General features: G+C 54.6%; 3 protein-coding genes across 6 annotated transcripts; all 3 read left to right on the top strand.

The window, feature by feature from the left end:
- The first annotated feature begins 22083 nt into the window (after positions 1-22083).
- On the top strand, positions 22084-46158 carry GRK2 (G protein-coupled receptor kinase 2). The gene is made up of 21 exons (XM_048853885.2): positions 22084-22946; positions 30277-30353; positions 31902-31975; positions 32185-32286; positions 32769-32843; positions 33356-33417; positions 33789-33840; positions 36136-36227; positions 36783-36882; positions 37417-37495; positions 37864-37994; positions 39616-39710; positions 40088-40195; positions 40310-40376; positions 40813-40913; positions 41317-41383; positions 41495-41590; positions 43053-43215; positions 43427-43563; positions 43668-43781; positions 44067-46158. Exons 1-21 carry the CDS (start codon positions 22834-22836, stop codon positions 44229-44231), a joined length of 2070 nt encoding a protein of 689 aa, XP_048709842.1. The 5' UTR covers positions 22084-22833; the 3' UTR covers positions 44232-46158.
- A 3050-nt stretch (positions 46159-49208) lies between these two features.
- Positions 49209-63459, top strand: ANKRD13D (ankyrin repeat domain 13D). Of its 2 annotated transcripts, XM_048853110.2 has the most exons (15): positions 49210-49401; positions 51760-51895; positions 52336-52460; positions 53297-53342; positions 53722-53865; positions 54274-54463; positions 55880-55946; positions 56308-56389; positions 57432-57493; positions 57730-57860; positions 58243-58400; positions 59546-59710; positions 59928-60091; positions 60496-60575; positions 62313-63459. In XM_048853110.2, the coding sequence occupies exons 1-15, from the start codon at positions 49312-49314 to the stop codon at positions 62602-62604; spliced, it is 1932 nt and encodes a 643-aa protein (XP_048709067.1). In that variant the 5' UTR covers positions 49210-49311; the 3' UTR covers positions 62605-63459. The 2 variants fall into 2 exon arrangements, with proteins under 2 accessions (XP_048709068.1, XP_048709067.1); XM_048853111.2 differs by lacking the exon at positions 53722-53865 and having other exon boundaries at positions 49209-49401.
- Positions 63460-63550: 91 nt separating this feature from the next.
- Positions 63551-98037, top strand: SSH3 (slingshot protein phosphatase 3). Of its 3 annotated transcripts, none has more exons than XM_048853107.2 (14): positions 63551-64129; positions 68377-68414; positions 69170-69335; positions 71028-71146; positions 71537-71608; positions 72898-72963; positions 78032-78226; positions 78586-78679; positions 78927-79055; positions 79418-79464; positions 79907-80053; positions 95807-96007; positions 96221-96680; positions 96878-98037. In XM_048853107.2, exons 1-14 carry the CDS (start codon positions 64121-64123, stop codon positions 97430-97432), a joined length of 2298 nt encoding a protein of 765 aa, XP_048709064.2. In that variant the 5' UTR covers positions 63551-64120; the 3' UTR covers positions 97433-98037. The 3 variants fall into 3 exon arrangements, with proteins under 3 accessions (XP_048709064.2, XP_048709066.2, XP_048709063.2); XM_048853106.2 differs by lacking the exon at positions 63551-64129 and adding an exon at positions 65960-66116; XM_048853109.2 differs by lacking the exons at positions 63551-64129; positions 95807-96007 and adding an exon at positions 65959-66116.
- The last annotated feature ends 6456 nt before the right edge of the window (positions 98038-104493 follow it).

The following is a 104493-nucleotide window of genomic DNA, read 5'->3' on the forward strand; positions in this document are numbered from 1 at the left end:
TCAAACTCTTGCTAGTTCTCTGATTAGACAGTCTTCAGACCAATATTTTCTGTTGGAAAAAACGATGGTATAGAGATCCTGCAGCTCTTCAGGCTCTTGTAAAGTAAAAGATGAAGCACCCGCTATGCATGTTCTGTTGGATGTCCTCTTTTGACTCATGTAGGCCCCTCTAATGCCGTAAGTCCGTTGGGAGGATCAGTACACTGTGTCCTTTCCCAGGCTCCTTCGTAGCTTTGGGTTTTACTGAAGAAAAGCCTGTCTGAAACTTGCTTGATGGGGTTTTTAGCAGAGAAGCAAAAGCTTTTCAGACCAGCTGCAGTCACTATTTTAAACAGCCATTTAAGCAGGGAAGTGCTTTGAGAGGCTCAGTGGAAGGAACTAGAGAATTCAATTTCACTCTACGTTGCTTGCACCATTCATGCTCTTTGTGGGCATTGGGTTCCCAAGGTGTTTGTAATTTAGGGCTTCTATCCTGTTCTCTGCCTGTGGCGCATAATAGTGTAGTTTTCTGAAGGCTGTAATACTTTAATTCTGGTTGTTGGGCTGGATGATATTTATTTAGCCTGTGATATACAGGAGGTCAAACTATATAATACGGGTGGTACATTCTGGTCTTAATCGCTCTGCATGCAGAAGTTATTCTGGAATCAGGTATGGTGCCTCTGCGTATCCTGCAGTGATCTCTGCTACCATGAAGTATTGCAAACTCCATCTAAGTTTTTGGCTTGCACCCTGAGCATCATTCAGAGGTACTGTTGCCCTCGTTTCTCCATCTCCATTGGAGAGGTGGGCTATTGACTGATGATGTACTGCTCAACTGTCATTGCCTTTCCTAACTGGTGTATTGCACCAACTTAGCATCATCTGCCCATTGAATTTAACAGTGAGTATAATTAACCATTAACAATTTACCAAGGGCCGTGCTGGATTCTCCATGACTGGTCATTTTAAATTCAAGATTGGATGTTTTTTCTCTGCTGTAGTTCAAACCAAGTAATTTTGGGGCAGTTCTCTAGGCTCTTATACAGGAGGTCAGACTAGATGACAACAGTGGTCCCTTCTGCCCTTAGATCTGTGACTGGACTTAAACCAGACCTAACTGTGTGGCCATACAATCATGTTAATACCTAAGTATTTGGAATGACTTTCAAATGACCTTGGAACAAAAAGTTGGGGTATACTGATGAGACACAGTTGGGAGGCATTGTCAATACAACAGAAGACTGCAATGTTGTACAGGAAGAAGTGGATGACCTTGAGGACTGGAGCAATAGAAATGGGATGAAATTTAATAGTACAAAGTTCAGGATCATGCACTTAGACACTAATGAAATTGCTATAAACTCAGGGCTTCTCCGTTGGAAACGGCCGAAGGAGAAAGGCCTAGGTGTATAGCTGATCGTGGAATGACTGAGCCAACTGTATGATGTGGCTGTGAAAAAGGAAAATGTGATTGTAGGATGAATCTGGAGAGGTATTTCCAGTAGAAAGAGGGAAGTATTAATACCACTTTAGGAGGCAGGGGTAAGCCTCTGGAATACTGCACCCAGATGTGGTCATGCAGGTTCAAGACCAATGAATTCAAACTGGGCCAGGTGCAGAGCAGTGCTGCTAGCATGATTAGGGGTGTGGCTTACAAGAGGAGACTGAAGAGCTTGGCTATTTCGCCCGACAAAACAAAGGTGGGGGAGTGGGATCTGATTGCTCTCTCTCTCTGAATACATCGGGGTTGTAAACACCAGTGAGGGAGAAGAGCTGTTGAAGCTAACGGCACAAAAGCAAATAGGGATAAACTGGCCATAAACAAAGTTAGGATGGAAATTAGGAGCTTTGTAACCATCAGAGCAGTGAGATTCCAGGATGGCCTCCTCCTAGCGGGGATTGGGAAGAGGGGGGACAACTTGACTTATTTTTAAAATTGAGCTTGATCAATTTATGGATTATATAACAGGGCTGCCTGTGATTGCAGGGAACCAGAATTGATGACCTGGGGTGGCCCTTCCACTCCTGTGTCCTACACTCAACTGAAACCCAACTTTTCCCATCTGCTCCTTTCATTCAATCACTTTGGGGTTTGCATATAAAAAGCAAACAAGTGACTCTGATTCAGTGTCTGACTGCTGCTACTTGGTTCCGTGAGCTTGTCACAGATTTATTTCCATCCTCTTTAACATCTGTTTCATTCAAGCTTTCTGGCTAAGATCATGTCCAAACTTTCCTTCCAACCCTTTGTCTCCCCGTGCTCCTGACATCCTGAAAAACAAGCTTTTTTGCCTTAATCTTTCTTGCCTGGGCTTATACAGGGCTAACTTGAAAACTAGCTTGAAATCTCACGGTCCATTGCACCCATCTGTATGTTAAGGCTGACTTGTCTAACAGCACAGTGGACCAAAACATGTTAGTGATGGCTACAGGCCTAGATTCCCTATATTTCCACCGCCCCCTTCAATGAGGGATTGAAAAATGAGAATTCACCAACCCATCCCAAAAACAACAAGGAGTCCGGTGGCACCTTAAAGACTAACAGATTTATTTGGGCATAAGCTTTCGTGGGCTAGAACCCACTTCATCCCATCCCATCCCATTCACATTATGATCATTTATTGAGGTCTTACAACCCCAGTCATGGACCAGGACTCAGGGCGCTAGGTGCTGTACAAACACAACAAAAAGATGGTCCTTTCCCCAGAGTCTACAGTCTAACTCATCATTCGTACCAATGTACAGGGGATGGTTTTAGCAGTCTTCCTCCCTCCCCCTTTTTAATACCTGTTTTAACGTTAGAGTTCTAGATAGTGAATATCTAGCTGTACATGCTTTTCCAGACAGCTTCTGTCCCAAGGAGCTCTTGGCCAGTAGTATCTTCTCTTTGGAAGCTTCCAGTTCCATGTTCTGAATGCCAAGGCAAGCGCAGGCTGGCTGTATGACAGTAGTGCCTGGAGGGGCCCTGTTGCATGATGCGCTGCAGATACACACTGCGACAGTCCCTCCCCAAAGAGCTCAGTCAGAATAGGCAAAGCTGAGAGAGGGAAAGCAGGCCCAGCGATGGCAAGTGACAAAGGAATGCTTTTCGAAAGTCAATGGGGCTTTCGAGTATGAGGTACCTAAATCACCTTGGAAAAGGAGATAGGGTCCGGAGTCACTTGCCACTTCTGAAAACATTGCCTTTGGTCAGCGTCGTCCGCTAGGTCAATATGCAGTGCCAATCCATGGGGTCATCTGCACTCTCGCTCTCTCATAACTTGAACTCTGCGTCTTGTTCCTTATTCTTTTTCAGGGGAAGTTGTCTGTGCCTTGGTCACGGTGACTCTTCATATTCCCCTGCCGCGGGCTCCAGATCACCCTCCTTAGAATCAAGTGTGCTAAATGCAAAGACACTCTTGTTGACTATTCGACTGCTGATTGCAACCTGGGAATAGAAGCTGGGGAGTAAAAGGCCTATTGGGAATCCTGTGAAGCTATCTGAATGATAGAAATGGAGCTGTCCTTCCTGGCCCTGTGCAAACCAGTGGGGAAATAGGATTCTCTGCCTGTCTGGACACCTTGCTAGAAACACAGTTAGGAAGATGTGCATGAATTTGAAGAGAGGAGACAGCTGTAAACAACTCAGTGGGCACTAGCCACCTCTGAGCTAAAAATGGATCCACTTCATGAAACTGCCATTGCTCAGACCTTTCCCTGCAGAGACATTTACTCTGTCAATGGAGGTGTAACCCTTTTTCCACCCCATGGGTAAGGTATAGGTATAAGGAAATTGATCAGAGTGAAACTGATGGGCTTCCTGCATGGGAGCTGGTCTTTCCCAAAATGGACAGGTGATGGCAGTGTAACCCTGGCAATGAGAAAAGGAGCTGGTGTGTAGATCCCTTTTGAGAACTGTTGCAACCCCACTCACTGATGAATGGGGGAACTTTTTCTGCCTAGCTAACAGCAAATGAAGGAGATAAACCCAGGGGCTCAGACAGGAACAGGCCACCCCTGCTGGGCTTCCGGCTTCTGCTAGTGGCCTGATTGCACACTGTGCAGCACAATTTCAGGCCATAGGAGACTCACCTATGGGGATGCCAGTTTCCTCTTGGATGCCATTTCCCCACCCCTACTACGTGGTCCCTTTGGAGGAGTGCGGGCTCTTCCCCATCCCCTGGCACCTGTGCCACAGCCCCTCGTGCTTCTGCTTTCCGCTGCTCAGAAACCCAAGCCATGTTCCTGCTCCCTGCCATGTCTTGCTGCCTGCACCCTTTCATGTGGCCTGTGCCCTGCTGGAGCTTCTCCCCTGGTGTCCTTCACTCATGCAACCTCCTCAGCTTCACATACTGCCAGGCTCTGCCCTGGTTCCTCCTTTTGATCCCTCCACCTGCAGAGCAGGGAAGGATGGGAGGGAAAGTTTTTTCCTTTCACTTTCTCTGCCCTGCAAAGTCAACTTAGCAGCCTGCACTGCTGTCCCACCCTGGCTGCCTTTAATTTCTCCTCTACCTTCCCTAGTTTGCCCCACAACCCAGTTCCTGACGGGTGTTCCTTTCCCCCTGCCCCCGTTCCTGGGGTCTCTGCCTGCCACAGGAGTCTCCTGTCATCTACCTTCTGGCTGAGATTTCCCCAAGTGACTCTTCTGGGTGCCCTTTTAAAGAAACTTGATTTGTGGGTGTTCAGCTGGGGGAAGAGGGATCTGAAATTAATCCCAGGCCCTTGAAAGTGTCTCAAATAGGTCACCCCAAGTCACCTTCAAACCTTTGGCCATCAACCCGATTCTAGCAATGGGGTCTTGGCAGGCCCAGCAGGAGATGAATCATGACCTGCCTTTCTATCCACAGAACGCACTGCTCTTTCCTTTGCGCTTTGCTTTGCCTTTAATGGAGCTGAGCCATTTAAGCCCAGATCTTTGAAGGGTTTTAGGCTGCTAACTTCCTCTGAAATGAATACGGTAAGTGCCTAAATACCTTTTAAGAAGCTGGGCCCTGGAGACCCTCTGAAACATGCACTGGCTTCGGAACAAAGAGTGAAGGGCTACAAAGGCAGATGAAGTCATTCAACGTGCTGCCCAGCTGTCCCCTGCCACTCAGGAGCCGTGCCTCAAAAAGTGGTGCAGGTGAGTTGGCCATAACAGACAGATGATTATGAAGAGCGAAAGCCCCATCCTAGAAGTGACCTAAAGAATCAAAATGGCCAGACTCTCTGGATGGCAGAAAGCAACATGTCTGGTGCCAAGAATTCCCAGCAGGACTGGACAGCTCGAATTCCCAAGTGATGGAGCAATGTTGCAGCTTAAAGAGCAACCTGGAGACGACTGCAACAGTGATGATGATGGTAAAATTGCACTAGAGTCAAACCTGAGTTATTGGGGTCATTACAGGAGTAACCAGGTGCTGAGGGAGTTGGCTGATGTGATTGCAGATCCATTGGCCATTATCTTTGAAAATTTGTGGCAATTGGGGGAGGTCCCAGATGATTGGAAAAAGGCTAATATAGTGCCCATATTTTAAAAAGGGAAGAAAGAGAACCAGGGGAACTACAGACTCACTTCAGTTCCTGGCAAAATCATGGAGCATGTCCTCAAGGAATCCATTTTGAAGCACTTGGAGGAGAGGAAGGTGATCAGGAACAGTCAACATGGGTTCACCAAGGGCAAGTTATGCCTGATCAACCTGATTGCCTTCTATAATGAGATAACTGGCTGTGTAGATATGGGGAAAGCGGTGGATGTGATATGTCTTGACTTTATCAAAAACTTTGCTAAGTCTCCCACAGTATTCTTGCCAGCAAGTTAAAGAAGTATGAACTATAAGGTGGATAGAAAACTAGCTAGATTGTCGAGCTCAACGGGTAGTGATCAACGACTCAATGTCTAGTTGGCAGCCAGTATCAAGTGGAGTGCCCCAGAGGTTGGTCCTGGGGCCAGTTTTGTTCAACATCTTTATTAATGATCTGGATGATGGTATGAATTGCACCCTCAGCAAGTTTGAAGATGACACTAAGCTGGGGGGAAAGAGGTAGATATGCTGGAGGGTAGGGATAGGGTCCAGAGTGACCTAGACAAATTGGAGGATTGGGCCAAAAGAAATCTGATGAGGTTCAACAAGGACAAGTGCAGAGTCCTGCACTTAGGAAGGAAGAATCCCATGCACCGCTACAGGCTGGGGACTGACTGGCTAAGCAGCAGTTCTTCAGAAAAGGACCTGGGGATTACAGTGGACTAGAATCTGGATATGAGTCAGCAGTGTGCCCTTGTTGCCGAGAAGCCATATGGCATATTGGGCTGTATAAGTAGGAGCATTGCCAGCAGATCGGGGGAAGTGATTATTCCCCTCTATTTGGCACTCGTGAGGCTACACCTGGAGTATTGTGTCCAGTTTTGGTCCCCCCCACTACAGAAGGGATGTGGGAAAAATTGGAGAGTCCAGCGGAGGGCAACAAAAATGATTAGGGGGCTGGGGCATATGACTTACGTGGAGAGGCTGAGGGAACTGGGGTTACTTAGTCTACAGAAGAGAAGAGTGAGGGGGGATTTGATAGAAGCCTTCAACTACCTGAAGGGGAGTTCCAAAGAGGATGGAGCTCAGCTGTTCTCAATGATGGCAGATGACACAACAAGAAGCAATGGTCTCAAGTTGCAGTAGGGGAGGTCTAGGTTGGATATTAGGAAACACTATTTCACTAACAGGGTTGTGAAGCACTGGAATGGGTTCCCTAGGGAGGTGGTGGAATCTCCATCCTTAGAGGGTTTTTAAGGCCTGGCTTGACAAAGCCCTGGCTGGGATGATTTAGTTGGTGTTGGTCCTACTGTGAGCAGGGGATTGGACTCGATGACCTTCTGAGGTCTCTTCCAACCCTAATATTCTATGACTGTTTCTGACATGTGCTCTGCAGGATGTCACATTGGAAGATCTAATGGTCCCTTTTGGCCTTGAAATCTGAGACTAGAAGAGGAAATGTTCGAAGGGTGACAGGATTCCTTGAGGGCACTGAGTCCTCTGAGTAGAGGTAATCTGGACCTGGTGGAAGCCTTAAAACTGAACAGGCTCTTAGTGCCTTGGGAATCCCTCTCCCCTGAGAGTTAGAACTTGGCTTCAGGAGAAGATTGCAGCCTTTTAACGTACTGCATCAATTTAAACTAGGGCTAATCCCTGCAAGAAGAGGCTTTCCCTTTTGGTTTACCCAGGCTCCGATCAGCTTAGTTTAAATCAATAAGGAACCAGTTTAAACTAATCTCCAATAAGCCATTCTTAAACTGAAAAGAACTGCTTTCCCCTAAAAGCTCCTGGTGATATCTGGCATGCCCTGAGCAGGTATAACCCGTCCAGCTAGGCTCATGCCCAGTTTGTTTCTGGTTTGGATACATCGCCTGTCCTTCTCAATGAAAACATCCACACCCCGAGTTTTGTTTCCTCGGTGCTGGATAAGATGCTATTATTGGTGGCTGGGTTCATGAAAATAATCCCACATTGAGCCACATCACACGTATTTGTGTTTATCATTCTGATCTACATCATGCAACGTCCCAGGCACCTGCCAATGGGTCTTGTTTGGAAAGGAAAATTAAACATTCCCACAGACACCATTCCTCCACCCTGCCAAGAATTTAAGCATACAAACAAGTTCTCTGTGTGCGGGTTTGTGCACAAATCCGGGTCCATTGCTGGGTCTCCTAGATGCTACCACAATGCAGATAAAACGTGCTTAATTTTAAAGCAATGAGCTTCCACTGTCCTTAAAGTTAAGCAGGTGCTTAAGTGCCTTGTTGGATCAAGGCCATAAAGGTTGAGGTGGATTAGTTCAGGGGAAGATTGCTGTCATAAATATAAAGTGAAGGGTAAACACCTTTAAATCCCTCCTGGCCAGAGGAAAAACCCTTTCACCTGTAAAGGGTTAAGAAACTAAGATAACCTCGCTAGCACCTGACCAAAATGACCAATGAGGAGACAAGATACTTTCAAAGCTGGGGGTGGGGGAGAAACAAAGGGTGTGTGTCTGTGTGATGCTTTTGCCGGGACCAGAGCAGGAATGCAGGCCAGAACTCCTGTAAAGAGTTAGTAAGTGTTTAAATTCTGTTTTGTTTAAATGGCTGATAAAATAAGTTGTGCTGAATGGAATGTATATTCCTGTTTTTGTGTCTTTTTGTACCTTAAGGTTTTGCCTAGAGGGATTCTCTGTATTTTGAATCTGATTACCCTGTAAGCTATTTACCATCCTGATTTTACAGAGGTGATCCTTTACTTTTTTCTTCAATTAAAATTCTTCTTTTAAGAACCTGATTGTTCTTAAGATCCAAGGGTTTGTGTCTGCGTTCACCTATGCAAATTGGTGAGGATTTTTATCAAGCCTTCCCCAGGAAAGGGGGTGTAGTGCTTGGGGGGATATTTTGGGGGGGAGACTTTTCCAAGAGGGCACTTTCCCTGTTCTTTGTGTAACACCTTGGTGGTGGCAGCATTTAACCTAAGCTGGTAAGAATAAGCTTAGTGGGTCTTTCATGCAGGTCCCCACATCTGTACCCTAGAGTTCAGAGTGGGGAAGGAACCTTGACAATTGCCCACCCTTGCTTCTAAGGAAACCCAGAGACCGCTGGCTGTGCTGGGCATACAACAAACATAGTTGCCCTTAGATGGAGGATTGGAGTCCAGCCATCAGGCTTTGCGAGCCTGCCCCAGACCCTCAGCCTGGTCCAGGCATCGTCCTAGCAAACACTCAGCACCCATCAGATTCTTGAGGGTGCAACCTTATTGCCTTTGAGGGAATTGCACCATCTCTAAAACAGACCTTCTGCCTGGAGGTGTTATCCACCACCCCGAGGGCCATGGACGGGTGCATGTTTGCTTGCCAAGCTCTGGATCTTGCAGCAGACACATGATGTAGAGATGTGGTGTCTGGCATTATGCTACACCACTCGAAACTGCCTGCTGTACCCGCGGTATGGGCCAAGTGGCCCATCTCCCTTTGGTGAAGGTTTGCATGGGGGCAGAGCAGATGATGATCTGGAGAATGAGGGGGGATTTGATAGCTGCTTTCAACTACCTGAAAGGGGGTTCCAAAGAGGATGGCTCTAGACTGTTCTCAATGGTAGCAGATGACAGAATGAGGAGTAATGGTCTCAAGTTGCAGTGGGGGAGGTTTAGATTGGATATTAGGAAAAACTTTTTCACTAAGAGGGTGGTGAAACACTGGAATGCGTTACCTAGGGAGGTGGTAGAATCTCCTTCCTTAGAGGTTTTTAAGGTCAGGCTTGACAAAGCCCTGGCTGGGATGATTTAACTGGGATTTGGTCCTGCTTCGAACAGGGGGTTGGACTAGATGACCTTCTGGGGTCCCTTCCAACCCTTATATTCTATGATTCTATGATTCTAAGAAGGTAGAAGAGGGTAGGGCCTGGGGTCTTGGCCCCATTGAAGTCCATGGCAAAACTCCCCTTGATTTCTGTAAGAGTTACCCAGGTCCACAGCCCGTTTTCCAGCCAGAGGAGAAGGAACCCATCCTGGCAATCTTCTTGGTTCCAGAAACAAAACCCTCCTTCTGGCTCCTTTGCACCTTGAGCCAGCCCCATCCAGCCTCGTCTGCTGTACCAACTGTAGAGGAGACAGAGGGCAAAGAGAGATGCTTTGGCCTCCTGATTCTCCTGCTGGCTCATCCTTGGATCTGAGGGGTTGTCCAGGAGCCCCATCCCACTCTGCATCCCCTGTCCTTCCTCTCCCTTTTGGAGGCTCTCCAGTCTTTTTCCTTGACGTGTGGGGCCTCTGCAGCCCACTGAGTTCAGTCTGGAGACCTGATCCAGATCAGTCTCATGCCCCCTCGCCTGCCCTTTCTCAGGGAATCCTCCCCTCACCCTGCTCAGAGCAGACCTGGGTTCCTAATTCAGGATGAGTGCTGGAGAGGAGATGCCAGCAGTCTGGAGGGGAAAGCTGCTCCCAAGAGAGACTCCTTCCTCCCAGCAGGTGACATTCGCACCTCCCCAGATTTTCAAGTCAGAAGGAACTGTGGAGACCTGACTTCCTGCATAACCCAGGCCAGACACCATCTTACAGGGATCTTTCCCCCCAGAGCCATAACTTCTGGTGGAGCCAGAGCATGTCCTTGAGCAAACTCCTAAACTTGCAAGGTTCCACATTCTGATTCTGGATTCCACACCCTAAAAGACACAGATTTTTGCAATCGCTCACCCAAAGCACCCTTCTTTCCATCCAGCAGTGATCCCAGCCCACATGTGTGTTCCCCAGGTGCCTAGTAGCGGTGACAGCATCCCCCTGATGCCAAGGAATACATGGGTGCCATACACAGATGAAACTTGTCCTGCGCCATCTTCCAGAAATGGGCTCCATCTGCATCAGCTCCCTCATCTGCCATTGTAAACCTCAGGGCTTGTATGCAGGAGATGAGGCTGTGTATGCAAAGGGCCAAGGAGGAGCATGGTCTTCAGGAGGGTCCTTGTCTGGCTGGTAGCTTTGGTAGGTCAGCGGCTGGGAATGACTCTGCTGCTCCCACCTGCTGAAATGCCTTAGATTCAGCATCGAAGGGACAGTGGCCAGTGCACCCGTGTGACTTAACAGCCTGACTTTGACCAGGGTTTAGTCTTCTGGGTCACTTAAGCCAAGAGCCTCAAAGGGATTTAGGTGCCTAGCTCCCATTGATGGGAAACCAGCCAGAGAGGGGCACCTAAACACCTTTTGAGGCTCTGGGCTTTGTGCTTTGGCCAGTGCCCCCCAGAGCCCTGTTCTGCTTTCACCCCAATATCCTCTGGTTCCTGTTCTCTCGGGACCTCTAGCATTCAGCAGAAAGAACCAAGGTGCTTGGGGAACCTCAATACCCCAGCTCTGCCTGCTCAGGGGCAGGCAGGGGCCCTCAGGAAGTATCTGATGCTCACTGGGGCTGCAATCTCACGTGTGTGTGCATAAAGGCCACTGTCTGAAAGAAGCAGTGCAGCAGAGTTGGTGGCAAAGGACCCCTTTCCCCGAAATACCTGTGGGCCTGGACTCTGAAATTGGTCAGCATCCTCCCTTCTTAGTGTCCTGATCTAGGGAATCCCACTCCACCTTTAAAGGGAGACTTTTATTGAAACAGGTAATGACACAAACAGGCTTCCCCCTAGCTCACATCCCAGCTTTGTCTCTTTTGTTTATCCGACTTGATTATGTAAAGAGTTGTCACTTTGGATGGGCTAGCACCAGCAGGAGAGTGAATTTGTGTGGGGGGGTGGAGGGTGAGAAAACCTGGATTTGTGCTGGAAATGGCCCACCTGTTGATCACTTTAGATAAGCTATTACCAGCAGGACAGTGGGGTGGGAGGAGGTATTGTTTCATATTCTCTGTGTATATATAAAGTCTGCTGCAGTTTCCACGGTATGCATCCGATGAAGTGAGCTGTAGCTCACGAAAGCTCATGCTCAAATAAATTGTTTAGGCTCTAGGGTGCCACAAGTACTCCTTTTCTTTTTGCAAATACAGACTGACACGGCTGTTACTCTGAAACCTTTTGTTTACCAGACGCCCTGCCTGGGTGTCTCCACAGCACATGGAGACCTCTAGTGGCTATATCATATATTGCAAGTAACTGTACACCTAAGATTTGGGAACTGCTGCTTTATCATGCAGCCACAGATTTGTTTTTTTTCTGTTGCTTGGCACAGCACAGAAAATTGCATGTGCGCTCTGTGGGGAGCCGGACCAATGCTCTGAGACCCCTGGATCTGGTAATCTCCTGTGCAGAAGTCTGGGGATTTCCCTAGAAACTGCATGGAGGTTTGAAAAAGTAGATGCTTTAATAGAATTAAATGATTGACCCTGTGCCCTCAGCCCTCTGTCCCCCTTTCCCCACATTACCCACCCCATCTCCGCTGTTGGCCCATGTTGCATTTGATCTTGGATCTGGGTGATTTGACGCTGGCCCTGAACTTTATGTTCTGTCCATGCATCACTGCACCACAGAGGTGACTGGGATGACAGTTGGACTTGATAGTGTCCCGAGGTCCCTCTAATCCCAATGTGGCTAAGATTCTCCAGCCCATGCTGTGCAGGAGGGCAGCCTGGGAAGAACTATGGGCCTGGCAGAGGCTGCTCTAGCTACAAGCAGACTGGGGGTGGCAAGGGTCAAGGCTGGGAGGGGGCAGTCACCAGCTGGGACTCCAAGGAAGTGGCCCCCAGCCAAGCTCCTGGGAAGCACTTTCCAGCCAGACAGGGGGTGTGGGCTCGGGATGTGAGTGGGGGAAGCCAGGTGTGAGCTGAAAGTGTAAAGTGTGTGGGGGTGGGGGAAGGCAGGCTGGGATGAACTGGGAATGCAACATGTGTAGGACCGGGTGTGGGGACAGGCTGGGGATGCAGAGGGGCTGGGTGAGGGCTAGAGGTGTAGGGTGATTAGACTAAGGATAGGGAGTGGGGGGGGGCCAGGAAGGGGGCTTGGGGATTCACAGTGCAAGGGGATGGGATGGTGGTGCCGAGGGCAGAGTGGGAGTTGCGTGGGGCTGGGCTGGGAGGTGCAGTGTGTGTGTGTGTGGGGGGGGGAGGGCGAGGTCTGGGCTACGGGTACAGAGTGTGGGAGCTAGGCTCAACTGGGGGCACAGAATGTAGGGGGCTGGAGGCATGGAGTGCAGGGGCTGCGATGAAGGTGCGAGGGGAACTGGGATGAGGGCTGCAGAGTATGGAGGGCTGGGTAGGGCAGTAGGTACTGAACGCAGGGGGGCTGGGTGTGCAGTGTGCTGGGGGGTGGGGCAGTCTAGGCCAGCAGACCCCTGGGTGGGGGCTGGGCTCAGGGAGTGGGGGCTGAGATGCCCAGACCCCACCCCCATCCAGTGGGTAATAGCCCATTGTCCCCATATGAGGGGGATCGGCACCCCTAGCCCAGGTGGTTTTGTGGTGGGGGAGCCACACTGCCTGTTAGCCAGGACCCTGTGGTCTGGGAGCTACCCCTGCCAGTGCCCGGGTGTTGAACTGTTCCCATCTTGCAGGGTCCATCTCTGGGCCATGTGGCCCCTGCAGTCCTAGGCTGGGGCCTGCAACATCAGCCTCCAATCCAGTTGCATAGGGTTCCAGGGCAGGGGTGGCAGCAGCAGTGGGAGGTCCTGGGTGCCTGCCACAAATGCTAAAGGGGACAGCAGGCTGAAATTTTACTGAGAGCGGCAGATTGTTTTGAGCAGCCTGGGTGGCCTGGATCTGTAGACCATTGTGGAGCGGGGCAGCTGGAATTTGGGTGGCTGGATGGAGGCATGGGGGGGACTGCCAGATTTAGAGGTGGATTTTGGCTCCCGACCCCCAACTCTTGCAATTCCCCAAGGCCATGCTCTGGTAGGAGGCTCAAGCAGCAGCGGGGTGGCAGGCTGTGCTGCAGTGCCCCCCCTGAGACACACACCTGCCCCAGCGCATAGTGCCAGGCTGCACTCCTCACCCTGCCCTTTAGAGCAGTTGGTGGTAAAGTCACTGGGACCCAGTTGATCATTGCAATGCCACAAGGATGGGAGCAGACACGAGCAAACATTACTGAACAAGAGCGGGCAAAGCTGGGCTAGCCCTTTAACACTTCAGGAAATATGCAGCCTATGGGGAAAATGCACCGATTCTCCTCTTGGTCGCCAGTCTGACTCCAGCTCAGCCCAGGGGTGATGGGGATAGCTGCTCAACACACCCAAGCTTCCATCACCAGCAGTAACTTGCCAAAGCCAAGAAGGAGCCCTCTGTTTTTGCCAGGAGAGTGTGCGGCACCTGTGCAAATGGAGACTCGGTTTGAAAATAAAAGCCCTAAAATTCTTACTCAGAGAGTAAGAAATGTGGTCCAAAAATGTGGGTGTCACAGGCAGCTAGATTCCACTGGGTAGCTGGATCAACTACCCCTACCAGTTACCAGCTGGTCCTGATCAGCTGGGTGACTTTTACAATGCCTGAGCCATGTGACCTTCCAGGAGACACACAAAACCCCATGGAAGAGGAAACTGAGGGAGACAGCCCCACACTTGGCCAGCAGGGGGCACTATAAGGCAGGCACACACCCTGTTTTGCGATTTGATTGTCAAAATTATCGAAAGGAAAAAAAAACAAAAAACTAAAAAATAAAAATCAATTGGGAAATACTATCCCATGGCCTTGTGGGAGTTGTAGTTTGAATACTTTGTGCTCCCATTCTTCTCTATGAGCCAGACTCCCTGGTTGGACTACATCTCCCATGATGCACCACAGTCCTGACTGATTGGAGAGGGGAGGCAGTGCATCATGGGAGTTCTTAGCCCTGGTGCATCACAGAATCATAGAATATCAGGGTTCGAAGGGACCTCAGGAGGTCATCTAGTCCAACCCCCTGCTCAAAGCAGGACCAATCCCCAATTAAATCGTCCCAGCCAGGGCTTCGTCAAGCCTGATCTTAAAAACTTCTAAGGAAGGAGATTCTACCACCTCCCTAGGTAACGCATTCCAGTGTTTCACCACCCTCCTAGTGAAAAAGTTTTTCCTAATATCCAACCTAAACCTCCCCCACTGCAACTTGAGACCATTACTCCTTGTCCTGTCCTCTTCTACCACTGAGAATAGTCTAGAACCATCCTCTCTGGAACCACCTCTCAGGTAGTTGAAAGCAGCTATCAAATCCCCCCTCATTCTTCTATTCTGCAGACTAAACAATCCTAGTTCCCTCAGCCTCTCCTCATAAGTCATGTGTTCCAGTTCCCTAATGATTTTTGTTGCCCTCCGCTGGACTCTTTCCAATTTTTCTTGTAGTGTGGGGCCCAAAACTGGACACAGTACTCCAGATGAGGCCTCACCAATGTCGAATAGAGGGGAACGATCACGTCCCTCGATCTGCTCGCTATGCCCCTACTTATACATCCTAAAATGCCATTGGCCTTCTTGGCAACAAGGGCACACTGCTGACTCATATCCAGCTTCTCGTCCACTGTCACCCCTAGGTCCTTTTCCGCAGAACTGCTGCCTAGCCATTCAGTCCCTAGTCTGTAGCTGTGCATTGGGTTCTTCCGTCCTAAGTGCAGGACCCTGCACTTATCCTTATTGAACCTCATCAGATTTCTTTTGGCCCAATCCTCCAATTTGTCTAGGTCCCTCTGTATCCTATCCCTGCTCTCCAGCGTATCTACCACTCCTCCCAGTTTAGTATCATCCGCAAATTTGCTGAGAGTACAATCCACACCATCTTCCAGATCATTTATGAAGATATTGAACAAAACCGGCCCCAGGACCGACCCCTGGGGCACTCCACTTGATACCGGCTGCCAACTAGACATGGAGCCATTGATCACTACCCGTTGAGCCCAACAATCTAGCCAACTTTCTACCCACCTTATAGTGCATTCATCCAGCCCATACTTCTTTAACTTGCTGACAAGAATACTGTGGGAGACCGTGTCAAAAGCTTTGCTAAAGTCAAGAAACAATACATCCACTGCTTTCCCTTCACCCACAGAACCAGTAATCTCATCATAGAAGGCGATTAGATTAGTCAGGCATGATCTTCCCTTGGTGAATCCATGCTGGCTGTTCCTGATCACTTTCCTCTCATGCAAGTGCTTCAGAATTGATTCTTTGAGTACCTGCTCCATGATTTTTCTGGGGACTGAGGTGAGGCTGACTGGCCTGTAGTTCCCAGGATCCTCCTTCTTCCCTTTTTTAAAGATTGGCACTACATTAGCCTTTTTCCAGTCATCTGGGACTTCCCCCATTCGCCACGAGTTTTCAAAGATAATGGCCAATGGCTCTGCAATCACAGCCGCCAATTCCTTTAGCACTCTCGGATGCAACTCGTCCGGCCCCATGGACTTGTGCACGTCCAGCTTTTCTAAACAGTCCCTAACCACCTCTTTCTCCACAGAGGGCTGGCCATCTACTCCCCATGTTGTAATGCCCAGCGCAGCAGTCTGGGAGCTGACCTTGTTAGTGAAGACAGAGGCAAAAAAAGCATTGAGTACATTAGCTTTTTCCACATCCTCTGTCACTAGGTTGCCTCCCTCATTCATAGAATCATAGAATATAAGGGTTGGAAGGGACCCCAGAAGGTCATCTAGTCCAACCCCCTGCTCAAAGCAGGACCAATTCCCAGTTAAATCATCCCAGCCAGGGCTTTGTCAAGCCTGACCTTAAAAACCTCTAAGGAAGGAGATTCTACCACCTCCCTAGGTAACGCATTCCAGTGTTTCACCACCCTCATAGTGAAAAAGTTTTTCCTAATATCCAATCTAAACCTCCCCCACTGTAACTTGAGACCATTACTCCTCGTTCTGTCATCTGATACCATTGAGAACAGTCTAGAGCCATCCTCTTTGGAACCCCCTTTCAGGTAGTTGAAAACAGCTATCAAATCCCCCCTCATTCTTCTCTTCTGCAGGCTAAACAATCCCAGCTCCCTCAGCCTCTCCTCATAACTCATATGTTCCAGACCCCTAATCATTTTTGTTGCCCTTCGCTGGACTCTCTCCAATTTATCCACATCCTTCTTGAAGTGTGGGGCCCAAAACTGGACACAGTACTCCAGATGAGGCCTCACCAATGTCGAATAGAGGGGAACGATCACGTCCCTCGATCTGCTCGCTATGCCCCTACTTATACATCCCAAAATGCCATTGGCCTTCTTGGCAACAAGGGCACACTGCTGACTCATATCCAGCTTCTCGTCCACTGTCACCCCTAGGTCCTTTTCCGCAGAACTGCTGCCTAGCCATTCGGTCCCTAGTCTGTAGCTGTGCATTGGGTTCTTCCGTCCTAAGTGCAGGACCCTGCACTTATCCTTATTGAACCTCATCAGATTTCTTTTGGCCCAATCCTCCAATTTGTCTAGGTCCTTCTGTATCCTATCCCTCCCCTCCAGCGTATCTACCACTCCTCCCATTCAGTAAGGGGCCCACACTTTCCTTGGCTTTCTTCTTGTTGCCAACATACCTGAAGAAACCCTTCTTGTTACTCTTGACATCTCTTGCTAGCTGCAGCTCCAGGTGCGATTTGGCCCTCCTGATTTCATTCCTACATGCCCGAGCAATATTTTTATACTCTTCCCTGGTCATATGTCCAACCTTCCACTTCTTGTAAGCTTCTTTTTTATGTTTAAGTTCTGCAAGGATTTCACCGTTAAGCCAAGCTGGTCGCCTGCCATATTTACTATTTTTTCGACTCATCGGGATGGTTTGTCCCTGTAACCTCAACAGGGATTCCTTGAAATACAGCCAGCTCTCCTGGACTCCTTTCCCCTTCATGTTAGTCCCCCAGGGGATCCTACCCATCCATTCCCTGAGGGAGTCAAAGTCTGCTTTCCTGAAGTCCACGGTCCGTATCCTGCTGCTTACCTTTCTTCCCTGTGTCAGGAGCCTGAACTCAACCAACTCATGGTCACTGCCTCCCAGATTCCCATCCACTTTTGTTTCCCCCACTAATTCTTCCCGGTTTGTGAGCAGCAGGTCAAGAAAAGCTCCCCCCACCAGTTGGCTCCTCTAGCACTTGCACCAGGAAATTGTCCCCTACGCTTTCCAAAAACTTCCTGGATTGTCTGTGCACCGCTGTAGTGCTCTCCCAGCAGATATCAGGAAAATTAAAGTCACCCATGAGAACCAGGGCGTGCGATCTAGTAGCTTCTGCGAGTTGCCGGAAGAAAGCCTCATCCACCTCATCCCCCTGGTCCGGTGGTCTATAGCAGACTCCCACCACTACATCACTCTTGTTGCTCAGACTTCTAAACTTAATCCAGAGACACTCAGGTTTTTCTGCAGTTTCATACCAGAGCTCTGAGCAGTCATACTGCTCCCTTACATACAGTGCTACTCCCCCACCTTTTCTGCCCTGCCTGTCCTTCCTGAACAGTTTATATCCACCCACGACAGTACTCCAGTCATGTGAGTTATCCCACCAAGTCTCTGTTATTCCAATCACATCATAATTCCTTGACATCACCAGGACCTCCAGTTCTCCCTGCTTGTTTCCAAGGCTTTGTGCATTTGTATATAAGCACTTGAGATAACCTGCTGATCGCCCCTCATTCTCAGTATGAGGCAGGAGCCCTGCCCTCACAGACATTCCTGCCTGTGCTTCCTCCTGGTATCCTGCTTTCCCACTTACCTCAGGGCTTTGGTCTCCTTCCCCTGGTGAACCTAGTTTAAAGCCCTCCTCACTAGGTTAGCCGGCCTGCTCGCAAAGATGCTCTTCCCTCTCTTCGTAAGATGGAGCCCGTCTCTGCCCAGCACTCCTCCTTCTTGGAAGACCATCCCATGGTCAAAGAATCCAAAGCCTTCTCTCCGACACCACCTGCGTAGCCATTCGTTGACTTCCACGATTCGATGGTCTCTACCCCGGCCTTTTCCTTCCACGGGGAGGATGGACGAGAACACCACTTGAGCCTCAAACTCCTTTATCCTTCTTCCCAGAGCCACATAGTCCGCAGTGATCCGCTCAAGGTCATTCTTGGCAGTATCATTGGTGCCCACATGGAGAAGCAAGAAGGGGTAGCGATCCGAGGGCTTGATGAGTCTCGGCAGTCTCTCCGTCACATCGTGAATCTTAGCCCCTGGCAAGCAGCAGACTTCTCGGTTTTCCCGGTCAGGGCGGCAGATAGATGACTCAGTCCCCCGGAGGAGAGAGTCCCCGACCACCACCACCCCCCTCCTTCTCTTGGGAGTGGTGGTCGTGGAACCCCCAATCTCAGGACAGTGCATCTCATGCCTTCCAACCAGCGGAGTCTCCTTCTCCTTTCTCCCCCCAGACATATCATATGGTCCACTCTCCGCAATGGTACATGTGGAGAGAACATGAAAGCGGTTGGTTACCTGTGTCTGTGTTGCTGGAACCCAGACATTCCCCCTTCTTGAAGATGTTGTTTGCCCAGGGATCCCAGCCCATAGAGGAACATGAGGAAATGAGAAAACTGAATTAGAACTCTCAGGAGGCATCATAGCGGCCTTTCAAAGTCAAAATATTTCTGTTTTCAGGCACTGGGTTTTTGGATGAAAAATCTAAATTTTCTGTGGAAAGCAGCAGACATGCTTCACTAAAAGCTTCATTTATTTGAAAATTAATTTGGCCACTGAAAAACATTTTTGATGGAAAACTTTCAACCAGCCCCAGTGAGATCCTCCCATTTGACACAAACCTCTGTGCTCAGTGGCATGAGATTCTTGTTTAAGCTGCAAAACAGAGGATGACACAGCATTGCCAATTCTTGCATATCTGGTGTTTTCCATACAACCCCAGCTCCAGGAGTCATGGGATTTACCTGACAACTCCAGATTTGTTCAAATGAAAGTTTCTGGAGTGGGGCAGAAACGCCCTGTGAATAGGGGTACAGAGGGGTAGCGGAGAGAATGAGGAGGGCTACAGAGACTGGAGCGTGGGTCGGTGGAGGGGCAGCTCGCTCCAGGCTGGGAAGGGTCATCCAGTAGTTCCTGCTGCCATTCCCATGACAATTCTTCAGCAGCTGGTACCCGCTGGGTCAATGCCTCCTGCCCCCGACTCAGTTTCAGGAGCCATGTCCTGTCCTGCACCTTGGCAACTGGTGCATATGTTTCCTGCACCTCCCCCAGGCTGGGTACCTCCTCATGATCTTATGCACTGGGGGGGCCAGCAGCTCCCACTTTCATCTCTGCCCCCTTGTGAGTGTGTGGAACATAGATGGGCCCTACTTTGCTCTCGCCCCGGTGAGATGTTGTGGGGGTGGAAACATAGATTTTCCACCCCCCCATATTTCCATTGTAGGGGCACTAACCCTGACACAAACACCGTACACCCCTGTCCCTGGCTCTGCCACCCCTGAAAGTTTCTGACCCTCCTGGCTGTGTGGAAAAGCTGGAAAATGTGACCCAAGTGCAGCTTAGCTAGAACTCAAATTAGAACCCAGGTTTTGTTATTTTTAAGGATCATGGTTTTACAAAGGCTGACTCATGAGTTTTGAACACTTGCGGTTAGCACCATGGATGATGTTAAAAAGCTTATCTTTACAAAGCAGAGCTACTAAGGGCTTGTCTACACCTAAAATGTTGCAACTGCGTCACTGCAGTGCTTCAATGATGATGCTACCTACATTGATGGGAGGGGTTCTCTGGTCAGCATCAGCACTCCACACCCCCCAGCGGTGGGAGCTAGATCGACAGGAGAATTCTCCTGTCAACCTAACGCTGTCTACACCAGGGGCTAGGTCGGTTTAACTGCATCACACAGGCGTGTGGATTTTGCACACCCCTGAGTGACATAGTTATACCGATCTAACTTCCTAATGCAGACCGGGCCTGAGGTCAGAAAGGGACATGGTGATCATCTAGTCTGACCTCTTGCGTAACATAGGCCACAGAACTTCCTGGAAGTAATTCCTGTTTGAACTAACGCAGAGAAAAACATCCCATTTTGATTTAAAAAATGCTGGTGATGAAGAATCCACCACAGCCCTCCGTAAGTTCTTCCAATGTGAACCATTACCCTCACTGTTAAACATTACACCTTACTTCCAGTCTGGATTTGTCTAGCTTCAACTCCTAGATAGTGTAGGTGAAGGCACCAATTGTCTCCTTGAACACTGTTTAGTACACCCTCTCCAGGATATGGGAGATAGGGGTTCAATTACTGCTTCTTCCTGATGTGGAGAATGGCTCTGCATGCCCTAACCAGGGGGCTGTGCATTAGTCTGACTGATGTCTTGGGACAGAAGTGTCACCATTCTGCCAAGTGATGGGATGCTTTTCATCATTCACCCTGTTTGTTCTTTGCAGCTTGGCCTGTGAAACTAGGCTGGTCAATTTCATTATTTCCCTAGTCAATTTCACTTCCTGCTGCTCCTGCTGTTAAACCCACACCAGGGAGAGGTGAAATCAAAGCCAGGAGTTTTAATTAATTTTTCGTAAAGGACAAAACCTAGTATTAACAAACACAGTCCAAACTTTTGTCTCACCTACCTGAGAGCCTCTGTTTGAACTGTGATCAGCATATATAATCTACACATTTTAATTCAATGGCCAGACACCTTCTGTATGTAAGAAGAAAATTGATATGGTTTAAAAGCCTGATATTTCCAAATAAAAAATTGACCAGCTGTGCCTTTATCCTTAGATTGTAGCAATTTGGGAGGTAGATTCCAGCTTTCCATTTCACATGTGTACAACGCCTAGAACTATTTATTTGTTATCATAGTGGTGGCAGCTGTATATATTACAGATTCATAGATTTTTAAAGCCAGCAAAGACCACTGAGATCATCTAAAAAAGAAAAGGAGTACTTGTGGCACCTTAGAGACTAACCAATTTATTTGAGCATGAGCTTTCGTGAGCCACAGCTCACTTCATCAGATGTGTACCGTGGAAACTGCAGCAGTTTCCACGGTACACATCTGATGAAGTGAGCTGTGGCTCACGAAAGCTCATGCTCAAATAAATTGGTTAGTCTCTAAGGTGCCACAAGTACTCCTTTTCTTTTTGCGAATACAGACTAACACGGCTGTTCCTCTGAAACCTGAGATCATCTAGTTTCCCATCCTGTATAACCCAGGCCAGAGCACTTCCCCCACTGCTTTCTGCATCAATCCCAGAACTGGTGCTTGAGCTAGATCTTTTGGAAAGATACCCCATCTCGGTTTAAAGACCTCAAGCAAGGGAGGAAACTACCATTTCCCTGGGTGAGTTGCTCTGGCCTCTCAAACAGAGCAGTGATTCTGGGCACTGTAAATTCACACAACTCTCACTCCCTGCCCCAATGTGCTTACAATCTCAGGGTATGAGCTCAGATAACAAGGGCACATGCCTTGAAGAAAGGGGGCGCATGGGCTGACAGACTTGATCAGTGTAGTAAGCCGTCCAGCTGCTCCCTAGCCAATTTTTTTGCAGGCATCACAGCCAAGGGGGACTCAAAGGAGGACAAAGTATAAGGGCTTTGCAGGTTTTTATGGGGCACTCCTCCCCAAAAGGGATGGATCCCTGCTCCTTTCTTGGGGGCCTCTAGATACTACTGTACGCTTTCTCCTGCTATCCCACAGGTGTGCAAGCTGATTGGCTTGTAGGTGCATGCAGGGGGCAGATAGGCACTTCAATTGCGCATGGGTGACACCTGACACACAGGCATGCTGGAACCTTGCTTCTACCAACCTGCCCCCATTGCATGCATTGCAATCACACGAGCCTAAAATGCAGGGGGTGTGTGTGTGTGAGAGAGAGACAGCGAGAGTGTGACCTGGTCTCTGTGGGAGGCGAAGGCCTCACACAAAACCTCCAGAGGGCAGCGTTCAATCTTTTGCCTCCCTTTTTCAGGGCACTGTTGCTTTAAGCTGCAGCCGGAGAGAGACCCAAGCTAGCCCGTGCTGTAGCCAGTGTGGCGGCCAGGCTAGGCTGGAGGAGGCATTGCGGAACCACTCGATCCTGCCTCTCTCGCTATTTTCATGACCTAGTGATCTGACATTTTATCGGATTGTATTTTTTGCGGTGGCTTTGGCACAGGTTTCTTTCTTCCCCTCTCCTGGTACCCCCTCGGCTAGCCCTGCCCGCCGCTTGCCCAGACTCACACACAGACACACAACTCAGGAAACAGAAGCAGTTGTCAAGGGGGTGGGAGATCAGCAAACCCGTAGCCGCATCCACGGCGAGGCAGGCCCGCCTCTCCTGCAAACACGCGCGGCGCCTCAGAGAGGAAGGGGAGCCGCTCGCAGAGGAGGCGAAGCTGATCAGAAATAAGGAAGAAGTGGAAGGGGCTGTCGCTGCAAGGCATCATGTGGATCTGTTGGTGAAAGGGGTGGGGGAACAACACCCCCCCTCTTCTTTCCCACCCCACCCCTCCGGCATCTAGAGGGGCAGAGAGGGGGCTCGGTCGGCAGCTGAGGCCGGAGACGCAAAAATTAATAATCTCTTAAGGTATTTAAAAAAAAGAGAAGAAAAAAAAAGGAAAGAAGAAGAGACAAGATTGACTGGCAAGATGGCCGACCTGGAAGCGGTGCTAGCGGATGTGAGCTACTTGATGGCTATGGAGAAAAGCAAATCCACCCCTGCAGCCCGGGCCAGCAAAAAGATCCTGTTACCTGAGCCCAGGTGAGCTGGGGGCAGGTGTGGGGCAGCCGGCTGTGCCTTGCTGGCCCTTTGGTTGGAGATGGACCTCTCCCCCAGCTCCCTGCAAGGTGTCTTGACCTAAGCAGAGTGGGCGCCCCAGGTTGGGCATGGGGAGGGTAGCAAAGTGGCATGGTTCTGTGAGTGTGTGTTGGGGGCAGCTGTGTGTTACTGGGGGAGGCTGGCACACTCTGCCCTGTTCAGGTTGTTTCTTCCTGATTGTTTCCCCCCTGTAGCCTGGATAGTTTCCCATTATTCTGTTTTCTTCCTGGCTCCTGTGTCTTGCTCTCCAGTACCAGGGAGATGGGAGAGGAGGGGCTGAGTTGACCTCCCCCCCCCCTTTAAAACCCAGAGACCCTTCCCCACACCACCCCCTCCTCCTTTGTATCTGTCAGTTCCCAGTACCAGGGTTGGGATCTCCCTGTGCTTGGGAGGCTCTGAAAAACAGCCCCTTTGTGCCCAACATGATCCTGGCAAATCAGATGCACTGTACCTGCTATAGGCTGATCTACACAGCTGGCGACATGCAGGCATGCATCAGACACAACCGTGCGGTAGGGCTGCACTGGCGCCTGTCTAATGGTTGGGAGACACATGCAACGGGGTTTGAGATGCAATCTGTGCTAAGGATCATCTGTGCCCAGCACCATACTTCCAACCCCGTGCTCAATATCCATGCCCTTTAATGAGCGAGTGGCACTTAACCCGTGCCTGGGGGCCAGGGCAACTTGTGGCACAACAGACATGTACAGTAGCATGCGCGGCACCTTTTTGGCCTTTGCTAATGCTGGGCATCAAGGGGGAATGGGGCAGAGAAAGTCATTGAAATGCAGCTGGCTCTGGGGTGGGAGGGAAAAGCTGCAGAGCGAAGGGCTGACCCCTCTCCTATTGCATCCATGCCCCTATGGGGTCTGCAGTGCCTATGGTGGACAGACAGGGACACTTGGGTGTCGGAGGGGGTCATGTCAGAACTGGGCTAGGGCTTAGTGTATATAGCTGGGAAGGGAGGGAGCAGGGTTGGGTAGAGGGGAATGGATGAGTAAGGAGGAGGGTGGATGGATGAATGGGGGCAGAATCTGCCTCGCTGGGGCTGCTTTCCTGCTCTCAAGGGCTGTTGATAGCACAGCACAAAGCTGGACCCATGGAGGCCCCCATCCCCACCAGTCCCTGCTCTTGAACCCCATCCCTTCCAGAAAAGAGCCCGGCCTTACGGGGGAACAGGGCTGCAGGGTGAGGGAGAGGGGAGCTCAGAGTCAGGGCTCCTCACTGAGATATTCCCCCCTTCCCCCCCGGCCACCCAGAGTAGAGGCTGTTGGCTCCAGCCCCCGAGCTCATCTCAGGCCCACAGCGCAATGGCAGACAAGCCCCAGGCTGGGCGGGGTGTGACTTGGCTTGAAGTGACACCTGTGAGTGGAGGGGAAGCCAGGGCAGCACGAGGCCTGGTACTACCTGGCAGTCACACAGGCCCAGGCCACTGGCATGGGGCTGTGAGTTTCCACCCTCGTGAGCGCATGTGTGAGAGCATCCATCCCCTGCCTGCTGAGCCCCCTCTGCTCCCATGGCCTGAGGGGAGCAGGCCCTAGGGCCAGCCAAGCTCCAGTCCCCTGTTTCCAGCTTCTCCACAGGGGCAGGTGCCCACCGGGATGGTAGGGAGACCCTTTTTAGCTAGGAGTCCCTAGAAGCACCGGGGGCTTCCTGGACTCCAGATTTCTCTGTGCTGGGCCCATGGAGGGCAATGGCTGGATGGTGCCCCCTGCCCTGCTCCCCGGAGCCAGGCCTGTCTGACCCCAGACTCCTGCTTAACTGAAGATTCCCCCACCCCAACTACGCTGCTCCCCGTCACTGTGTGAGAGCAGGGTAGGCCTTGTGGGGACTGGGCCTGTGTGCTGGGGTGCAGCGGGGGCAGGGAGGGGCCAGGCCTGTGTCCTGGGGTGCAGTGGGGGTGGGGAGGGACTAGGCCTGTGTGCTGGGGGGCATGGGGAGCAGAGGCATTTTCCGTAGCTGTGATAAGATGTCTGGGATGGTAGCCTAGGGCCCCCCCCCGTCCTGGAGAGCGGTTACAGCTGGGCCTTACCCAGTTGCCCCCTCTGGGGAGGGCTATGGGCAGAGACTGCTGCTGAGTCTCGGTGCCGCAGGGAGCTGCTCCCTGCACTGCCCTACTCCTACGTGGCCCGTGAGATGGCCATCCCAGCGCTGCGTAGTGCCCTTGCTGTGGGGGATGGACCTGGGGGGGGGGGGTGTTGGGGGCTGACCATCTTTGTGCATGGGGGAGCTTTAAGGGGTGGGGTGGGGAGGGGAATGGATCTCTGGGGGAGATGTAGTGGGGGAGGCATATCTCCTGTGTGGAGGTGACCTTGGGTTTGTAAAGTGGATGGGGGGCTGGGGTCCCTCTCCCTTTGATCCCCACAATAACCTCGTCTGTGTTTTCCCTGGGAGCCTCTGGTGGCTCACACCTGGGCCAGCCCAGCCCTCATTCCCCCACATCCCACCAGCCAGGCCTGTGGGAAAGGCACTGCCAGCTGCTGCCTCGGGCCGGGACCCTGAGGGGATGGCACAGGGGGCCAGGGACTAGTAGGGGCATGAGGGGCAGGGCCTGGGGTTGGGGTCTGAAGGAAGGGGCATGCCGAGCCAGCTGTGACCCCATGGGGTCAGGAACTTGGTTGAGAGGGACATGCTGCCTTATGTCCGATCTGACTGTGGTGTGGAGAAGGGGGTGCAGGGGCTTCTGTGTCACACACACACACACACACACCCACCCCTAACCTGCTCCCCCACCCCTGTTGGGTTCGGGTTTACACTGGCCACAGAGGTGGGGACGGGAAGGGTCAAGCCTCCTGGCCCCTAGGCACTCCTCCCCCGCCGTAGGGCCCAACCAGAGGAGTTCCTCTTTTTCGCCTGCCTCTACAGATTGATTTGGGGAGGCTAGAGAATAAAATCCTGGAGCCAGACCCAATCAGGGAAACAGAACCCTGCGCCATGCCGGCATTGCCCACAGCAGCCATGGGCATGCAGCAAGGCACTGCCAGGTGTGTCTGGGTGGAGGTAGCAGGGGGTCATAGGCTGGGGTTGAGGGACATGGACAGAGCTCAGAGAGGAGCCCAGAGCTGGGATAGCAGAGGGGCTGCAGGGTGGGATGGAGGGGCAGCGGCAGAGCTGTGGGGGGAGCCCAGGGCTGGGCTAGCCCAGGTCTCTGGGTCGGGATTGAGGGAAGATCTGCCAGGGGATTGGCAATGACTGTGAATGACAGATCAAGCCCAGAGCTCCTGCTGCAGGGAGGTATTGAAATATCTTGACAGAGCCAGTCTTTAAGGTTCGGACTGGGGCCAGAACTGAAATGTGGCTCCCAGGGACCCACCACCCCATCGTGCCAAGGCTGAGGCCCTCCTCCATCATCAAGGGAGCCTCTGCCTGCTGGCCCAGCCTTGAGGGAGGTCCCTCCCTTTTTCCCATTGGCCTGTGGGACTAAGGAGAGTTTTTGGTTCCAAGTTTTGCTGAATTCGCCCAAGATCCTGAGACCTGGGAGGCTGGAAAGATGAGAGGTCGAGTCCCTCTGGATGCCCAGTAAGAGGGCGAGGCCAGAGGGCAGAAGTGGAGTTGATTAGGGCTAATCAGTCCTGGGGCCAGGTTTCCATTCTCTTTGGTGACATCGAGAGCAGCCTCAGGGCTTCTCCAGTACCCCGTAGGGCCTTGACACCAGCTCTGGCCACACCCTCAAAAACCCCACAGGAGCAGATGGGGCAGAGCTGCCTCAGTCCCAGCAGAGACCTCCCCCTCCCAGGCCAAAGGAGCCCTTGGCTGCCCCAGCACGAAAGACCTGGCCCGGGCAAGCACCTGGCCCTAGTTCTTTGGCCCATGGTCTGTTAAAGAATCAGAGCACTGCTGCCCTTGGCAGGGCCAGGAGAGGATGGCACCTTCATGGGCAGGGCTTCACTGGCCAGCAGAAAGGCCTGTAGCCATACGGGCATGTCCAGACCAGGGGCCCATCTAGCCTGGTATCCCGTCTCCGATAATGCTCACATCTGGCTGCTTCATGGGGAGGTGCAAGGAACCTCCCAGTGGGCAGTTCTGGACCAGAGCTTTCACTTTTATCCCCTTTCCAGTAGCCACTAGGGAGCCCCAACTGCAGCCAGGGCCCTGCTGTGCCAAAAGCTGCACGGACATGTGTTGAGAGAGCCCCTGCTCCGAAGAGCTCAGTCTGCATAGACCTGGCAGACCATGCCAGGGTTGTCATCCCCGTTGTACCAATGGGGAATTCAGGCACCGAGAGACGATGGTCACATGGAGTGTCTGCCATAGAGCCAGGAATAGAATCCCAGCCCACCCTACTGTAACCTCTAGACCCCAGTCCCCTCCCAGAGCTGGGAGAGAACCCAGGAGTCCTGGCTCCGAGCCCCCCCTGCTCTAATGATGAGACCTCCACACCCTTCCCAGAGAACCCAGGAGTCCTGAACAGCTCAAGTTCTTCTCTTTGCCCTGAAAACTGTCAGGCCCTATTTGTACAGATCCCAGAGGAGGATGTTGCAAACTCCCACCCCTCCCTGTGGGTGGGAATGGAGGCAGCAGCCTCTCTCCATCTCCCCATTATCCACCTGACTTGACTTTCCTGCTGGTCTGAGATGTTCCTTGTGCCACAAGGCCTGGTGTCTTCCTGCTCAGGTCTGCTGGGTGCCAGCTGCTGTCTTGCAATGGCATTCATGCCCCTTGGGGAGCTGCCCATGGATACACTGGGCAGGTGGGATGTTCCCTAGGTTGAGATTTTGGCAGCCTGGTCAAGCATCGTAGAAGCACCAGCTGGATCCCGGTGGGGCTAAAGGACTTGGGTGGGGCTTTTAAGACTTCAGGGCAGAGCTGCTGAGCCCCACAGGACTCCAGCCACTCTGACTGCCCCATGACAGAGGTCTCTGGCCCAAGCCCTGCAGGGACCGGCTGGACTGAAGGACATTACACAGCCTGCAGGCCTGGCTTGGCTGGGCTGGGCCTCGTGTTGAACTCAAGGAGCCCGTCTGGACTCAGTGGCCATGCCACTGAAAGAGGAGTGGCTTAGGTGTTAAGCTGGGGGGCAGGAGACCTGCTTTCAATTCCTTCCTCCTCCCTGTGTGACCTTGGGCACATCACTCAGCCACTCTGTGCTTCAGTGTCTTCATCTGGAACATGAGGCTACGAGCACTTCCCTCCCTCCCAGGGACATTGGGAGGCTAAATCCATTAAAGATCACGAGGTTCTCACCTGGAGCAGCGTAGGGGCCAGATGAGCCTGAGACAGATGGAAAACAATGGAGTTACGCTGGACACCTGGACCCAGTTCTGGCACTGCTCAAAAACAAACCATGATTGTTTCACGAACATAAATTGTTGTGCAAAAGTCAACATGGCTTCTGTAAAGGGAGATCATGTCTTACTAATCTATTAGAGTTCTTTGAGGGGGGTCAACAAACATGTGGACAAGGAGGATCTAGTGGACATAGTGTACTTAGATTTCCAGAAAGGCTTTGACAAGGTCCCTCACCAAAGGCTCTTACATAAATTAAGTTGTCAAGGGATAAGAGGGAAGATAGTTTCATGGATTGAGAACTGGTTAAGAGACAGGGAACAAAGGGTAGGAATAAATGGTAAAATTTCAGAATGGGGAGGGGTAACTAGTGGTGTTCCCCAAGGCTCAGTCCTAGGACCAATCCTATTCAACTTATTCATAAATGATCTGGAGACAGGGGTAAGCAGTGAGGTGGCAAAGTTTGCAGATGATTCTAAACTGCTCAAGATAGTTAAGACCAAAGCAGACTGTAAAGAATGTCAAAAAGATCTCACAAAACTAAGTGATTGGCAACAAAATGGTAAATGAAATTTAATGTGGATAAATGTAAAGTAATGCACATTGGAAAAAATAACCCCAACTATACATACAATATGATGGGGGCTAATTTAGCTACAACTAATCAGGAAAGAGATCTTGGAGTCATCGTGGATAGTTCTCTGAAGACGTCCATGCAGTGTGCAGCAGCAGTCAAAAAAGCAAACGGGATGTTAATCATTAAAAAAGGGATAGAGAATAAGATGGAGAATATCTTATTGCCCTTATATAAATCCATGGTACGCCCACATCTTGAATACTGTGTACAGATGTGTTCCCCCCATCTCAAAAAAGATACTCTGGCATTAGAAAAGGTTCAAGAAAGGGCAACTAAAATGATTAGGGGTTTGGATTGGGTCCCATATGAGGAGAGATTAAAGAGGCAGGACTTTTCAGCTTGGAAAAGAGGAGACTAAGGGGGGATATGATAGAGGTCTATAAAATCATGAGTGATGTGGAGAAAGTGAAGAAGGAAAAGTTATTTACTTGTTCCCAGAATATAAGAACTAGGGGCCACCAAATGAAATTAATGGGCAGCAGGTTTAAAACAAATAAAAGGAAGTTCTTCACTGTGGAGGTTGTGAAGGCTAGGACTATAACAGGGTTTAAAAGAGAACTGGATAAATTCATGGAGGTTAAGTCCATTAGTGGCTATTAGCCAGGATGGGTAAGGAATGGTGTCCCTAGCCTCTGTTTGTCAGAGAGTGGAGATGGATGGCAGGAGAGCGATCACTTGATCATTACATGTTAGGTTCACTCCTTCTGGGGCACCTGGCATTGGTCACTGTCGGTAGACAGGATACCGGGCTGGATGGACCTTTGGTCTGACCCAGTATGGCCATTCTTATGTTCTTATGATGTGGCCAGTTCGTGTGTCAGCGTCAAGAGGCAGCAGGGGCTAGTGAGTGGGGCTGGGTGACCTTGGGCCAGTCCCTTCCTGTCTCTGTGATTCAGTTTCTGTTCCTGGCCTTTGTCCTGTGTAGCTGGATTGGGAGATTCTAAGGGTAGAGGCTATTTCTTACAAGCGTGTACTGTGCCCGGTAAAATGGGGTGCTGATCTCAACTGGGGCCTTTGGATGGCTACCTAATGGATGTGCTAGTGAGTGACTAATGCTCCCCCATGGCTGTTGTTTAAACAAACAAACAAGGAAATTCCCACCCAAAAAACTTGGTGAAGCTGCAGCTGGAGGCAGCTACTGAAGGGAGGGAAGGGTCTTAAAGGGAGATGGAATTTAACAAACTAATAAATATTGGAAAGTCAAGGAAGGTTCGGTTCAGGGGAAAAAGCATATATTAAAATCCACAATATGGGAATGCCTGAGGCTCCGGTGGGGAGATGCCTGTTCAGACACCCCCAGGCGTATAGATGCAGAATCCAAATGGGCCCAGGTGATTTCTACTGGGGGAGAGAACAGGAGTGAGGGGTGGGTATCTCAATTAACCCCTTGTGTGCTGTGTGTCTCACCAGCATCCGCAGCGTCATGCAGAAATACCTGGAGGACCGGGGCGAAGTGACCTTTGACAAGATCTTTTCTCAGAAGATCGGTAAGTGGAGGGAGTGGGGGTGAAGTGCAGCAGGGGATGCACAGACGCACATGCAGATATACCTATGCACATCCCCCTCCCCCCCCCCCCCCGCCCTTGGTATGACTGTGTGTCTGGGAGGGTTGGGATTGAGGGACAACAGCAGAGCTGTGGGAGGGAGCCCAGCGCTGGGCTAACAGGGGGCTGCGGGTTGGGATTGAGGGGCACCAATAAAGCTGGGGGGGCTCTGTGCTCACACCTATCTCCAGGGCTGGCCGTGCTCCTCACTGAACAGCTCCAGCCCTGGGGGAGGCAAGAGGCCGGCTGTGAACACGGGTGGAGGGTGTTGAAGCACAAGAGGAAATTCTCCTTCCTCTTTGTGTGGCTTGGGCAGCTCCCATCCCCGCGCCTCCTCCCCACCACCCAGGCCCAGATCCCTTTCCCGGGTCTCTGGCTGGGGCAGGGGGCATGGACTGGAATGGGGAGGCGCTTGGTGAGATTTTCCAGTTGGGGGAGAATCCCAGGGTGGGGGTTGGAGGGAAGGGTCAGGTGGTGACTCCAATCAGGTGGTGAGTTGGGAGAAGGGTGGGTTTGGGATCGGGGGGGTGGGGGTGGGTTTGCTGGGTGGGTAGAGGTGTGTGGCAGGAGTGGGGGTGGGGGGAGTGTCATGTTTTGGTGCGGGATGGGAGGAGGCTGGGGTTCCCCAGTGGGTTTGGAGTTTGGGTTGGGGGTTGGGTGGGCGTTAGGAATCCAGAGTCTTCCCAGTCACTTGGGGCTTCCTGGGAGTGGAGGGTACCTGGTGGATTGGGGTCTCTTGGGCAGTGGTGTCAGGATTGGGAGAGGGGAGGAGTCCCTGGTGGGCTGGGTTTGGGATGGGGATTGGAGTCAGGGGCTGGGGTCTCTGGTGGGTGGGGATCCCTGGGGGAAGGTCAGAGATGGGGATTACCAGGGGGCTTGGAGGTAGGGGCTTCTAAGGGGCTGGGGGCCCCCGTGGTCTCTGTCTGGGCCCTCTGGCTGGCGTGGTGGGACACTTCCCCTTTCTGTCATTGGTAGCTAACGGCCTCCAGCAGGAAGCCCCTGTCACTTCCTCCCCCGCCCACGCTTGTGTTTGTGGTTTCCGTGCCAATACGCCCCATGCTCCCCTGCGCTCCCCTGCCTGCTCCACACCACCTGGCCTTTTGCCCAACTAACCCTGTCAACTGCAGCCTATCCAGCAGGGTGGGAGCTGGCAGCACCTGGAGCCATTTAACCGCAGGGCCCCCGGGGGTAGGATGGAGCCATCCGGAGAGCCTTGTGGCCCAGCCTGGCTCTGGGGAGAGGCCTGCTGCTACTGTCACCCTCTCTGGTGGTGACTACAGTAGGGGTGCTGGGCAGAAATAGCCCACTGTTGCTACCACTGGTATAGACAGGAGCTGGGTTTGAGGGAGTCAGGAGGGATTGCATGACTTGGGTGCAGGGAATGGAACATGAGGCCTTTGCCCTCTAGAAGGCACTGGCTGCTATCCAGCCCCAGGAGGTTAGGGGCCAGGTTCAGGGCTCTGGGGCCCTGACTCTCTCCCTGTTTCCCAGGGTACCTGCTGTTCCGGGATTTCTGCCTGAATCAGGTGGAGGAGGCGAAGCCGCTGGTGGAGTTCTATGAAGAGGTGAGGCCCTGGGGGGCTGACCCCCATGCCATCGTAGACACACCGGAGTTTCCCTATCCCCACCCAGCAGGAAGGGGGAGGGGTAAATTCCCACCCTGTGGGTTGTTAGGGTGGCTGCTGGAAGGCTCCCCTGCCCTCTGGGGTGTTGGGAGATCACAGCCATGGCTTTGCAGCCTGCCCCAGGGTGACACTGTGCCCCCTGTCCCCAGATTAAGAAATATGAGAAACTGGACTCGGAGGAGGATCGAGCCACCAAGAGCCGCCAGATTTTCGACCAGTACATCATGAAGGAGCTGCTGTCCTGCTCCCATGTGAGTGTGCCACCCCAGAGGGGACCCAGAAACCACCACAGACCTTGCACTGGGGGGGACCTGAAAAACTACCACAGACATTTCCTGGGGGGACTCCAGAAACCAGCACAGAACCTGCCCAGGGGGACCCCAGAAATCTCCAGAAACCTCACTCAGATGGGACCCTGAAACCATCACACCCCTTGCCTCAGAAGGGACCCCCAAGACCTCCAGGAGCTCTGCCTCATGCGTGACCCTGAAGCAGTCACAGACCCTGCCCCAGATAAGAACCCTGCACTGCTCCCCCGGCCCTCCCATCCTGGCCTGAGAGTTGGATTTCTCCTTGTTCACATAGTCCAGAGTCTCCCCTGGTGCCCCAGCCCTGCCCTGTAGGCTACCGTGGGATGGGGGTGGGGATAACCTAGACCCAGATCCACCCTGACCACCTGAGAAGGGGTGTGAGGACCACACAGGCTTTCATTGCTCCACTGCTTTTCCCACAGCCCTTCTCCAAGAGCGCCACAGAGCACGTGCAGAGCCGGCTCAGCAAGAAGCAGGTGCCACCAGACCTATTCCAGGTGTGTCTCCACCCCCCACCTTCTCACTACTAACCCCACGGGGTCAGCCCCACGGGCCCAGCCCCACGGGCCCCTCTAGGCCCGGATCCCCCCTGTGGTGCTGGTCCAACCCCACGGGCCCCTCTAGGCTAGTGCTGCACTAAATCAGTCCCATGAGTCCACCTAGCTCAATATTTCCTCCCCAGCTGCACCAGATCAGAGCAATGAGCCCCTCTAGCCCGGTCTCCTGCCCCTTCCTGATGCTGTGTGGGAGGGGGTTGCTGTCGGGGAGGGTAAGGGGGGTGGGGCTGCCCTGGTGGCTGGGGAAGGGAGAGATACTAAGAAGCTCTGTCCCTCCCTCAATGCAGGGTGGGTGGGGTTGACAGTCCCCAAGAGAAGGGTTTCCCATCCCACTTGCCACTGTGGGAGGATGGGGGGAAGGAATTTCCTGGCATGGCCCATCCCACTGGGGGTGGGTGGGGTTCCCTGCTGACCCCCTCTCTTTCCCACCCTGATTCCCATGTCTCCCCCAGCCGTACATTGAGGAGATCTGCCAGAACCTGCATGGAGCCATCTTCCAGAAATTCATCGAGAGGTGAGAGGAGCCATCTGCTGTGGGGACTGGCTGGGGGCCTGGACCTGGGGGGATGTCTGTCGAGGGCTGGAGGTTCTCTTCCTGCAAGGACCTTGGCAGGCGGGGGATGGGGAGGTCTCTGCACAGGGCTGAGGGGGTCTCTCTGGTTGCGGGGATGGGCAACCTCTCTTTGCAGGGGTCTCTCTGGGATGCGGTATGGGGTGTCTCTCTGCAGGGCTATGGGGGTCTCTCTGGGTGGTCTTGCTGCAGGGCTATAGGGGCAGGGATCTCTGCATGACTGGGGTGATGTAGTCTCTGCAGGCCCGTGGGGCGGGGGGGTCCTCTCTGTGGGGGCCTCTGTAGTTTTTTCACCTCTTTCTGCTTTGTTGTAGTGACAAATTCACCCGCTTCTGCCAGTGGAAGAACGTGGAGCTGAACATCCATGTGAGTGTCTCCCAGGGCATAAGAACATAAGCACTGCTACAGACTAGGGACCAAGTGGCTAGGCAGCAGTTCTGCAGAAAAGGACCTAGGTGTTACAGTGGACGAGAAGCTGGATATGAGTCATCAGTGTGCCCTTGTTGCCAAGAAGGCTATTAGCATTTGGGCTGTATAGGTAGGAGCATTGCCATCAGATCGAGGGACGTGATCATTCCCCTCTATTAGGCATTGATGAGGCCTCATCTGGAGTACTGTGTCCAGTTTTGGGCCCCACACTACAAGAAGGATGTGGAAAAATTGGAAAGAGTCCAGCGGAGGGCAACAAAAATGATTAGGGGACTGGAACACATGACTTATGAGGATAGGCTGAGGGAACTGGGATTGTTTAGTCTGCGGAAGGGAAGAATGAGGGGGGATTTGATAGCTGCTTTCAACTACCTGAAAGGGGGTTCCAAAGAGGATGGAGCTTGGCTGTTCTCAGTGGTGGCAGATGACAGAACAAGGAGTAATGGTCTCAAGTTGCAGTGGGGAAGGTTTAAGTTGGATATTAGGAAAAGCTTTTCCACTAGGAGGGTGGTGAAGCACTGAAATGGGTTACTAGGGAGGTGGTGGAATCTCCTTCTTTAGAGGTTTTTAAGGTCAGGCTTGACAAAGTCCTGGCGGGGATGATTTAGTTGGGGATTGGTCCTGCTTTGAGCAGGGGGTTGTACTAGATGACCTCCTGAGGTCTCTTCCAACCCTGATATTCTATGATAAAAACGGCCACACTGGGTCAGACCAATGGTCCATCTAGCCCAGTATCATGTCTGCAGACAGTGGCCGGTGCCAGGTGCTTCAGAGGAAATGAACAGAACAGGGCAATTATCCAGTGAGCTACCCTCTGTCATCCAGTCCCATCTTCTGGCAAACAGAGGTTTAGGGACACCCAGAGCAGAGGTTGTGTCTCTGACCGTCTTAGCTAATAACCACTGATGAACCTCTACTGTTGGCTGTCACAACATCCCCTAGCAAAGAGTTCCATGTGCTGACTGTGTGTTGTGTAAAGCACTTCCTTATCTTTGTTTTAAACCTGCTGCCTAGTAATTTCACTGGGTGACCACTGGTTCTTGTGTTATATAAAGGGGTAAATTACGCTTCCTTATTCGCTTTCTCCACACCAGTCATTATTTAATAGGCCACCAGCATATCCCCCCTTAGTTGTCTCTTTTCTAAACTGAACAGTCCCAGTCATTTTAATCTCTTCTCATACGGAAGCTGTTTCAGACCCCTCATCATTTTTGTTGCCCTTCTCTGAACTTTTTCTAGTTCTAACATACAATTTTTGGATTGGGGCAACCAGAACTGCATGCATTATTCAAAGTGTGGGCACACCATGCATTTATAGAGTTGCAGGTTCTATCTGCGGGGAGCCTGGCCTGGGCAAGGGATGGGGCTGTAGTCCATCTTGGGGGGCTTGGCCTGGAAGGGTTGACAGTTTGTATTTGGGGGGTAGACTTGCACGGAACTGTATCCCATTTCCATGTGCCCCTTGCACAGCACAGCGACCCCCTACTGCCCCTACTCCACCTCGCAGCTCCCTATGGAGCCCCTGGGTCCCAACCTAACCCCACTGCGACCGAATCGTCCCACCTCCTGGGGCTATGCTCATTGTGGGTGAGACTGTGCGGGGCAGTAGCTGTGGGAAAGGGGTCTCCTCAGCCCTGACTCACTGCGAGCTGGGGCTCCCTGGCTCGTATTGCGCGAGCCCCAACATTCAGATGCAGGTTGAGATCCAAGCCCCTCCCCCCCCCGCCCCTCCAGGGCTTAGAGGGAGCATGGCACAGAGAGGAGTTTTCCCCTCAGTTCTACAATGAACATGCTTGTAGCGGTGGGAATGGCCAGGGAACAGGTGCTGTTGTTCCGATGAATGGTTGTCATTGTGCTGTGTACTGTGCATACATGCACACGCAGAGAAAAGTTGGGCCTGCCCTCCCCCGAACATACAGTCCAGACGTAGGACGGATTATTCTCTCTGCTTTGTATCTGTGGAAACCGAGGCACAAACAGGGCTGGGGGGCAGGGGGAGTGACTTCCTCCACATCACCCAGGGAGTCAGTGGCAGAGCTGGGAACTGAATCCAGGAGTTCTAAATCTGAGGCCTTAACGCCAAGCCCAGCCTCTTGCTCCCTGCCTAGGCGTGGTGTGCCCTGAGAGCCCACACTGCACTGTGCGATGTGCCATGAGTTTGCAGCAGTACAATACAATTAATGTGTGGATTTCTCCCCACCCTCACCTGCTCTCCCGTTGCCATGGGCCCAGCTGACCATGAACGACTTCAGCGTGCATCGGATCATCGGCCGCGGCGGCTTCGGAGAGGTGTACGGTTGCCGGAAAGCGGACACGGGCAAAATGTAATTAGCCAACACCAGGGGTGGGGCCCCCGGGGAGAAGAACTGTGAGGGATATTATAGCCAGGAGATGGAGGGGTATCTGCTGGGATTCTGGGGTATTATAGCTGGAAGGTGGAGGGATATCTGCTGGGAATCCGGGGGTGAGGGAGTGTGTGTGTATTATAGCCGGGAGGTGGAGGGATATCTGCTGGGGGCTGGGGGGGTATTATAGTCGAGAGGTGGAGGGGTATCTGCTGGAGGTTGGGGGCGGATATTATAGTTGGGAGGTGGACGAATATCTGTTGGGTTTTGGAGTGGGATATATCTGCTGGGATGGGGGGTGCTGGAGCTGAGAGACACCTGTGAGAGCGAGGGAGCGTTGTTGTGGTGCAAGGGAGGATACCAGTAGTGCTGGTGTTGCCCTGGCTGGCAGAGGGATCCCTTCAATGAGGAGGAGGGTACTGTGGAAGTAGGAGAGATGAACGGATACTTGTCATTACAGAGGATACCGGGGTGAGGGAATTTGCTGTGGGAGTGGAGGGATATCAGCAGGGATTATTTTCTCTCTCGGGGCAGGTATGCCATGAAATGTCTGGACAAGAAGCGCATTAAGATGAAGCAGGGGGAGACGCTGGCCCTAAATGAGCGCATCATGCTGTCTCTCGTCAGCACCGGGGTGAGGACAGCTCTCCACACACCATGCACTGCAGCCATGGGGCCTGCCTGGCTGGGCCAGCCTCGCCACAGGGCATACAAGGGGTGGGGGGGGGTGTCAGAACAGGGCAAGCCTGATCTAAGGTAAAGGGGGGGGCCTGTGTCTGAGGACAGCAGTGGAGGCGGTTAGCACAGGGGAGGGCAGGAGTGAGTGTGTTCAGAGAATGGGGGATGCAGGCAAAGGGTGGGGAGCACATGGGGACAGGGAGCTTGAGGGGGCAACATGTAAGGGGTGGGAGCACACGTAGAGAGGATTGAAGAGGGGTGGGGGCAGCACGTGGGGTAATGTGGAGGTTGGTGGGGGGCAGCATGCAGGGGAGCATGCAGTGGGGTGGGGGCAGCACGTGGGGCAGTGTGGAGGGAGGGGGAATCTGTGGGAGGGCAGTGCAAGGGGGAATGTAGAGGGCAGCGTGTGGGGGAGAAAGAGAGCCTGCGGTGGCACAGTTTGTGGGGTTCCCTTGATCAGTGGGTGACCCATCTCGACCTCTCGCCCCAGGACTGCCCCTTCATCGTGTGTATGTCCTACGCCTTCCATACCCCTGACAAACTCAGCTTCATCCTGGACCTGATGAATGGTGAGAACCCCCTGCTATCCTTGGGGGATACCCCAGCCCCCACACTGCCCACCCCTTACAATCAATAATACACCCTATCTCAAGCTAGGCGCCACTGTCCGGCGCTGCACATGCTTAGTGAGAGAGTGCCTGCCCTGAAGAGCTTGCTGACCACACGGGCAAAGAGTGGGAGGGGAACCGGGGCACGGAGTGGGGATGTGATTTGCCCAAGGAACCAGTGGCAGGCCTGGGGATTGAACCCAGGAGTTCTAGCGCCCAGCCTGGTGTTCTAGCCACTAGCCACACTGCCACCTTGTGCATGGCCCACACTGTGTTTCCTGTGGGGCAGGGCCTTGTGTTGACCAGGAAGTCGGCTGTCTCTCGTGCAGGGGGCGACTTGCATTACCACCTCTCTCAGCACGGGGTCTTTTCCGAGGCCGAGATGCGCTTCTACGCTGCCGAGATCATCCTGGGCCTGGAGCACATGCACAACCGCTTCGTGGTGTACCGGGACCTCAAGGTAGCCCCACCCCCTCCCACCACGGAGGGGTGTCTCCCACCCTCCCACACCAGGACCTCAAGGTAATCCCATCCCCTCCTGGAGCCCTGCCCTATCCCACCATGGGTGTCCCCTCTTCCCACACTGGGATCTCAAGGTAACCCCTCCTCCTCCCACCACGGGTGTCCATCCTCCCACACCGGAACCTCAGTGACACGCTGGCTGGCGTTGTTCACGACCTCAGGGCAGAGACCCATGGGGGCGGGGGTGTTCTATAATTATGTTTCACCAACCCCATAAACAACTGTGAACTCCTAAAGCACTATACCTGTCTTACCATGGAGTCACAGCCAGTCACCTTGGGCATGCCAGTCTATATTGCCGCCAGGCCAGCTGGACTTAGTGATGATTCGTTGCTATACACCAAAGCTCACAAAATATTCAGGTTGCTTCTAGTCCCGAGAGATCAGACACTTCCCCCAAGTCAATCTGTACCTCAGATCTCACACCAAAGACAACGCCTGTAGCCAGTCCTATAGTAAACAAACTAAGGATATATTAACTAGGAAAAAGAAATGAACAAGTTACTTACAGATTAAAGCAGGCAAACATGTATACACCAATGAGTTGCAGTCTATGGTTCCAAAAGCTGACAGAGATGTAGTAATCTGTCAGCTCTGAATGTCTTTTAGGGCTAACCCAGGTTGACCCTGGGGATCTCTGCTTCTGTTTCCTGGCTCCAGTCCTGTGAGAGGCCAAACAGCAAAGAGATCAAAAATTTTCATGTCTTCTATCTTTATTTTCTTCTTCCAGAATTCAAGCTGATGGGACAAGCCTTTTGCACATAGCCTGTGCAGGGGCAAGTAGCAGTCTTTGTATTGTGATGTCCCACAGTGGGCCATTTAGTTTTGATAGCCCTTCCCGATGGGCAAGAGGTAATGCCTTTCATAGAGATTTAGCATTTTGCACTAGGCAAAGTTTTGTTCTTGTCTGGTGAGTGACATAGTTCAGAGCAAACATGTTAGAGCTCTATAGCAAACACTTAAGTTTCACCTAACAACGTGGGATACCGACATTATAAGTAGGGTTAATACATGTAGTAATGTACAAGCGTTTCATGAAATCTAAATACATTGTTGTAAGTCTGACACGTCTGACCCATACTGACACACAGGTGAGCTGGACAGGTTTCCAGCAATGAATATGTCTATGCTCAGCTGAGGCCCAAAGCCTTGGCAATAGCTGGCACCTGGTTTGCCAACATCACACCCTCCTCCTCCTCCTCCCACATCTGGACCTTAAGGTAAACTCACCCCTTCCACCACAGGGTTCCACCATGCCAGGGCCTCAGGGTAACCCTGTCTGCTCCCTCCTGGGGTTCCTACCTGCTCAGCCCCCTTGGGGGGTGGTGCTTGGAGATCTTGGGATGAGAGCAGAGCCCCCATTCCAGGACCCCACCTCCATGGGTAGTAAAGTTAAGGGGAGAAGGGCAGGAGTGAGGGACTGGCTTTGCCCAGCTCCCACCTGCTGGCTTCCCTCCCATTCACAGAGCATTTCAGATGCTGCACTTCCCCTCCATCCCCACCCTGGGTCTCCCCATCCCATCACCCTGGCTCATGGGGCTGCTCTTCTCTCTCTGCAGCCAGCAAATATCCTGCTGGACGAGTTCGGTCACGTCAGGATCTCAGACCTGGGACTGGCTTGTGATTTCTCAAAGAAGAAGCCTCATGCCAGTGTGTGAGTGTCCAGGAGCTCCCTTCATAGTCAGTGCCCCCACCCTGCTCCCTACGAGTGCCCCCATCTGGGAGAGGCTGGGGCTAGAGTAGCCAGGAGCGCCTCCTAAAGCCAGTGCCCCCACTCTGCTCACCGTAGCGCCCCCTTCTGGGAGAGGCTGGGGCTGGAGTAGCTGGGAACGCCCTTCACAGCCAGTATTCCTGTCCCGCCCTCTACAGCGCCCCCTGCTGGGAGAGGCTGGGTGTGTAGTGGTTCTGTGATGGCTCTTTGACGCCCCCTGCAGGGAGAGTGGGGCACTGCAGCTCCTGGGCTGGCCATGGCTCTGTTGTACTCTGACCCCCTTCTCTGTCTATCTCTCTCTCCCCCCACATGCCCCACAGTGGCACGCATGGGTACATGGCGCCGGAGGTGCTGCAGAAGGGTGTGGCTTATGACAGCAGTGCCGACTGGTTCTCTCTGGGCTGCATGCTCTTCAAGTTGCTGAGGGGGTGAGTGAGCAAGCAAGCTTGGGGGAGGGAGGGGGCGCATGTGGGACAGAGGCACCCGTGGGGCAGGGGTATGGCATAGGCAGCATCTAACCACCTTCTCCCCTCCCATCACAGGCACAGCCCCTTCCGGCAGCACAAGACCAAGGACAAGCATGAGATCGACCGCATGACCCTGACCATGGTGAGTGGGGGATCTCCGGTGGGGGGATCAGGTGCAGACAGGATCTCTGCTCTCCTCAGGGCTGCGCGGAGAGGGGCCCCGACCCATCTGTTGGTCCAGGCCAGGAACAGCCCTGCTTTTCAGCTCTGAGCCCATTGTACCTGCCGCCCGTCCCACTGGTCCTCAGCCAGGGCCCTGTCTAGCCCAGCCATACACACCCAACTCCATGGACCCGAGTCTGGCCCTGCCCTCCAGCCCCTGAGCAGAGTGGAGCTCCAATGTGGCTGTGTGGATGAGACTGCCCCTGCAGGCTGGGATTGTGTGCGTGTACACAGCTGACCCGTGCTGGCTAGGTTTGGAACCGCAGTGTCCCTCCAGCCCCAGGAAGGGTCTACCTAGCTCCCAGGGCTGGGGATTGGCCCCTCCCCATAAAATAATCCTATCCCCACCCCCACAGCCTGTAGAGTTGCCCGACTCCTTCTCGCCTCAACTGCGCTCCCTGCTGGAAGGGCTGCTCCAGAGAGACGTCAACCGGAGGCTGGGCTGCATGGGACATGGGTGAGTCTGTGACTGGGGAGCAGGGGGGTTATGCCACATCCTGGGGTGGCACTGGGACCCAGCAAGCATGTGGCAGGAGCCAGCCCAGGAAGGATGGGTGCATTGGGCTACCATCCCCCAACTGGAAGAGATCCATCCTTCAGCCTGAGTGGTGCTGTTTGCATAGGACCTTCAGATATACAGTCACTGTGTTATTAGAACAGGTAGCTCTGGAGTTCCCCCTGCTGGTGTGACAGCACCATCTCTCTCTGCCTATACCCCCATGCTCCAGTCCTGCCCCTGCTAGAATTGGACCCCTTGGCTCCAGCATAGGTTGCTGCATCCTTTGCCCCTCATGTGGGGGGCCAGAGGGACCCTAAGGCCAGCTCTGCTGATTCACCCCACCCCTGGTCTTCCTCCCCAGGGCACAAGAGGTGAAGGAGGATCCTTTCTTCCAGAGCCTGGACTGGCAGATGGTTTTCCTGCAGAAGGTAAGTGGGGTGGGTAGGGAGAGTAGCTGGGTAAGGAGAGGGTCAGGGGCATGTGGCGGGTGCTGCTGTCCTGTCCCCCCAGATTCTCTAACGCCTCCCCTGACCCCGCAGTACCCACCGCCCCTGATCCCGCCACGTGGGGAGGTGAACGCGGCTGACGCCTTCGACATCGGGTCTTTCGATGAAGAGGACACAAAAGGGATCAAGGTACCAGACGGACCTCACGGGGGTTAGCACCGCTCCCCCGGCTGGAAAGGGCAGGGCAGGGCTGGGCCATGCAGGCTCCTCCCCCTCCCTGGTACAGGCTCCCATCCCCTCTCCCAGCACAAGCCCTGAGTTTGAGCATTCCCAGTGCAATGCGCAGGGACTCTGGTCATTAGGGCTTAGTGGGGCTCAGCTCCAACAGTAGCACAGGTGTACAGTGGGGCTGGGGTCCCTCAGGGCACAGTGCCAGCTGCTGCCATTGGAGGGCGCCCCTAATGTGGCTTGGGGGCTGCAGGACACCCAGCTTCCCCTGTGGGAATTCTGACACTGTAGGCAGCAGAGGGAGGAGGCCCTGAGTGGGGTTATGGCATCACACAGTCCCAGCAGCATGGGGAGTAGATCTCAGCTTAGGGGGATGGATCTGTGGGGGTGTCTCTGAGTGGGGGGGGAGGGAGGGGTGGGTCTCACGCCCCATCACCCCACCCAGGGTGTCTCTGAGCGGGTGAGTGGGAACCAGGGGTGGGTCTTGGTATGGGGGGTGTCTGGGAGTGGGTAGGAGGCATGGGTCACAGCCTGGAGTGGGACACACTCTCTCTCTCTCTCTCTCTCTGTGTGTGTGAGGGGTGTTTCTGAGTAAGGGGAAGGGGAGGAGAGGTGGGGTTCAGCCTGTGGGTGTCTGAGCTGGGAGAGGTTGCCTAAGCAGTGGGTGGGTGGGGCATGTTGGAGGATCTCAGGGAGGAGGGGACAGGGCTGAGGCTGGAGTCGTTTGGGGTTGGCAGCAGGAACTGGCTGGTGCTGGGATGGAGCTAGGAGGGGTCGCAGGGAAGCATATGCAGCATGCCCCACCTGAGTTTCCTCTAAGCTGTGTGGCTGCCTATTAAGCCCCATGTAGGGGCTCAGGGCTGTGGTGGGGAGGGCTGCCTCTCCCCCAGCATGGACCTGCCCTGGACTTGCTGAGGCTGGGGTAGAGGCGTCTAGCCCCAATCCAGCCCGGTACGGACCTGCCGCGGCTGGGGGAGAGGCGCCTCTCCCTCCACAGCCCAGATGCTGCTTCAGGGAGAGAGAGAGCTGAGGGGGGTCCTCTCTCCATGCTGTAGCCACCAGGCAGCCTGCACCCCAAACCCCTCAGCCCTGGCCCTTCACCTGTCTGTCCCCCCATACCCCAATCCTCTGACCCAGCCCCACCACATGAGTTTTGTTATGTGCACCAATATTCATTCTGCACATGTGTGGGAAAAATTAGAGGGGGAACACTGCCCCCCACCCGGCCCTTTACTCTTTCTGGAGCCCCAGTTCCCAACTGTGGAGGGAGAGGAGGCCCCTTCACCTTGCCACCAGCCTCCCACCACCCAGCCCTTCCCCCAGAGAGCTTGATGCCAGGAGAGGGTGTGGGGGATACCCAGTCACCTGGGTTGGGGGAGCTCCCAGCTGCCCACGCACCTGCCGTCTTTCTGTCCGTTCCCAGCTGTTGGATAGCGACCAGGAGTTGTACCGCAACTTCCCGCTCACTATCTCGGAGCGCTGGCAGCAGGAGGTGACGGAGACGGTCTTCGACGCTGTCAATGCTGAGACTGACAAGCTGGAGGCCCGCAAGAAGGCCAAGAACAAGCAGCTGGGCCACGAGGAGGGTGAGTGGGGGGAGCCCCCTCCCCATGGTGCCCCCTGCTGGGAGATGCCTACTATAGCCAGCCCCCACTCCCCACAGTGACCTTGTTGGGAGATCCATCCTCCACCATGGCCTCCCCTGCTCTCTACAGTGTCCCCTGCAGGCACTTCCCTGTGTGTTGATGGCTGGCTGGTGCTGCGATCTGACTCTCTCTCTGTCTCTCCCCGGCACAGACTACGCCCTGGGCAAGGACTGCATCATGCACGGCTACATGTCTAAGATGGGCAACCCCTTCCTGACGCCATGGCAGCGGCGATACTTCTACCTGTTCCCCAACCGGCTGGAGTGGCGAGGGGAGGGCGAGTCCCCGGTAGGGAGCTGAGGGCAGGGCCTGGGGCATTGGGGAGGGGGATTCTTGGTGGGGGGGATGAGCCATGGTCTCTCTCTGACCCCCTGGCGCTCTGTCCTCTGCAGCAATCCCTGCTCACCATGGAGGAGATCCAATCCGTGGAGGACACTCAGATCAAGGAGCGCAAATGCATCCTCCTCAAGACTCGGGAGCACAGGCAGCTCATCCTGCAGTGTGATGTGAGTGTGCCCCAGCACCCCCCTCTACTGCACCAGGGCTGCTCGATGTGTCTGCTCCGCCCCCTCCCCCCTCCGGTTGTCTGCTCCCTAGGGCTGCTCCTTCCACGTCTTAGGCTCCCCTGGTTAATAATGCATCCTTTTTGTGACCTCTGATCCCTCTGTGTTGCTCCTGTGGCTGACCCCACCCCTGACTGTGACCCCTGACCCCTCCGTGGTGCCCCCGGCCATCACCTCTGACCCCTCCATGGTGCTCCTGTGCTAACCCCACCTTGTCACCCGGCACAGAGCGACCCTGAGCTGGTGCAGTGGAAGAAGGAGCTGCGCGACGCCTACCACGAGGCCCAGCAGCTGCTGCAGCGGGTGCCCAAGATGAAGAACAAGCCGCGCTCGCCCATAGTGGAGCTCAGCAAGGTGCCACTGCTGCAGCGCTCCAGTGCCAATGGCCTCTGACCCCCACGCCCCCCTTTTTCCCCCGGCTTTAATTTATTGGGTTGGGTTTTACTCGCACCCCCAGCGGAACCGTAACTGTTAATTTGCTGATCCTTGTGACTCCCGCCCTGCCCCCTACTGGAGGGGGTGGGGCATCTGGAGGGGGTGGGGCAGACTCCGCCCTCTCCCTATTTGGGGATGGTTCCTACATTCTGGATCCATTTCTCCCCTCCTTCCCATCTCAGCTCATGGGGCAGGGGCCATGCTGGCCCTGCCCCCAGCAGGATGCGGGGATCACAGGGAGGAACTTCCTCTTTGGCACTTAACTTCCTCCTTTCTCTCTCCATTATCAAATCGTTGCTGGTGCTGGAGAGCTCTGGGGGGGGGGGGGGGGCATGGCCCAGATCCCTGGCACACTGGAGGGCTCTGTCAGCGGGGGGGTTATGGCCCAGGGTATGCCCTTCCCAGCCTGTAGAATGCAGTGAGTATTGGTGAGTAGGGGACAGACCTTGCCTCCCGCCCCTTCTCCATGGGTTACCAGCTCTTACTGGAAGGGAATCCAGCCCCAGCAATGCTGTCCCATGGCTGAGGACCTACAGTGCCATCTGAGAGCCTTGGGGCTCAGGATTGGTCCTGCTTTGAGCAGGGGGTTGGACTAGATGACCTCCTGAGGACCCTTCCAACCCTGATATTCTATGATTGGCCAGGGACCCAAAGGGGTGGGGGCTGGGTGTGGGAGGAGCTTCACTGCCTGGCAGGATCAGGCCGGGGTGGGAGGGGGGACCACCGATTCCAAGAGCAAGAGTTACATTAGGAATGAACAATGAATTATCTAATGGAGGCAAATACCTTCCCCCCACCGCACCCCTTCCCCCGGCAGCCTCTGCCCATGCCGACAGCCCCAGCCCTGGGCTCCTGCCCCCACTGTGCCAATGCCCCTCAGTTCTGACCCCACAGCCCCACCCTCCCCGCTATTGCATTGCTAGGATGCCTGCCTCCCAGGGTATTTATAATAAACTGTGCCAAATAGCAAGATGCCAGTCCCTGCCCTGGCAGACACGGGCAACTCGTTTCACCCATGAGTGATGCCAAACCCAAACCCAGGTCTGTGCAGGTGGAACTGCCCCCGTTGTGCCACGTCTCTGCCCTCCCAAGGACACAGGCGCTTTGCTGGGCCCTAGCCTTAGGGGCACCTGGGCCTTGTGCCAAAGGAGAAGGAAGAGTTGCCTGATGCCAGTGCTGTCCGGCTGGCTGGGGTGGGGGCTGAGCTTTGCGGGGGGAGGGGGGCGGTTGTTGCTCAGCTAGCCGGAGGGCCAGTGCCAACACCAAGTGCTGTGTGTCTGAGTCCGAGGACGGCCAATGTAAATATGTCTGTGCCATGGAGCCCCTGTGCCCAGGGGTGCTGGCCCTGCTGCCCCCTCCCATCCATAGCCCCCTGTATTATTGCTCCAGCCAGCCCCCCAGCTCCTCTCCCCTCCCCCACTCAGTGTTATAACACCTCCCCCCCCGGGGCAGGGGGCTCTTGGGGTGACTTAACCCTGGGTCCCTTTCCATCCCCTCCATGTCTGGGTAGGAGAGAGGGCAGAGTATGGGGGGAACATTTGGCAAGGAGACTGGGGGAGAGGTCTCCCTTCCCCTGTTCCCCCACATCTCCGTGGTCTCCCAGCCCCCAACCGCATGCGAACCTGGCTGTGCTGCATGCGCCCCCCCTCCCCCGCCCCGTGTGATGAGTTCTGCCCGTTCTGCCAATGGCTCTTTTTTTCCCCCTTGGGGAGCGATTTCCTTGGGGGGGGAGGTTGCCCCTCCCCCCTCGCAGTGTCTGTAAATATTGGTTTCTGGACCGTCTCTTCTCGGGGTTAATTTTTTGGCCGAGTTTTGAATGTGATTTTAACGAGTGGAGAAGAAAAAAAGACAACTGAGTTTTATAATAAAAAAGTGAAAAAACGGAGCTCTGCCTGTGGCAGCCAGTCCATGGGACGGGCTGGGCTGGGGTGACTCAGAGCCAGTGTCCCCACCCCTTCTGGCAGCCTCCTAGACAGGGGTCACTTGGGATCCTGTTCCACGGGGGTGGTACACAATGTGGGGGCTCAGCTGGGAGACCGTGGGCCTTGGGGGGCAGCAAGAGTTGTTGGGGGATCCTGGGCCACAGGGTTGTACATGGATGGGGGTATATGCTAGGGGATCCTGTGCTTTCGATGCTGAGCCGCAGCTCCCCCAGCTCTGCCAATACATCCTCTCCCCCTGTCAGTTTCGGTTCCCCTCTGCTGGGCCTTGTGGCTGTATCAAAGCCACCCCCTCAAGGCAGCTGTTTCTGGGCTACAGGAGCAAACCCCTGCCTACCCGATGTGGGCCCTGCTCCTAGTCCTAGAAAAGGGTCCCTGGTCCTTGCAAAGAGCTCTGCGTTCCTGCTGGGAAGGCTCAAAGTCAGTGGGTCCCAGGGACAGTCCCTCTGTGCCCAGTATCCCTCCCCCAGCATCCCAGAGCCAGCTCCACCCTGGTTTTCAAACCCCTCAGTGGCTAATGAACTGGCAGTGAACTGTTCCCATGGCTCATGCCTGGCTGGAATGGGAACTGCAGGGCTGTGTGTCAGAGATCCTATGCTGCTCCCCACCACTGGAGATTCTCCCTGTTCTCCCCAAGCCCCAGGCCTGTGTTCAGTTTCAGAAGCTGCTGGGCCCTTGTCCTGCCACTATTTCCTCCTGAGGGATTCGCTTCAAGGCAAACAGTGGCTCCAAGATGCTGAATGGGGGAGGGACGTTCCAGCTGAGAGGTGGATTTAACCAGCTGTAATAGAACAAGAAAACAACCAGGCAGTGTTATCCCCTTCTCCAGCGCTGGCAGTAGACAGGCAGGGCTGGCACTAGGAGGTGCTGTGCTGTGCTGAAGGGAGCAGGGTGGGGACTCAGTTGAGGGCATTTTGTCCCCTTGCAGTCAGTGCTGACCCCAAAGTACCTGCAGACTGCCATGCTCTGGGGGAGGGGGGGGGGTGTCTTTCTCATGCCTAACCAATCTGTGCCTTGTGCGCCTTGTGGTGGGTAAAGATCCCTGGCACGTTTGGGGAGAAGCAAGTTCATCATCCTGGCTTCCCAGCCAGCTTGACTGACTCCAGCCTGCCTCCCTGCATTCCTTCGTCGGCATTCCCCATGATTCACCATCACTGCCTTTCCTAACCTCTCATTATCCCTGCAGAACGTGGTGCCCTGTACCCTGTGGGGGGGGGGCACCTCCCCAGATCCAGATGCCCTCGTGCCAAACCAGCTCTGCCTGCAAACAGGAAGCACAGATGGCAGCAGGGCTTGCATCACAGCAACTGACCCAGCCTCCCTAAGATCCTCCAAGCTGGCCTCAAGCAGCCAGGATGCCCAGGGTAGCCAAGTCCCGGGCTTGCCGCGAATGCAGGACCCCAAATTGGGAGATGCCTCAGCAAGCTCCCAGGCTGAGGTGTATGGGTGGGAAGCAACCAGAGCAAAATGTAACCATTCCTGCTAGCCAGATTCTTGTGATGGGGGTTGCCCTGGTCTTTTAAACTGCCACTATGGCTCACCCCAGAGGTGACTGCATCTCATTGTTGGGTAATGCTTATAAATATGGCTGCTGCATCCCACCCCAGAGGTGGCTGCATCTCCATTTTGGGTATTATTTATATATATATATGGCTGCATCTTAGTGCCTGGTTTTAGTTATATATACAGCCACTGCATCCCACCCCAGGGATGGATACATCACAGTGCCTGGTATTACTTACATATAGAGCAGCTGCATCCCACTCCAGAGGCACCTGCATCTCAGCACCAGGTGAGGGATCCCAGTGTAAACAGCTACTGCACCATGCCCCAGAAGAAGCTGCATCTTAGTGCTGCTGGATTAAGCAATTCCACCCTCATGCTATGTAGCTGGTTAAAGGACTTTCTGGTCGGTCAAGATGAACAGTGCTGCAAAAAGGGGATGAGCCAATTTGAGGCTGATTTCACTGGAAACTACATTCCACCCATAGGGGCAGCGGTAAGGCTGCAGGTATTTATTTGCATGGTAGTAGCATAAGAGCCCAGCAGTGTAGCAGGACCCCTGTTGTGCTAGGTGCTGTACACACAGAACACAGTCCCTGCCTCAGAGAGCTGACAGTCACAGGGTACAGTGTTACAGCCAGTGGAGGTGGCAGATCTGTGCTAGCCCTAAACTAGCCGGGGTAGGGAAGAAAAGCCATAATGATATGGCGGTTTGGGCTAGCCACCCCAATACCAGCCTGTGCTGGAGCCTGAGTACAGGCTGCAGGTGCCAAGAGTCCTGCTATGGCCAAGACTCCATGCATCTGAAAAAGTGGGTTTTTTACCCACAAAAGCTTATGCCCAAATCAATCTGTTAGTCTTTAAGGTGCCACCGGACTCCTGGTTGTTTTTGTGGCTACAGACTAACATGGCTACCACAATTGCACCTCCACTTTGGAGTGTAGACGCATACTGTGTGCTTCCACAGTACAATAAGGTATTATTATCAGGGCCTTATCACAGGGGGCGGCTCAGGTGACCTATGGGGCAGGCAGGGCTAAGATGCCACAAGGGGGACAGTTAAGATGCAGGGGAGACAGGTGGCCCATGGAGGGGGGCAGTTAAAATGCAGGAGGCGGGCAGAGCTAAGGTGGCCTCAGTGGAAGGGAACAGGGATCAGATGCCCCAAAGGAGGGCAGTTAAGATGCAGGGGGCTGGGCTAAAATGCCCCAACGGGGCCAGTTAATCTATGGCTGGGCAGGGCTGAGATGCCCCAAGGGGGTAGTTAGGGTGCAGCGGGGCAGGGCTGAGATGCCCCAAGGGGGGGTAGTTGGGGTGCAGCGGGGCAGGGTTGAGACTCCCCCGCGGGCAGTAAGCTGGGGGGCAGGTGCGGGGCGGCCCCCCGGGGCGGTGTAGGGCTCGGGCGGAGCCGGGTCGGGGGCGCCAGGGCCCAGCGAGGCCGCCCGCCGCGCTCCGCCCAGCGACGCGCCGCGCTCCGCCCCACCGCCCCCGGCCGCTGCAGCGATTCCGGGCCAGGCCCCGCGTCCGCCGCCCGGAGCCGCCAGCGCCGCGCAGGGCAGCCGCAGCCTCGGCCGGGCTGGGGACATGGTGACGGGATGGCCCGGGCCGGAGACGCCTTCCCGCTGCACCTGCTGGCCTGGCACAACCGGCACCAGGCGCTGGAGAGCGAGCTACGCACTGGGCAGGTGCGGGACCCCCCGGGATTTTCCCCATCCCGCCGGGCACTCGCGGGACCCTCTCCGGTACCCCCCACCCCACCACGCGGGACCCTCTCTGGAACCCCCACCCCGCCGGGCACCCGCGGGAAGCTCCCTGGGACATCCCACCGGACCCTACTGGTACCCCTGGGGATCCCCCCGCTCTGCTGTGCACTCCTGGACCCCCCGGGATCCCCTCACCCCACCAGGCACCCCTAGAACCCCCCTGCTCCACTAGCCCTGGGATACCCCCCACTCTGCTGGGCACCCCTGGGACTCCCTACCCAGCTTTGCCCAGCACCCCTGGAACTCTCCCCAGGACTTATCCCACCCCACCAGGACCCCCCACATCCCTCCAAGCACTATGGGATCCCCTAAGCTCCCAGAATCCCCCTATCCCATTGTGACACCACCAGAACCCCTCACTCCAGCACCCACTACCCTACCAGGCACCCCTGGGCAACACATTGCAGGCACCCACACCCTGCTGGGTGAATCCCTATTCCTCCAACCCCCCACCCCCAACCCCACCCTGGACCCCCTTGCATTCTCCACCCCACCAGGCACCAGCCATTCCTTGACTCCCCAGCACTCTCCACCCCAGGACCTCCATCCCGCGAAGCACTCCCCATTCCACTGACCCCCGTCCCAGCAAGCACCCTGCCAGTCTGCTGGGTACTGGTCACCTGGCAACCCCTATACCCCCAGGACCCCCCATTCTGTTGGGACTCTGCAGAATCCCCCACTCCACTGGGCATCCCTACCCTGCTGCAGCCACCCCTGGGGAACCCCACCCATCAGGCACTTCTGGGACCCCCTAATCCCACCAGGAGCCCCACCCTACCAGGCACCCCTCAGGACCTCTCACCCCACCAGGCGCACTTGGAACTCCACACTGCTGGGACCCCAGGGCACCCCACCCCCCCATGGGTAGCCCCACCACAGGGACCCACTAACTCCTCCCAGGACCCTCAACCCACTGAGCACACCCCTCCCCTGTGGCTCCCTCCATGGGGACCCCTGGGACTTCCCCCACCCCATCAGGAACCCCCACCATAGGTACCCCGTAACCCACTTGGGATATCCCACTCTGGCGCGCGCACACACATCACTGAGCATCCCCTACTAACTCCTATTCCTACACTAGGTACCCCCCACCCCTGAACCTCAATCCAGCATCCCACTAACCCTGCATCACCACTCCCCAGGTGTCCCCTAATCCCATATCCCCCCACTGGGTACCCCCTAAACCCGGGGACCCCCTAATCCCCATTCCTCTACCCAGGATCCCCACTCTCCATTTCTCCACTCTGGTACCCCAACCCAATACCCTCTCTACTCACCCCTCTGGGTAGCCCCCATCCTCCATCCTTTCATCTGGTACCCCACACCAGGACCTCTATCCTTTCCACTTTGGTACCCTCGCTAGTTACCCCTAATCCCCTCCTTCCGGTACCCCCCAGTACCCCCATCGAGGAGTCACCCCACATCCTCACCCCATTATCTGTACCAGGTACCCTCTTAATCCTACCCCTATCATTGCCCCATTATATACCCTGACCCTGGTACCCCCACCCTCCATTCCTCCACCTGACGCCTCTACCCAGCATCCATCCCACCAGGTACCCCCCACCCCAGGTTCCCCTGGTTCCTCTTTCCCTCCACCTGCCCCCTCCCTCTCCACCAGCATCACTCCAAATGGCACCAGGTACTGGAGAGCAAGCAGCACCTGGGCAGCCCCTGGCTCTTACTTCCCAATCAGCTCCCCCTGCCCCAATCCCTCTCACTAGGTCCCCACATTCCCCAACTGGTACCAGGCACTGGAGTGTGATCTGCTCACAGGGCAGGTGTGGGATCCACCCCAACCCAACCCATAGCCCAACCAGCACTGGGCTCTGGAGAGTGATCTCGGGGCATAAACTGACATCCCCTGCCCTCAGCACCCCCCATGACCCATATCTGCCTGCAGCCCACTAAAACCACAGTCAGGAGCTTGACAAGAAGTTGGGAGGAGCCATAGGGGAAGGGGGCAGGACAAGGCACCCCAGCGTCCCCTCACTGCCATGGGAGGGGCACCTCTGTGCATAAGTGAGGCTGAGGAGCTGGGCAGGAGAGTCCCCTTGTGGGGGAAGGGGGCAGGCAGGAATGGGACCCAGGAGTCCGGGATGGCAGTGGGGGTGTTCATCCATAGAGGCCCAACAGCTTCCAGCCCCAGCAGAGAGGCCAGAGCCCAGGATGGTGAATGGGACCCAGGCCTCCAGAACAGCAGTGGTACATTTGGGGCCCTAGCTTAGCCCATTGGGGAGTTGGGGGTGTACAGCTGTTGACCCTGCGGTTCCCGTTCAGCACGATATTGAGTTGATCGACCCACGGGGCCGCACGCCCCTGGAGCTGGCCGTGTCGCTGGGCAACCTTGAGTCGGCCCGGGTGCTGCTACGGCACAACGCCAACGTGGGCAGGGAGAATGCCAATGGCTGGACAGGTACTGGCAGGGGGAGCACATGGAGCTGGGGGAGGGCAGGTATTGGGAGCTGGGGGGGCAGATATGGGGAGTCGGGCGGCTCTGGTGCCAGCCCCTCTGCTGCATGGCTCCTGCCCTATGGCACGGAATTTCTCCCCCACCAGCTGCTGGAGGTCTCAGCTGGAGTCTTGGCCTCCCCTCTGCCATGCTCCTCGGGGCTGGTGCCCCTGAACCTGGCATTCAGACCTGGACTTTGCCAGCAAAGGGTCCTGTGTTGTGCTGTTGGGTACCTGGCTTTGCCTGCCCAGGGCAATGGGTTGGTGCTGGCCATGCCCAGGGGTGTGTGCAGGGGAGGGAGCTGGCTTGGATGCCAGTGTGCAGGGGGGACAGGCAGTGCCCTGCACCTGATGGCTCCGTGTTGCTCCCTCTCTACTCCCCCTCTCCTGCCATCCCGCCCCCAGTCCTGCAGGAGGCCGTCAGCACTGGGGACCCTGAGATGGTGCAGCTGGTGCTCCAATATCGTGACTACCAGCGTGCCACTAACCGCCTGGCTGGCATCCCCGAGCTGCTCAACAAACTGCGCAGGGTCAGTGTGTGCGTGTGCCCCCAGCCAGCTTTGCCCTGGGGTACAGACACCCACCCGGGACCCCAGCCCCCTGGCACCCCCATTCTGGGGTACAGACACCTCCCCCGGGACCCCAGGCCCTTGGCACTCCTGCCGTGGGGTACAGACCGCCCCGGGACCCCCGCTGTGGGGTACAGAGCCCCTGGGACCCCAGCCGCCTGCCAGCCCTGTCCTGGGGTACAGATACACACACCCTGGGAACCCAGCCCCTGGCACCCCCGCCCTGGAGTACAAGCCCCCCCCACCCCCACGGGACCCCAGCCTCCTGCCATCCTCACCCTGGAGAATAGACCTCCCCCAGAACCCCAGCCCCCTGGCACTGCTGCCCTGGGGTACAGATGCCCCCTCCCTGGGACCCCATTCCTCTGGCACCCTCGCCCTGCCAGCCCCTAGGTGCTCCCTGAAAGCTAAGCCCTGGGCACCCACAGTGCAATGGATCCTCCTGCTGCCCCTCTGGGGATGCATCTGGGATCCCCCAGGATCTTGGACAGGAGCACACCTCGGATCTCACCCAGCCCTGGGGATTTCCCAGTCTGAGATCTGTCCCCCAGGATCTCTGCTGGGATCCCCTCACTTCCCCTGGGATCCTGTTCTTACCCCCCACCCCCCATCAGGTCAGGGAATTCCCCTCATCTCCAGATCCGGATCCCTCTTCCCCTGCCTCTCCCCGATCTGATCACTGCAGGGAATCCCCCTATGATCTCCCAGACCCCAATCTCTGCAGGGATTCCCCCCTCCCCGCAGACCCTGATCTCCCTCAACCTGATCTCATCCCTTTGCTGTCTCCTCTCTTCCAGGCCCCTGATTTCTACGTAGAGATGAAGTGGGAGTTCACCAGCTGGGGTGAGTCCGTCCCTGGGGGCTCACAGCAGGACACCCCCAGTTGCCTTCCCCAGTGCCAGATACCAGGGCTATCCAGCTACATGGAGGGGGGAGACTAGAGCCCCTTGGTCATTGTGCCCACCCAGCCCCTATCCTGCCCTGATCTGCCAGCAGCTGGTGCCTTCCTTTTAGGGTGGGGGTTTGGGGTGAGGGAGCACTGCCTGGCAGTGTGAAGCCCAGCCCCATACTGAAGTTCCCGGTGGCTGGGAGGAGGAACTGCAGGCACGTGGACACAGACCCTCCCCAGCGGGGCGCAGGGCTGGGCTGTCAGCATGCAGGTGGGGCAGCTGCTTCCACTGCCACGCCCCTCCCCTGCTCACTCTCTGTCCCTCCCCCACAGTGCCCCTGGTCTCCAAGGTGTGCCCAAGCGACGTGTACCGGGTGTGGAAGCGTGGCGAGAGCCTGCGGGTTGACACCACCCTGCTGGGCTTTGAGCACATGACCTGGCAGCGCGGGCGGCGCAGCTATATCTTCAAGGGGGAAGGTCAGAGATGCCCCCAGCCTCCCCGGGTGGCAGGGCCCCCACCCCGTTCCTGTGCCCCTGGGGGAATTGGGCTCTGCTCCCTCTGGATGTCTGTGCAGGATGCACCTCCCCGATCTGGCTGAGTAGTAGAGCTGGGCCTCTTTCCACTCCCCCACATGAGGGGCTCCCAGAGATGGGACTGAGACCCCAGCTGGCCCAGCCCCAGGGAGGGGAATGGGGTCACCGCCAAAGGGAGTTGGTGCTCCATTGGGATATGGCTGCTGGGAAGGGCCAGGGAAGCAGTCCGCCTGCACCTAGAGTCCCAGAGGATCCTGGAGGGAGGCTGAGGCGACATCACCATGGCACCTCCAGCCCAGCCACGGGTGGTGTGCGGCTGTGGCACTGATATGTCCCTTCTCCCCCGGCCAGAGGAGGGCGCCGTGGTGATGGAGGTGGATCACGACAAGCAGGTGGTCTACACAGAGACGCTGTCGCTGGCCCTGCACGAGCCGGAGCTGATGCTGGCTGCCATGCAGCCCACCGAGGAGCATGTGGCCAGCCGGCTGACCTCGCCCATCGTCTCCACCCACCTCGACACCAAGAACATCGCCTTCGAGCGGTGAGCTGGGGAGTGGAGGCATGCGTGGGGGGTATTCATGCAGGCTGACCGCATGGGAGCGGGCCTCTGAGAGGGGAGCGAGTGTGGGAGGCAGGGTGCACGAGGACATCCATGAGGGAGGTGGGGGAGTACATGACTGGGGAGGGAGGCTAGTGAAGGAGGAGCATGCGAGTAGTGCACAGGTGGTGGGTGAGGTGGCTGTGCATAAGATGTGCTTGTGCTAGAGGCTGTGGACAGTGGGGGAGGGGGGATGGGCACAACTGACATTTGTGTGGTCTCAAATGGTGAGCGGGGCAGTGGATCCATGTGTGTGATGGGCCCTTGTACGACCACGTGTGGTAGTGAGCTGGGCAGGGGATCCACATGTGTGATGGGCTCTTGTGCGACCGCATGTGCTAGTGAGCAGGGCAGGGGATCCACATGTGTGACGGGCCCTTGTACGACCATGTGTCCTAGTGAGCGTGGGGTGGGGGGATAGTCTATGTGTGTGACAGGCCCTTAAACAACCATGCGTATTAGTGAGATAGGCAGGGGATCCTCATACAACTGCATGTGCTAGTGAGAGGGACAGAGGAATCCACATGTGCAACAGGCATTCATGTGACCACATGTGCTAGTGAGTGGGATGGGGGTGTCTTCATGTACAACGGACCCTTGTACAACCGTGTGTGCTAGTGAGAGAGGCAGGGGGTCCACATGTGCAGTGGGCTCTCGTATGACCACATGTGCTAGTGAGCGAGGTGTAATCTGCGTGTGTGATGGGCACTATAGTGTGCGCTAGTGAGTGGGATGGGGCAGGAGTCCACATGTGCAATGGGCTCTCGTATGACCACATGTGCTAGTGAGTGGGGAAGGGGGGGTCCGCATGTGAAGGGGGCAGGCAGTCCGTATATGCAATAGGCCTTCATATGATTGTGTGTGCTAGTGAGCAGGGCAGGGGATCTGCGTGTGTGATGGACACAATTGTGTGTGCTCTAGTGAGTGGGACGGGGGGTCCGCATGTGCGATGGACCCTCATACAACTGCATGTACTAGTAGCAGGGTGGGGGGATGTGCATGTGACAGACCCTCATATGACTGCTCATGCTAGTGAGCAGGGTTGAGGGGTGACCAGGCCTTTCCTTGGGCATCTTGTCCTTCAGCACCATGCCTGCCCTTGGGGTTGGAGAGCAGAGCCAGGGCTGGGAGGTGCACGTGCCTGCAGCTCTTGTGCAGCAGCCCTACTCACACCTAGACACTGAAAGGAGGTGCCAGGGAGGAGCAGAGCTGGGCTTGAGCAGCTCCTGACTGGAGGGAGCCTGGGGGAGACGCAGCCAGGCATTGGGGCATATGGGGGAGGGGAGAGGTCTGTCTAGGGCAGGCTGAGGCAGAAGTGGAGGAACGCAGCATCTGACCCGGCCATTCCCATCTTGGCAGGAATAAGTCTGGGATCTGGGGCTGGCGCTCGGAGAAGATGGAAGTGATCAGTGGCTATGAAGCCAAGGTAAATCCCCATCCTGGGGGTGCAGGGGATGGGAACCTTAACTGGGAGGGGAAGACTGGGATGGGGTGGGACCCAGACCTCTGGGATGGCAGTGTGAAGTCCTTGCTTGTAGGGGCTTCATAGCTCACAGTTCCCCGAGGGAGGAGAGACTAGGATGGGGAATGGGACCCAGGTGTCTAGGAGCAGGAGGAGGTGATTACCGATATGGGTCTCGTACGACCGCATGTACTAGAGACACCAAACTAGCAAATGGGACTCAGGTGTCCAGGATGGCAGCACAAGGTGCTCACCCCTCTGGGGAGTAGCTCATGGGTGGGCCGGGGGGGCTGGGAAAACTGATTTGCGCCCCATGTCCTGGCAGGTTTACAGCGCCAGCAACGTGGAGCTCATCACTAAAACAAGAACCGAGCACCTATCGGACCAGGACAAGTCCCGCACCAAAGGTAACACGCTGTCCCTAGCCAACCAATCAGAACATGCAGTCTGCAATGACCCGCCCCCTTCCCCTCTGACACACCGACCCTGGACATCCAATCACAGTGCCAGATCCACACACACGAACAGCATAGGATTGCCAACTTGCTAATATTCAAAAGCTGGATACTCCAGCAGGAGTGCCGGAACCTCCCCTGCCCTGCCTCTTCCCCTGAGGGGCCCCCCCTACTCCTTCCCCCCCCTTCATCCCTGTTGCTCGCTGCTTTTCCCCTCCCACTTCCCGGGTCAGGATGGGCTTGCCTGCGGAGCCAGGGCTGGGAGCTGCAGCTGCCCGATGAAGGCAGGAGGTGGCCGTGGCTGAGTGGGGCTGGAGCAGGTGATGAGCCAATGCCTCTCCACCTCCCACACCCGAAGTAACTGGACATTGGGTGTCCAGTCAGTAGATCTGACCAGACACTGTCAGGTCCCCATTTCAGTCGGACTTTCCAGTCGAAAACCGGACATTTTGCCACCCTAGCACAGCACCCCTTCCCCTGCGACTGTCCACCCTGGCCCCAGCCCTCTGTTCAGACGGCCCCCTCCCACTCTGATATACCCACTCTGGACATCCAATCACAGCACCCCAACCCTCCCCCTCTGACATACCGACCCACTGTGCCCTGTACTTCCCCTTTTGACAGACCTTCCAATCACAGCACCCACCTACAAGGGCCTGGCCCCATGCCCTGATCCTCCCGTTACAGTACCACACCCATCCCTCCCCTCCAGTCACTACCCCACAGACAACAGCCCATCTCTCCACCTGTCCATCATGGCTCAGGCCCCACCCCCCGAGCACTTGTGTAAGCTGCCCCCCATGCTGAGCATTCTGTATCCACACCCACATCAGATCTGATTGGCCCTAGCCGATTAGCTGATTGGCCCTAGCCTGTACCCCAGGGCACAGAATGAGTGTGGTGGGTGTTTCCTCAGGGGTGGGGGAGGTGTGGGAGGGAATTCATACACTCTAGGGAGGTCTTTGAGTCTAACCTACTCCCACCCACCCCATAGGCTCCAAGACACCCTTCCAGTCCTTCCTGGGGATCGCCCAGCAGCATGCCTCCCACAACGGGGTGAGTGACGGGCCCCCCATCTGCTCTGGGAACTCGAGACACGCGTCTGGTGTGGCAGGGATCAGGGCAGAGGTGTCACGTTCCCAGCCACGAGGGTAGAATCTGGAGATGGGGCTGTTTGAGGGTTAGGGGTGGGGGGAATACAGCAAGCGAGGGGGAATTCAGCACAAGGAGCACAGCTAGAGAGCACGTGAATCGGGGATCTGATTCCCCCTCCTCATGCCTGCCCCCTCCAGGCCCCCGTGCTGCAGTCCGCCACCCTCACCAACCCCACGGCCATCACCCCGGAGGAGTACTTTGACCCCAGCTTCAACCTGGAGGCCCGCAACATTGGCCGCCCTATTGAGATGTCCAACAAAGTGCAGAGGTGAGGTGCAGGGTTGGGGTCTGGGATGACAGCAGAGTGGGAGAATGCGCTAGAGGAGCGGAAAGAGTCGCTCTGCACTCTCAGCCAGTGATACTGTGGGGCATGGAAAATCCACCCTAATTCTAGCTCCCCTCTGCCAGAGAATGGGATCCAGGTGTCTGGGATGGCAGGGCAGGTGTTCACCCCTAGAAGTTCCTGCAGCTCCCTGCTCCCAGAGTGAAGGAGAGGCCAGGACAAGGAATGGGACCCAGGTATCTGGGACAACAATGTTGAGTGCTTGCCCCTAAAGGGCGCCAGGCCTGGTCCCTTGCTCTGCGTAGCCAGTGCTGTGCAGGAAGAGGGGCTGGGGCAACTGGTTGTGATGCTCCCCCGGCCATGACAGGTTCAAGGCCACGCTGTGGCTATGTGAGGATCACCCCCTGTCACTGGTGGAGCAGGTGACGCCCATAATTGACCTCATGGCCATCAGCAATGCCCACTTCGCCAAGCTGCGTGATTTCATCACCCTCAAGCTGCCGCCTGGATTCCCTGTCAAAATCGGTGAGTGGGGCTTTTGGGGAAGGGGCAGGGCTGCAAACAGGGGAGGGGCAGTGGTGAGGGAGAGAAGGTGGCAGATCTGATGGGGAGTGGCCTGGCTGGATTTGGAGAGCAATAGAGGTGGGCAGGGGATGGGTGGAGGGGAAGGAATGGCTAGTATCTGGGGAGTCTGAGGGGCACAGGGATGGCTGGAGATGTGGTGGGAATTGGGGGAAATGAGGGCCAATTGTGGGGGGGATGAGGGTTGGCAGGGGTACCCCAGAGTAGGGGGGAGTTGGAGTGGAGTGGCAGGGATTGGGGGCAGGGGAGTTGGGAGGGGTGCAAGGACCATGGAGAAGGGTGACTGGCATGATGGGCAAGGAGTGGCAGGGATCATGATGGGGACAGGTGGCTGGGGGCCATGGGGAGCTGGGTTGGGGAGAATGGGGGAGCTGGAGAGGGGTGATTATGGGGCAGGGGAGGGGCAGCAGGGATCACGAGGGGGACTGGAGGATGGGGGAGCTGGGGGGGGGTCTGAGGGGCAGAGGAGGTGTGGCAGGGATCATGAGGGGGAGAGGTGGCTGGGGTTGTGAGGTGCTGGGCTGGGGTGGCTGGGGGAGGTGGGGAGGGGTGGCAGGGATCATGAGAGCAGTGGGGTCTGGGGGCCAGGGAGGATAGGGCAACTGGGGATGAGGGTCTGAGGGGCGGGGGAGGTGCGGCAGGGATCATGAGCAAGGAGGGGTGTCTGAGGGCTGTAGGGAGCTGGGCCGGGGGGGCTGGGGGCCGGAGAGGATGGGGGAGCTGGGGAGGGGCAGCAGGTATCCTGAGTGGGAGGGAGGCTGGGAGCCAGAGAGAGTGGGGGAGATGGGGAGGGGAGTCTGAGGGGCAGGGGAGGTACGGCAGGGATCATGAGGGGGAGGCGTGGCTGGGGGCTGTAGGGAACTGGGCCGGGGGGCTGGGGAGGATAGGGGAGCTGGGGAGGGGTGGTTATGGGGCAAGGGAGGTGCAGCAGGGATCATGACAGGAAGGGGTGGCTGGGGGCCATGGGGAGCTGGGGTGGGGGGGCTGATGGGCGAGGGGCATGCCTGGGGGCTGTACCATCTGTTGCTCCCAGTGTCTCACGCTGTCATGTTCATACACACACACACACACACACACATACACACCAGAGATCCCCCTCTTCCATGTGCTCAATGCACGAATCACCTTCAGCAACCTGTGCGGGTGTGATGAGTCGTTGAGCTCCGTGCGGGTCTGCGGCCCTGCCCCCAGCTCGTCTCCAGGGGACGCCAGAGAGCCAGCTGCAGGGGCAGAGGCGCCCCCCAACCCCAAAGGTAGGGGAACCTGCAAGGGGCTGGGGGGCTGTGCACACCAGGCATCTCACTGCAAATTCCACAATGACCCCAGTCTCCATGGGGTCGAGGGCCAAGGCAGTGTGTGTGTGGGATGGGTGTCTCTCTGGGCAGGGCAGACTCCTACGGGTGGAGCAGTGTGTCTGTGATCCCAGTAGGGTATGGGACCCCCCACTCTCACCCCTCCCCCTTTCCCCAGTATTCCCGTTCCCCTGCGAGGTGGACCCGGTGGTGTTCGAGGTGCCACAGGGCTACGCTATGCTGGGCGCTGGCCGCAACGAGCCCATGCGGGACGAGGATGACGACCTGCTGCAGTTTGCCATCCAGCAGAGCCTGCTCGATGCTGGCACCGAGACTGACCAGGTGAGATCCGGGCCGGGACTTTTCCCTCTCAGGGCGCCAGCTCCAATCCGGCCTTAGGGTAGGGGGACTGATGGGCTTAGGGGGGGCAGGGAATGGGACATGGGGCCTCTCCCCACGTGGGGCACTGGCTCTGATTCGGCCCCAGGGTGAGGGGACTGGTGGGCTCAGAGGGGCAGCGAATGGGACGTGGGGCCTTTCTCCTCTAGGGGGCACTGGCTGGCTCAGGGGGACCTGGAATGGGGGACAGGGCCTTTCTTCTCCAGGGCATGCCAGCTCCCTACTTTTGTTCCTGTCCGGTTGATGTGGGGAGCTGTCTGGCTGGTTCAGGGGTGTGGGATTTGGGGTCTCTGATTCAGTCAGGGAGGGGAATATTCCCGTGTTCTGATTGGTGCCCTGGACTGCAGGTGACTATCTGGGAGGCGCTGACCAACACGCGCCCAGGCTCCAACCCCCCTTCCTATGATGAGGAGTTGCAGCTGGAGCGGTAAGTGCTGGGGTGAGACAAGATTCATGCCAGGCCTCCATGGGCAGCAGGCCCCTACCTTCCATCCCTGGCCTCCCACACAGCCATTCTCTGGGCTGGCAGGGTGAGGCAGGGGCTGGTCAGTGTGGGTGGGGCTGTGAGGTGGTCGGGGGTGGGGCTGTGAGAGGCAGGTGTTGGTTGGTGGGGGGGTGGGGCTGTGAGGGAGGGGCTAGTTGGTGGGGGCAGGGCTGTGTGGAAGTGGGTGGCAGGTGGGGCTGTGAGATGCAGGTGTTGGTGGGTGGGGACAGGGCTGTGACTGAGGGGCTGGTCGGCAGGTCCGTCCCTAGCTCTTCTGGTGTCTTATGCAGCCACAGGCGGAAGCGGGGCGGGGGAGGCTGTGTGGGCCTCACCCCAGGCCTCCACGGGATGGGGGGGGGGGGCTGGCCACTTCCTGCAGGAAGTGGAATGACCTGGCCCCAGCCTGCTCCGCTCCCCTGGCTTTCAGCCGTGCTGCCGGCGAGTGCTGGGGGGTGTTCCCCCCAAGTCTGGGAGCCAGGGGAGCGGAGCAGGCTGGGGCTGGGTCACTCCACTTCCCGCAGTGGCCAGCCCCTGTCTCCCACAGAGGCCTGGGGCCCCACACAGCCCCCTCCCCCCGTGGAGGCCTAGTGCCAGCCCCCCTGCTCCCGTCCGCGGAGGCCTGGGGCCCCAAGCTGTCGTCCTCCCCGGCTCCCGGATGCAATCTTCAGGGGAGTGAGGGCAGGACTGGGGAGAGGCGGGGTAGAGCAGAGGCGGAGGCCCTGCACAAGAGCCGGAGCAGGGGCTGGAGAAGCACATAGCTGCGCCGGGCACCAGGAAATTTGGTGCCCCAAATTTCTTGGTGCCCTACGCAGCTGTGTACTTTGTGTATGGGTAAGGACGGTCCTGCTGGACGGTGGCGGGGCTGTGAGAGGCAGGTGCTGGTCAGTGAGGGGATGGGATGGGACTGGGAGAGGCAGTTCCTGGTTGGTGGGGGAAGAGCTGTGAGGGAGGGGCTAAGGACTGTGTGGGAGAGGCTAGTTGGAGGGGGGCTGTGAGGGAGGGGTGACTTGGTGGGGGCGGGGCTGTGAGGGGAAGGGCTGGTGGGTGGGGGCGGGGCTGTGAGGGGGGGCGGGGCTGTGAGGGAGGGGCTGGTCGGTGAGGGAGAGGTTGGTCATGGGGAGCGGTGCTGTGAGGGAGGGGCTGGTTGGTGGGGGACAGGGCTGTGGGGGGGGCTGTGAGGGAGGGGATGGGACTGAGAGGCAGGTGCTGGTCGGTGGGGGCAGGGCTGTGAGAGGCAGGTTCTGGTTGGTGGGGAGCATGGCAATGGAGAAAGGATAGGGCTGTGAGGGAAGGGCTAGTTGGTGGGGGCGGGGCTGTGAGGGAGGGGCTAGTTGATGGGGGCAGGTGCTGGTTGGTGGCGTGATGGGATTGTCAGAGGCAGATGCTGGTTGGTGAGGGTGGGGCTATGAAGGAGAGGCTGGTTGGTGGGGGGTGTGGCTGAGAAGAAGGGGCAGAGCTGTGAGGGAGAGGCTGGTCATGGGGGCTGTGCTGTGAGGGAGGGGCTGGTTGGTAGGGGGACGGGGCTGTGAGAGGCAGGTGCTGCTTGCTGGGAGTGGGGCTGTGGAGGGGCTAGTTGGTGTGGGGAGTGGCTGTGAAGAAGGGATGCAACTGTGAGGGAGAGGCTGGTCTTGGGAGGCAGGACCGTGAGGGCAGTTGCTGACACGCATCTCTCTCCCCCAGCGCCATCCAGGAGAGCATATTCCTGCAGTCGGGGCAGGGCCTGGCTGCAGCTGAGTCTGGTGGCGGAGGCAACGGCAACAACAGCATCGTCCCTCTTGAGGACAGCCTGGCACCTAGCACCAATGGCTCCTCCTCCTCGGCCCTGCCTCCCCCGGCCTACCCCAGCTTCGACGAACAGCTGCGCCTGGCCATGGAGCTGTCATCGCGGGAGCAGGAGGAGCAGGAGCGCCGGCGGCGTGAGGAGGATGAGGAGCTGCAGCGCATCCTCCAGCTCTCCCTGACGGAGAAGTAATGCCCCTCCTACCAGCAGGGGGCCCTGAACCCAGCCTCCCCCAAGACTCCCAGGGGCTCCCCAGTGCCCTGGCTTTGCTGTTGTATTTTTAACCTTGAGGGGGGTACCCGTCCCATTTCCCACCCCCTGTCTTGCAGGGGGCAGGACTGGACTTGACGAGACACCCTCTGCCTTTCCCAGGGCTCTTAGTCCCGCTGCCTCTTGGGTCTTATTTAATTTGACTCTTTTTTTTTTTTTTATGGTTATTCTATTCCCCCTGCCTGGTGGAGGAAAGTTTAGTACAGCTAGGAGGAAACTGAAGAATGAGGGAACAGAGGAGAGGAGGAGCAACAGAGTGGCAGAGGCTAAGGAGAACCCTCGGCTACAGAGAAAGCAGTTTCCAACTGGACTCTTAATACATGTTGGTGGAGGTAGTGGGATTCTGAAACTGGGACACACTCACTCTGTCCTGTCAGCCCACGTGGGCAATAGAGGTGAGGGCAATGAACGGGTGGGGTTAGAGATGATGGGGCAGGGCCAGAAACCAGATGACTAGGGTGGGGATGCTACATTCATGGGAGCTGTGGGATGTGGCACTCAAATAGAAGCAGGGCCAATAATTTTCAGTCCTCTGTTTCACCTCCCGAACCCCCTGTGTGTAGCTGCCATGTCCTCTCCTGCCTGTTTAATTTATTTTATTTATATCTCTGCAGCTCTAGAATGGGGAGGGCGAAGGGTGGGTTTTGTTTTTTTAACTCAACTCCAAAGGTTGGAAAGGGAACAACTGCGTTGAACGGTGGCTCCTGGCACCCGCAGGGGCTGGGTGCGGGCCTCTGTGCAGCAGGAACCATGAAATAAAAAGGAGAAACCAACCAACCCCCTGGCTCCAGCTCCCTTCATTCTGCATGTTGCACCCTTCGGCCTGGGCCTTTACTGGTGCATCAGCTGCCTGAGAGAGGGAATGGAGCCAGCATCCTGCTTGGAGCATTCCCTCCGCTCTGGAGTCCCTCTCTGGCCAGCTTCCCCCAATGCAGATGGGATCCCCAAGGGGGCACCGTGTCCTGCTGGCACTGGGAGGCCTTGCTGCTTATCTGGGGGCTTGGTTGCATCTTGCTTCTTTACAGGACAGAAACACCCAGGTGTGCTAGGCCTGGCTATGTGCCCACTGCTGTTCTGGGTGGGTTCTTGTGGTTTCTAAGACAGAGCACAGTGAGCGCTGCTCGAGGGCTCACATGCCAGTGGGCAAGGGAGCGATTTCTGCGCCTGGGAGTCTAGAGAAGGGGCCAAGTGGTTGCACTGGCTTTCATTAACTCCATTAATCCCTGAGCTGCAATTCAATGTCCACCCCCTAGTTTACCCCCTTCTTGTCACTCCCATCCCATTAGTAATGTCTTAGGAAGAAGAATTTCTGCTCTAAATTGTGTGCTCATCAGTTGGAAAGAACAGAGGAGAAAGACTTGCACATACGAGCGGATCACAGGATAACGATGAGCCACCAATGTGATATGGCCGTGCAAAAGGCAAATGGAATCCAAGGATGTGTCAGGTGAGGTATTTTCTGTACCGGTAGGGAAGCATTCGTGCTGTTGTACAAGGCACGGGTGAGACCTCATCTGGAGTAGCGTGCGCAGTTCTGGGCACCTGCGTTCAAGAATTCAGAACTGGTGCAGAGAAAAGGGTCGCTAGGATGTATGACACAGGAGGTAACTGTCCCGCTCTACTTAGCTCTAGTGAGTCCACAGCTGGAGTCCTGTGTCCAGTTCTGGGTGCATGCTTTGGGAGGGATGTGGGCAAACTGGAGAGAGGCCAGAGGGGAGCAACAAAAATGGTCAGAGATTTTAAAAGGAGGAAAGGTTAAAAACAGCACGTTTAGTCCTGAGGGGAGAACCTGATAAGTCTTCAAATATGTAAGGATTGTTATAATGAGGCTGGGGATCAATTGTTCTGTGTGTCCACTGAAGGCAGGGTGAGAAGTAACGGGTTTAATCTGCAGCAAGGGAGATCTAGGTTAGATGGAAGGAAAAACTTTCTAACTCTAAGGGGAGTTCAGCTCTGGAACAGGTTACCAAGGGAGGTTGTGATATCTCCATCATGAAGGTTTTTAAGAACAGGTGGGACAAACCCCTGTCTGGGAATGGTCTAGGTTTACTTGGTCCTGCCCCAGCATCGGGGGCTGGACCTGATGACCTCTCATGGCACTTTCCAGCTCTACACTTCAATGACTCTATGAGCAGGGGCCTGTTTGACAAGAAAAGACTTGGGAGAGTTTGGCTTGTTTAGCCCGGCAAAACAAAGCTGGAGTGGGGCTGTCTCTATAAATACAGCAGGGAGGGAGACGAGCGATTTAAAATAAAGGACAATGTTGGCACAAGAATGGAGGGGGAGAAAGTGGCCAGGAATAAATAGGTTGGAAACTAGAAGGTTTCTATCCACTAGCGGAGTGAGGGGCTGGTTCACCTCCCACTAGGAGTAGTGGGGCAAACATCTGGCCTGGTTTTAAGGTGGATCTTGGTAAATATATGACCAGGATGATGGGGTTACATGGGAGAGCAGGGGACTGGATATGATCACCTAGATGGTCCCTACCAGTTCTGTGTCCCCATGGCAATGTTTCCCATCTCCCCATCAATTTTCCCGATTAGATCCCAAGAGTTGCTGTCAACATGGCCTTGAACTGGATCAATCAAAGCAACCCCCCCCCCCCCTCCATGGCAGCTGCTGCCTGGGAGGGAACAGGATGTTATGTCGCAGGGACAGATAGGTGCTGCCCTGGCCCATCCGGCTTCAAATTCCAAAGCACTGTGTTCCCGGGAAATGGGTTTGCTGGGGCTCCAAACCCTGTGCACCTGGGACATGCAGGCCTGGGGAATTGGGAGGGGCAAGTGCCTAGGACAGGAATAGCAGGTTCAGCGGCTACCAGGGATTGAGGTGTATTAACAGAGCGTGGGCTGGGGAGCCTGGGATAGCAGGGGGTGGTGGGGCAGAACAGAGGGGCCCGTGGCAGAGCTGTGGGGGGCAGCCCAGGTGGGGTTGTGGGGCAGGACCCAGGGGCACTGGCAAAGCTGTGGGGGCCAAGTCAGGACTGGGAGAGCAGGCGGCTATGGGGCAGGACCCAGGGCACTGGCAGAGCTGTGGGGTAGGGCCCAGGGCTGGGAGAGCAGGGGGCTGTGGGGCAGGACACAGGGGCACTGGCAGAGCTGTGGGGGTCAGTCCAGGACTGGGAGATCAGCGGCTACGGTGGGGATTGAGGGGCGCCACCCTGGGGAACGCTAGCAGGGGCTCAGCTCAGCCCACGCCGCCTTCTCGGCGGCCCCAGTCGCCCGGGGAAGCCCAGGGGCCGGGCTGTCCCTTTAAGAGCCGCCCCCAGGGGAGGCGCCTGGCGCTGCAGCCTCCCGGCTCTTCCTGGTCCAGGCGGCGGCGGACGGCCGGGGGCACCCGAAGTTTGTGGCAGGTGGGCCGGGGAGCGCATGGCGCTGGTCACCGTCCGCAGGTCCCCGGCCGGCAGCGGCCACAGCTCCCCCACCGGCCGCAAGGTGAGTGCCTGACCCGGACCAGCCGGGAGCGCTGCCCGGACTTCCCTAGGGACCCCTGCCAGCTGGACTCCCCGAGCCGGGCTCCCCCTTCCCTGATCCACTCCCGGTCCACCCAGCCCCTGCCCCAGCTGGGCTCCCCTTCCTCCCTTCCCATCTTCTCCGTGCCTCGGCGCTAGTTCCTGCGCCGGCTTTGGGGCTGTCTCTGCTCCCTGCCGAGCTCCATGACTGGGGAAAGGAAGCTTGTGGAATGGTTAGTGCTCTGCAGCGCTGGCTGTGGGGTGTACCCGGCTGCTCCAGCCCCAGCCTCTCGCTGCTGGGAGCGGGGTGGGAGCCCTGGCTGTGGGGTGTGTCTGGCTGCCCCAGCCCCTCGCAGCAGGGAGCGCTGTAGTGCACGTGTCAAGAGGGCTGCCATCACACATGGGTGCCTAGTGCCTGTGGCTGGCTCTAATTCCCCTTGCGTAGCCTGTGTTGCCCTGTGGTTTATCAGGCACCGGTACTGACTTGTCATTAAGTTTCACAAACGGACACTTCCTTAGGAGGCTGCTTCCCCTTCAGTTAATGTCTTGCAGTCTGCAAAGTCACGCTGAGTGCACCGGGTTCCAGGGCCCCAGCGCCTGGGTTCACCCCCCAGTGCCCCTCCAGCAGGATCCACACCCCAGGCACTAGGGCTAGGATTCACCCCCCCCCCGTCCCCCTCCAGCAGGATCCACACCCCAGGCACTAGCATTAGGATTCATACAACCAGCCCCCTTCCCCCAAGCAGGATCCATGGCCAGGATTTGGACTCCCAGCTTCCCTTTGTACAGCCATCTCCTGGCTGTGTGGGCTTGTGAGCATCGTGTCTGGTTGCATGCACTCTGCTGGGAGTTGCCGCTCAGGAAGGGTTGGGATGCTGTTAATTTTATTTTCCACACTAAAAAATGTCAGAGGAAATTGTTGCTGGGCTGCTAGACCCGTTCCGGCTCCCAGGAGGGAACGAAAAGATCCTGATACACAGGCTGAGGCTATGGATGATGCCCGAAAGGGCTCATGGCCCAGTCGATGCTCCAAATAGGTGGGAGGTGTTAGGGTGATGCCTGCCCCGAATGTGGCCATTTCCCCGTTGCAGCCTGGCAGTGGGTGGCAAACCCCAGCCAAGGTTTTGGAACTCCAGCTTCCTGTGTTAGCAAATGACCTCAAGCGAGTGCCTTGCAGGCTGCAGGGATCTGCAGTAGCTCCAGGCTCCATTGGAGTAGAGGGCACAGGGTGCAGGAGTCCCTGACCCTGCTGCCAAGCCTGGCTCCTCTGGCACATCAGCCACACTCCCCTGCTGTCCCTTCAGCTCTCTGTGCCCACTCCTGGAAGGAGCAGGAGTCAGGTGACCCCTGCGGGCTGCCAGAGCTGAGCAGGAGTCCTCCTGCAGGATGCTTCTTGGACACGGGGGCACTGCACTGAGGGCAGGGGTTCTCTCCTCTCCCCTCTGCTAGGGCTGCTATCTCTGCTTTGTCCGCAGTTCCCCCCTAGGCTGCCCCTTCCCCACCTACATGCCCCCAGGAGCTCTCCCTCATTGACTTTCCAGGCATCCCTGGCTCCGCTTGCTCTGTTGCTCTCATGGGGGGCTTGGCACACCCCACCCTCTGGAGAAATGCCTGGTACAGGGTGGATTAACCAGGCCTGTGTTTCAGACTCCCAGCACATGCGTGTGCCTGGCAACACTGCTGTTTTGTTTACAGCCTTCACGAAGTTTTTTTGCTGGGGAATTTCCCTTGTTGTTTAAAGGAACGTATTCAAGAATGGGATACAGGGACTGTGATCCTCCCCTGACTCCAGCTTCTTGTTTTTAGGTCTGGGGCACTAAGGGTGACACAATACAAGGCCACCATCTCTGAACTGAGAGCTCTGCTGGCAGAGTGTGAGACTCCATCGGCACCACTGGGCCCCTGGCAGGGTGATCAGTTGGCCGGCTTCTATTCAGACATCTGCAGGCACTAGCTGCTGCCCAGCACTGCCGCTCAGGAATCTCCCTGTGGCCCTGCAGTGTCAACTTGTTCCTGGGGGGCTTGAGGTGCCGCTCACACCCCAGAGGGCTGGAGGAGTTGCCCCATCCTCATTCCTTGCTCTGGACCTGCCCACCCTGTGCTGAAGTTTGGGAGATGGGACCACCTCATCTCTGGCCCCAGCTGAGTGCCATGGGGTCATAGCCCACATGCCCACCCCCTGCAGGGGAGCAAGTCCTGCACCCAACCTGGGGCTGATCTATCCGTCTGTGGTTCTTTTGCAGGATGAAGACCTTTCCAGGAGGAGCCAGCTGCAGCGACGGTGAGGTGCCATCCCTATAACCTCCTCCCCCCCCCCCCCAGCCAAAGGGGAGCTGGTTCCCAACCCCAGCCCCCCTCTACCTGCTCCCTGGTCACTGGCGGGAGATGGGAGGCAGGTAAGGGGGTCCCACCAGGGAGGAGCAATGACCATGCACCCTGCTGTTTGGAAGGAGGAAGTGATGCTGGGATTCCCATGCTGGGCCCTGCCTGTTGCATTTGAAGGTCTTGCCCTATAGCGGCTGGATAGGAGAAGGGACTGTGCCCCATATTGGCCCCCCAAGCATCCAGGCTGCTGAGCGGGTGGGTGTTCCTATCAATCACTCTTCACCCTGCTGACTTTTGAGTCCTGCCCCCATGAATCACCCCAGCCTTTGCATCTGCTCAGAGCCCCAGGGTGAAATTAACCTGCCCCTGGAGAGTTTTACCTCTGTCCCCTGCAGGCATCTGATCACCTGCTCTGAAATTGACCAGGGGCTTGTTAGTGGCCAAGCTCTGAACAGCTGCTGAGGCACAGGAGCCACCTGCCTGCAGACTGAGGCACAGGAGCCACCTGCCTGCAGACTCAGGCAGACGCCTCACATCTGGGCAGTTGTCTTCACAACCCTAAGGGTTACAACTCATTTCTTTTTCTCAGTGGAAGCTGGCGTGCCCAAATTTGACAGAGTAGGTCCCTCCCCTCCCCTGGGGCCGGCTTCCTTTGTAGGTGCAGGATGTTCCTCTGTCTCATGCCCATGTCCCCTCCCCATCTGCCCCCAGGCACAGCTTCGTCATGGTCAAAGGGGCCGCCCTGCTCCTGCAGGAAGAGGAGAAGCTGGAGACAGTGCAAGAAGCCCCGCCCTCCCCGGACCAAATGCAGAGCCAGCAGGAGCAGCACCTGCAGCTGATGATGGGGCTGCTGCGGCAAGAGGACGCCATCCACCTGGTGAGACGGGGCACAGCTGGCACAAGGTGGCTTCCAGGAGAGACCAGACCAGGGGGCAGAAACAATGGGACAGGGAGCGGAGATGGGTGATGGGGACAGTTGCCACATCAGATCATCAAACCGTTGGGTCCATCCAGCCCAGGATCAACACTTCCCTTCACCTCCCTCCTTGCCAGCTTGCCCCATATCAGCCCCATGGACCCATCCAGTCCAGCATCCCCCCACTGTGCCCCATATCAGCCACATGGGTCCATCCAGTCCAGCATCTCCCCAACATCACCCCTTACCCCAGATTAGCCCAATAGGCCGATCCAGCCACACAGGCTCCAGTGCTGCAGGAGCAGCTATCTCTGTGTACCCACAATGCATTGCTCCCACCCCACCTCGTCCTGGCACTCCCATTCGGGGGGCCAAGGTCCCCAGCCAGTGCTCTGGGCGTGAGGGTGAGCACAGCTTGGAGCAGCCTAGTGGGTTTGATCCTGGTGTTCAAGGAGGAAGCAACAACAGGATGTATACTGTAGGTGGGGAGGGGAAGGGGCAGACTGCGCCCTCCATGCCTGTGTCTCCCTGCACTCCTACTGCCCCTCTCCTGAGCCTCACTGCCCTGCCCCCTCCCTTCTTCCCAGTCCCAGCTGCAGCTGCCCCTCCCCATCCTGACTGCACTGGCCCAGTTCCTGCAGCACCCTCTCCCCCCCCCCCCCCCCCCCCGCATCCCACTCCCCACAGCCCTGTGTGCACAGACTCCCTCCCTGGCAGGCTGGCTCAGGGCTGAAGTCCATCCATTGCATGAGCATTATTCATTGTTTGCGATACCAGGCCTGGTCTCTCCCCCCGCCCCGTCCCTGGCACTGGCCCAGCCTGACTGGAGAATTGTTAACCACTCCGGCGCGTGGGCTGCTCCACTGACTGGCAGGGTACAGGATGTCATGCCAGGCTGGAAAGCGCAGGGCTGGGCTGGGCAAAGTAGGCTTCTCCCCCTCCCTGGTGTCACAGCACCCCTTGCTGTGGAGGACGGGGCTGGGCAAAGTAGGCTCCTCCCCCTCCCTGGTGTCACAGTACCCCTTGCTGGGGAGGACAGGGCTGGGCAGGGGAAGGTGGGGTGCTGTCTGTGTGCAGCATGGAGGTTGTTGGGGGAGGGGATCCCTGCCTGTGGAATTTCATTTCTGAGCAGCCAGTTCCCCATTTATGGCTGAAGGGCTCTTGCTCTCACCTCCTGGGCTGGCAGCCAGAGCCAGCTGCACAGTCCAGCCCAGGGGACTCTGCAGGGAGCTTCCCTTGCTTGTAAGGCTGAGTCATGCTGCCTATGCCCCCAGGGGCCCCCCAGCCCTTAGAGCTGTGTGTGGATTGCTGAGCCCCAGTCACACACTGACCCCCAGAGCAGAACAGAGACCCAGAGGTTCATCTCTTAACATCCCCCTTACAGAGCCCTGACACTGAGCTGGGAAACCACTGCCCAGCCCTGCCCTCTCCAGCAGGGGATGCTGGGAAATTGGGGAGAAGGAGGTGCCTTTACTGCCCAGCCCTGCCCTCCCCGAAGGGGGCGCTGGGTCACCACAGAGGGGGCAGAGCCTACTCTGCCTAGCCCCGCCTTCCACAGCAGGGGCACTGTGACACAGAGGCAGGGGCATATCGGGGGCACCGGGAGGTCACATGAAGAGGCAGGTCTCAGTCTGCCTTTGGCTTCATCTCCAGGCTGTGCGACTGGAGTCAACCCGACCCCACCGGATCCGGTATCTGCTGCTCGTGTCGACGGAGGAGCTGGAGGGCAAGAGCGAGACAGTGCTTCTGGGCGTGGACTTCCCTGAAGAGGGGTGAGGAAATTGCGGGGGGTGCAGTGAGGAGCACGGAGGGATAGGGGATGCAAGGAGTATGTTGGTGAGTGAGGCATGGGGAGGGGGAGCACAGAGGAGAGGGGAATTAGGGTGGGGGGGAGCAGGACTGAGGAGTGGGGGGTTCATGCCCCATGACCCGTGGGGGGAGCCGCCTGAGCTCTCAGCACCAGAGTGGCCAAACTCTTTGCTCTGCCCTTGGGCTGCCCCCCAGCACCAGAGCAGAACCCTGGAGAGGCACAGGGAGCTGGAGTCTGTGGGGTCCTTGTTCCAAGTCTTGTCCTTGTTCCAACCTCCCCCATACCCCAGTGGGGACCCCTACACTCACCCCCTAGCTATGCTGTGCGCTTTGACCCCTCTCTCTGCCCCTAGATCAGCCAAATGCACCCTGGGGATGGTGCTGCCCCTCTGGAGCGACACCCAGGTCTTCCTCGATGGCGATGGGTAAGAGATCTCAGTCGTCCGTGCTACCCCACTGGGGAGATCTCCTGTGCGGGGAGAGAGGGAAATTCTGCCTTGTGCGCAATCAGGACTGCGTTTCACCCCCCCACATGCCACACACAGTGCCCCCAGCGAAAGCCTGTCCTGCCCTCTGCTGGACGGAGATGGGAGTACAGGCTCCAGACTCATTGCCTGAACCACTGCCTGGCACACAGCTCCCCCTCCTCTCTCTGAACAGGGTCGTGGGACTCTGAGAGCCATGCCACCTCCCACAGCAGCACCACCAGCCATGGCCCACGCGAGATGCTCAAGGTCCTGTGTGCTCTGCTGGGGCAGCTGCATCTTAACCAGCCATCACCAGCCCAGTCAGCAGTGAGAAATTGTACCAAAATGTTTCCTAACGTAGGAAATGTTTATGGGCCACCCTTACATTTCAGAGTCAACATCATAAACTGATACACATTTGTACCTGTCCCAGCTGTTGCTCTGAGCTGCCTGCATACTCAGGCAGATGCCACTGTGGTGATCTAAGCAATAATAACAACACTTGGCTCCTATCTAGGGCTTTTCATCAGTAGATCTCAAAGCACTATACAAAGAAAGTCAGGAGCATTAGCACCATTTTACAGATGAGGAAACTGAGGCACAGAGGGGGAAGTGACTTGCCCAAGATCACCCAGCAGACCAGAATCCAAGCCAGAAATAGAACCCAGGTTTTCTGAGTCCTAGGCCAGTGCTCTACCCAGTAGCCTCACAGACCTCCTTAAACAGGAAGCATGTATTAAAGGAAATAGCCTTCTGTTCTTCAACTTGAGTCCCAGCTTTTACTCTTTTGTTTACCAGGGTCCTCCCAGTATTTGGAGCTCTTTAGTGCACACTGCGACCTCTGGTGGCTGTATGAAGTACTGCAAGGCCCAGATGTCACTTTTTCTAAAGGAAGCTGAGAGTCTGTGTGGGGATGGGCTTCTCAAATGGGCAGGGCTTGGTTTGTGGGGCAGAGGTTGGGAGAATACCAACACACTCTCCTCCCCCTGCAAATGGTGCTGCCGCTGCTGTATGGAGCAGAGAAAGCCCAGCTTGACTCTCAGATCCCAGACGCTGCAACCCACCCCACCTCTGCTCATGCATGTGATCTGGGTTCCAGGGAGCTGCTGGGCTTGCACTGCGCATTTACAGAGCCTCTCAGTCCAGCCCTGTGTGTGAAGGGTGAATGTCCTCCTCTCCTCCTGCATCCAGCCCCCTCTCCCTGCCCAACCCCCCTGTGAAATCCCTGCCTTGCTCTCTGTGTCTAGGGGCTTCAGTGTGACGTCCGGGGGGCAGACGCGCATCTTCAAACCCATCTCTGTGCAGACCATGTGGTGAGTGACCCCCACACTGCCTGTCAAGTGCAGCTGGTCGGAGCTTTGGGATTATGTGGGGGATGGAATATCACTGTGGCTGGGACCCACTAGAACAAGGGTTTAGGGACAGAGTGGGAGAGATGGGATTTGAGCTGGACTGTGAGCTTTCCATTTGTTCCGCCCATCAGACTTGGAAAACAGGGGATATCTGTGGGGATAGCCCCAGGGAGGAGGTGTCATGGCTGCAGAAAGTAGAGGGATACCTCTGGGGTTTCCTTTGGGGGAGCTGTCAGGGCCACTGGGGCAGAGGGATATCTATGGGGATTGTCCTGGGGTGGAGGTGTGGTGGCTGTGGGAGACAGAGGGATATCTGTGGGGATTACCTTGGGGTGGAGGTGTGGTGGCAGGATATCTGTGGGAATTGCCCTGGGATGGAGATGTGGTGGCCACAGGAGTTGGAGGGATATCTGTGGGGATCTCTTCCCCCTTATGTGTCCCTGTGCTGAAGCCCTGCAATCAATGGAACAGGATGTCAAGACTGATTCCCCACTCTGGCATTTCGAGTGCAGAAGGTGGGGGCCCGCAAGGATTCTAAAAATTAATACTGGCCACTCCAGGCTGGCATTGAACTCCCAAGGTCACGGTTTCTCTCTGACCTTGGATGGGTAGCCACCCAAGTGCAAAAACCTCTTTGGGACCCAGGAAGGCTCACTTGGGAATTCCCTCCTCTGGGATACCCTCAAGCCCTTTCACCCCCACCCCCCACCAGGGAAGAGCTGAGAAAGAAAACAAAGGAAATCAGCTGTTGCCACCAGCTAATTAAACAACATCTGCACAAACCTCTTAGGGACACAAAAATCCAATCCTGTTCTTAAAAATGGTAAATTTTATTAAACCCCAAATGAAAGGAAATACATTTGGAACCCAAGCTTTTTGCTAGATCTTAAAAAAACAATTACAAAAATTAAGTATCAAGATAGCTCTCTTGAGGTTCAGCTTAAAGGTTACAAGCAAATAAAAGCATCTGGGGTTAGCACAAAGGAGTCCACAAGCCAATAAGAAATAAAATAAATAACCCGAATAGCGTCTTCCTAGACATTCGCTGATTATTACATATTTGGGGTTTCAGATAAGTAGGGTTGAGGTATGATTTGATGCTTTTTCATACCTGGTTTTAAAGCTGCATACAGCATTGCTGCTCTGCTCTTTTCCGGAGAACCACAACACAGACAAAGAGAAGTTATTTCCCTATTTTAAAAAGTTCTAGCCCTCCCATTGGCTCTTTTGGTCAGGTGCCCACTCCTTTCCTTTTATCTGTGGGCTTGTTAACTCTTTACAGGTAAAGCACAGAATCATAGAATATCAGGGTTGGAAGGGACCTCAGGAGGTCATCAAGTTCAACACCCTGCTCAAAGCAGGACCAATCCCCAACTAAATCATCCCAGCCAGGGCTTTGTCAAGCCTGACCTTAAAAAATATCTAAGGAAGGAGATTCCACCACCTCCCTAGGTAACGCATTCCAGTGTTTCACCACCCTCCTAGTGAAAAAGTTTTTCCTAATATCCAACCTAAACCTCCCCCACTGCAACTTGAGACCATTACTCCTCATTCTGTCATCTGCTACCACTGAGAACAGCCTAGATCCATCCTCTCTGGAACCCCCTTTCAGGTAGTTGAAAGCAGCTATCAAATCCCCCCTCATTCTTCTCTTCCGCAGACTAAACAATCCCAGATCCCTCAGCCTCTCCTCATAAGTCATGTGTTCCAGTCCCCTAATAATTTTTGTTGCCCTCCGCTGGACTCTTTCCAATTTTTCCACATCCTTCTTGTAGTGCAGGGCCCAAAACTGGACACAGTACTCCAGATGAGGCCTCACCAGTGTCGAATAGAGTGGAACGATCACGTCCCTCGATCTGCTGGCAATGCCCCTACATATACATCCCAAAATGCCATTGGCTTTCTTGGCAACAAGAGCACACTGTTGACTCATATCCAGCTTCTCGTACACTGTAACCCCTAGGTGCTTTTCTGCAGAACAGCTGCCAAGCCATTCGGTCCCTAGTCTGTAGTGGTGCATGGGATTCTTCCGTCCTAAGTGCAGGACTCTGCACTTGTCCTTGTTGAACCTTATCAGATTTCTTTTGGCCCAATCCTGTAATTTGTCTAGGGCCCTCTGTATCCTATCCCTACCCTCCAGCGTATCTACCTCTCCTCCCAGTTTAGTGTCATCTGCAAACTTGCTGAGGATGCAATCCACACCATCCTCCAGATCATTTATGAAGATATTGAACAAAACCGGCCCCAGGACCGACCCTTGGGGCACTCCACTTGATACTGGCTGCCAACTAGACATGGAGCCATTGATCACTACCCGTTGAGCCCGACAATCTAGACAACTATCTATCCATCTTGTAGTCCATTCATCCAATCCATACTTCTTTAACTTGCTGGCAAGAATACTGTGGGAGACCGTGTCAAAAGCTTTGCTAAAGTCAAGGAACAACACGTCCACTGCTTTCCCCTCATCCACAGAGCCAGTTATCTCGTCATAGGAGGCAATTAGTTTAGCCAAGCATGACTTGCCCTTGGTGAATTCATGCTGACTGTTCCTGATCACTTTCCTCTCCTCTAAGTGCTTCAGAATTGATTCCTTGAGGACCTGCTCCATGATTTTTCCAGGGACTGAGGTGAGGCTGACTGGCCTGTAGTTCCCAGGATCATCTTCCTTCCCTTTTTTAAAGATGGGCACTACATTAGCCTTTTTCCAGTCGTCCGGGACTTCCCCGGATCGCCATGAGTTTTCAAAGATAATGGCCAATGGCTCTGCAATCACATCCGCCAACTCCTTTAGCACTCTCGGATGCAGCGCATCCGGCCCCATGGACTTGTGGTCATCCAGCTTTTCTAAATAGTCCCGAACCTCTTCTCTCTCCACAGAGGGCTGGTTACCTCCTCCCCATGCTGTGCTGCTCAGTGCAGTAGTCTGGGAGCTGACCTTGTTCGTGAAGACAGAGGCAAAAAAAGCATTAGCTTTTTCCACATCCTCTGCCACTAGGTTGCCTCCCTCATTCAGTAAGGGGCCCACACTTTCCTTGACTTCCTTCTTGTTGCTAACATACCTGAAGAAACCCTTCTTGTTACTCTTAACATCTCTTGCTAGCTTCAACTCCAGGTGTGATTTGGCCTTCCTAATTTCACTCCTGCATCCCCGAGCAATATTTTTATACTCTTCCCTGGTCATTTGTTCAATCTTCCACTTCTTGTAAGCTTCTTTTTTGTGTTCAAGATCAGCAAGGATTTCACTGTTAAGCCAAGCTGGTCGCCTGCCATATTTACTATTCTTTCTACACATCGGGATAGTTTGTCCCTGTAACCTCGTTAAGGAATCTTTAAAATACAGGCAGCTCTCCTGGACTCCCTTGCCCCTCATGTTATTCTCCCAGGGGATCCTGTCCATCAGTTCCCTGAGGGAGTCAAAGTCTGCTTTTCTGAAGTCCAGGGTCCGTATTCTGCTGCTCTCCTTTCTTCCTTGTGTCAGGATCCTGAACTCGACCATCTCATGGTCACTGCCTCCCAGGTTCCCATCCACTTTATCTTCCCTACTAATTCTTCCCGGTTTGTGAGCAGCAGGTCAAGAAGAGCTCTGCCCCTAGTTGGTTCTTCCAGCACTTGCACCAGGAAATTGTCCCCTACCCTTTCCAAAAACTTCCTGGATTGTCTGTGCACCACTGTATTGCTCTCCCAGCAGATATCAGGGTGATTGAAGTCTCCCATGAGAACCAGGGCCTGCGATCTAGTAACTTCCGTGAGTTGCTGGAAAAAAGCTTCGTCCACCTCATCCCCCTGGTCTGGTGGTCTATAGCAGACTCCCACTACGACATCACCCTTGTTGCTTACACTTCTAAACTTAATCCAGAGACACTCAGGTTTTTCCGCAGTTTCATACTTGAGCTCTGAGCAGTCATACTGCTCTCTTACATACAATGCAACTCCCCCACCTTTTCTGCCCTGCCTGTCCTTCCTGAACAGCTTATATCCATCCATGACAGTACTCCAGTCATGTGAGTTATCCCGCCAAGTCTCTGTTATTCCAATCACATCATAATTCCTTGACTGTGCCAGGACTTCCAGTTCTCCCTGCTTGTTTCCCAGGCTTCTTTCATTTGTATATAGGCACTTGAGATAACTCAGTGATCTTCCCTTTTTCTCAGTATGAGGCAGGACCTGCGTGCTCCTGCTCATGCTTCCTCTCGGTATCCCACTTACCTCAGGGCTTTGGTCTACTTCCCCCGGTGAACCTAGTTTAAAGCCCTCCTCACTAGGTTAGCCAGCCTGCTTGCGAAGATGCTCTTCCCTGTCTTCGTTAGGTGGAGCCCGTCTCTGGCTAGCACTCCTCCTTCTTGGAACACCATCCCATGGTCAAAGAATCCAAAGCCTTCTCTCCGACACCACCTGCGTAGCCATTTGTTGACTTCCACGATTCGACAGTCTCTACCCAGGCCTTTTCCTTCCATGGGGAGGATGGACGAGAAGACCACTTGCGCCTCAAACTCCTTTATCCTTCTTCCCAGAGCCACGTAGTCCGCAGTGATCCACTCAAGGTCATTCTTGGCAGTATCATTGGTGCCCACGTGGAGAAGCAGGAAGGGGTAGCAGTCCGAGGGCTTGATGAGTCTCGGCAGTCTCTCCGTCACATCGTGAATCCTAGCTCCTGGCAAGCGGCAGACTTCTCAGTTTTCCCGGTCAGGGTGGCAGATAGATGACTCAGTCCCCCTGAGGAGAGAGTCCCTGACTACCACCACCCGCCTCTAAGCAAGTAGAGAATAGCTACAAACGGGGATTTTGCAGCTAACTGGCTGGCTGGGTGCCCACAAAAGGGAGCTCTCCCCCCTCTCATTTGTCTCACAGGGGCTGTGACAGTCAAGTAGTTCTAGTGCAGATGCCCCATTCCCAGGCACTAGCCAAGCAGCAGGGGAGCAGGTGGGGTCCCACATGGGGAGGACCCCCTCTCCCCCCAGTGGGCAGGGGTCTGTGCCTTGCGCTTGTTGTGTCTCCAATCTGATGTCTGTCTGCTCCCCTCCCCCAGGTCGGTGCTGCAGGTGCTGCACAAGGCATGCAATGAAGCTGTCCACAACAACCACTTCCCCGGGGGCAGCGCTCTGGGCTGGGCTGAGTGGTACCAGCGCGCCATAGCCTCAGAGCAGAGCTGCATCAATGAGTGGCTGGCCATGTCCGACCTGGAGTCCGTGCGGCCCGACTCCCCTGCTCTCTTCTCTGACCAGTCAGTACCAGCGCTGTGGGCGGGGAGGGGTGGTATCGGCACAGGGTGGGAGGCCGGGGGGCTCCCCCCACCAGCTTCATTCAGCGAGCCACACATGTCCCCCTCTCCCTGGGGCAGTCCTCACCTTGGCAGCCAGCGGGGATCTGGACAAGGCAGGGCTCCACATAAGAGCCTCGAACGCTGGATGCTGATTGGCTGGAAAAGAGTTCTCACCCCCTTGCTGGAGCACCAGGTTTGAATCTTCCCTAGAGTGTGTGAATCGGTTGAATCTAAGCCAAACCCTAGTAGGCGGGTGGGGTCTGGGGGCAGAATCTGGGAGCCCTGTGGGCTTTGACACCCTACCTATTTCTGTGCCCCAGGCCAACAGAGCGTGAGCTTATGGAGCGGAAGATCCGGGCCAAACTGCGTGAGCTGATGGCCACGGCTGATCTGGAGAGCATCACCTCCAAGGAGGTGGGGTGCATGGGGAGGAGGGAGAGGCGGAGGAGTGGGTGGTGGAGGAAGGGGTTTGGGGTGGAAGATGGAGATGGGCATGCATTTTTGGGTAAAGATGGGCCTGGGAAGTGATTGGCTGCGGGAACGGGAAGGAAAGAGGGGCAGGATGTATGGGTTAGGGGGAAGTGGGAGTAACCAGCCAACCTTGCTTCCCGCCCTGGGGCCAGAGCGGGATCTTCCCTCTGATGCTCTGTTCCCCTTGCAGATCCGCACGGAGCTGGAGCGCCGCACTAGCTGCAGCCTGAAGGAGTACAAGGAGTTCATTGACAATGAGATGCTGCTCATCATGGCCCAGATGGATCGTCCCTCCAAGATCTTCGATCACCTGTACCTAGTGAGGAGCTGCCAGAGGCTGGGGAAAGCTCTGTCCTGGCCTCTTCCAGCAGGGGGCACTGCAGGGAGTGGAGCAGGAATGCAGGCTGTGGGGAGAGCTCCCAGCTATTCCAGTTCTGGCCTCTCCCAGAAGGGGGCACTGTGGGAAGTGGGGCAGAAGCACTGGTTGTTAGGGGAGCTCCCAACTACTCCAGTTCCATCCTCTCCCAGCAGGAGGAGCTCTTGCAGTTACTCAGAGCTGGACGTAGCCCCCTGGGGGTTGGACTTTCCTTGAGAAAGCGCTAAGGGAGCGGCTGCAGTCGCTGCCCCGGATTTCCCCATTCGTCCATTCACCCTGCTGTCCCCCTCTCTGCCTGTCTCTAGGGCTCCGAGTGGAACGCAGCCAACTTGGAGGAGCTGCAGCGCAACAGGTGTGTGCTCCGGCCCTGGGGGAGGGTTGGGGGAAGATTCCTCACCTGGCCCGTGTTGACCCAGGGCATCTTTCCATTGCCCTGCAGTGGCCAGACAGTGTAGAGAGGTTAGTGAGTCTGCTGCTGCTCCCAGGGCAAGGTCTGTCCCCACAGCCATCCTGACTGGGGTGCATACCGAAACACTGGAGCCCAGGTGCTGGGGGATGGGCGTCTTGGAGGGCCCCTGCCTGCCTATTGTTCTCCAGGATGCAAGGGGCTGTCTGAGCTGACTTTGAAACTTGCCTCCTGCACTGCCTCACTGCACTGCTGGTGCTCCTAGTGGGGGGGCAGGGCAGCTTGTCTCCAAGGCTGCCTGCTGGGATGGGCACTGGGAGTAGGGTGTTTCGGGGTGCGGTAGTACTGGGGAGCCCCCAGCACCTCCCTCACTACTCCTCTGTGTCAGAATCAGCCACATCCTCAACGTGACCCGGGAAATCGATAACTTCTTCCCGGCACTTTTCACCTACCTGAATGTGCGGCTCTATGATGAAGAGGCTTCCCAGCTGCTGCCCTACTGGAAGGAGACATATCACTTCATCTCGGCTGTCCGGTAAGCGGGAGGCTTGCGGGGAGGAATCGCACATGTGCTGATAACCAGGCGAATCACCCCTCCCGTCTCTGGGGAGCTGCTGCCTTGTCCGCTCCACGCACCCCGGCCTCTGTCACTGGAGCTAAATGAGATCCCCAAGATAGTAGTGGCAATTGGTCCTTTGTCCTCTCTGTGCCTGCACTGTGGGCTGCAGCCTCTAGGTCAGGGGTGGGCAAACTTTTTGGCCTGAGGGCCACATCAGGTTTCTGAAATTGTATGGAGGGCCGGTTAGGGGAGGCTGTGCCTCCCCAAACAGCCAGGCATGGCCCAGCCCCCACGGGACTCCTGCCCCATCCAACTGCCCCTGTTCCCTGATAGTCCCCTGGACCCCTGCCCCATCCACCCCTCCTTCTCTCAGTCCCCTGACCGCCCCTGGACCCCCTGCTACCCCCCAGGACCCCTGCCCCATCCAACCACCTCTTCTCCCTGACCGCCCCCGGACCCCCCACCCCTAACTGCCACCCTCCACCCTATTCAACTGCCCCTCTCCTTTCTGAGTGCCCCCTCCCCGGGACCCCTGCCCTGCTCCCTGTCCCCTGACCACCCCGCACTGCCCCATCGAACCCCTCCTCTCCTTCCTGACTGCCCCCCCCGGGACCCCTGCCCCCATTCAACCCCCCTGTTCCCTGCCCTCTGACTTTGCGGATGATACTAAACTGGGAGGAGTGGTAGATACACTGGAGGGGAGGGATAGGATACAGAAGGACCTAGACAAATTGGAGGATTGGGCCAAAAGAAATCTGATGAGGTTCAATAAGGATAAGTGCAGGGTCCTGCACTTAGGACGGAAGAATCCAACGCACCGCTACAGACTAGGGGCCGAATGGCTAGGCAGCAGTTCTGCGGAAAAGGACCTAGGGGTGACAGTGGATGAGAAGCTGGATATGAGTCAGCAGTGTGCCCTTGTTGCCAAGAAGGCCAATGGCATTTTGGGATGTATAAGTAGGGGCATAGCGAGCAGATCGAGGGACGTGATCGTTCCCCTCTATTCGACATTGGTGAGGCCTCATCTGGAGTACTGTGTCCAGTTTTGGGCCCCGCACTACAAGAAGGATGTGGATAAATTGGAGAGAGTCCAGTGAAGGGCAACAAAAATGATTAGGGGTGTAGAACACATGACTTATGAGGAGAGGCTGAGGGAGCTGGGATTGTTTAGTCTGCAGAAGAGAAGAATGAGGGGGGATTTGATAGCTGCTTTCAACTACCTGAAAGGGGGTTCCAAAGAGGATGGCTCTAGACTGTTCTCAATCGTAGCAGATGACAGAACGAGGAGTAACAGTCTCAAGTTGCAGTGGGGGAGGTTTAGATTGGATATTAGGAAAAACTTTTTCACTATGAGGGTGGTGAAACACTAGGCGTTACCTAGGGAGATGGTAGAATCTCCTTCCTTAGAGATTTTTAAGGTCAGGCTTGGCAAAGCCCTGGCTGGGATGATTTAACTGGGAATTGGTCCTGCTTCAAGCAGGGGGTTGGACTAGATGACCTTCTGGGGTCCCTTCCAACCCTGATATTCTATGATTCTCCTGGGCCAGGAGCTCAGGAGCCGGGCAAGACGGTCCCGTGGACCGGATGTGGCTCGTGGGCCGTAGTTTGCCCACCTCTGCTCTAGGTGGCAACATAAACTGCCTCTTGCAGAGTCCATTACAAAAGGAGTGAGTGTGGGGGAGACGTCCAAAGACATGCATGGGAATGATCATATGTAACTTGGGTCACATGTGGGCACTGGAAAAGGAAGTGTGGAGGGCATCTCTGAGATAATCATCATAGCTTATCATTCCAAAACAGCAGCCATGACCTGGTGGTGTCTCTAATCTTAAACAGCTCCTCAGGAGGACAGATGTTGACGGGGGAAGCATTCAGATGTTTGCCTAGGCTCTTCACATTCACATCTGGGGCTGTTCCTCAGCTTCCACTTGATCGTATTGTCACCTGTCTCTGCCACCTCAGCTCTCACTCGATTTAGAGTACATCTGTGTGTGACAGAGCAGGAATTTTCTGTAGTATTTTTACGAGCCCTGTGTGTACCTCAGTTTCCCCTATACCTTGCATGGCGACCTGGTGTGGGGAGAAAAGTTTGCTCTCAGTGAAGGCTGAGACATGGTGCGTGTGTGTGTGTGTGTGTTCGTTCATATGGCCTAGCTGACAGAGCGGACTGAATGGGTTGTTAAAAAGGGGGGGGGGGTAGCTCAGTGGTTTGAGCATTGGCCTGCTAAACCCAGGTTTGTGAGTTCAGTCCTTGAGGGGGCCATTTAGGGATCTGGGGCAAAAATTGGGGATTGGTCCTGCTTTGAGCAGGGGGTTGGACTAGATGACCTCCTGAGGTCCCTTCCAACCCTCCTATTCTAATACTAGCAGAGGCCGACTCATATCAATGGAACATCTGAGAAGACAATGGAAAGCCCACTCACCAGGACATTGACACCTAGCAACCAATGACCCCAGAGGGCTGAGGATTTCCCTGCCTCTCAGGAGGGAAGCTGAGCAGAGAGCCCCGGAGGTTCAGGCTCAGGTGGCAGGGAGGCCATATGGCCTGCCCTGTGAATCATAGAATATCAGGGTTGGAAGGGACCTCAGGAGGTCCTCTAGTCCAACCCCCTGTTCAAAACAGGACCAATCCGCAATTTTTGCCCCAGATCCCTAAATGGCCCCTCAAGAATTGAACTCATAACCCTGGGTTTAGCAGGCCAATGCTCAAACCACTGAGCTATCCCTTCCCCCAGAAGGAGACTGCTTCGGTGTCTGGCACCACAAAGGGGGTCCCCCAAGAGATTGTTCAAATTTGGGGGTGTTGCACTGCCCTTGGGGATCCGCAACGCAGGGTTTTCGTTCAAGGTCGTGCCTGGAGGGAGTGGTTGTGAAGGAATTAGGTTCTCCAAGTTCTTCTGCCTCTTTATTACTCTGGAGCTTGCCACAGAGGTATTTGTGGTAAAGGGTTTTCAGAGACAAAGCTCTTTTGGGACTTCAGCCTCATCGATGAAGAGAACTGGATAAATTCAAACTTTAAAAGAAAATTGGATAAATTCATGAAGGTTAAGCTATTAACCAGGATGGGTAAGGAATGGTGTCCCTAGCCTCTGTTTGTCAGAGGGTGGAGATGGATGGCAGGAGAGAGATCACTTGATCATTACCTGTTAGGTTCACTCCCTCTGGGGCACCTGGCATTGGCCACTGTTGGTAGACAGGATACTGGGCTGGATGGACCTTTGGTCTGACCCATATGGCCGTTCTTATGATGGTGGAATGTGTCCGTGCAGTGGGTATCTGGGATCATACACATGTTTTGGTCTCTCCTTTCTACCTCACTGACGATGATGTAGTCCCTGCAAGGCAGTATAGCTACAGTTTAAAAGTGCCTGTGATGATTCTGCGGGATTGATTGAGTTTCTGTAACAATTTTGTGTGCATAACTCATGCTGGACCATATGGAGCACAGTACTCTGGAGCTAGTACCACAGGGCAAGACTGGTTAGTTGGTGTGCTTTGGGGTGAGCTCCCCTTTTATGTGGGCCAGTTTTTGGAGTACGCAATTCCTGGAGTTCACTTTCTTTTTCAGTTTCTTGATGTGCTCTTTGAGTGCCACCGTTCTATCTGAGGGAAGGGAACAGAAGGAGACTCCACTGATTGGAAGGCATGAGATGCACTGTCCTAGGGTTGGGGGTTCCATGACCACCGCTCCCAAGAGGCGGAGGCGGGTGGTGGTGGTCGGGGACTCTCTCATCAGGGGGACTGAGTCATCTATCTGCCGCCCCGACCGGGAAAACCGAGAAGTCTGCTGCTTGCCAGGAGCTAGGATTCACGATGTGACGGAGAGACTGCCGAGACTCATCAAGCCCTCTGATTGCTACCCCTTCCTGCTTCTCCACGTGGGCACCAATGATACTGCCAAGAATGACCTTGAGTGGATCACTGCGGACTACGTGGCTCTGGGAAGAAGGATAAAGGAGTTTGAGGCGCAAGTGGTCTTCTCGTCCATCCTCCCCGTGGAAGGAAAAGGCCTGGGTAGAGACTGTCAAATCGTGGAAGTCAACAAATGGCTACGCAGGTGGTGTCGGACAGAAGGCTTTGGATTCTTTGACCATGGGATGGTGTTCCAAGAAGGAGGAGTGCTGGGCAGAGACGGGCTCCACCTAACGAAGAGAGGGAAGAGCAGCTTCGCAAGCAGGCTGGCTAACCTAGTGAGGAGGGCTTTAAACTAGGTTCACTGGGGGAAGGAGACCAAAGCCCTGAGGTAAGTGGAGAAGCGGGATACTGGGAGGAAGCACGAGCAGGAGTGCGTGAGAGGGGAGGGCTTCTGCCTCATACTGAGAAAAAGGGACAATCAGCGGGTAATCTCAAGTGCCTATACACAAATGCAAGAAGCCTGGGAAACAAGCAGGGAGAACTGGAAGTCCTGGCACAGTCAAGGAACTATGATGTGATTGGAATAACAGAGACTTGGTGGGATAACTCACATGACTGGAGCACTGTCATGGATGGATATAAACTGTTCAGGAAGGAGAGGCAGGGCAGAAAAGGTGGGGGAGTGGCACTGTATGTAAGGGAGCAGTATGACTGCTCAGAGCTCCGCTATGAAACTGCGGAAAAACCTGAGTGTCTCTGGATTAAGTTTAGAAGTGTGAGCAACAAGGGTGATGTCGTGGTGGGAGTCTGGATCAGGGGGATGAGGTGGACAAGGCTTTCTTCTGGCAACTCTCAGAAGTTACTAGATCGCAGGCCCTGGTTCTCATGGGAGACTTCAATCACCCTGATATCTGCTGGGAGAGCAATACAGTGGTGCACAGACAATCCAGGAAGTTTTTGGAAAGGGTAGGGGACAATTTCCTGGTGCAAGTGCTGAAAGAACCAACTAGGGGCAGAGCTCTTCTTGACCTGCTGCTCACAAACCGGGAAGAATTAGTAGGGAAGATAAAGTGGATGGTAACCTGGGAGGCAGTGACCATGAGATGGTCGAGTTCAGGATCCTGACACAGGGAAGAAAGGAGAGCAGCAGAATACGGACCCTGGACTTCAGAAAAGCAGACTTTGACTCCCTCAGGGAACTGATGGGCAGGATCCCCTGGGAGAATAACATTAGGGGGAAAGTAGTCCAGGAGAGCTGCCTGTATTTTAAAGATTCCTTACTGAGGTTACAGGGACAAACCATCCGCATGTGTAGAAAGAATAGTAAATATGGCAAGCGACCAGCTTGCTGATCTTAAACACAAAAAAGAAGCTTACAAGAAGTGGAAGATTGGACAAATGACCAGGGAGGAGTATAAAAATATTGTTTGGGAATGCAGGAGTGAAATCAGGAAGACCAAATCACACCTGGAGTTGCAGCTAGCAAGAGATGTTAAGAGTAACAAGAAGGGTTTCTTCAGGTATGTCAGCAACAAGAAGAAAGTCAAGGAAAATGTGGGCCCCTTACTGAATGAGGGAGGCAACCTAGTGGTAGAGGATGTGGAAAAAGCTAATGTACTCAATACTTTTTTTGCCTCTGTCTTCATGAACGAGGTCAGCTCTCAGACTACTGCACTGGGCAGCACAGTATGGGGAGGAGGTGATCAGCCCTCTGTGGAGAAAGAAGTGGTTCGGCACTATTTACAAAAGCTGGATGACAACAAGTCCATGGGGCCAGATGCGCTGCATCCAAGAGTGCTAAAGGAGTTGGCGGATGTGATTGCGGAGCCATTGCCCAAAATCTTTGAAAACTCAGGGCGATCGTGGGAAGTCCCGGACGACTGGAAAAAGGCTAATGTAGTGCCCATCTTTAAAAAAAAGGGAAGGAGGAGGTTCCTGGGAACTACAGCCAGTCAGCCTCACCTCAGTCCCTGGAAAAATCATGGAGCAGGTCCTCAAGGAATCAATTCTGAAGCACTTAGAGGAGAGGAAAGTGATCAGGAACAGTCAGCATGGATTCACCAAGGGCAAGTCATGCCTGACTAATCTAATTGTCTTCTATGACAAGATAACTGGCTCTGTGGATGAGGGGAAAGCAGTGGACCTGTTGTTCCTTGACTTTAGCAAAGCTTTTGACACTGTCTCCCACAGTATTCTTGCCAGCAAGTTAAAGAAGTATGGATTGGATGAATGGACTACAAGATGGATAGAAAGTTGTCTAGATTGTCGGGCTCAACGGGTAGTGATCAATGGCTCCATGTCTAGTTGGCAGCCAGTATCAAGTGGAGTGCCCCAAGGGTCGGTCCTGGGGCCGGTTTTGTTCAATATCTTCATAAATGATCTGGAGGATGGTGTGGATTGCACCCTCAGCAAGTTTGCAGATGACACTAAACTGGGAGGAGAGGTAGATACGCTGGAGGGTAGGGATAGGATACAGAGGGCCCTAGACAAATTACAGGATTGGGCCAAAAGAAATCTGATAAGGTTCAACAAGGACAAGTGCAGAGTCCTGCACTTAGGACGGAAGAATCCCATGCACCACTACAGACTAGGGACCGAATGGCTTGGCAGCAGTTCTACAGAAAAGGACCTAGGGGTGACAGTGTACGAGAAGCTGGATATGAGTCAACAGTGTGCTGTTGTTGCCAAGAAGGCCAATGGAATTTTGGGATGTATAAGTAGGGGCATTGCCAGCAGATCGAGGGACGTGATCGTTCCCCTCTATTCGCCATTGGTGAGGCCTCATCTGGAGTACTGTGTCCAGTTTTGGGCCCCACAGTACAAGAAGGATGTGGAAAAATTGGAAAGAGTCCAGCAGAGGGCAACAAGAATGATTAGGGGACTGGAACACATGACTTATGAGGAGAGGCTGAGGGAACTGGGATTGTTTAGTCTGCAGAAGAGAAGAATGAGGGGGGATTTGATAGCTGCTTTCAACTACCTGAAAGGGGGTTCCAAAGAGGATGGATCTAGGCTGTTCTCAGTGGTAGCAGATGACAGAACAAGGAGTAATGGTCTCAAGTTGCAGTGGGGGAGGTTTAGGTTGGATATTAGGAAAAACTTTTTCACTATGAGGGTGGTGAAACACTGGAATGCGTTACCTAGGGAGGTGGTGGAATCTCCTTCCTTAGAAGTTTTAAGGTCAGGCTTGACAAAGCCCTGGCTGGGATGATTTAGTTGGGGATTGGTCCTGCTTTGAGCAGGGGGTTGGACTAGATGACCGCCTGAGGTCCCTTCCAACCCTGATATTCTATGATTCTAATGTGACCCTTAAGTACACTGGATATTCATAGAGCTCAAGGATTGTACCAGCCCACGATAGTTTTGCTTGGCCTGATGGTGTTTCAGGTAGAAGGCATAAGCTAGTGTCTTGGTAGGGCTGGCATTCAGGATCCATGTGTGATAGTACACTCAGGAAGCCAGTTAGAATGTCCTCCAATCTTTCCAACTGGGTAATGATGCAAAGATCATCTGCCTAAATAAATCTTCACACATCGGGAATTCCAGCTGGTCATTTGTGTAGACATAAACCAGAAAGGGTGACGCCACGGAACCTTGGGGCAAGCCATTCCATTGAGAATGACATTGACTTTTCTGGCCATCCATCACAACAAAAAAAGGTCACTTTTTGAGCAGGGAGGTGACTTGGGCCACCTTGCTACTTCAGTAGAAGCACACAATAGTTAACAGGGTTATAAGTAACTGACAGGTCAACAGCACAACTTCTCTTAATTTTACAGGCTTTGAAGACATTTTCGATGTATTGAGTTAAGTTTACAACTTGGCCACAGGCAGGAAGGTCCTGGGCATGGTCATCAGTCAACTGGCCTTCTACTGCTGGTGCTATTCCATCTGCTATTGTCTGTTCATATAGCTTGTAGGGCAGGGGTGGGCAAACTTTTTGGCCCGAGGGCCACATCTGGGAATAGAAATTGTATGGCGGGCCATGAATGCTCACAAAATTGGGGTTGTGTTGCGGGAGGGAGTGAGGGCTCAGGTTGGGGGTGTGGGCTTTGGGATGGGGCCAGAAATGAGGAGTTCAGGTTGTGGGAGGGGGCTCTGGGCTGGGGTGGGGCAGTGGGGTGCCGGGGTGGGTGAGGACTCTGGGGGTGTGGGCTCTGGGGTAGGGCTGAGGATGAAGAGTTTGGGGTGCAGGAGGGTGCTGTAGGCTGGGATCAAGGGGTTTGGAGGGGGATCAGGGCTGGGGTGGGGGATTGGAGTCCTGGGGGGGGTGAGGACTCCGGTTGGGGGTGTGGGCTCTGGGGTGGGGCTGAGGATGAAGGGTTTGGGGTGCAGGAGGGTGCTCTGGGCTGGGATCAAGGGTTTCAGAGGGTGGGAGAGGGATCAGGGCTGGGGCAAGGGGTTGGGGCATGGGAAGAGGCTCAGGGGGGCAGGCTCCATGCGGCTTCCAGAAGGAGCAGCATGTCTCATCTCTGGCTCCCATGGGGAGGTGTAGCCAGGCGGCTTTTGCACGCTGCCCCGTCCAAAGGCGCTGCCCCTGCAGCTTCCATTGGCGCGCCGGAGGGGGCCATTGGAGCTGGAGCGTAGGAGCCGGAGCGGGGCCATGCTGCTGCTTCCGAGAGCTGCATGGAGCGGCCCCCGATCCTGCTTCCCGACCAGAGTGGGGCAAGCCCCAGACCCTGCTTCCCAGCAGGAGTGCAATGGCCAACTTAAAACTGCTGGCGGGCTGTAGTTTGCCCACCCCTGTTGTAGGGTAAGCAGAATAAGGCTCTTGAGTGGTAATGTTACAGAGTTTAGGGTCTTTGTGGCTTGAGTAGTGCGACAGCTTTGGCCTGTCTTCACAGCGTGGGTACCTCTATGCAGGAATCAAAGAAGTCAAACAGCCACTTCTGTTCTCCCACCCTGAAGCAAGGGTACCAGAAAACAGGGGAGCAGGGGCCATGGCCCCATCACATTTTACCGGCTGTAAGGGTGAGTGATGGGGGGCGGGGTCTTGGGGGGAAGAGGTGGCACGAGGGCAGAGGCTCAGGAAGAAGGGGTAGTGTGGTGGGAAAGGGTTAAGAGTACATTCGATCTCCCAGAATCCAGCTGTCTCTTCATGTTCCAGCGTTTTTGTGGCTATGTCAGCTCCTGGTGTTGGAGCTGATCATTGTGGACTTTGCTGTCTCCTGCTTGACTTGTTCCATTCAGCACACAGCTGCGTGGGCGGGTTTACGGGTTGTGATGCTTCATCATATGACTGCAGCGGTGCACTTTGGTTGTAGTCCATAGGGGTCAGCTCGCGAATGGTGGCCTGTGCTTTTTTGCTTTCATGGCACAAGTTTGTTGCCAGAGGGATCCAGGTCAAACAGGTCTGAATATCTCCTTGAATTGCTGGTTTGTCTGTTCTGAAGCCCCAGTACAGATAGTGTCCGAAGTCCCTGGGACGCTTCCTGGCGGTACCCAGGATTGTGCAGCACCTAAACTACCACCTGCCCTTAGCATGAGAGAGCCTGGTCTGTGCCTGCCAGAAATCAGCTCCGTGACTCCACCAGCAACACAATCGCCCCACTCTCAGCCTGCACAGACACCGCTGTCCCTCTGCAGATGAGCAACAGGCACGCTTCAACCCCCAAGCATCCCCCTGGAGCATCCAGCCCCTGCTCCACTGGACACTCGCAGTATGTACCGATCCGTCGTTCGTTTGGGACCGTGCCCCGCAGCTTCCCACGTACATCGCAGCTCACTGCACTGCGATACATTTATAGGGAAAACAAGGTGAGGCAAAATACCTTGTTCGCTTCAGCAGGCTCAGTCCTTTTTAGCCTTGGACACTCGGGTCTTGGACAAGGTGAATCCTTACAGGTGGCACAGGGTCCTGCTACTCGTCTCCTCAGTCAGTCCCTTGTGCTTGTTTTCCTTCCCTTCTGGGGAGCGAGTGCAACCTCCCTACTGGGAAGGTCTGGTGTCTTGCTGCAAACAGCCTGCTGGCAGCTTCCCTGCTCCTCTCACTCCCTCACTCTCCCCCTCCTACCACCCAGGGGAGGGTTTAAAAAGGTCCCAAGTAGTTGGAGTCAGCTGACCCTAATTGGTTCCCTAGCAGCCCCTTTTCCAGCTGAACCTTATTGCCCCCTGGTTATCTCTCCTCAGTGGATAGGGAGGGGCCTTTTAATCTCTTGGGACTAATTACTACCCCCCTTTTGTAGCTGTTTGTCCTGGGTTTACCATATATTTCCCCCCCCCCCCCCCCCGCTCAACACTACGGGTTTGGGCTACTTGGGTTGGCAAACAGGGCACTCTCGACAGGCCATCCACATTGTCATGTTGGATTCCAGACCTATGTTGTACTCTGAAGTGGAAGGGTTGAAGCAACAGGAACCATCTCGTCACTCTCGCATTTTTGTCTTTATTTTGGTGCATCCACTGCAGAGGAGCATGGTCCGTGACAAGGGTAAAGCTCCGTCCCAGTAAATAGTAGCAGAGGCTTTCTACAGCCCATTTTACTGCCAGGCATTCTTTTTCGACAACGGCGTATTTCCGTTCCCTAGGCAGGAGCTTCCTACTAAGGAAGAGGATGGGGTGTTCATCATCCCCGACCATTTGTGAAAGTACTGCCCTCAACTCTACATCAGAGGCCTCGGTTTGTAGGATAAACTCCTTCCCCCAGTCTGGGGCCACGAGTACGGGGTCAGTGCAGAGGGCCGTCCGTAGATCTAAAAAAGCGTCTTCAGCTGCGGTCGTCCATCTTACTATGTCTGGGCCCCGTGCTTTCGTTAGGTCCATTAATGGGCATGCCCTGGTGGCAAAGTGGGGAATGAACCGTCTAGAGTACCCCACTAGTCCCAGGAATGCTCTGACCTGGTTTTTTCGGAGTGGTTGGGGCCACTTCTGTATAGCTTCTAACTTGTTGAGCTGGGGCCTCATCCACACCCCTCCCCACTATATACCTGAGGTATTTGGCTTCATCTAGCCTGAGTGAACATTTGGAGGGGTTTGCCGTCAGCCCCGCCTTCCTCAGGGTATCCAGCACTGCCTCCACCTTCTCCAAGTGTGTCTCCCAGTCGGTGCTATATATGATAACGTTGTCGGTTAGCTCATCTATCTAGGGTATAGGGTACGCATCAAACTGGGATACCTCATTCAGCTTTCGGAAGTCGTTGCAGAACCTCACGCTGCCATCCGGCTTAGGCACTGAAACCACTGGGCTTGACCATTGGCTATGAGAGTCTTCAATGACTCCGAAGGCCAGCATTTTCCTGACCACTGTCCTGATCTCCTCGCTTTTGCCTCTGGGATCCGGTATGGCTTGACGTTCACCTTCACTCCAGGCTCTGTGAGGATGTGATGGTGAACCTCAGTAGTCCTGCCTGGCTTTTCTGAGAACACATCCTGGTTGCGTTTAATCAGGCTGATCACTTCAGATCGTTGCTCCGGAGTCAACTCCGGGGATATTCGCACTTGGTCGGGCTGGTTGCTTTTAGGGGATGGTGCCCCTAGCGCAACCACATGCGCTTCTCTATCCTGCCATGGCTTCAGCAGGTTTATATGGTAGATCTGCTCCAGCTTCCGGCAACCCAGCTGTCAGACCTTATAGTCAACTTCTCCTATGGCTTCTATTATCTCATATGGCCCCTGCCACCTGGCCAGGAGCTTGCTCTCTGCCGTGGGTATGAGCACCATTACCCGGTCTTCCACCTGGAACTTCCGGGTCATTGCTTGGCGATTGTAGTATGTCCATTGGGCCCCTTGAGCCTTCTCCAGGTCTTCGCACACAAGGGGGGCGACTTTGGCTATTAACACATGTTCAACGATGTTTCTCCCGGGGTTCGGCTGTTCTTCCCAGCCCTCTTTGGCCATGTCCAATATGCCCCTGGGGTGGCGACCATATAACAGCTCGAATGGGAAGAATCCAGTGGAAGCTTGGGGAACCTCCCATACAGCAAACAGCAAGTAAGGTAGCAGGGCGTCCCAGTCTTTCCCATCGTGACTAACCACTTTCCGTAGCATGTTCTTCAGTGTTCTATTGAAGAGTTCAACAAGACCATCGGTCTGGGGATGATAGACTGACGTCCTGAGGGTCCATATATGGAGTATTGTACATAGGTCCTTCATTAACTTAGACACGAAGGGGGTCCCTTGGTCCATCAGGATCTCTTTAGGTATCCCTACTCTGGAAAAAATCCGGACTAATTCTTTGGCTATGGTCTTGGACATGGTGTTCCGTAGGGGTACGGCCTCAGAATATCGGGTGGCATAATCTAGTACTACCAGAATGTACTGATGACCCCGGGCTGACTTCTCCAGTGGCCCTACTAGATCCATAGCTATTTGCTTGAATGGGATTTCAATAATTGGTAGAGGTACCAAAGGGGCCCTTAGGTGTGGTCGGGGCTCATGTAACTGACATTCCAGACAGGAGGTACAATATTGCCGGACCGCCGCATAGATGCCAGGCCAAAAAAACCTCTGCAGAATCTGATCAAGGGTCTTATCTACCCCTAGATGGCCCCCAAACAGATGGCTGTGGGCCAGATCCATCATGCCCCTCTGATGCTTCTGTGGGACCAAGAGTTGTTCTATGACTTGCTCTTGGATCTGGACTACTCTTTGTAGCAGATCACCCTTAATCACATAATATTGCCCTGGGCCCTTGACTCTCCCCTCGACGGGGACCCCATTTACCTCAACTACTTCTTTATGAATATTGCTTTATATTGGATCATTGGCCTGATCCTGACCAAAATTCCCGAGTGAGGTCCCCATTTGTCCAAACTCAGGGGGATCTACCTCTGTCTTCCCCTCGGGGAAAACCCCCAGGGAACTAGGTCCAGCTATTAGTTCGTTGACCTCCTGCCCTGCCCCGCTGTCCGTTGAGCCACCTCTTTCCTCTACAAGCATAGATTTCTGGTACTGGGTCAAGATCCTCGTTCCCCTCCTTTTATCCGCCTCCATTCCCTCTGAGTCTTCCGGGGCTTTCCCAGTGGGGAGAACAAATCCTGGCCAAATTCGTGGAAGGCTCGGGGGGCGTTATCTATCTGGGCCACCTCCTGAGTCCCGGGTTCATTATTTTCTTCCACCTTCTCCCCAGGGAGTAGGCTATCAAATCCCAGGAAGTCTCGTCCAATAAGGACTGGGTAGGGGAGTTTCGGAACTGCTCCCACTGTCACCTTAGTGGGGTTTCCGAGAACTTCTACTTTTACGGGGATGGTCGGGTAGTAACTGACATCCCCATGCACACAGGATATTCCTGAGCGTTTGGCCCGGGATAGTTGGTCCTGCCCAACCAGCTTTCCTGAGATCAGCATGATTGCACTTCCCAAGTCTTCTAACGCGATGGTCTCTATACCATTCATCTTAACGGGTCTAGTGTATCTATGAGGGACCATCGCAACACCTACTAGACTTATTAGATCACATGGTCCCCCTATATCTCCCAGTTCGTATTTCATGGGCTCTTCTAGATTTGAGCATTGGGCAAAGATGTGCCCCAATTTGCCACATGCATAACATCGGTACTCTGCTCAGGGCAGCCCCCGATTTTTCGGGCTGCTGAGCTTTATCCATAGCTGTTTCTGTGGTCGTGTCGAAATAGGCCTTCTGGGGCTTCCCACACAGAAATGGAGCCAGGATACCTGCCCACAGTGCCATCCTCCCGACTATCGTCCTCCATAGTCATCTTCTGTAAATAGTTGCTTGTCTGCAGCGGCTGGATCCCCTGGGGCCTGTGCGTCAGCGTGGTCAGGGCTTTTAACTGGTTCATTACTTCATTCAGGGTGGCTCGATCTTGAGCCGCCTGGTTCATCAGTAATTGGTTCGTCTCCTGTCCTGACTCTTGCTGGGCAGCCATCTGCACCCTGGTAGCCTCTTGTTGGGCCGCAGTGGCCTGTACCAACGCCTTCACTACATCCTCCATTTTGTGATTTACCCTGCCCTGAGATGGCTTGCCACAGAGCCTTACTCACTCACCACATCCCACTGCTGACACCATGTGTGGCAAAATACCTTGTTCGCCTCAGTAGGCTCAGTCCTTTTTAGCCTTGGAGACTCAGGTTTGGGGCAAGGCGAATCCTTACAGGTGGCACAGGGTCCTGCTACTCCTTTCCTCAGTCAGTCCCTTGTGCTTGTTTTCCTTCCCTTCTGGGGAGTGAGTGCAGCCTGCCTACTGGGAAAGTTTGGTGTCTTGCTGCAAACAGCCTGCTGGCAGCTTCCCTGCTCCTCTCACTCCCTCACTGTTCCCCTCCTTCCACCCAGGAGAGGGTTTAAAAAGGTCCCAAGTAGTTGGAGTCAGCTGAACCTAATTGGTTCCCTAGCAACCCCTTTTCCAGCTGAACCTTATTGCCCAGTGGTTATCTCTCCTCAGTGGATAGGGAGGGGCCTTTTAATTCCCTGGGACTAATTACTAGTCCCCTTTTTTAGCTGTTTGTCCTGGGTTTACCACAAAGGATAAGGTTATTCATCAAAGAACAGAGATTGAAATAACAGCAAGTAGTTTAGAAGCACTGGAAGCAGCTGGTTACCTCTAAAACAAAATCATAACCTGCCTTCTAGAGCTTAGAAGCTGTCCTGTCTCATACAGGCTTAGCTTGCCCAGAGTCATTTTCCCAGCTATTAACCAGGCCAGCTGTTGCCCTCCATAAGACAAGCCACCCACAGCTTGTCCCCTAGGTGAAGGAATATAGATGTCTTTCTGCATTCTCCCCATATACCAGACTAATTCTTTGATCTTAGTCAGAACCTGGCCGCCTCCCTGCTGGGTGTTCCTTCCTGTGACATTGTGAGAGTTTGTTGCCCTCACGGTCTTGATTAGCTGGTGGCTTCGTATGCAGATTGATTTATATTGTAAGCCACGCACAACACCATGGTCAGTCAGGGAGAGAGAAGCGCCTCCATCTTCCTGAACAGAACCTGTTCCTTCCCTTCATAACTTACATACCTGACAGAACAAGGAGCACTGGTCTCAGGTTGCAGTGGGGGGAGATCTAGGTTGGATATTAGGAAAAACATTTCACTAGGAGGGTGGTGAAGCACTGAATGGGTTGCCTAGGGAGGTGGTGGAATCTCATTCCTGTGAGGTTTTTAAGGCCCAGCTTGACAAAGCCCTGGCTGGGATGATTTAGTTGCGGTTAGTTCTGCTTTGAGCAGAGGGGGGAGGGATAGCTCAGTGGTTTGAGCATTGGCCTGCTAAACCCAGGGTTGTAAGTTGTATCCTTGAGGGGGCCATTTAGGGATCTGGGGCAAAAATTGAGGATTGGTCCTGCTTTGAGCAGGGGGTTGGACAAGATGATCTCCTGAGGTCCCTTCCAACTCTGATATTCTATGAATGGGTGGACTAGATGACCTCCTGAAGTCTCTTCCAACCCTAATCTTCTATGATTCTACCTTAAGAATGCAGTGTCCTGTAGATACATTCACATGTCTCACCATGATTAGGGCAACTGGAACATTACTGGCTGTTGGCAGAGGCCTCACGTGCCTCCCTTCGGTGCACTATTATGTAGACGTTAGACCCAGGGGAATCCCTGTAAAAACCCTGTGCCCCCTTATGCCCTCTGCCAGTTGGCACCAAAGGGTCTCCATGTAGCAGTCCCCAGGGTTGTGCTCTGGGGCAGTCGTCAACACTGGGAGACAAATTCTCCCCAGCGCTCACACATTGGAGTGATACTACTAATGGACTTATCCACTTCCAAGTTAAAGCAGCTGTTCTGTAGGTGAATCTCAGCCAGTACTTAGCTTGCACCACAGCCTCTGTTGTCACTTGCGCGGCCTGTGCTGCAATCTTGGGCTTGCTGCTGTGAGTTCCCTTCAGGAGTTGTCTGCAGACAACTGGGGAAGGGGAGGTGAAGAAAGTGCATTGAGCCCCTTGCGCCTGCCTCACCAGCCCATATCCTGCAACAGGGCCCAGAACTCGCGGGTGTTGGTGCACTGCAAGATGGGTGTAAGCCGCTCAGCCTCCACGGTGATCGCCTACGCCATGAAGGAGTACGGCTGGTCGCTGGAGCGGGCCTACCGGCATGTGCAGGACCAGCGCCCCATCGTGCACCCCAACCCCAGCTTCATGAGGCAGCTGGAGTTCTACCAGGGCATCCTGGATGCCAGGTAACTGCAAGAAGGGGGAGAAGCCTTGCCCCCTAGCAGGGGTTCTGTGACATCAGGGAGGGGGAGGAGACTGCCCAGCCCTGCCTTCCCCAGCAGGGGGCACTGTGACATCCAGGTGGGGAGGAGCCTACACTGCCCAGTCTCGCCTTCCCCAGCAGGGGTTGCTGTGACAACCGCAGTGCCTCGTGTTCAGCTCAGTGTGTCTCTGCACAGCCGACACAGCAGCCTGTGGGAGCAGAAGGCAGGAGATAGCCAGTGGGAGGACACGGTGAATGGGAGTGATACTGGCAGCGACCAATCGGAGAGTGAGGGGAGCCTGTGCCGGGAGATGCTGAGTTTGGAGGAGGAGCCAGGGCGGCAGGAGGAGGAGCCAGTCACGACACCCCAGTATTATTTCCGGCCCCTGCGGGAGCCACCAGAGGAACCAGCCCAGACCCAGGCCCCAGCAGGGGGCAAGGGGCCCTGGACCATGGTGCAGGAGGCAGAGGAGCCCGGGGGCTCAGACGACTCAGGGGCTGAGGAGGTCCGGGGGCACCTGGCCGTGCTGCAGGTGCCAGAGGTACCCAGGGCACCGCGTGACCGGCGCATCAACCTCTATGCAGTGATGAGGAGCATCAGTGAGATGGACAGCCCTGATGCCCCCACCCCGCTGGGGGGTGCTGCAGAGGGGGAGGTAAGTGGCACAGCCAGCAGGCATCATGGGGGAGGGAGGAAGCCCCAGGTGGTGAGATCCAGGGCTGTGGGAAGGTGACATGCAGCTGGAGGTGGGGCAGGAGAGGAGGGATTGGGGCCCAGCAGAGAGAGCGCCTGGGTCTATCAGTGACCCGGGCATACCTGTTCTCTGATCGATACCTCTCCTCTTTCCTGCAGGTGTTTGCTGCCTCAGGGCATGAGTCCCCTGTGGAGTGCCCCCACCCGGAACCTGCAGCCCCACCATCACCGCCACAGGACCAGGAGGAGCCGGGGGCATCAGCGCCAGGTTCCAAGGCCAAGCAGCACCCACCGCAGGCCCCAACAGACAAGACAGGCAAGCGACGGGGCCGACAGCGCAGCCGGCAGGTCCCTCGGAGCCATGCCCAGGCGTGCAAGCAGATCTCCTACCACCCGGTGCCGGGCAAGGTGCACAAAGCCTTGAAGCACGTGGAGGGCCCCAGCCCCAGAGCCACAGCCCCACACCGGGCTCGTGTCATGGAGCACCGCTACTCCGTGGCCCAGCTCATGGATGCTGCCCTGGTACTCAGCCGCACCAGAGAGTTTGAGGAGCGGCTGGAGGCTGCTGGCCGGGAAAGACCCACAAGGGAGGATCCTGCTAGGCCCCTGCCCCCATCACAGGAGCCCCAGCCTGGAGGAGGCGCTCTCCCCTCATCACGACCCAGAAAGATGGTGCGGCAAGCCAACGTGGACCTAGAGCCTGGCTCGGGGTGAGGCTCCACCCCCTTAGCCCCGCCTCTGGCTGTGGCTCTGCCCCCATATCCCAGGGTACTGCCATGGATGGTATTGGGGCCTAGCAGCTGCCCTGTGCTGTTTGGGGGCAGGGCATTTGATACCGGGGACCTCAGTGCAGATCACCCTTGGGGGGCAGGGCCTGAGTGCTGCTGTGGGTGTGGCCAATGGAAGAGAGGGACTCTATGGTGAGGACAGCCCCTCCCCCAAATATGCATCGCTCCCATCCCCCCGCAGATCTGGAGGAAGGATGGAACATTCCCCTGTGGGGATTGCTCTGTCCGCCACTCATGCTGCACAGCCCCATGCTGCCCTGAGGCTCCTGCCCTGCAGTTGAGCAGGTATTACTGGGAGAGGATGGGGGGCATGATGCCCTGTGTTGTCCCTCCCCACTAGCCCTTTGCTTTTGTGCCATTGAGCACTGCTTTGGTCAGTTGGGTCAAAGGGTGCCAACCCCGTTACTGTGCCTGAGGAGAGAGGGGGTGAACCCCTCCTCCCTTTCCCAGCTCTACACACATGGACACCATACCATTTCGCTCTGTGCCAGCCTCACTCCGTCTGTGAATAAAGAGTTAATTCACTTTGCAGTTGGCTCTGGACTCCTCCCTTCCCTTCCCACGGGGGAAATCTGTTATAGAATGTCCAGGGAGATTGAAGTGTTCTCCTACTGGCTTTTGTATGTTACCGTTTCTGATGTCCGATTTGTGTCCATTTATTCTTTTACATAGGGGCTGTCTGGTTTGGCTAATGTACATGGCAGAGGGGCATTGCTGGCACATGATAGCATACATAACATTAGTAGATGTGCAGGTGAATGAGCCTCTGATGGTGTGGCTGATATAGTTGGGTCCTCTGATGGTGTCGCTCGAGTAGATATGGGGACAGAGTAGGCAACGAGGTTTACTACAGGGATTGGTTCCTGAGTTAGTGTTTCTGTGGTGTGTAGATTTAAAAGTAGCTATACTTGAACAAAAAAACTTCAGAAACAGACTTCAAAGAGAAACAACAGAACTAAAATTCATTTGCAAATTTAACACCATTAATTTGGGCTTGAATAGGGACTGGGAGTGGCTGGCTCATTACAAAAACAGCTTTGCCTCTCCTGGAATTGACACCTCCTCATCTATTATTGGGAGTGGACTACATCCACCCTGATCGAATTGGCCCTTTCAACACTGGTTCTCCACTTGTGAGGTAACTCCCTTCTCTTCATGTGTCATTATATAATGCCTGCATCTGTAATTTTCATTCCATGCATCTGAAGAAGTGGCTTTTTACCCATGAAAGCTTATGCCCAAAAATAAATCTGTTAGTCTTTAAGGTCCCACCACACTCCTTGTTGGTTTTGTGGATACAGACTAACACGGCTACCCCCTGATACTAGGTGCTATAGTAATACAACAGTGAATATTTGTAGCATGTCAGACACACAAAATGCAGCAGGGCTTGTTATTAGAAATGCCAGCACTGCTCACTTCTTTGCTTTAATGATCTAGTGACTCACCCTTTCTATCCATTTCATTTTTTTTTAAATGTGTCTTATTTACCAATCCAAAAGGAAACAGGAAAAGATGTTTTTTTAAAAAAAAAAAAAAAAACCCACCCACGCACATACCTGGGAAATGCCCAAAACAAAACACTTGATTTCAAAAACCAGTTATGATCCTTGCTAAGTGTCGCCAATCTACTTCCTTCTCTTTTCATTTGCAAATATTTAAAAGCAAGGCAATTAATGGTTAAAGCCACACCTCACTCTGATGCTACGCACGCACTCCACATCAGCAGTCTCTCTAAGCATGAAGCAATGCATTTTTCAGTACAACCTTAATGTCTAATTAAGGTATTATTAAATATACATAGGCTTGGCCAGCCTTCAGTTTGTTTGTTTTTTTGTAATTTTGATGGATAATTGATGTTGATTTTAAGCATTTTTTCTATTTTTATTTATTTAAATTTTCACAGTTGTATAAAATTAGGGGTTTTAAGCATTTTTTTATTATTTGTATCTATTTACATTTTTATAGTGGTAGGAAATAATCAGGGGGTCAGACAATAATTCAAACATGTTAAAGTTTTATATACAAGGGAGATTTAGGTTAGATAGTAGGGAAAAGTTTTTGACTACATGTTGTTTGCAGTGTTGTTGTAGCTGGGCTGGTCCCAGGAGCTTAAATTCACAACTTTGCGAGATGCTAAAAATAATGCATTTAATAAAGACTCTGGATTTATGGTTTAGTCCAACAGTCTGTAATCTACTAGCCCTCCCCACCCCCCTGCTTTTTGTCCTATGACTGGAGGGCTGTTAACAGGCCACGTCACCTTGAATGATCTCTTACAATATGTGGTAACTACTTATGCTAAACAATTGGTCTCACCTTGTATTTAGCTGTGACCCTCTGAGTAGCTCGAAAATTTGTCTCTTTCATGAACAGGAGTTGGTCCAATCAAATATATTACCTCACCCACCTTGTCTTTCTAACTAGGTAATTCAGCTCTGGACTAGGCTTCCAAGTGAGGTTGTAGAATCCCCATCATCAGAGGTGTTCAAGAACAGGTTGGACAAACACCTGTCAGGGATGGTCTAGGTACACTTGGTCCTGCCTCAGCACTGGGGGCTGGACTTGATGACCTCTTGAGGTCCCTTCCAGCCCCACATTTCTATGATTCCATGAAAACAAAAATTGTCAATGTTACATGTTAAAATATATACACTAAATATCCTTAAATCAAACTCTAATCAGGTCTTAAAAGCAACATTTTTCTTACATGGCCTATCTATGAATTTTCATGATTATTGATGGAAATAGTTTTAGTTGGTTTTTGTGTGCATGATGAAATAGACATTCACTGATAAAAATCCTTAAATCAAACTCTAATCAGGTCTTAAAAGCAACATTTTTCTTACATGGCCTATCTCTGAATTTTCATGATTATTGATGGAAATAGTTTTAGTTGGTTTTTGTGTGCATGGTGAAATAGACATTCACTGATAAAAACTTAATCTGTCTAAGCCTAAATATATGTTAGTTTCATTAATAACCTCAAAATATAAATTACAGGTCACCTGGAAATGAAATATAGGTGAATGATAGATGCTAAAGCCAGAAGGAAACCTTGTGATCATATAGTCTGACCTGCATAACACAGGTCATAGGGACTTCTCTAAATTAATGAATGAATCAGTTATAACAAAGGGACACATTAATTATACTGATTGACCATTCTCAGATGTGCACCAACTTATGTACAATATTTTTACCATAAATTGATAGAAATCAGATCTTCTTATAAAACTATATGTACAACATGATTCTTGGGACACAGCAAATGAGCGTATTGTACGAACAATCAATAAGGCTAATGACTGATCATCTATCCCCATTGAACACATTGAGCAATATCATTTGCAGAGCCATTGGCCATTATCTATGAAAACTCGTGGTGATCAGGGGAGGTCCTGAACAGTTGGAAAAAGGCAAATATAATGACCATCTTTAAAAAAGGGAAGAAGGAGAACCCGGGGAACTACAGGTCAGCTTCACCTCAGTCCTTGAAAAAATCATGGAGCAGGTCCTCAAGGAATCCATTTTGAAGCACTTGGAAGAGAGGAAGGTGATCAGAAACAGTCAATATGGATTCACCAAGGGCAAGTCATGCCTGCCCAACTTGATTGCCTTCTATGATGAGATAACTGGCTCTGTGGATATCGAGAGAGCGGTGGACATGATATATCTTGACTTTAGCAAAGCTTTTGATATGGTCTCCCACAGTATTCTTGCCAGTTAAAGAAGTATGGATTGGATGAATGTACTATAAGGTGGATAGAAAGCTAGCTTGATTGTCAGCTCAACAGGTAGTGATCAATGGCTCGATGTCTAGTTGGCAGCCAGTATCAAATGGAGTGCCCTAGGGCTCGGTCCTAGGGCCAGTTTTGTTCAACGTCTTCATTAATGATTTGGATGATGGGATGGATTGCACCCTCAGCAAGTTTGCAGATGAAACTAAGCTTGGGGGGAGCAGTAGATACGCTGGAGGATAGGGATAGGGTCCAAAGTGACCTACACAAATTGGAGGATTTGGCCAAAGAAGTCTGATGAGGTTCAACAAGGACAAGTGCAGAGTCCTGCACTTAGGACAGAAGAATCCCATGCACTGCTACAGGATGGGGACCAACTGGCTAAACAGCAGTTCTTCAGAAAAGGACCTGGGGATTACAGTGGACGAGAAGCTGGATATGAGTCAGCAGTGTGCCCTTGTTGCCAAGAAGGCTAACGGCATATTGGGCTGCACTAGTAGGAGCGTTGCCAGCAGATCGAGGGACGTGATTATTCCCCTCTATTTGGTGCTGGTGAGGCCACATCTGGAGTTTTGCATCCAGTTTTGCCCTCCCCCCCCCTCCCCCAAACTACAGAAGGGATGTGGACAAATTGGAGAGAGTCCACTGGAGGGCAACAAAAATGATTAGGGGGCTGTGGCACATGACTTATGAGGAGAGGCTGAGGGAATTGGGCTTATTTAGTCTGCAGAAGAGAAGAGTGAGGTGGGATTTGATAGTAGCCTTCAACTACCTGAAGGGAGGTTCCAAAGAGGATGGAGCTCGGCTGTTCCCAGTGGTGGCAGATGACAGATCAAGAAGCAATGGTCTCAAGTTGCAGTGGGGGAAGTGTAGGTTGGATATTAGGAAAAACTATTTCACTAGGAGGGTGGTGAAGCACTGGAATGGGTTACCTCAGGAGGTGGTGGAATCGCCATCCTGAGAGATTTTTAAGGCCCAACTTCACAAAGCCTTGGCTGGGATGATTTAGTTGGTGTTGGTCCTCCTTTGAGCAGGGGGGTTGGACTAGATGACCTCCTGAGGTCTCTTCCAACCCTAATATTCCATGATTCTATGATTTAGATACTGAGATAATTATGTGTTTGTGCAACAGGGTCCTGGCCCATGACTGGCAGGGCTCCTAGCTGCTACGTTAGTACAAGTAATAAATAACAATTCTGCATAGCAATTGTCAGCACTACGCGGGTCAGAGTGAAGGCTGTCATGATGAAATATGCATTTTGTTGCACTTAGTAAGAATTCTGTCTCTCAGAAAGCGACTGTAGGATTTAACGGGTGCTTGATGGTTTCCTAGCTTCGAAGCGCTGGTGCTTTCTAAACGAAGGGGTTGCTGTTTGCATTGTGGCTACATAGCAACATTAGCTGCTTTTGGAGATGAAGCACTCTTTGAATGGAACAGCCATTAGAGGAGCACAAGGAATACACTGGCCTTATAGGGTTGCCAGTTTTGGATGGATGTATTCCTGGAGGTTTCATCACATGATATCTTTAATTAATGATTAATTTTTAATTCCTGGTGACTCCAAGACAATCCTGGAGGGTTGGCAACCCGAACTGGTCTTGTGGTGGGTGAGGAGGGTGCAGGCTACAGGCAGTGCTTACTTCAGGCAGCTCCCAGGAAGTGGTGACATGTCCCTCCAGCTCCTAGGCAGAGGCACAGCTGGGGGGGGGGGTCTGCACACTGCTCCTGCTTGCAGCTCCTATTGGCCGTGGTTCCCAGCCAATGGGAGCTGCGGAGCCAGTGCTTGGAGTGGGGGGCAGCACACAGCGCCTAGGAGCCAGAGGGACATGCTAGCTGCTTCCCAGGAGCGGCTCTGAGCCAGGCAGGGAGCCTGCCAGCCCCATTGCGCAGCCAACCAGACTTTTAACAGCACGGTCAGCAGTGCTAGCTCCAACTAGCCAGGGAAGGCCGTGTTTGCAGCGTTGCCAACTCTTGCAAGCTGACCGTGGGGGACATGATTTTTGTGCCTGCAGGACATGCTGTTGTAATGACACAAGAACCTCCTCCAATCCCATGGTTTTCACAGCTGGGCATTTGGGCAGAGCACTGTGCAAGAGCCTCAGGGCTGATACTGCAGCACAGCCACTGAGCCCTATCTGCATGGATGGGCCTAGAGTGGAGAGCGGGTCCTGGGGTAGTGCAAGGCACAGGAGGGGGGGAAAAATCAGGGAAGTGGGCCTGCTGACTCCCAGGTAAAGGAGATTCCGTGGGGCTGGAGAGCAGTGGGGAATCGAGGAAGCACCAGGACAGTAGGAGGTGCGCTGGGTCAAGACTGTAACAGGAAATGGATGGCACCTCCCTTCACAGTGGGGTCAGGAAAGGGTTAGTGGAGTTGCTGTCAAAGCAGCCAGGGAAAGGTGTGTATTAAAGGTTGACTTTTCCACCTGCAATTATCACACACACGTTGGCAGAGGAGTAGAGGGGAGTTAAAAAGACAGACTAAAAAACAAATCTATTTGTAACCCTTCTGCCAGTCAGAGTTGGGTTCAGTATCTAGTGGTTACTTTTCAACAATACAATACAAAACCGGCTCGAGCCTCCACCCAGTGACCTGGGACAATTACACACCACCCCCAGGCACCCTCTAGGAGGCAATATTTCCCCTCTCACAAGCACAGAGTCTGAGTATAGCAAAAAACTTTTAATAAAAAGGAGGGAAATAATGCAGCATTAATTTAGGGAAACACTGCAAACAGGGGTTATAAACATAAACCATGATCAAAAGACCCACCAGCACGTAAGTTGTGCAGTGTCCTTTCCCCCTCAGGTTCTTAAGTCCAGCAACCCAAAAGTCCCTTTAACATGCCCATCCCTTCTCTGCACCCCACTCGTAGTTGCTGTCCTTGGTCAGCACAGACCCAGAGTTCAGAGGTACATCTGCAGAGTCTACCTCCCACCCTTGGGGAAGGGGGAGCAAGGAGGCACCTTACTCACTCTGCTGCTCAGGCATTCATTCACCACCCCTCTCTGCAGGACTCTGCCCTGGCAATCTCTGCCAGCCCCCCTACTGGCTGCACCACTCCACCAGCCCTGCTGCTGGCCACTCACCACACCAAGATGTCTTCAGGGCCCCCCCACTTAACACATCTCTGTGATTCCAGTTGTTAGTGGGGAAGCCTTGCTGCTGGTACACACTGTCCCAGAGCAGAGTTAGTACTTGAACCCAGGTGTCAGTGATTTCAGCATTGAAGCATGCAACAAGACTGT

Source organism: Caretta caretta, chromosome 6 (genome assembly GCF_965140235.1).
Source record: "Caretta caretta isolate rCarCar2 chromosome 6, rCarCar1.hap1, whole genome shotgun sequence".
Taxonomy (NCBI): Eukaryota; Metazoa; Chordata; order Testudines; family Cheloniidae; genus Caretta; species Caretta caretta.

Excerpts from the sequence above, each read along its gene's own strand:
- ANKRD13D (XM_048853110.2), top strand. The coding sequence starts at position 49,312 with ATGGCCCGGGCCGGAGACGCCTTCCCGCTGCACCTGCTGGCCTGGCAC. Across the intron at positions 53,866-54,273 it reads CTATATCTTCAAGGGGGAAG|AGGAGGGCGCCGTGGTGATG; the intron begins GTCAGAGATGCC and ends TCCCCCGGCCAG. Across the intron at positions 54,464-55,879 it reads AAGAACATCGCCTTCGAGCG|GAATAAGTCTGGGATCTGGG; the intron begins GTGAGCTGGGGA and ends CCATCTTGGCAG.
- SSH3 (XM_048853106.2), top strand. The coding sequence starts at position 66,051 with ATGGCGCTGGTCACCGTCCGCAGGTCCCCGGCCGGCAGCGGCCACAGC. Across the intron at positions 79,465-79,906 it reads GAGGAGCTGCAGCGCAACAG|AATCAGCCACATCCTCAACG; the intron begins GTGTGTGCTCCG and ends CCTCTGTGTCAG. Across the intron at positions 96,681-96,877 it reads GGGGTGCTGCAGAGGGGGAG|GTGTTTGCTGCCTCAGGGCA; the intron begins GTAAGTGGCACA and ends TCTTTCCTGCAG.
- GRK2 (XM_048853885.2), top strand. The coding sequence starts at position 22,834 with ATGGCCGACCTGGAAGCGGTGCTAGCGGATGTGAGCTACTTGATGGCT. Across the intron at positions 30,354-31,901 it reads GATCTTTTCTCAGAAGATCG|GGTACCTGCTGTTCCGGGAT; the intron begins GTAAGTGGAGGG and ends CCTGTTTCCCAG. Across the intron at positions 40,377-40,812 it reads ACCGCATGACCCTGACCATG|CCTGTAGAGTTGCCCGACTC; the intron begins GTGAGTGGGGGA and ends CCACCCCCACAG.